A 144,179-nucleotide genomic window follows, 5' to 3' on the forward strand; every position below is an offset into this window, starting at 1 on the left:
CCAGGAGTTCATGAGTGCAAAAAAGTGGAACATTCTGCAATGGCCAAGTCAATCACCAGATCTTAACCCAATTGAGCATGCATTTCACTTGCTCAAATCCAGACTTAAGATGGAAAGACCCACAAACAAGCAAGACCTGAAGGCTGCGGCTGTAAAGGCCTGGCAAAGCATTAAGAAGGAGGAAACCCAGCGTTTGGTGATGTCCATGGGTTCGAGACTTAAGGCAGTGATTGCCTCCAAAGGATTCGCAACAAAATATTGAAGATACAAATATTTTGTTTGGGTTTGGTTTATTTGTCCAATTACTTTTGACCTCCTAAAATGTGGAGTGTTTGTGAAGAAATGTGTACAATTCCTACAATTTCTATCAGATATTTTTGTTCAAACCTTCAAATTAAACGTTACAATCTGCACTTGAATTCTGTTGTAGAGGTTTCATTTCAAATCCAATGTGGTGGCATGCAGAGCCCAACTCGCGAAAATTGTGTCACTGTCCAAATATTTCTGGACCTAACTGTAGGTATTGGTCATGGGCACACAATGTCTTGTAGGAGCATTCAACATTCAGATTAGAAGGTGACTAGAGTTGAGCGCGGTTCGTGGTTCGAGGTTCTCCAGTTCGCGGTTCGAGTGATTTTGGGGGCTGTTCTAGATCGAACTAGAACTAGTCTTCCTCTGCAAGACATTTCACAATTGTGGACTTCTCAGAGCCCGTCAAATTTCTCTTCTGACTCATTTTGCCAAAGGAAAGGAAGTTGCCTAATACTTAAGCACACCTTTAATAGGGTGTTGATGTCATTACACCACACCCCTCTTAATTACAGAGATGCACATCACCTGATTTATTTAATTGGTAGTTGGTTCTCAAGCCTATACAGCTTAGATTAGGACAACATGTATAAAAAGTATCATGTGATCAAAATACTCATTTGCCTAATAATTCTGCACATAGTGTATAAAAGATTATTCACAGACTGGTGGAATCCTTGATGAAGGAAAACTAATTTTCTATAACTCATAGGATCTTTTTAGGTCATGTCTTTTTCTGTTCCTTTGACGTCACATGCCATAGTACTCGGGGAAATTTCGAATGCAAGCAGCAATCTGCTAATAGCGCACCTCCGGCCAGGGCATGCCGTTCTCCCTATCGTCCTACCTCACAGCACGTTGAGTGGGAGTTGTATATACCTTTCAAGAAATTTGATTCATCTAATGGAATATATACTGTATTTTAACTACAGTGACAAATTGGATCATTAAACCTTCTTACAAGAAAAAGTATATAAAGGTTGGTACATAATAGAGACTTTGTTAATTTATGCACCAATAGATTGAACATTACTTTTATTTGTTCTACTAGTTCTTTATGCTCCAATAGTAATTTATTCATTTTTAACCTCATTCTTTCTTCTCTTAGAATTTCTAGAAGAAAAAAACCTTCAAATATGTTATAGCAATATTAAACTCTAGTTTTTATGTAACTAAATAGAAAATCACCAGAAAACTAGCTGATAACTATTAGTTTATATATTTCAAATAAAATAGTGGAAAAGAAATTTAATGGAGTAGGAATGAAGCATAGCAAAACATGGAAAGGAGAGCTATAAACACCAGAACTACAATTTATAAATTACTCCTAATCATTTCTAATGTAGTGGAAAGAGCTAAATTGCTAAATATACCTTCCATGTGCACAAGCTAACAGGGTATAATTCAGTCTATGTGGGTTTCTGATCCAACATAAAGGGCAGATCATAGATTACGGTGCTCACATTGAAGTATTTTACATTCTTTGTGCGGATGCAACGGTGAGAAATCACTAAGACCAGTCACTGGTATCTTCAATTCATAGGAGACATGTAGTTATAAAAAAGGAACTCATGTCCTCTCATATCCACTCAATGCCACTTAGAAATCTTAAACTAAATCTTCTTTTCTGTAGAATTTCTTTTCACAAGATTAAATGTTGTTCTTTGTATACATTTGAGGTCTTCTTTTGATCAGCATTCGATGGTTGCTGCTTGGCTCTTTCCCCTGAGGAACTATTCCACAAATTATTTATTCCATGTGTTGTTTTTTTACTACACTTATACAGTAACCTGCTTCCCTCCATTCCTCAGTGGCTGCCAGTGAATTGGTTTAAACCCTATAAATGGCAGCTATGCCTCTAGTATTTACTGCATACAAGACATATGGTCTGGGATAAACGATCCCTTGCTTTTACTACCTTCAGACATTTCTCAGGCTTGCATTAATCCAGGGCTTTTCTGTACTCTTAAATCTGAGAACACTTATATTTTATAGACCATCTTCAGCTCACGGCAGTCATTGGCGCACAAGTAACATACTCTATCATTTATTACAATTACAGATAAGCAGATAGTTTAGAATTCTAATATATCGGTTTTGCCAAATTTTCCCAAGAAATTTAAATAGTGTAAAATAAATTTGCCACTAAAAGGAAATACTTAAACCCCAGAAAATCCGTATGTAAGGCCCCTTTCACACGTCAGTGATTCTGGTGCGTTTGTGCTTTTTTTTAAACGTACCAGAATCACTGACATACGCAGACCCATTATAATAAATGGGTCTGCTCACACATCAGTGATTTTTCACTGCACGTGTCACCGTGCAGCGTACCCGCGTGTGCGTGATTGCCGCATGGAGACAGGTCCATTTTTTTCTGGCATTACTGATGTCCCACGGACCACGCAGTGGTGTGGTCCGTGAAACACGTGCCAGAAAAAAACGTGCTTTTAAAAAAAAATCATTTTTACTCACCCGACTCCAGCGATGTCCTCTTCAGCCCGTGCAGCTTGCTGCTTCTGAGCCGGCTCATTATTGTCGCGCATATTGATGATGCACGACACAGCCAACCCGGAAGCAGCTGCTCACCATGGAGAGCGGGAGCGCGCACAGGTGAGTTAATCTCTAAGTGCAATCACGGGCCACGGAGAACGGAGCCCGCATTGCACTTAGACAACCCACGTGTGCCGTAATTCAAGGCACACGGAGGGACATGTGCGTGTTTTACACGCCAGTGAAAAACGTCAGTGTTTTTCACTGACGTGTGAAACGGGCCTAAGAAAGCCTCTAAGAGCTCTTAGGAGTATAGCAAACCTGTTTTCATCTCTTTAATACACACACAACCTTATTAATGCCTAAGTGGCCTCAGCCTATCTAGCAAGGAGGAAATGGATGATAAGTGATGGTAGTGTTTGTGGTGGAGAATTTTGGTTGTAAAAAAGCAAAACATGGCTTGCCTATCTTACAGTGCATGAAGCACACTTTTGTGACACTTAAAGGGGGTATTCCTATCTCTAACATTCTATCCTAATATGTATTACATGTAATAATTAGAAACATAGTATAGTTCTTCTGATTCGCTATGTCGCTTTACCTCATGTGCAAGGCATTGCAGGACCTTAGGTACCTATGGTTACGACCACCCATATAGTGACGGTTAGTGGATAGTGGTCATAACCATGGTTACCTAAGGTCCTGCAATGCTCTGCACATGAGGTAAGTAATATAGTGAATCAGGAGGACTATACTACATTTCTAATTCAAGGTATTTGCTAATATTGTTATTATTATTATACCTACAGCATATTAGGATAGGATGTTGGAGATGCGTAAACTTTGGATTATGCATTTTGCTTTCCTCATAAAATAAAGTAGGTATAAGTACAACACTTGAATTTTTACATTAGTATTAACAGACTAAGATTACTACTCCCATTTTTTATAAGATTCAGCACATAAAGTAGTCAGGTTAGGCCTTTTTCTATCCATTTATGGAAAGAACCGTGAGCACTGACCCCTATCAATAAACTATACAAGCTTTTTAATAACGCTCCTTGGCTGGCCTCTATCTTTTATATTGGCTGTGGTAGCCTGCATGATTGGCTGTGCTAAACCATGTGATGTATTAACTGCAGGGCATTATAGGAAAGCTTTTCCCCTCACATCATTAGACCTTTTGGCCTCCAAACATAGTGTGTATTATGGCATCCAAAGAGTTCAAGTTTGGTATCATCTTATCAGACTATATTCTCCCAGTATTTTGCAGGCTTATCTAAATATTGGTGAGAAACCTTTAGACGCATTTGAACATGCCTTTTTTTCAGTAATAGCGTTGTGCTTGGTGCGTGTGCATACAGCCCATGGAGGTTGAGTGCATTACTTATTATGAAACAATTGTACCTACTGATTCCAGGTCTTTCAGTAGCTCTCCACAGGTTGTTCTTGGCTCATTTGACAACTGACAACTCTTCTGATAATTATTTTCATTCATCTGTCTGAAATCTTGAGGGGAGCACCACCATTTTTAGAACCTCTGTGCCTGCTGTGTACAGGTCTAAACCAGGCTTTTGCATCCAGTCTGGTGCCGACTTCCTTAACCCAGTGCTAATACAGCCTGGTCCATACAGGCCTAATACAGTTTTGTTAAACCAGTCTTAATTCAGCCTGGTCTATACAGGCCTAATCCAACCTCTTGCATCCAGCACTAATACAGCCTGGTCATACAGGCCTAATACAGCCTTGTGCATCATTCCTAATACAGTCTATATAGGGGACGTTTTTTGAAAATTGGTGATCTGTGGGGGATCTCTGCCAATTTTGGCTGTGTTGGTCAACTGGAAAAACAGACACTGTATGGGGCTTTTTGTTAAATTGTTACTCTGTGGGGGAACTCTGCCAATCTTGGCTATGGGGATCAAACCTGAAAACAGGCTTTTATGAAAATTATTACTTTGTGGGGGAACTCTGACAATCTGGGTTTGTAAGTCAACTGGGAAAACTGTCTCTGTAGGGGCCTTTTTTAAACTGTTGCTCTGTTTGGGAACTCTGCCAAACTTTGCTTTGTGAGTCAATTATGAAAATAGGCTATGTAGGAGCTATTGTTTAAATTGTTGCTTTGTGGGGGAACTCTGTCAATCTTGACTGTGTGGGCCAACTCTGAGAACAGGCTATGTTGGGGCACTTTATGAAAATTGTTGCTCTGTGGAGAAGTCTGCCAATCTTAGCTTTGTAGGTCAGCTGAGAAAACATGCTCTATAGAGGTCTTTTTAAAATTGATGCTCTGTAGGGGAACTCTAAAATCAGTCTCTGTGGTGCACTTTTAAAATTTTTATTTTAGTCATTTTCATATCCACATTTTTTTGCACGACAATTGTCATGCTCTTATCCCATTTGGCTTCCTTTTGCAGTTCCCTAACATTTAATATGACCATTTTACAACCATTTTACAGCATAGAAGTTCGGGTCTCTATTGACTTGTAGGGGGCTCAGAGTACAGGGTCAAGTTTGAGTCTAATTCGATGACCGAACCAAACTTTTAACTAAAGTTTGGCTGAAGCCACAGAACCTGAACAGGTTCACTCATACTTAGAGATTGTTCTTGCGTGGCACCTTTGTAATGAGACATCTTTTTATTGGCCATCAGTTGAACCAGCTTTTTTTTTGCCTAAGTGACAGGACGGCTTATGATTAATATTTGTCATTGTATAATGTTGGATTCCAAATTGTTTGGGAATTGCCTTATAATCCATCCCAAATTGATGGACAGCAACAATTGCTTCTCTAAAGGCCACTTTACACGCTACGATTTATCTGACGATCTCTTAAACGATGTGACACGCCCAGATCGTTGTTACGTTTTGCCGAGATCGCACATAGGTCGTTTATTATTCACACGTAACGATCTCAAAAACGACGCAACATCGTTCAGCGATATATTGATTGAACAAGGCGGTCATGTGGATGTTGTTCATCATTGGCAGGGTGTCAAACGTACCAATATGTCTGCTGCGATCCAAACGGCGAACAATATTTTGAAACTGAACGACCTGTCAACGATCAACGATTTTCAACCTATCTGCGATTGTTCGGAGTCACTCGTAGGTGTCACACGCAACAACGTCGCTAACGATGCCGGATGTGCGTCACGGAAACCGTGACCCCAACGACATATCGTCAGATAAATTGTAGCATGTAACACCGGCTTAAGATCATTGCTGATGTATTTCCTTTTTAACAATGTGTTAACTCACATCTGAATTCTCCAGCGAACCTCTGCCTTTATGAATAATCAATCAAGGGCATTTGAATGTAAGCAATAGCATCTGTCTGCTGCATATCTTTTTAAAGGGAACCTGTTGTGTGGAAAACATGCTATTAACCTGAAGATATGTGGTTAATCTTCAGGTTAATAGCATTGTGCACCTGCCCAATGCCGCCACTTAGAGCCTTGCTACGGGGAGGAAATTAATTTTTTCCTCCCGTCAGTGTTCGGCTCCCACTTATAGGGGTGACACCTGCAAGGGTTCAATCACCACTTAGTATAAAGCTTTAATAAAGGAGGAACAAAGTTAATTTCCTCCTGTCAGCAGGGCTCTTAGTGCTGAAGCCGGGCATGTTCACATTGCCATTATCCTGCAGATTAACTACATATCTGCAGGATAATAGCATTTGTTCACATGACAGGTTCCCTTTAATTCCCATTTAAGCAGTAAAGTACTTAACTTTTCACACACTTCTGTATTTTAGCCTAGTTTTATTAAATAAATAATGCCATGGTGTAATTTTTTTTGAGTTGCTATTTATCACAGTTTCTGTTTCCCTAAATTTAAGGTTTTGTAAATACCAGATTTTTTTCTATGTCCTGACAGTTAAAATCACCAAGTTCAAAGAGAGTCTTTGTTACATGACTATATTACAAAGAATAAAACCTAGCAATGGAATCCTGATCCAGCGGTCACATCAGTAGCCCGTAGCCGTCAGACAAGAGACTTATTAACCACCTCATACATTCTGGCATGAATAAAATAATCACTCAATTTTTTAAGTAATTTACTGATCACAGCAAAGAATCTGTGTACTGTATTGTATGAGCTATAATGAGTACAGTGATGTCAGATGTGTCCATATTTTTTACTAATTTCTAGTGTATATTTAATAATGTATGTTAATTGCATTCAAATGTGATTATTGTATTTTGTCATTATTTTATATTAATTTTATAGAAAGAAAAATATCCATCTTTTATTTTACCTCTAATTTACAGGTATGTAAAAGGGTACTGGTGTATAGAGATAAATCTCTGTGTGCCGGTACAATGTGCATGTAGAGAAGAAGAATGATTTTTAGATGTTTAAGAAGAGAAAATCCTCCTTAGTGGCTCCTTACTTGAGATGAGTGAAACCAAGCTGTAAAGTTTGGGGTTCGTACCAGACACCTAGTGATCGTTGCTCAAACTAAAACATGGACTTCTCACAGAAGTCTATGTTTGAGTTCAGAGTCCGGATGATGAATAAGGCTTATTGAAAGGCTGCAGCACAATCTATCAAACACCTTTTGGCATATTGAAGATTCCTGGACACTGCTGTGAATCAAATAAATTAAAAAAAATAACATGGGGGTTCCACCTTTTTTGATAATGGATGCACTAATCCTGTGATGACTGTAGGCTGCTATTTGTAGGCTAAGAAGGGCCAAATAACTATAGGCCTTTCCAGCCTGATAAAACCAGCCCTCAGTTGTCTAAATTACCATTCCTGGTTATCAAAAATGGAAAGGACCCCACAGCTGGGCGCTGGAATTATCAGTCTGGGAAGGCCCATTGTTATTTGGCCCTTCCCAGCCTAATAATAGCATCCCACAGCCGTCCCAGTAGTGATGCATCCATTAGATGCGCCAATTCTGGCTTGATACTCAGCCCTTCCTGATTGACCTTCTGCAGTAGTAATTCAGGTAATACTTTTGGGGTTTATGTTATCTGTGAATCGACAGCTGAAATCAAGCCTAGGTGTTGGTATTGAAAAGACTTCTCTCAGACACCCCCATTACTAATCCAGTAAGTGTAAAGGAAAAAGACACACACAGAAAAAAAAGTTTATTTGGATAAAACCTCCCCCACACTCCCTCAATCACCAATTTATTAATTAAAAGAAATCCTCAAAGTTCCAATGTAATAATCCAATAGTGTAATGTCCCACAATGTCCATCGAATCCTATAGAACTTTGTTCTCAGAAAAACACTCAATAGGTCATTCGCAGTCAGCAGCCAGTGAAGTGTATAGTAAAAAAAAACACATGCAGACAAAAATAGTTTATTTGGATAAAGACTCCCCTACACTCCCTCAATCACTAATTTATTATCTAAAAAGAAATCCTCAAAGTTCCAATCTAATCCAATCCTATGGAGCTTCATTCTCAGAACAATGCTCTATGTTCATTCAAGGTCAGCGGCACACATGGAATTTGCATTGAGTGTGAGTAATTCCAGGTCTGCCACTGACCGTGAGTGACCTATGTAGCCATGTTCTGAGAATATTCTGAGAACGAGGCTCCATGGTTCACTCACAGTCAGCAGCATACCCAGAGTTTCTCATGAGCGTGACATGTTCCAGGTTTGTCACTGTGAGTAAACTGGTGCTGTCTAGTGCTGAGGCTCCATAGGTCACTCGTGGTCAGTGGTAGACTCGGAATTTAACAAGCTTGTGAGAAATTCTGGCTCTGCTGCTTACCGTGAGTGACCTATAGAGCCACATTCTCAGATCGAGGCTGCATAAGATTCAATGAACATCGTGGGACATTTCACCAATGGATTGCATTGGAGCTTTGAGGATTTCTTTTTAACTAATAATTTGGTGAACAAAGGATGTGGGAGTCTTGATTCAAATAAAGTATTGTAAAAGGGCTAACCGGGCCAAGCCACGTGGTTTCTTTGAGACCCTCATTCTTTTTGGGTTACAATATTGCCTGTCCTGGAGTGATGGGGTATGAATGGCATTCTTTACAATCTTATGGTATCCTGCTACCCAAAGTCTGTTTTTACAGGCCAGACTCTAGAATAACTTTACCTTCTTAGTCCATAGGTCGGCCCCCATCATTGTTCTGTGTACACCCCTTACTTACTTCGTTGATGAGGCTCATCCATGAATAGATAGATAGGTTTATGCTTAACAGGTCAGAATTTTAAGGGCAGGGCATGATGTCACCATACTTAAGTTGACTGTGGAATACAAACACCATCTAATTGACCTTCAATCTATTCCTTATGAACATTACCAATTTCTATGGTTGAAGTGGAAAATACCTTAAGAAATGAGAGAAGCTATCCCTATCCTTACTCTTTTTCCCCATTCAGACAAAACAACACATAAGCAACGTTATTACAAAAATAACTGTGGTTCGAGTTCATATAGACACTTAAGGTATAATAGCATATTCTCCTGATCCATAAAGCACATGCAGATCACTGACTTATGTGCAAGTGGATTACCTCCCAGCAATAAATGGTTACCTTCACATAAAAACACTAGCAGTGAGCCAGGACTGGGGTATGTCCATGTATAGGCAGACCTGAACTTACACATTTTCATATATTTATGTACAATATATAAATTGGATCCAGCATAAAGGACTGGATTTGTCTTGTGTCCTTCTTATCTCTTCTCTGGCTGAGTTCATGATGCTCAGCCTGACCTCTGTACAGTAAGGGTAAGTTCACACAGTGCGTTTTTCGTGGCGTTTTTGCGCATTTTTCGGGTGCATTTTTGTTCAGAAAACTGCATGACTTGCTTCACCAGCAAAGTCTATGAGTTTTCATTTTTGCTGTCTGCACACAGCATTTTTTTTTTAGTTGCGTTTTTGTGGTGCCCACAAAAACGCAGCATGTCAATTATTTTTGCGTTTTTCACTGCATTTTCCATCCATTGAGTTCAATGAGATGTTCAAAAATGCAATGAAAAACGCAAATTGCAAATATAGCTGCGTTTTAGTGCGTTTCTATGACTAAAAACACAGCTATAAACGCAAGGTGTTGGTAGTAAAGTGACGTGTACAGGAAGAGGATTTCTTCTGTCAGTAAACACAGAAGCGTGAATCCTCCTGGTACCGCCACCGCTGCTTCCACCTCCCGTAGGGAGCCATGTCTGCTCTCGTGCGGCGCTATGGCTGGGCAAGAGGTGGAAGCAGCTGCAAAATCAAAAGTGAACAGTAGAAAAAAAAAGCCATACTCACCTGTCTGCAGACTCCCGGTGCCATGTCCGCTCCCAGCTCCTCTCCCGGTACCGCCAGCCCCGCTCCGGCTGTGTGCCGGCTCCCAGGCACGTCCGATAGCTGCAGGACCTGGCGGTGGATCACCTGATGGGGTCACCTGATGCGTCACCTGATGCATCAGCTGGTCATAAGTCTTGCGGTGATGCCGGCTGTTTACCACTCGACCAGCTTAAACTATCAGCTGATGCCGTCAGGAGACTTCATCAGCTGATTACCAGCAGCTCCTGCAGCGATTAGACGGGAGTCAGCACGGACATGTGTAGTTTTTTGGGGGGGTTATTTGCACTGATCTATCACCTGATTGTATAAACGGCTTTTATACAATCAGCTGATGTGTGATGTGATTCACATCCTTGAACCTGACATCATCTGATCGCTTTGCCTTCCAGCAAACCGATCAGATGATATTGGATCCAGATTAGACGGCGCGGGACCCTTGACCCAGGATTACTGCAGAGGGGGGTTCTTTATTTCAATAAAGATGAAGTCACTAATTGTGTTGTGTTTTATTTCTAATAAAAATATGGGTTTTTTTTTATCTTTGCTATAAATTCATGGTGGCCATGTCTAATATTGGCATGACACCATGAATTTCGGGCTCAGGGCCAGTTGATAATACACAGCTAGCCCTAACCCCATTATTACCCAGCAAGCCACCTGGCATCAGAGCAGCTGGAAGAGATGGATACAGAGCCAGAAGATGGCACTTCTATGAAAGCGCCATTTTCTGGGGTGGCTGCGGACTGCAATTTGCAGCGGGGGTGCCCAGAAAGCTTGGGCACCCAGCACTGTGGATTCCAATCCCCAGCAGCCTAGCTGTACCTGGCTGGACTCAAAAATTAGGCGAAGCCCACGTCATTTTTTTTTTAATTATTTCATGAAATTCATGAAATAATTAAAAAAGAAAGGGCTTCCCTATATTTTTGGTTCCCAGCCGGCTACAAATAGGCAGCTGGGGGTTGGGGGCAGCCTGTACCTGGCTAGCATACAAAAATATGGCGAAGCCCACATCATTTTTTTTGGGTGGGGGGTGCAAAAAACTCCTGTATACAGTCCTGGATGGAGGATGCTGAGCCTTGTAGTTCTGTAGCTGCTGTCTGCTCTCCTGCATACACTAGTGGATGGAGTATGCGGAGCCTTGTAGTTCTTCTCCCCCTGTCTCTCCCTCCAGCATATAGTCCTGGATGGAGGATGCTGAGCCTTGTAGTTCTGCAGCTGCTGTCTGCTCTCCTGCGTACACTAGTGGATGGAGTATGCTGAGCCTTGTAGTTCTGCTCCCCCTGTCTCTCCCTCCAGCACACAGTCCTGGATGGAGGATGCTGAGCCTTGTAGGTCTGCAGCTGCTGTCTGCTCTCCTGCATGCACTAGTGGATGGAGTATGCTGAGCCTTGTAGTTCTGCTACCCCTGCCTCTCCCTCCAGCATACAGTCTTGGATGGAGTATGCTGAGTCTTGTAGTTCTGCAGCTTTCTGCTCTCCTGCATACACTAGTGGTGAATGAAGAACATATTGAAGAAGGAAATGACATCAGACCTTTTTTTTTCAACAATCTTTAATAGCGTTGATCACCGATAAAAAACGCAGAAAAATGCAGTGAGCAAAAATGCAGCAAAACGCAGCAAAAAACGCACCAAAACGCGGCAAAATGCATGCGGTTTTTGCCACTGTTTTTTGCCGCGGGTGCGTTTGCAAAATCGCAGCGTCAAAAAAACGCAGTGTGTGAACTTAGCCTTAGGTGGCCAGTCTGTTGGTCCTTCAGAAAATAAGACACAGTCCAATATACATGATTATGATCAGGACCAGGAGGACAATGACAGCTGAGAGTGGCGGACCCTGGTAACAAAGGTAAATATTGGGTAACTAAGGTAAGGGCTTCTTGGTTACCCGATGTTTACCGTGGTTACCAGCGTCCGCAGTTCTGCTGGCTCCTGCTGCCTGCACATTTAGTTGTTGCTCTGTCGCTGTCACACACAGCAATATGTGCTTAACAGCGGGAGAGCAACAACTAAAAAATGGTCCAGGACATTCAGCAACAACCAGCGACCTCACAGCAGGGGCCAGGTTGTTGCTGGATGTCACACTAAGCAACATCACTAGCAACATCGCTGCTACGTCACAAAAGTTGTTCCTTAGCAGCGATGTTGCTAGCGATGTTGCTTAGTGTGACGTGGCCTTTAGCTTAAAGAAGCAAACTCTTCCACCCCCACCATGACACTGATGAGTCTTTTTGTATAGTGTGTTGTATGATGCTTGATCTGGCTGGTGGCATCACTCTCCAGCTCAATAAGTTTTCTCAAACTCCTCCTCATGGCTGAAATCTGACAGGAGATGTTTTTAATTCATTGCCGAACCCATGAAGGTCTAGAGTATCAAAGGAGTGTGTAGGTGACCTAAGTATAAAGGGTACTTTACACGCTGCGATATCGGTAACGATATCGCTAGCGAGCATACCCGCTCCCGTCGGTTGTGCGACACGGGCAAATTGCTGCCCGTGGCGCACAACATCGCTAACCCCCGTCACACGTACTTACCTGACCTGCGACGTCGCTCTGGCCGCCGATCTTCCTCCTTTCTAAGGGGGCAAGTTGTGCGGCGACACACGGCAGCCGTCCAATAGAAGCGGAGGGGTGGAGATGAGCGGGACGTAACCTCCCGCCCACCTCCTTCCTTCCGCATTGTACAAGGACGCAGGTAAGGAGATGTTTGTCGTTCCTGCAGTGTCACACACAGCAATGTGTGCTGCCCCAGGAACGACAAACATCGTACCTGTCGCAGCAGCGATATTAAGGAAATAAGCGACATGTCAACGAGCAACGATTTTTCACTTTTTGTGCTCGTTGATCATCGCTCATTTGTGTTACACGCTGCGATGTCGGATGTGCGTCACTAATGACGTGACCCCGATGATATATCGTTACCGATATCGCAGCCTGTAAAGCACCCTTAAGTCAAGATTTAAGGTATAAGGTATAACATGCTCCTGGAATTTCTCCTGGAACAGTTAGAACATAATACATACAATGTTTTATCACTTACTTATGTAATGCTCCTCTAACTGCACCAAACTCACTCATTCTATAAGGCCCCTTTCACATGTCAGTAATTCTGGTACGTTTGTGCTTTTTTTAAAACGTACCAGAATCACTGACATACGCAGACCCATTATAATGAATAGGTCTGATCACACGTCAGTGATTTTTCACTGCACGTGTCTCCGTGCGGCGTACCCGCGTGTGCGTGATTGCCGCACGGAGACATGTCCATTTTTTTCTGGCATCACTGACATTCCACGGACCACGCAGTGGTGTGGTCCGTGAAACACGTGCCAGAAAAAAACGTACTTTTAAAATAAAAATAATTTTTACTCACCCGGCTTCAGCGACGCTCTCTGCAGCCCGTCCTCCCTGCTGCTTCTGAGCCGGCTCATTACTGTCGCGCATATTCATGATGCACGACACAGCCGACCCGGAAGCAGCTGCTGCGGGGGTCACCGCCGGCCGGATGCTGCACCGCGGGAGCGATCAGCACCATGGACAGCGGGAGCGCGCACAGGTGAGTTGTTTTCTAAGTGCAATCACGGGCCACGGAGAACGGAGCCCGGATTGCACTTAGACAACCCACGTGTGCCGTGAATCACGGCACACGCAGGGACATGTGCGTGTTTTACACGCCAGTGAAAAACGTCACTGTTTTTCACTGACGTGTGAAACGGGCCTAACAGATAGAGGGCGTGGTCCAATGGCAGCCAAGCAGAGATGCCAGTGGCTGGAGAAAGCAGTGAATATGCCTTAGAGATAAACACGGACCCAGAAGTAGTGCTGCAGCCGTGAAGAGTCAATAAGTTTGTACTGCTTTAACCCTTTTGCTTCCTTTTTTTTTACAGTGGTTAATCACAGCTATGCCAATACTTGACATGGCTGTGATGAACAGGAGAGGATGGTTTTTGCCATTCGAACATTTAGTGATCCTTGGCAAGATCGTTGACTTTTGTGGTAAATTGCAGATCAGGATCGCTCATCTTTAATGTTGGGATTTAAATACACACGTGAAGCAAAAAGCAAAAAAAGAAAATTACTTTCATCTTTTACATTTTAAAATTAACAAAAAAGGAAAATGGGCCAATGCAAAAGTTTGGGCTCCCTATATGGTTAATACCCATTAAATAAAATCTTACCTATATTGTTGGAATCTTGAAAACTGATGATGTAATTGGCCTTTACAGTTTTCTGATATTGCACTTGCACTTAATATGTGAATGCCATCTTTATTATAATGTGTGTGATTTCTTGCTGTACAGTCACTATTTTGCATGCTGTTTCTGTAGCGCCCCCTGAAGCCATTAGGGTGCTACAAGGTTCTGCATCACCACAAGGATGCAGGGCCTACCCCCTAGGGCCCCGGAAGACCAGTGCCGGTAACACACAAAAACCCCAGGTAATCCCAGTTTTCCCCAACATTCCCCCATACAATGGTGCAAGGCTAATGGATGACCGCCTAGAGGTGGAGCCAGTCCAGTCCACTAGTTGACCAGGTGGGAGGGGCAGACTGTGGACAGTCAGACAGTAGTAAGAGAGGAGTGAAGGTGGACGTGAGGAGATGCACTGACACGGGGTTGACAGTAACCTGGTACCAAGGAGAGTAGTTGCCGGTAGAGTACAGTGGAGTACTCCCGGAACCACGCACCAATGGAGTACAGGAACCTAGGACAGGCAAAAGCTCCAAACCGACCTTTTAACACCTGCACAGCAAGGGGACCATCAAGGACCTCACTGACCCTAAAAATCCGAGACTTGGTAACAAAGGGAGAGCCGGGGACAGGACCAGAGACTCCATCCCCACAGGGTACACGTTACCGTCATACGGGCAGAAGTGGAAAGAAACACCACCGGACGGGGACCCTCAGTTGCTCTATGCCACGAGGACCCACTAACCAGAGACAGGTGCAGGGGAAGAAGATACCAGATTACTACACAGGCACTGGGACAAAGGGGACCTGGAGGTGAAACCAGCCGGCCTTCGGCAAACAGTTACCACCAGCAAAAGTGAGTAAAGACCAGTTGCACTGAACTTCTGTGTGGACTACCTTCTGCCAACACCCATCACATCACCTATCCTCTGGGGCCTAGCCCTGCTTGTGGAGGGCCTACCATTCAGGCTGCAATTAACACCATCCCCAGTAGTGACATTGTGTAGCGGCGGCTCCATCCATAGAGCCGCAACACCGCAAGTGGCGTCACGTATGAACATTAACCTAATCCTCTGTAAATACTCCCCCATAACAAAATGGGTCCAGGGCACAGAACTGGGCAGCGGCCACCACACTGACATTCCCAAGGTATAGACTGCCCGGGACCACGTACCCCATATCCCTGGGTATAACATTTCCATCCCAGGGTGGTCGTGGCTTCTGTCATTTTTAAACTGTCTTGTTCACTATCTATTTGTATTTCATACATATTAAGAAATCGTCTAGTTTTTTGCATTTACTCGTGTCCTCCGGTTTCTTAGTATAAACTAAGGTGCAATTCATTTCATCTATAACGTCAAACTCATCCCGATTAACATTTTGGTTTCTATGGTGATTACCATATCCCCCCATGTGTGCATTCTAATATCATACCTCTACCAAATTTATGTTTTCTTCCTTTCAATTATTTATTTCTCTTCATTTTGGATTATCTTCTGAATGCTTTGGGATAGAGTAATTATCAGGGTTGTTTTTATATGGTTTTACAACTCCAAATAACTGAGATATTTGCCTGTTACTGCTCATTAGTTGTTGTTTCTGTTTTCTATAATGAATTTTAATGCATACTTCAAAAATTCCTTGAACAATTACCAAAAAATATACCACCCACATTGTCTAAAACACTGACACCATTACAGCCCACCCAACACTAACGTTATCCCTATATGGTTACAAGTAAAGCACAAAGGTTGATACTTAGCCATGTGTGGGTCATGCTTCAAGACCAAATAGGCAAGAAAACAAGACACAAAGTTTGGGCTCATGTAGGGGGCCTGTGCTAAGATACATACAGGGGGCCTGTGCTAAGACTAATTTCTCCCTATCATTGGCTGAAAGCTGTGATGTATTGGGGAGTGTGCATGGCCAGGTGTTTCAGAGGACTCCTCCCACCCTGGCTGAGGCCTAAGATGACTAAAGTGTAAATTCCAGCACATGGTTTCTCTTTGTCTACACCCCTGTGGTAAGGGAGGAAGGGATATAGAGAGATGCATGCGTGTGTGTGTGTGTGTGTGTGTGTGTGTGTGTGTGTGTGTGTAAACATGCACACAGTATATTATATATATACACACACATACATATTATCGACCTACACTTCCCTACTACTATTTTTCCAGTGTGTGTTGTATTTTTTACTTTACACTTACCTGGTTAGCAATGGGGGTCTGGTAGACACCTCTCTATTACTCACCCGTGGACATGATGTCAGCTATCAATTCATAGCTCACATCAACCCCAAAATTATTTCCCCAATTGCCACCTCTCCAGAGCAATTGGGCAGAGAGGGACAAAGTCAAAGTGCCAGAATGGGCTCATCTAATGGATTTGTGGCACCCCTGACCTGGACAGGCACCCCTGAGTACTGCACCCATGCTGACAGTGCTTTCAGGTAATTCCAAAGGCCGGAATAGGGTGTGTACGCACAGACACATAGCAACCAGGTCTCCCGCACCTTAGAGGGGACCCTTGGGCAGACCCAAGAGGGGGTTCTCCTCCACATCTCATCTAGGGGTGTAGGGGAGGGGCTGGAAGCTAAGGTAGCAGCTGCTGTAACGAAAGTAGGAGGAGCTAGTCAGTCTGAGAGTGGTAGGCACAAAAAGAGGGTTGCTGGAGGAGAGACGCGCGCTGACACACTAGTCAGACCCTGCACGTGTAGTAGCCGTTAGTGGGGGAGAACGGTTACCAGCAAGTCGGTCAGAAAGACACTGAGGAAGTCAGCTAGTCAAGTACGGAGACTCCTGGTGACTAGGCACGCACGGGGAACAGGTCCCTAGAGTAGACGTCCATTTATTGATCTGCTAAACCTGTCGGTGGGGGAGAACCACAAGACCCACACCAACCAACTAGAATCCGAGCCTCAGCAGCAACGATTGGGCGCATAAGGGGGATCGAGCCTGGAGCCATCTCCCTTGGTCCACGCTGCCGGCAAACGGGCCAAAAAGGGGAGAAAAGGCAGTAGCGAATTCCCTGGATGAATCCCACGGTACTTCAAGTCAGGGGTTATCCGAAACAAGAAGTGCTAGGAAGGCGAGTTAACAGATACCCTTAGACCAGCCTAAAGGATACCTGGTTCCTCCTGGTTTATCTCAGCATCGCCCGGGTACCTCAAACAACATCAAAAGTGAGTAAATAAGTTGAAATACATCTTGGACTGAGACAGAGTTATTCTAGGACCTGTTGTTCTACACACCCGAGCCCCTGGGGCAAGCCTCACTCACGGGAGGCCATACCACCCGACTGCAGACTCCATCAGTCCCAGATGCTCGTTAAACCTGCAGTGGCGGTCACCCATAACCCTGACCGCAAACTGTGAGTGGCGTCACGACTCCCATGTAAATAAAAGAAAGGGTTAGAACAACCAACATACACGGGTTATAAAGCCATGCCATAGTATGTACATGGATAAACCTGACATACCTGTGGCCAGAGATTCCAACAAGTGGAGACCCTGTGGCGTCCCCGAAGGAGAAGTGGTGTCCCTGGGGCGACCTCTGCAGGTGGGCGACACAGATTTCCCACTTTTGGGGGTGGTTGCAAGCTGCTAGTTTTAGCCTGGGAATGGCCAAATAACAATGGGCCTACCCAGCCTGATAATACTAGCCCCAGCCGTCTGCTTTATCAAAACTAAGGGGACTTCATTTCTTTTCATTTTTCTTTTTCCACATTCATTTACAGAGCAATTGTCCTGCTCTTGCTCCCATTTTGCTTTCTTTTGCAGCCCCTAGCCCTTACTATGACCATTTCACAGCACCAAATTAAGGTCCTCATTCATCTGTATGGTGTTTGGGGTCTGGGGTCAAGTCCGGGTACTGAACTAAACTTTTAACATCCATGAGTCTACTTATCCCTATTTATTACTAGAGATTACCTTATATTATGCAGTAGATCTCTAATTTGTGCTTTGTATCTTTCTGACAATTGAAAAATTACAAAGCCCAATGAACACTTACCCCAATGCTTTTCCTTCCTTAGTTATGTTATGTGTACATTTTAGATGTTTATTTGTCTATTTTTTCCAAGGTATTAGTATTTATTTTTCTGTAATATAAAATACTTGAAAACTAACAGCTACAAAATATATCAGAGTATTCATAGATGCGTTGCTGATTTGCTTCAAATATACTTTACAAAACATTTCTCTGTGAATATTATCTATTAGAAGAAGTAGTAGTAGTCTCCTTTCCAGTAACTTGTGGCATTACAAGCTGTGCCAAAGAAATGAAAACAAAAAAATAAAAACAACAAAAAGAAGGAAAAGTGATTTATTTATTTATTTATTTATATATTTATATTTATTTCTTAATGTGTAGTTTATTCCAAACTTGGCAATAATAGCAGTTAATTTTCAGAATTTTTATAGGTGACCAGAGCAACCAAATATTCTATTGTATATACAGTCATATGAAAAAGTTTGGGCACCCCTATTAATGTTAACCTTTTTTCTTTATAACAATTTGGGTTTTTACAACAGCTATTTATGTTTCATATATCTAATAACTGATGGACTGAGTAATATTTCTGGATTGAAATGAGGTTTATTGTACTAATAGAAAATGTGCAATCCACATTCAAACAAAATTTGACCAGTGCAAAAGTATGGGCACCCTTATCAATTTCTTGATTTGAACACTCCTAACTACTTTTTTCTGACTTACTAAAGCACTAAATTGGTTTTGTAACCTCATTGAGCTTTTAACTTCATAGGCAGGTGTATCCAATCATGAGAAAAGGTATTTAAGGTGGCCACTTGCAAGTTGTTCTCCTATTTGAATCTCCTATGAAGAGTGACATCATGGGCTTCTCAAAATAACTGTCAAATGATCTGAAAACAAAGATTATTCAACATAGTTGTTCAGGGGAAGGATACAAAAAGTTGTCTCAGAGATTTAAACTGTCAGTTTCCACTGTGAGGAACATAGTAAGGAAATGGAAGAACACAGGTACAGTTCTTGTTAAGCCCGAAATGGCAGGCGAAGAAAAATATCAGAAAGGCAGAGAAGAAGAATGGTGAGAACAGTCAAGGACAATCCACAGACCACCTCCAAAGACCTGCAGCTTCATCTTGCTGCAGATGGTGTCAATGTGCATCGGTCAACAATACAGCGCACGTTGCACAAGGAGAAGCTGTATGGGAGAGTGATGCGAAAGAAGCCGTTTCTGCAAGCACGCCACAAAGAGTCGCCTGAGGTATGCAAAAGCACATTTGAACAAGCCAGTTACATGTTGGAAGAAGGTCCTGTGGACTGATGAAACAAAGATTGAGTTGTTTGGCCATACAAAAAGGCGTTATGCATGGAGGCAAAAAAACACGGCATTCCAAGAAAAGCACTTGCTACCCACAGTAAAATTTGGTGGAGGTTTCATCATGCTTTGGGGCTGTGTGGCCAATGCCAGCACCGGGAATCTTGTTAAAGTTGAGGGTCGCATGGATTCAACTCAGTATCAGCAGATTCTTGACAATAATGTGCAAGAATCAGTGACGAAGTTGTAGTTACGCAAGGGATGGATATTTCAGCAAGACAATGATTCAAAACACTACTTCAAATCTACTCAGGCATTCATGCAGAGGAACAATTACAATGTTCTGGAATGGCCATCCCAGTCTCCAGACCTGAATATCATTGAAAATCTGGGGGATGATTTGAAGCGTGCTGTCCATGCTCGGCGACCATCAAACTTAACTGAATTGGAATTGTTTTGTAAACAGGAATGGTCAAATATACCTTCATCCAGGATCCAGGAACTCATTAAAAGCTACAGGAAGTGACTAGAGGCTGTTATTTTTGCAAAAGGAGGATCTTCAAAATATTAATATCACTTTTATGTTGAGGTGCCCATACTTTTTCACCGGTCAAATTTTGTTTAAATGCGGATTGCACATTTTCTGTTAGTACAATAAACCTCATTTCAATCCAGAAATATTACTGAGTCCATCAGTTATTAGATATATGAAACTGAAATAGCTGTTGCAAAAACCCAAATTGTTATAAAAAAAAAAGGTTAACATTAATAGGGATGCCCAAACTTTTTCATATGACTGTACATAGCCTATGGATTTAAGAAAACTGTAAAAAGTAATTAATTGATGCCAGTTCATCATGTGAAAACAAAATATTAGAACGTCCCAATATTTGAACCAATGAATTTTTTTCTGACATCTCACAAAACACGAGTCCATTTTTAAATCCTTTAATCTCGAATTATTGTGGCAAACGATCAGTTTATAAAATATATATTGCAATTATTAAACACTAGTGGTGGCGCCACCGGCAACAGTGTTACTACATGATTATGATTAATTCGACCATTAGGCGCTACTATTCCGTTTGTTTCACTCCAATTATCCAATCAAATCTCACAATGCCATTTTTAGACTAGAGGAACAAACCCTATTGATAAATTGAATGATAATGCTGAGATTAGTCACACATTGCCAGCAGGAGTAACAGAGAACCACTACAACACAGAATTCTTAGAAAATATGTTACTTTATAGAGAAGCAGTTACTGGAACAGAGAAACCAAAATATAGGTGTTAGGACCAGGTGGACAGGCAGGCCCAGGAGGTGGATCCACTGGGCTGAACACCTCACCGAGGGCAAGGTGCCCGGTAGCCAGAGCACTACGGGTAGTAGGACAGTCCATTTAGAGGAGTGGAGTGAAGAAGTCCCTGGGACCACGGAGTCTCTGAAGGTAGTCCGGGTGACGGAGCTCAGGTTCGGAGGCCGAGATGACGTCAGGCAGAATCCGGAACCAACGGAGGGAGGAGGTGGGTCACCACACGGATCCAGGGATCGGAGATGGTAGGGACTGACGGGATGGCAGACAGTCACCGTTCGGGGTTCGGGAATCGTCAGGACCGGTTGGCGAGACAGGAGCGACTCTACAAGAGAGATAGGTAAGTATGGCACAAGACATAAGGAGACCTGACTCCTAGCTTAGCAAACACGAAGAACAGGCCCCGCCCACTTGGAAAGGATCCCCCTATATACCCTGTACCTGATTCCTCAATATCCTTTTGGAGGACACTGGCCCTTTAAGAGAGGGTCAATGACCGCGCGCGCCCTAATGCGCATGCGCGAGGCCCGGGTTCCAGAAGCCAGAGCAGGGAGCGGTGCACAGGAGGCAGGAGTGCCGGGCTGGCTCAGCGTTGCCAATGGGCGCCGGGAGCGGGGACCGGGCTGCCTGGAGACCGCAGGTGATGGGGCATGGAGGCTGTGGAGCGGGGGACCGGGAAACATGGCACGGGAGTGACGGAGCGTGACCTGAGAGCGGGGAAGCGTGGCAGGGAAGCCGGTGAGCATGGCAGGGGGGCCGGGAAGCATGGCAGGGGAGCCGGTGAGCGTGACAGTACCCCCTCCCCCACGCCCCCCTCCCCGCAACCGGGACAGGAAGGCACGTATCAGGGGACTACCCACATTCTCCCGGGGTTCCCAGGACCTATCCTCAGGACCTTACCCAGCCCAGTCCACCAGGAAGAACTGTCGGCCCCGCACGGTCTTCATGGCCATGATATCCCTTACCACATAGATGTCATCATCAGCAATAGGAGGAGGAGCAGAACTGGCAGCAGCGGAGAAGGGACCAAGGACAACCGGCTTGAGCAGGGAGACGTGGAAGGAGTTGGGTATCCTCATCGTGGCCGGGAGCTGCAGCTTGTAGGAGACCTCATTTATTTTGCTGATGACTTTAAATGGCCCGATGTAGTGAGGACCCAGCTTGTATGATGGTAGCTTCAATCGGACGTATTTGGAAGCAAGCCAGACCAGATCTCCTGGAGAGAAACACGGAGGATCCAGACGCCTCTTGTCTGCGTGTCTCTTAATCCGCAGGGAAGCACGTCCAAGGGACGTCTTGACAGAGTCCCAAATTGTTGTAAAGTCACGGACTACAGCATCAGCAGCAGGGACATCCGAGGAAGAAGATACAGGTAATGGGACGGAAGGCTGAAGTCCGTAAACGACATGGAAGGGAGAGCTGGAGGAGGACTCACTGACGTGGTGGTTATGGGAGAATTCAGTCCAAGGAAGAAGCGTGGACCAGTCATCGTGATGGGTGTTAACATAGTGACGCAAGAAGGAGGTCAGGATTTGATTGACTCGTTCCACTTGGCCATTCGACTGAGGATGGTAGGCTGAAGAAAAGTCCAGAGCCACTCCCAGATGTTTGCAGAGGGCCCTCCAGAAGCGGGAGGTAAACTGAGTTCCTCTGTCGAACACAATGTGTGATGGAAAGCCATGCAACCGGAAGATGTGCTGTATGTAGGCGTTAGCGAGTTCCTGGGCAGAGGGCAGTCCAGCCATAGGGACGAAATGAGCCATTTTGGAGAACCGATCCACCACGACCCATATGACTGCGTGTCCGGCGGACAAGGGCAAGTCTGTAATAAAGTCCATTGCAATGTGTTGCTACGGAACGGAGGGAATTGGCAGAGGCAGAAGGTGACCATATGGCAGATGTTTGGGCGTCTTGTTCTGGGCACAAGAGGAGCAGGCTGAGACAAAAGACGCGACGTCCGTGCGAAGGGATGGCCACCAGTAGTGACGTACAATTGTACTCCATGTTCTCTTCTGAACACTTTTTGTCTGTCAGTCTCAGAGACATAGGTCTTCCCGGGCGGTATCTGGGCCAGGGTGACAGGGGCCACCGGAATGATTTTACTTGGGCAGATGATGGGCTGGGATGTCTCCTCCTCCTGTTCCATGGGCACAAATGACCTGGACAAGGCATCTGCTCGCACATTCTTATCTGCGGGCCGAAAATGGAGCTGAAAATCGAACCTGGCAAAGAACAAGGACCACCTGGCTTGTCGTGGGTTCAGTCGCTGAGCAGACCGCAGGTATTCCAGGTTCTTGTGGTCCGTGTAAATGATCACGGGGTACACTGCTCCCTCCAGAAGTTAGCGCCACTCCTCAAGAGCCAGTTTGACTGCTAATAGCTCTCGGTCACTGATGGTGTAGTTGCATTCAGGCGCTGAGAAGCTCTTGGAGTAGAAACCGCAAGTAACCATCTTCCCGGAGGAGGACTTCTGCATGAGCACTGCTCTAGCTCCCGAGGAGGAGGCATCCATCTCCAAGGTGAACTGTCGGTTTAACTCAGGACGGTGGAGCACAGGAGAGGAAGCAAATGCCTGTTTCAGGGAGCCAAACGCGGCGTTGGCTGCAGGTGACCAGTCCTTTGGATTAGCCCCCTTCTTGGTCAAGGCGGAGAGAGGCGCAGTCAGGGCAGAGAAGTGAGGGATGAACTGACGGTAATAGTTTGCAAATTCAAGAAACCGTTGGATTGCCTTCAGTCCGGAAGGAGGGGGCCAGTTGAGAATGGAAGAGACCTTCTCTGGGTCCATCTGCAGACCGGTATCGGAGATTATGTAACCCAGGAAGGAAAAAGAAGACTGCTCGAAGACACACTTCTCGTACTTGGCGTACAGACGATTGTCTCTCAGTCTTTGTAGTACCAGCTGCACGTTCTCTCTGTGGGTCTGGAGGTCCGGAGAGAAGACCAGGATGTCATCCAGATACACCACCACACAGATGTAGAGAAGGTCCTGGAACACGTCGTTCACCAATTCTTGAAAAACTGCTGGTGCGTTACACAGGCCGAAGGGCATCACACAGTATTCGAAGTGCCCATCGCGAGTATTGAATGCGGTCTTCCATTCGTCCCTAGAGCGGATGCGGACCAGGTTGTAGGCACCCCGAAGATCCAACTTGGTAAACACACGAGCTCCTCTAAACCGATCAAACAATTCGGGGATGAGCGGCAGGGGGTATTTATTTTTTACGGTGATTTGGTTCAATCCCCGGTAGTCAATGCATGGGTGCAGGTCGCCCTCTTTCTTCTTAACGAAGAAGAAGCCTGCTCCAGCAGGAGAGGAGCATCTCCGGATGAATCCCCTTGCCAGGTTCTCAGTGATGTAGGCAGACATGGCCCTTGTTTCAGCAGGGGACAAAGGATATATCTGTCCTTGAGGTGGTGTAGTTCCCGGGAGAAGGTCGATGGCACAGTCGTAAGGACGATGTGGCGGCAGTACCTCTGACTCCTTTTTATCAAGACGTCCGCGAAGGACCAATAGGCCGAAGGCAGTCCTGGTAGGGACTCCGGAACCGGAGGTCGTCGGATGGGCTGTATGGACTTCAGGCAGTTCTCGTGGCAAGAGGAGCCCCATCGGGTAATTTCACCAGTACGCCAGCTGACCGACGGTTCATGTGTCCGTAACCAGGGGACTCCCAGCAGGATTTGATGAGACATGTGTGCGAGGACGTGGAGAGTGATGTTCTCGGTGTGCAGGGCACCGATACGTAGTTCTACTGGCTTGGTGATCCACGAGATGGTGTCAGAGAGGGGTCTCCCATCTACAGAGGCAATCACAAGGGGTTTGTCGAGTGGAGTAACCAGCACCTGGTACTTGTCCACCGTGGCCTGCTGTATGAAATTGCCTGCTGCCCCGGAATCGAGGTACGCCTCGGCCGTGAACCGCGTCTCTCCCGTTGTCACTTGAACGGTCCACGTAACCGGGTCTGAGAGAGTCCCAGCACCTAGGGTGGCCTCTCCTACCAACCCTAGGCTTTGGAGTTTCCCGGCCTCTCTGGACAGGAACGTAGCAGGTGTGTGCCCTCTCCGCAGTAGAAGCAGAGACCCTTAGCGAGCCGTTCTGCTCGGCGTTGTTCGGACTGCCTCAGACGGTCAATCTGCATGGGTTCGTGGACAGAGACGCCAGACGATGCCGACTGAGGTACGACGGGCTTCTGCGGAGGAGAGGAATGCCGTATCGGACGTCTCTCGCGGGACACCTCTTTGGATCGTTCCTGGAATCTGAGGTCCACGCGGGTGGCTAGTGCAATTAGGGCATCCAGTGTGGAAGGAACATCGCGGCCTGCCAGCTCGTCCTTAATACGACTGGAGAGTCCTTCCCAGAAGGCGGCGGTGAGGGCTTCATTGTTCCACCCCAATTCTGAGGCCAAGGTGCGAAAGCGGATGGCATACTGCCCCACCATCATGGTCCCCTGACGTAGCCTGAGGAGGGATGAGGTGGATGCGGCGGCACGCCCGGGTTCGTCAAAGGTGGTTCTAAACGCCTGCAGGAAGTCCTGGATGTTAGCAGTTACAGGGTCCTCCCTCTCCCACAAGGGGTTCATCCAGGCCAGTGCCTCACCCTCCAGATGGGACATCACAAACGCCACCTTGGCTTGGTCAGAGGCAAACAGGTGCAGAAGCAGCTTAAAGTGGAGGGAGCACTGATTTAAGAGGCCAAGCGGAGTTTAGAAGCTTCCGAGGTAGCCGCCACGGGAACTGTGGCCGTGGACTGTGCTGTAGAAGCCTGAGATGCCAGGGACGTGGCAGTTGCTTGCAGCGTGTTCAGACGGGTATCCACCGAGGACATGAAGGCCAGCATGCGGGACTGGGTCTCGCGCTGTCGTCCGAATTCCTGCTGCAAGTTGCCCAGCTGGGCCGCTAGTGCTTCGGCGGGATCCATGGCCTGTTCTTATTGTTAGGACCAGATGGACGGGCAGGCCCAGGAGGTGGATCCACTGGGCTGAACACCTCACCGAGGGCAAGGTGCCCGGTAGCCGGAGCACTACGGGTAGCAGGACAGTCCGTTCAGAGGAGTGGAGTGAAGAAGTCCCTGGGACCACGGAGTCTCTGAAGGTAGTCCGGGTGACGGAGCTCAGGTTCGGAGGCCGAGATGACGTCAGGCAGAATCCAGAACCAACGGAGCGAGGAGGTGGGTCACCACACGGATCCAGGGATCGGAGATGGTAGGGACTGACGGGATGGCAGACAGTCACCATTCGGGGTTCGGGAATCGTCAGGACCGGTTGGCGAGACAGGAGCGACTCTACAAGAGAGATAGGTAAGTATGGCACAAGACACAAGGGGACCTGACTCCTAGCTTAGCAAACACGAAGAACAGGCCCCGCCCACTTGGAAAGGATCCCCCTATATACCCTGTACCTGATTCCTCAATATCCTGTTGGAGGACACTGGCCCTTTAAGAGAGGGTCAATGACCGCGCGCGCGCCCTAATGCGCATGCGCGAGGCCCGGGTGCCAGAAGCCAGAGCAGGGAGCGGTGCACAGGAGGCAGGAGTGCCGGGCTGGCTCAGCGTTGCCGATGGGCGCCGGAAGCGGGGAGAACGGGCTGCCTGGAGACCGCAGGTGATGGGGCATGGAGGCTGTGGAGCGGGGGACCGGGAAACATGGCACGGGAGTGACGGAGCGTGACCTGAGAGCGGGGAAGCATGGCAGGGGAGCCGGTGAGCATGGCAGGGGGGCCGGGAAGCATGGCAGGGGAGCCGGTGAGCGTGACAATAGGTAAGTCCCCTTTAAGAACCTTTGGCAGTATAGTATAATGTGCTGTAAAGTACTATACTATATCATACTATATTATGCTAGGCAATAACATTTATATACTGAAGATGTATAAAATCAGACTACTGGGTGATTGTCTTCCTTCCAGCTCTGTGTATGAATCAGGGTCAGTTCATGCTATTCAGCTTGAATTCAGTATATTTTAAGATACCTCTCATTATGTGAAAATGATGTAAATTTAAATAAAATTACCATTTTATTTAAAAATAATATTTTATTTCAATTCTTTTTAACTTTATCCCAAGTTCTGTCAATTTTATTACAAGCTAAATGTTTTTTGAAAAGCTGTTATAAGTTTGTTTCTTTACACCTTGTATACTACAGATGAAAACTTTGTTTTACATTGATCTATTCTTACAATATCACAAGGTCTCTATTAGCTCCACACTGACATTTATAAATTCCAAAATGAAGAAAGTAAGTCATATAGGAAGAACGGGCTTCACTATGACCTTGAAGAAAATAATGTACCTACAACATAGTATATGCAGAATGAACATGGTCCATACAGCTGCACTTTTTTTTTACAAATATAATTTTACAAGAATGTGCATGTAAAACTGGCACCCCTGCATTGTTATAGGAGGTGTTCGAGTTGCCCTCACCTCTACTGAGTCTTGTGCTGTATTGTTGTATTTCATGATAAGTGTTTTACATATGTGCTGAGTGGAGCTACTGCTGGAAGACGTTTTTCTCTGACATAGGATAGCCGACTGGGTGTAGCGGCGTATATACAGGTCGAGAGACTAGAAAGCTGTCCAAGGGCTTTGGAAACGGACTAGAAAAGCCACAGGAACAGGAATCAGGAGAAACAGGAGTCTAGAATCATCTACTGGAAGGCTAATACCCAGGGCAAGGGCTAGTGCAAGAAAAGTACCTGAAAGTAAGCTGACGGCAGAACAGAAATGTATAAAGAAAGTGGCCATGTCTGTCCAGAAGGTTCTCTCTGTGTGATATGTTGCCCTGCTACGTCTGCTACGCTAACCATCAGTGGAGTGGCAGATGAACCCCAGAAGTCTCGAGTAAATGTTACACCCTCTGACCAGGGCAGAACAGATTCACAAGTTCAGTCTAGTAGAGTGGAGCAGAGCCACGCCGACTTCTCTGCGGTGGAGAACTGGCACACCACACAGTTCTCGCAGGGGATCGCTTAGGGCATGGGCACAGACTCCTTCTCACTGTCAAAAGGCCAGTGTGCCCTAACCCAGAAGTGGTATTTACTAAGTATTGGAAGGTGCCTGAGCAACATGTTCATTCAGATACGTGTTTGCTGGTTGTAATGTCCTGTGCGCGAAACCTGTGCATCCCATGTCCACATCCTGTAGCCACTAACCTGTACCTGTGATCCAGTACCTGTCTGGTGTACCTGCCTGCCTGCCAGTCTGCACCAGCCATCCAGTCTGCACCAGTGTCCAGTCTGTACAAGCCGTCCAGTCTGGCCCAGCTGTCCAGTCTGCTCCTCAGTACGCTTGTACCTGCCTGTACCCTGGGGTCAGCTGGTACTATACCAAGAAATCCCGTGGAGTGGTATTTGGTGGTTATCTTTTAGCATAACTGTCGCGGGCAGGGAGGATGCCGCCGCTGCGCTCGCTAACGCTCGGGTCCGGCGCTGCTGCGGCTGCTGCTCGGTGGCTCGAGCGGTGGGCCGGATCCGGGGACTCGAGCGGCGCTCCTCGCCCGTGATTGAAAAGGGTGGTTGCTGTGTTTGGGGATTTAGTCTGTGACGCCACCCTTGGGTTGTGGTGAAGATGGGCACCACCGCTGCTGGTGACGGGGATCCCGGGAGCGATGGTAGGGAGCAGCTGGGATGTTGTTTTCCCCCTCCGTGGGTAGGGGTCTGTGGTCCCGGGGCCCTGTGGTGTGACGGGGATGGCAGGGTTGGTGAGGTGCAGGGTTGCAGGGACAGCGCGGCGCGGTGCCGGATGGCACGGGTGTACTCACTCAGTAAGAGTAAGATGCACAAAGTCCTCGGTAAACCAAACGGCTGGATGGACGGGTCCCGCAGCCGGCTGCAGTGTCTCTCCCCGGACATGTGATGGCGGCTGTCTTTCCCTGTAGCTGTATACCCTCACGGTGCGGACGGTTGCCTTCTAACGGGTCTTTGGCTGTTAGGAAACCCCTGGGGTTCCTGTCACACTCAGATTTGACTGTTGACGGCGACTCCAAGCCTAGTCGGGGTCCAATGGCCCTGCCTGTGTGTGCTGGCTTCACTTCGCTCCCCGGTCGGTATCGGCGGGCCACCGCCCGACCCCGGTCCTACGGTTCCGCGTCGATCCACCACTCCTGCAGACGGCCACCACCGTCTGCCAACCTTGTTGTCAGTGCCTGGGCCACAAACCCAGACACTCTCCACTTCACTCCTCTCACTTCAACCTCCTGGACTACAACTGTCAGCTTTTCCCGCCTTCAGGCCTGTGAACCCCTCGGTGGGCGGGGCCAACCGCTTGGCTCCACCCCACCTGGTGTGGACATCAGATCCTGGAGGGAGGCAACAAGGATTTTATGTTTGGCTAATGTTACTGTCTAGTGGGGGTGGGTGTGTGTGTATGTTACCTGTGACGACCTGGCTAGTGAAATGCAGACCGTCCGCGGGCTGCCCATCCATCACCGGTTTTATTTTTTCAAAACTGTAAAATATAATTTAACATGTAAACATATAAAACATAGGCATTTTTGTCAGGTCACTTCAAACGTTACACATAAAAATATTCTTCATAATGACGGACTGACGGATGTCTTCTGCTCTCCCACCCAAGCAGCATAGCCCTGATGCTGCCCCTAAGAAGTGGGCAGCACCCCTTGACCCCAGTCCAGGTTCAGGTTGCCCGAGCGGGAATGGGTACTGTAACTTGCACCCGACTGTCAATTCAGGTGACCCCACATCCAGGGGGACCCCTGACCCCCGGAGGATGTCCACCGGTCCTGGTGGTGGCCGGGCCCCAGCCTGCTCGGCTGCGGGCCCTTCCTCCAATCTTCCTCTCCGGAGGCGGCAAAGGTATCCATCCCACAACACTATTTACAAGCCCACCAGTTCGTGGGTGGCCTGAAAGTTCTCGGCCATGTCCATGAGCAGTTTCTCATGTGGGTGGTAAAAACACACAGAGTCCCAACAGGGACAACTTGCTGGCAACGGCCGGGATAATCATGTAGATAATCAGATGATCTTTCGGATGATTATTGTCATTCACTGACATATTTAACGGTGCTGGGGGTCCCAACGGGGGACAACTGTACGCAACGGTGAACCGCTGCCACTATTTGAGGTCGAACTCATCCAGGACCTCTTCCAGCTCGACATCCGGATGGCTCGGTGGAGGAGGGGGCTGGGGCCGCATCTGCACACCGCGGCTTTTCCTTTGCTTAACATATAGGGCGAACCAGCCCCTCTCCCCGCAGTGGCGGGTGTAAGTTACCAGGTCGCCAGGCAATAGATCGCGACCTGGGTGGTCCGTGGGAAGGTGTGAGTTTACATCGTGGCAGGCCACAAACACTTCGGCCTCCAGGCCCGGCTCGTAGATGAAACCGAACCCCTTCCGTGTGTCAAACTGCCGGACTTGGCCTTCGTACACTGGGCCCCGCACGCGAAAGGTAGCATGGCAGAGTGCATCCGTCTCCTTAATCACTCTCGCCATCACTTCGGCCCTCTGCTGCTCACTGGCGGCAACCTCTCGGCCCAACTGGTTTGGTTCCCTGTCCCATTAAGGGGCGTTGGCAGACCCCTGCGCCCGGGTCGGGCCCCGGTAGACCGCGCCTACACCGGCCGCTACCGGTACTCTCTCATGAGGGTCCTGCGGTGACGTGGCCTGGACTGCTGCTTTGCAGTGGCGGCCCGGCGCAGCCTCAGCCGAGGCGTGGGATTCAGGGACAGCTGGCCTTACCGGTTGGGCCTTCGGGCCTGCAGCGGCCGGTTCCTCCACGCCCGGGTGGACTGCCGGAGTCGGGACGGTCTCAGGTGCGGACACTTCCAGGGCCGACGGCTTCTTGTCGCGGGAAGACACCTCCCGCGGTATCTTCCATGGCAGCGGGAGGGATGCGGGCCGTTCACAGACAACGCCCCCAGGTTGGTCCTCTAGGGCGGACGGGTTTGATTCTGCTACCGGTGGTGGGGGTAGCGGTCCGAGCGGAGGGGCAACAGCAACCGCTACGGATGGCGGGGGAGGCAGGAGGGTGAGCGGGTGCAGGCCGGGCCCCTCAGCAGCAGCGGCCGGTCCTTCGCGGACATAGGGGCGTGGGTCGCTTACCCGCTCTTCCAACACTGCCTCCACCTCGCGTCTCCGCACGGCCGCCGCCACTTCCTCCATCTCGGCCACCCAGCGCTCCATCAAGAACCGGACCTGGGTTTGAAGGTGGCAGCACATTTGTGCGGTCCGGGCTTCCACCCACGCCGCTGTTCCTGGCGTGGGCTCTGGGGTTTCAGCGGTGCCGGACGGATAGGACATCGTGTGCAGCAGTGTTCCGGGAACCAATGTTTGCAGAGTCCTGCCGTCCCCGCTTTTATAGCCTTGGCTACATTCGGCAGACACACACCTGCCCCCCCTTGGTTCTCTTTAGCACTTCCGATTGTTGGGGGCGAGGCTTCGCTTTCACGCCTTCCCTGCTCGGAGAAGACGCTTGAGCGGGAGATTTTCGCGCCAAAGATGGCGGCGCTTCAAAATTTTCGACCGGACACCGCCGGCAGAGACCACAAGGCGCACTTCTACTGGTAAGTAGATGGGTTCAATCCTGTTCGTGACGCCAAGTTTTGTCGCGGGCGGGGAGGACGCCGCTGCTGCGCTCGCTAATGCTCAGGCCAGTGCTGCTGCTGCTGCTGCTCGGTGGCTCGAGTGGTGGGCCAGATCCGGGGACTCGAGCGGCGCTCCTCGCCCGTGAGTGAAAAGGGTGGTTGGTTTGTTTGGGGATTTAGTCCGTGACGCCACCCACGGGTTGTGGTGAAGATGGGCACCACCGCTGCTGGTGACGGGGATCCCGGGAGCGATGGTAGGGAGCAGCTGGGATGTTGTTTTCCCCCTCCGTGGGTAGGGGTCGGTGGTCCCGGGGCCCGGTGGTGTGACGGGGAGGCAGAGTTGGTGAGGTGCAGGGTTGCAGGGACAGCGCGGCGCGGTGCCGGATGGCACGGGTGTACTCACTCAGTAAGAGTAAGATGCACAAAGTCCTCGATAAACCAAACGGCTGGATGGATGGGTCCCGCAGCCGGTTGCAGTGTCTCTCCCCGGACAGGTGATGGTGGCTGTCTTTCCCTGCACCTTTGTGTACTGTTTGACTACGATGGGTCCCCAACGGTAGTCCGCTCCCCGGTGTATGAATGCCGGAGGAGCCCGTTTGCCCGCAGGCGCTGGCCCTTGGGTCTCTAGCCTTAGGCGGTAGCTGTATACCCTCACGGTGCGGACGGTTGCCTTTTAACGGGTCGTTGGCTGTTAGGAAACCCTGGGGTTCCTGTCACACTCGGATTTGACTGTTGACAGCGACTCCAAGCCTAGTCGGGGTCCGATGGCCCTGCCTGTGTGTGCTGGCTTCACTTCGCTCCCCGGTCGGTACCGGCGAGCCACCGCCCCACCCCGGTCCTACGGTTCCGCGTCGATCCACCACTCCTGCAGACGGCCACCACCATCTGCCAACCTTGTTGTCAGTGCCTGGGCCACAAACCCAGACACTCTCCACTTCACTCCTCCAGGCCTGTGAACTACTCGGAGGGCGGGGCCAACCGCTTGGCTCCGCCCCACCTGGTGTGGACATCAGACCCTGGAGGGAGGCAACAAGGATTTTATGTTTGGCTAATGCTACATGAAAGCATGTGGGAGTGAGTATGTATGTATATATATACATTATATATATATATATATATATATATATATATATATATATATATATATATATATATATATATATAAGTGCCTTGAAAAAGTATTCATATCCTGTGAACTTTTCTTCATTTTTTCACATTACACCCACAAACTTAAATGTACATAATTTTGATTTCATGTTCTATACCAACTAGGGATGAGCGAATATACTTGTCACTATTCATTACTGGCACGAGTATTAAGGTATTCACAATATTCGTTACTCTGCAAGTATTTTGCTCCTCTCTTCGTGAGATTTGAGGCCAATCCCAGCATGTTTATCACCTGTTTAACAGCCACTAAACATGCTGGGATTGCTTTCCAATCACAGTAACGCCTTAAGCTTGCTTTACATGTTGCAATTTCACATACGATTTTGTATGTGATTTGCAATGCCCCATCGTATGTGTGGTACATTCAATTTGTTGAACGTGCCGCACATACGAGTAACCCCCCGTCACACGTACTTACCCGTCCGTACGACCTCGATGTGGGCGGCAAACGTCCACTTCCTGGAGTGGGAGGGACGTTCGGCATCACATCGACGTCACGCGGCAGCCGGCCAATAGAAGCAGAGGGGCGGAGCTGAGCGGGACGTAAACATCCCGCCCACCTCCTTCCTTCCGCATTGTGGGCTGGAGCCGCAGGACATAGGTAAGATCTGTTCATCATTCCCGGGGTGTCACACACTGCGATGTGTGTTACCCCGGGTACGATGAACAATCAGACATGCAATTCTAGAGACAGGTATGATGTGTATGCGATGATTGTTTTAACATTCAATCGCAATTGCACGTACCTGTCACACACTGCAATGTACCTTACGATTCCGGATGTGCATCACTTACGACGTGACCCCGCCGACACATTGTAAGATATATTGCAGCGTATAAAGCAGGCTTTAGCCATCTTTGCAACTGTTCTTATTGTGATTGGAAGGTGCATTGAAAAAAAAATGACTTACTAAGTTTCCCTGTGGCTGTCACAACACTTCCAGGTCAGCCCATTAGATCTCATACATATTCACTGCTTCCCCCGCTAATGGTCTGTGAAAAGAGTCTGTGATTGGTTTCAGTCAGACTGCCAGCGTGCCGGCTTCTGATTCTTTCCCCTCACAGAAATTAGGTCCCCTAATGGAGTGTTAAAATAAATAAATAAAATGTTGAAGGGTCCCCCGTATATAGATACCCAGCACAAATAAAGTATACGTCTACAGGTTGCAGCCTCCAGCTGTGTATCAAAATAAGATTGATAGTATGAGGCTGTTTTACCCCTTAACAACTTACGTCCTAAGCCATATAGGTGTAATCTTCTGCGGCTGCTGCGGGCATGTCAGCTGATTTGAACAACTGTGATGTGTGCCTCGCAGGCACGGGTGGAATCATGATCCACCTGAGCCTGTTAACCCCTTTAATCGCGCTTTCAAAATGTGACAGCGCATTTTAAATCCCCTGCCCGGTAAATGTTCACTCACCCAGCTCCATCGGCAGCATCATGTGATGAATCCTGCAGCTCACATGACTCACTTCCTGTAACAAGTGGCCAAGTGCTGCTTGTAACAAGAGATGAGTATTTCTGGTGATCTCAGCTGTGCAGCTCTGATCAACAGAAATGAATGAGCGATCAGACTGCTGATCCTTATAGTCCCCTAGGACTGCAGATTCCAAGAAATACTGATGGCAGTGGGGGACCCAGTGATGAGAAGCAGTGATGTCATTCAGGTCACCTGAGGTCACAGTCTGGGCTCCCTGTTCCTCTCAGTGAAAGTGGAACTTGCTGCCTGATTGCTATGCAGCCATGTCTCACAATCTGGTAGTGGATTATACTTTCACTGAGAGTAGTGGGAAGCCCCAGTGTGACCACTGCTTACCTGGCTGATGGATTATCAGATTGTTGTGCTTTGTTCTGCAATGCAACAGCCCAGAAAACTGGCAGCTGTGAGGCCCAGAAACCTTAGCGGAGCCTTTAAGAGAGCATTTGTGTTTTTTGGAGTTACCAGCTGTTGGGACATATGGAGGCTGTGAACTCTAATAACAGTTCACAGCTTTCAGATGTCCCACCAGCTGGAACTGACGAAACGTTAAAGGTTCTCTTACAGGATCCATTAGGTTACCGGAGCTCTCAGCCATCAGGTCTCATGGCAGCTGTCAACCTAGTAACTTTAAGGGAGCCTTTAACTTTCCTTGAGTTCATAGCTGCTGGGACATCTGAAAGCTGTGAACTGTTCCAAGATTTCACAGCCTCCCGGTTTCCCGACAGCTGGGAACTACAAGAAACTTAAAAGCTCTCTTAAAGGCTCCTTTAGGGTTTTTGGGCCTCATGGCTGGACAGTTGGATTCCTGTGCCACCGTGTCCCGCATTCTGACAGTTTGGCAATCAGGTCACTGGAACTCAATGCCAGATTACTTGATAAAGTGATGTACACATGTTGAGTATTTGGTTGCAGACATATCTGCACCAACTCTCCACCTCCTGGGAAAAAAATGCATCAAACCTGCATGCATTATGATGCAATTTTTTTTTTGCTAGAAGATGCAGAGTTTGTGCAGAAATGTCAGCATCTAAATATTCAATGTGCACACATTACCTAATACAGCAATCTGGCATTGATTTCAATGACTTCACCAGAGTTAACAGCTGGGGTTTCCATAGTATCCCAGGTGTGACCGCAGGTGAAATGACCTGAGGTGAACTCAAAGAACTCAGTAACCTCACCTTAGTGGAACTCATTGAACTCCGTGACCTTACCTCAGGCGAACTCATTCTAGAATGCTGTATATAGGGGCTTACTGGTGGTGGCAGAAATTTATATGCGTCAAATCTGGTGACAGGTTCCCATTTAAGCAATAGCTGTTAAGAGGTACCCAGATGGTAAAATCAAATAAAGTAAAGGCACCAAAAATTAGGATAACTAAACGGATAAAGGGCAAGGATGATGAGGATAGGGACACCACAGAAATAGCATAGGCACACCCTAAATTGTCAAATTGCACTTGCACAGAAAACCTATTTGTAATTATTCACCTTGAATGTGTATTCCTAATTGAATGTAATATAATATCAATAAAAATGCTGATTTTCTTGGTATGAGGATGTTTTTTCTACAGAATAGCAATCTGTGGTATACGTCCCTTTTTTAAATGATTTTATTTTTAAATTGTTTCAATGAAGATAAAAAGTTGTTTTACTTATGGCCTTTGCTCCATTTTTTGTAAGTATTGTTATTATATTGTAGTGTACATCACACTTGTTTCAATGATGCAGCTAATTTAGCCAAACAATATAAAGGTAAAGGGGCAAGCGTCCCATATTTTAGTATATCTATCTCTACAGCTATTTGTTACATACAATTTGTATATTGAGTAATTCAGTTTAGTAGCAAAAAGGAGGAGATTCATTGAATTTTATATTATTAATCCTCATATGTTAATGTACATTACACGGATAGTGGAGGACGTTTCCATAATCACCCTTTCTGATTGTCTCATTTTTCTTTGACATCCTTCTGATTATTTGTAACCTGAAATAATAGAAAATCTATCTATTGTGACTATGTCTCTGAGTAACTAATTGCCACTGCTGTTCTTTATTCTTTCAATTCTTTAAATTGAAGGAGAATTTTCCTTGGTGAATTTGACGGTGACCTTGGAAGGATATAAAATGCCTCCTTAAACTCAAATAGTCCCAGCTGCTATAACCAAAGAACCCACAAGTTCATAAAGTATGAAAGGCGGAAAACACTTTACCACAATTTAGTCACTTGAAGAGCAACATATGCCATGCAGTCATAATGAAAAGTACAACTTGTTTGTTCTCAAAGATCGTTAAAAGGTCCCTAATTAATTAGCAAGGATCTGTTCTCTCTGGCTGCTTCGCACATCCTACCCTCAGCTCCTACATTTTGTGTAGAAGAAATTGTCTTATTTAATTATATTAACTCATTCAGTTGAAACAAATTGACTAAAGGATTTCCAAAATTGCTTTCCAACATCTATAAATAGTTGCTTTTTTAAAAAAAAATTATTCATATTAATCAGACTATATAAAAATGATTTCTATCAGTAACAGATCGTTATTGTTTGTAGTTCGTGATCGTGACTGAGCGATACTATGACTTCATCCATTCATAAGTTGTACAAACCTTAACATATGATTATGAAATCTGTCTTCATTAGCAAAGATTCAGTATTCACAGGGGATTAAAATAATTAAATTAAAATTAAAATGAAAAAGGAATAGATAAGGATAGGAGATTAAAGAGAACCTGACAGCTGACATGCTGCTCGATCTATAGGCAGCATGTATCAGACACTATACACACGCAAAAAGAAAGACCTGTCACTCCAGGGCAGCTTGTGGGGAGAAGCCACCAGGAACCCTCCTGTCTGACTAATCCCTTGTGTAGTTTGTTCCCTGGCTGTTTTTAAAGTATGTTTTTCTTTGAAACACTGCAGCATTTTAGAAACTAGCATACAAGGCTGAAATCATACATTCAGCATCTGATACATGCTGCCAGTTTTATAGTAAAAGTTTCCAGGATTTCAAGGATAATATATTGGCCAAAATATCAACATACTGTCATATGAAAAAGTTTGGGCACCCCTATTAATGTTAACCTTTTTTCTTTATACCAATTTGGGTTTTTGCAACAGCTATTTCAGTTTCATATATCAAATAACTGATGGACTGAGTAATATTTCTGGATTGAAATGAGGTTTATTGTACTAACAGAAAATGTGCAATCCGCATTTAAACAAAATTTGTTGATTTGTTGACCGATGGAATAAAAGAATACATTTATAACATCAACGTGCTACATCTTCATTTTGGCTGATGCGCGGCATTAACCCCCTTTTCACTCTGATTTGTATGCACATTCACGTGGGGCTGCAGCAGACGCCATCATCCTATGCTCTATCAGTGGTTGTGACTATCACAACCATTTCAGGTGAGTGTATTTTTCCTGATCTACCTCACTGATCTGTTGGTATTACACTATCAGCGCTCCTTATTTTTCAGCAACTACTTTTTACTGACTTACTAAAGCACTAAATTGGTTTTGTTACCTCATTTAGCTTTGAACTTCATAGGCAGGTGTATCCAATCATGAGAAAAGGTATTTAAAGGTGGCCACTTGCAAGTTGTTCTCCTTTTGAATCTCCTATGAAGAGTGGCATCATGGGCTCCTCAAAACAACTCTCAAATTATCTGAAAACATAAGATTATTCAACATAGTTGTTCAGGGGAAGGATACAAAAAGTTGTCTCAGAGATTTAAACTGTCAGTTTCCACTGTGAGGAACATAGTAAGGAAATGGAAGAACACAGGTACAGTTCTTGTTAAGCCCAGAAATGGCAGGCCAAGAAAAATATTAGAAAGGCAGAGAAGAAGAATGGTGAGAACAGTCAAGGACAATCCACAGTCCACCTCCAAAGACCTGCAGCTTCATCTTGCTGCAGATGGTGTCAATGTGCATCAGTCAACAATACAGTGCACGTTGCACAAGGAGAAGCTGTATGGGAGAGTGATGCGATAGAAGTCATTTCTGCAAGCATGCCACAAACAGAGTCGCCTGAGGTATGCAAAAGCACATTTGGACAAGCCAGTTACATTTTGAAAGAAGGTCCTGTGGACTGATGAAACAAAGATTGAGTTGTTTGGTCATACAAAAAAGCGTTATGCATGGAGGCAAAAAACACGGCATTCCAAGAAAAGCACTTGCTACCCACAGTAAAATTTGGTGGAGGTTCCATCATGCTTTGGGGCTGTGTGGCCAATGCCGGCACCGGAAATCTTGTTAAAGTTGAGGGTCGCATGGATTCAACTCAGTATCAGTAGATTCTTGACAATAATGTGCAAGAATCAGTGACGAAGTTGAAGTTACGCAGGGGATGGATATTTCAGCAAGACAATGATCCAAAACACCACTTCAAATCTACTCAGGCATTCAAGCAGAGGAACAATTACAATGTTCTGGAATGACCATCCCAGTCCCCAGACCTGAATATCATTGAAAATCTGGGGGATGATTTGAAGCGTGCTGTCCATGCTCGGCGACCATCAAACTTAACTGAACTGGAATTGTTTTGTAAACAGGAATGGTCAAATATACCTTCATCCAGGATCCAGGAACTCAAAAGCTATAGGAAGCGACTAGAGGCTGTTATTTTTGCAAAAGGAGGATCTACAAAATATTAATGTCACTGGTGGAGGAAGGTGAACTGGTGGAGAAAGGTTGAACTAGATCGACCTAGGTCTTTTTTCAACCTAAGTAACTATGTAACTATGTAACTATGTCACTTTTATGTTGAGGTGCCCATACTTTTGCAACAGTCAAATTTTGTTTAAATGCGGATTGCACATTTTTTGTTAGTACAATAAACCTCATTTCAATCCAGAAATATTGCTCAGTCCATCAGTAATTAGATAGATGAAACTGAAATAGCTGTTGCAAAAACCTAAATTGCTATAAAGAAAAAAGTTTAACATTAATAGGGGTGCCCAAACTTTTTCAGATGACTGTATTGTTCTCATGATAAGTCCTTCAGTTATAGCCTAGAACTCTATGCACAAAATCATTAATTTTCTAAACATTCTGAACAGATGAATAGAGAAATTTGCAATGCAGTGTAATATATACCCATATAAAGGAACATAATTATTAAGTTGAGCAATATTGGAAATTAAAGATAATAGTAGTGATTATCATTATCAGTGCCCTTTTTTTTTGGTTCATAAACCTTTTTTTATCAATAATAATTAATTGCTACTTTTACTAGCTGGAAATACAAAAAAATATAAAATAAAAAATCATAAATACAGTTGAGCAGACCGGTGGATGTTTGGGTTCAAGGGCTCGGCCTGACTTCAGTTAAAGGTATGTTTCGGGACCCAGACTTGACCTAAATTACTTCCCAGATCCCAAACACCGTACAAGTCATTGGGGATCCGAACTAACAGGCCCAATGATTGGGCAGTTCAGTTCTCCATCTACATACAGCCACCCATAATCACAGTCTTTCCGACGAAGGGAGGGGAGGTTTTTTGTTTTGTTTTTTGCATACAGCATCGAAAAATGTTGTTTTTATCCCGAAGTGAAAGCCATTCAGAGACAGCAAATGGCTCTCACTGGGCAGAGCACTGAGTGTACCCGAGAACCCTGATGCTCGATCGAGTGGTTAGCATACGAACAGAGCTCAAACGCAGACACTGACTTTTTTTTAAAAAAGACCATATTCGAATTCGAGCCTTTTACACTTTGGGTTCATTCATCTCTAATCATAAACAAGAATGTCAACAACAAGTTTAGGGATTAAACTAAAGACCTTGCTTAATCATGCCCTTATGGAACCCATCCATGAGAACAGGTCCCATGTAGCCATGTTAGATGTTAACTCTTCGAGATCTTCTATCTTCTCTACTGTACATGCCCAGCCACAAGGTCAGCGCTATGAGAAATGCAAGCATAGTATTCATCTCCATTAATACGTACACACTCTCCCTGCACTGTAAATTTTTTTTTTTTTTGTTTTGTAAATAAAATCATTTGCTAATCTATTCTTTAAATCTACTCTATATATCTATGCTAAGCTAGAATTAACAGGCCACAAAGAAAATATAGAATTCCTGGAAGAATTAGACATTGATTTATATGATGAGGTAGAAAAAAAATCCACAAGGATCAATCAATTCTGCGGCTCTAGGGTCAAACGTATTGAGATGTGAGCATAGGACATACCTATAGTATTCTTAATGACATTATAAAGAACATGTGTTGTGTTTTTGTTAAAAAGATGAAAATGTAGTCCCCTAACTTATTATTGTAAATAATTAGGCCATGTGCATATGTTGAGTAATTGGTGAGGTTTTTATCTAAGTATTTATAAGCCAAAACGAGGAGTGGAACAGTCAGAGGAAAAGTAAAATAAAAACAAATGCACATAGACAGATATAATCATTACAATGCTTTGAGCAGTAACAAATATTCACTTCGCTCCCATTCACCCAGTGCAGATCTCCTGGCAGGGAGCTTTTTCTGGAATGATGCTGCCGTCAATGCAGAACGGCAGCTATAGGTGAGCACCTATCGCAGTTGCGATGACATCATCAGTATGCACCGACATCAAGAAAAAGTGGAGCCTTGTGAGAATGGAAGCAAGGTATTTGTTTTTTTTATATGTGAATGGGATGTGTTGGACCTCATACTGCATATATGTGGCTATGTGGTGGTTCATACTGTATATAGGGGCTATGTGGGGCCTCTTGATGTATATAGGAGGCTATATGGGGGTTCATACTGTATATTCAAGGCTATGTGGGCGCTCATGTGGTATTTATGAGGCTATGCGGGGGCTCATGCTGTATATAGGAGGCTATATGGAGGCTCATGCTGTATATAGAAAGCTATTGCGTCGCCCAGGGTTATGGGGTACTCGGTCCCGGGCAGTGTATAACTGCGGAATGTCACTATGGTGGCCGTTGCCAAATCCCGTGCCCTGGGTGCTTTTTAAAAGGGGAAATATTTACAGGGGATTTGAATAGTGTTCACACGTGACGCCATTGCGGTTTTGGTTTTGCGGCTATGTGGATGGAGCTGCTGCTCCACAGTATTCACTACTGAGGCTTGTGTTAATGGCAGCCTGGATGTTAGAGCCTCCGCAAGCAGGGACAGCCCCCAGAGGATAGGTGATGTAACGGGCGTTGAAAGAAGGTAGACCACAACAGGAGTTTCAGTGTAACTGGTTCTTTTTACATATTGCAAGCTAGTAACTGGTCACCCGAAGCTGGCTGGCCTTAACCACAGGTTCCCGTAGTCCCAGTGCTGGTTTAGTGACCTGGTGGCTTCTTTCCCCTGCACCTGTCTTGGTTGGTGGGTCCCAGTGGTGTAAAGCGGCTTGGGGTCCCCTCCTGGTTGTTTCTTCAGCAGTCCGTATGACGGTAGCGTGAACCCTGTGGAGTTGGAGTCTCTGGTCCTGTCCCCGGTTCTCCCTTTGCTACTGAGTCCCAACCTTCAAGGTCAGTGAGGTCCTTGATGGTCCCCTCACTGTGCAGATTTTATCTGGTCTGCCTGGAGCGTTTGCCAGACCTAGGATTCTTTACTCCGTTGGTGCGTAGTTCTGGGAGTACTCCACCGTACTCCACCATCAACTAACGGCCTGGGCCCTCAGGTCACTGTTCACTCCTGTCAGTCTGTCTGCTCACTTTCACTGTCTCCTCACGACTCCTTACTCTCCACTGTCTGACTCTCCACTGTCTGCCCCTCCCACCTGGTTGTCTAGTCGACTGTATTGGCTGCACCGCTAGGCGGCCATCCATTGGTCCAACCCTAACCTGGCACCATTCCATGGGGGATGTTGGGGGAAAACAGGGATTATCTGGAGTGTTTGTGGTTACCGGCACTGGTCTTCTGGGTCCCTAAGTGGTAGGCTCTCCATCCTGGTGGGGATGCAGTACCTTGTAGCTCCCTGATGGCTTCAGGGGTGCTTCACTATGTGGGGGCTTTTGCTGTATGTAGGAGGCAATATAGGGGCTCATGCTTTATAGTAGAGGCTATGTGGGGGCTCATGCTGTATATAGGAGGCTATGTGGGGGCACAGGCTGTATATAGAAGGTTATGTGGGGCTCATACTGTATATAGGAGGCTATGTGGAGGCTTTTGCTGTATATAGGAAGCTATATGAAGGCTCCTTCTGTATATAGGAGGCTATGTGGTGACTCATACTTGATATAGGAAGCTATGTGGGGAATCCTGCAGTATACAGGTGGCTATGTCAGGGCTCATACTGTATGTAGAAGGCTGTGTGTGGGTTCATACTGTATACTGGAGGCTATGTGGGGGCCTATGCCTAGGTGCTATATGGAGGCTCTTGTATTTACTGTAGGGGAGCTGTGTGGGGCCTCACATTGTATATAGGGCCTTCTGGGGCTCATACTGTAATTAGGGACTATGTGGGGGCTCCTCCTATATATAGGGGGGCTGAGTGAGAGTTCATACTGGATATAGGGGGACTGTGTTAGGGCTCATACTGTTCACTGTATAGGGGGTGTCAACATGCTTAATTCTGCTCAATATGTGATATAATTATATTAATTGTAATTAATATATGGTCCCTTGGGAAAATTAATTGCTCTATTCTGTATAGCACTATGTTATGTATAGCACTGTACATAAGGAGAAAAAAATTGTGCTGTCTTTCTCATTTTATTTCTACAGATGTGCATCTGTGTGTCAATTACTAGGGATGATCGAATACCCTATTATTCGCTTCGATGGATATCTGACGAATACCTCGCTGCTATTCGAATATTCGACCCTCAATGTAAGTCTATGGGAAATCAGAATAATTTTACGTTGGACCTGTCGGTGACCTGTGGTGACTGAGGAAAAGGCTGAAATGGATGGGAAAAGGCTGAAACAGTATGGGCACAGCTAGAAGGTGCCTCACTGCATTTTTGGTGTTTTTAAATAACGTGGCCAGAGCAGCACGCGGCATTTACGTAGTCACCAGAACAGCTCTCAAACCAAAGTAAAAGAGGGCAAATTGCTAAGAAACAGTTTCTAGTGCCTAATCACTGTAATAAAACATCAAATCAAGCCCCGACCTAAAAAAAAAAACACTTTAGCATATGTTCACACGTTTCGTTTTTTACATTTTTTCTTCTTTTTCGATTAGAAAGGGCTGTAACATACATTCTATTGGTGTCTGTCTCACACCCCCTTTTTTGGGTCATATTTGACAGCACTTTAACCCCTTCAGCCCCGGGGCACTTTCCGTTTTTGCGTTTTTGTTTTTTGCTCCCCTTCTTCCGAGAGCCGTAACTTTTTTATTTTTCCGTCAATCTTGCCATATGAGGGCTTGTTTTTTGCGGGACAAGTTGTACTTTTAAAAGAAACCATAAGTTTTACCATATAGTCTACTGGAAAGCAGCAAAAAAATTCCAAGTGTGGAAAAATTGCAAAAAAAGTGTGATGGCACAATAGTTTTTGGGATGTTTTATTCACGGTATTCACTATATGGTAAAACTGATGTGTAGATATGATGCCTGAGGTCGGTGCGAGTTTGTAGACACCAAACATGTATCGATTTCCTTGTATCTAAGGGGTTAAAAAAATTCACAAGTTTGTCCAATAAAAGTGGCGCACGTTTTGCGCCGTTTTCCGAAACACGTAGCGTTCTTATTTTTTGGGATCTATGGCTCAGTGATGGCTTATTTTTTGCGTCTCGAGCTGATGTTTCTAATGGTAGCATTTTTGCGCAGATGCTACGTTTTGATCGCCTGTTATTGCATTTTGCGTAAAACTTGCGGCGACCAAAAAACGTAATTTTGGCGTTTGGAATTTTTTTGCCACTACGCCGTTTACCAATCAGATTAATTGATTTTATATTTTGATAGATCGGGCATTTCTGAACGCGGCGATACCAAATATGTGTATATTTATTTATTTTTTAACCCTTTAATTTTCAATGGGGGGAAAGGGGGGTGATTTGAACTTTTAGGTTTTGTTTTTTTTTTTTTTAATTTTTTAAAACTTTTTTTTTATTTTATTTTACTAGTCCCCCTTGGGGGCTATAGCGATCAGCAATCCGATTGCTGATCGCTATCTGCTGATCACAGCTATACCGCTGTAAACAGCAGAAATAGTCACTTTCTTTTTTCCTCTGCTCCGTGCCGAGGAAGAATGAAAGTGAAACTTCATAGCATCAGGCGTCATCACATGACCCTGTGCTACGATGGCAACCACCGAACGTCACGTGATCACTCACGTAACGTCCGGAGGGGGCGGCGGTAAGTAAAAAATATGGCCGTGCGCATATAGATCTCGCTGCCAGACTTTGGCAGCGAGATCTAAGGGGTTAATGTTCCGGGTGGAATGCGATTCCACTCAGAACATGTAGGCACACATGTCAGCTGTTGAAAACAGCTGATATGTGTGCCGATCCACGCCGCCTGCCCACGGCAGGGGGCGGGGCTTACCGGGACATGATCCATGACGAAAAGATCCGTTCATGGTCGTGAAGGGGTTAAAAGGTCAGCTACAATGTGCCCGTTGGGATGTTGATCTTGCCTTTCTCCTCCTCCACCAGCACCACTGGCTCCAGTGATCCTCTATGGGCCACTGGCTGTCCTCAAATCTCAGACTTCTTAGGTCTCTCAGGTGGGCCCTGTAACATACATTGGGGAGGGATGGCAGTCATTTGTAGTTTTCTTTAGTGTGAAAGTTGGCATACGTGCTACATAACACTTTACAGTGCTATTGCCAATGTGGCCATTTTGGTTTTGGCCTTGCCCTCCTCCTCCTCCACCACCAACACCACCGGTTCCAGTGACCCTCTATTCAAATTCTATTCAAATGATTCAGAAATGTATGTTTTATGGACAAACGAACGCCACGCTAGAACATCGAAGCTGATGTCGTTGATGATGATTGCATCTGACCAAAAGCAGGTTGGGAGCAGGAGGCATCATCGCCTGCTTCCTAGACCGCAGTTTCTGAAGCATGCAGCACCGTGGAAGTGGCAGTTGTTTCACTCTGGAACTCAGGCTTTATTCCACTAACACCGAGGATTTCAAAAAATTCCGTTTCCCCAGGGGGGAATGGTTTACACACCATGTAGCACAGCATCAGAAGGTACTCCCAATAGCTCTCAACAGCTTATTTAAAAAAAATTGGTAGGATTTGCAACAGGGCATAACATGCCAAGAAGTTTAATAAATTCAGTTTCTATCACCGCCAAAAGGTCACGGAAAGCCTCTGTTCCCAAAAGCCGATACGGCAACATCTCAAGGGCTATCAATCGTGCAATGTGTGCAGTTTAGAGATGAGCGAACCGGTCCCGGTTCGGCTCGAGGTCGGTTCGCCGAACGGAGCTCCCGTTCGAGTTCGGCTCGTCGAACGTTCGACGAACCGAACTCGAACTGCATAGGAAACAATGGCAGGCAATCACAAACACAGAAAAACACCTAGAAAACACCCTCAAAGGTGTCCAAAAGGTGACAAACAACTCACAACACATGGGAAAGTGACAAGGACATATACTCATGTGAAAACAAAAGAGCTGGACAAGGAAAAAGAGGAGGACACACAGATATATGAGTATATGCAAGGAAACATCGATTCCATTATTGTGCAACTTGAGCCCTGCTCATTTTAGGCTTCCAATCTTGCTAAGATAGCTACTGGGTATCAATTCACTGGTAAGTAGATATGAATAGCAAAGTGAACAGGATAGAATACGCCTAAAACTTAGCCTTTAATCTGATATAATTTAAAAAATCCATGAAGGACCTATAAAATGACAAACAAACCAATAAAACAGCCAATAAACTCAAACACAGCAGAGGATCAATTGGCTAATCACACAAATACTTATGTGGAGAGTGACATTCATATATATAGTTGTTGTAAAATACCGCAATAATATCAGCAGTATAAATCATATAATGAATGGTATATACTATGCAGCCACAAAATCACCTGCCACAATTGCAACCGGCGGTGAATAAATGATGGAAAAGGAACGGTCTTACCCCATCTGCCGTGTCACCCTTTCCCTGTTAATCTGGAGCACTTAATACCGGATGTTTTTGGTAACCATAGTAGATGAGATCGCCTGGTCCTTTGTCTGGATGACTCAGGGTCTCCACAGGTTCCAACTAAATGTCCAGCAGTCATGCAGGATTCTCCCAACGCGTTTCTTAAATCATCAGGGGAGGATAAAGATCCAATATTCTGGTCACAATGAGACCCATTCAAATTGGCATAGATTACTGTTGAAAAGCATATACACAAACCACATCAACCAAAAGGGGGGGGAGGTCTATGTCAGTAATAGAAGCGGGCGGCCCGAATAGAGCGGCGGGTACAACTTACCTCCATCAATACCAGGGAATTCCTGGGCAGAGTGCGCCTGTCATACCTCGCCGTCGGGTTTAAATGAACCGCTCGCTTGAAATGGCGTCTGACGTCACATCCGCATACCGCAGTGAACCCACTTCCAGGTCACATGATCGCGGCCGCGATGTGCACGTCACAGAGGGGCGTATGCAGTAGTCATGTGAACCATGACGTGGCAGGTAAATGACTACAACAAAATGGCCACGGTTAGTATCGCAAAACCAGCAAAAAAGTACGGCCATTAATTTATAATAACAGCCCATCAACATCAATAGTGGGCCGAAAAACATCTGTAACATACATTACAGGCACCCAGATAGGTAGGAGGCTCATAAAAACAACAAGCAAAGAAAAAACCGATAAAAAGGAAAATAGGCCAGCAAGCGTAGCCATTCCGGAGAGGGAGTGAGGAAGGAAAAACACAGATTATATCCATTGCTTATATGATAACAAGGGACCCGGATAACTAATATAGCAAAGGATCAGGAGAGGTCAGTAAGGGCTATGGAAAAATTGTGTAATAAATTGTGGCAACACGAAGGGTAAAACCCGATTAGGATAGGCAGAAATAAAAGAGAAAAAAAAAACACCACCACCCTAAAACTTTCCTAAGGCCCTATACTTAAACCTGACCCTACCTATTTGTGGAGGTCGGCACCCTGGGACAGATCGGTGGTTGGTGCACCCACTCGGGCGACGACTAACCCTCCTAGCATATATCAGAACTAGTCTACCACAAAGGGTGCAAAGGAGAGAGCTTCATTGAGGCCCAAGGGTTTGCTAGTTTTCAGCCAAAAGATCCACTTGGTTTCTTGTTTCAGAATTTTGTTGACCCAAATACAACCTCTAAGAGGGGGAGCCACAGCATCAATACCCTGGAAACTGATCGATTTAATGTCTCCTGCATGATGTTCCGTAATGTGACGGGCCACAGGAGTATCATTGCCCAGGCGGATATCTCGGATGTGTTCCCCTATTCTCCTCCTAAATTCCCTTTTAGTCTTTCCCACGTATTCTTTCTGACAGCTACAGGTGGCTTTGTATATAACGCCCTTTGTTCTGCAGTTAATGAATGAACGGATATCAAAGCGCTTCCACAGAACGTGGGAAAAGAAAAATTTTCCTGAGTTAATGTGATCACATGCAATGCAGCCGCTACACTTATAACAGCCTTTGACTGGATTCTTCAGCCATGTCCTATTAGGACTCGAAAAATGACTGTGAACCAGTCTCTCCTTAATAGAGCGGGCCTTCCTGTAGGTCACTGAAGGGGCATTAGGAAGAAAATTACCGATATCATTATCCATTTTAAGAATGGACCAATGTCCCTCAAGAATCCTTCTAACCTCCCCTGATCCATTGTTAAAGGTGGTAATGAACCGGATAAATTCCTCATCGGATGTGGGTCTCCCTGGCCCGTGCAAAAGGTCGTTCCTAGTCCTCTGCTGGGTCTCAAAAAAGGCTTTCTTAATCACATGGTCAGGGTAGCCTCTATGCTGAAACCTGAGGCTTAAGTCACGCGCCTGTTGTCGAAAACCTTGCTCGTCCGAACAGTTTCGTTTTAATCTGTGAAATTGACCCTTTGGAATGCCTTTTTTTAGGCTACTCGGATGGCTGCTCTCCCAACGCAGAAGAGAATTGGTAGCAGTCGGTTTTCTATAGGTGCTAGTATGAATATCACCCACAGAATCCCTCTCAATAAGTACATCCAAGAAGGGTAACTTCCATCTGTCAAACTCGCAAGTAAAAAATAGACCCAAGGAATTATCATTAAGTGCAGCAACCGTTCTTACAATCTCGTCCTCAGTGCCCCTCCACAGGACAAAAACATCGTCTATATAACGACACCATAAGACGATGCTGTCCTGAGGCACAGGGGATGAGTCACCAAAAACGCAGGTTTCTTCCCACCAGCCGAGAAGGAGGTTAGCATACGATGGGGCCACCGGACTCCCCATCGCGGTCCCCCTCAGCTGGTGGAATACCTGACCGTCAAACAAAAAGGAATTATTTTTGAGACAGAACTCAACAAGACTCAAAAGGAAAGAGTTATGATCATCAAATTGTTGCCCCCTACTTCTCAAGAAAAAATGTACCGCCTGTAAACCAAGGTCGTGTCTAATCGAGGAGTAGAGGGATTCAACATCAATGCTCACAAAAATGACATCATCCTCGATGGTGATACCCTCCAATTTTTTAAGCAAATCTGTAGTGTCTTTAAGATGAGAGCCCAAGGATGTAACAAAGGGTCTTAATATCCTGTCAGCATAAACACCTATATTCTGCGAGACACTTCCGATGCCCGACACTATTGGCCTGCCCCGCAAAGGAGATAGGCCTTTGTGTACCTTCGGCAGACAGTAAAAGGTAGGAGTCACTGGGAAAGGAGGATATAAAAAGTCAAATTCAGTTTTGCTGATCAAGTTTCTGTCACGTGCACTCAACAATAGTCCTCTCAAAGTCGACAGATAGTCCGATGTAGGATTCCGAACAAGTTTCTCATAATTGGATCTATCACCCAGGATGTCCATACACATTTTTTTGTAATCAGAGACATTCATAAGTACGATGTTGCCACCTTTATCTGATTCTTTTATCACAATATCAGTATCTCTCTCCAAGTTCCCAAGGCATTCCATCTCATCTTTAGTAAGATTAAATTTACTATTGTGCTTCTCAGTGATCATCGCCAAATCTCTTGTGACCAAGTTGCAAAAAATATCAATAGAGAATACCTCACTACTAGCCGGAGGCATCTTACTGCTCTTTAGTTTCAGGTCAGTAAAAGGACCTCTACCTTCAGAATTTGGATTAATGTCACTCAAATTATAAAGGAATCTGACATCCTCCAAAAGATCAGTCGCAATACCCATCTCTCTACATATTTTCTTATTCTCCATGGCAAAATGTTTCTTCCATTTAAGTTTTCGTGTAAATAAATTGAGATCTTTTACCGCATCAAAATGATTGAAATCAGATGTAGGAACGAAGGAGAGCCCCTTACTGAGTACCGTCATTTCTAGCTTGGAGAGGGGCCTATCCGAGAGGTTAATTATCTGGGTTGAATACCCTGTGGATTGTACCCCACCGGGCCTTGTTTGCTCCTCAGAAAGTGGTTGGACTCTAAAAAAGGTCCCTTGTTAAAACCACCTCTATCGGAATTCCTGCCTCTTCCCCTTTGTTTAGTCCTCCGCTGATTCCCCCTCCCCTCTGTATCAGAGTACTCTGTATCAGTAGATGTACCTTCTGTATCACTAGGTTTATTGTATCTAATAACAGGAAAATTATATGCCTTGTTATCTCTAAAATCCTGTACGTCTCTGATGTAAAACCTGTGTTTTTTCTCCTTCAGGTGATACTGATGTTTTTCAATAATACCCTGTAAGGTGGTCTCCTTCGTCCCAAACTCTGTCTCACTTGAAAAATTTTTTGTGATCTCAATCTGTTCCCTGAGTAGGCCGTCAAGCTTGGCCAAATTCTTCTTCTCCTCTTCTAATAAGAGGGTCATTAATTTCAGGGAGCAGTTTGTGATCTCCTTGTGCCATGCAGAAATTAACTCTGGATTTTTGTACCTATAATTAGGAGTAAGGGAGATGCGTATATTGCGTGGTACAATTTGATCCTTAAGATAGCATTCAAGAGATTGTATCTCCCACCAGGAAGTAATCCTGTTCTTATAAGTTTTGGTTAGATCCCTAAAAGCACCGTTGAGTGACGGTGTATATTTTTTCTGTGTGAAATCCCTCTCCGAAAAAACCTCCTTCGCCTCTGTGGCCCATGAACTGGTATCAACGCCTGTTGTAAGAAAGCCAGCCATACCCTTCAATTAATACTAAGATAGCTACTGGGTATCAATTCACTGGTAAGTAGATATGAATAGCAAAGTGAACAGGATAGAATACGCCTAAAACTTAGCCTTTAATCTGATATAATTTAAAAAATCCATGAAGGACCTATAAAATGACAAACAAACCAATAAAACAGCCAATAAACTCAAACACAGCAGAGGATCAATTGGCTAATCACACAAATACTTATGTGGAGAGTGACATTCATATATATAGTTGTTGTAAAATACCGCAATAATATCAGCAGTATAAATCATATAATGAATGGTATATACTATGCAGCCACAAAATCACCTGCCACAATTGCAACCGGCGGTGAATAAATGATGGAAAAGGAACGGTCTTACCCCATCTGCCGTGTCACCCTTTCCCTGTTAATCTGGAGCACTTAATACCGGATGTTTTTGGTAACCATAGTAGATGAGATCGCCTGGTCCTTTGTCTGGATGACTCAGGGTCTCCACAGGTTCCAACTAAATGTCCAGCAGTCGTGGAGGATTCTCCCAACGCGTTTCTTAAATCATCAGGGGAGGATAAAGATCCAATATTCTGGTCACAATGAGACCCATTCAAATTGGCATAGATTACTGTTGAAAAGCATATACACAAACCACATCAACCAAAAGGGGGGGGAGGTCTATGTCAGTAATAGAAGCGGGCGGCCCGAATAGAGCGGCGGGTACAACTTACCTCCATCAATACCAGGGAATTCCTGGGCAGAGTGCGCCTGTCATACCTCGCCGTCGGGTTTAAATGAACCGCTCGCTTGAAATGGCGTCTGACGTCACATCCGCATACCGCAGTGAACCCACTTCCGGGTCACATGATCGCGGCCGCGATGTGCACGTCACAGAGGGGCGTATGCAGTAGTCATGTGAACCATGACGTGGCAGGTAAATGACTACAACAAAATGGCCACGGTTAGTATCGCAAAACCAGCAAAAAAGTACGGCCATTAATTTATAATAACAGCCCATCAACATCAATAGTGGGCCGAAAAACATCTGTAACATACATTACAGGCACCCAGATAGGTAGGAGGCTCATAAAAACAACAAGCAAAGAAAAAACCGATAAAAAGGAAAATAGGCCAGCAAGCGTAGCCATTCCGGAGAGGGAGTGAGGAAGGAAAAACACAGATTATATCCATTGCTTATATGATAACAAGGGACCCGGATAACTAATATAGCAAAGGATCAGGAGAGGTCAGTAAGGGCTATGGAAAAATTGTGTAATAAATTGTGGCAACACGAAGGGTAAAACCCGATTAGGATAGGCAGAAATAAAAGAGAAAAAAAAAACACCACCACCCTAAAACTTTCCTAAGGCCCTATACTTAAACCTGACCCTACCTATTTGTGGAGGTCGGCACCCTGGGACAGATCGGTGGTTGGTGCCCCCACTCGGGCAACGACTAACCCTCCTAGCATATATCAGAACTAGTCTACCACAAAGGGTGCAAAGGAGAGAGCTTCATTGAGGCCCAAGGGTTTGCTAGTTTTCAGCCAAAAGATCCACTTGGTTTCTTGTTTCAGAATTTTGTTGTCCCAATTGCCACCTCTAAGAGGGGGAGCCACAGCATCAATACCCTGGAAACTGATCGATTTAATGTCTCCTGCATGATGTTCCGTAATGTGACGGGCCACAGGAGTATCATTGCCCAGGCGGATATCTCGGATGTGTTCCCCTATTCTCCTCCTAAATTCCCTTTTAGTCTTTCCCACGTATTCTTTCTGACAGCTACAGGTGGCTTTGTATATAACGCCCTTTGTTCTGCAGTTAATGAATGAATGGATATCAAAGCGCTTCCCCAGAACGTGGGAAAAGAAAAATTTTCCTGGGTTAATGTGATCACATGCAATGCAGCCTTTACACTTATAACAGCCTTTGACTGGATTCTTCAGCCATGTCCTATTAGGACTCGAAAAATGACTGTGAACCAGTCTCTCCTTAATAGAGCGGGCCTTCCTGTAGGTCACTGAAGGGGCATTAGGAAGAAAATTACCGATATCATTATCCATTTTAAGAATGGACCAATGTCCCTCAAGAATCCTTCTAACCTCCCCTGATCCATTGTTAAAGGTGGTAATGAACCGGATAAATTCCTCATCGGATGTGGGTCTCCCTGGCCCGTGCAAAAGGTCGTTCCTAGTCCTCTGCTGGGTCTCAAAAAAGGCTTTCTTAATCACATGGTCAGGGTAGCCTCTATGCTGAAACCTGAGGCTTAAGTCACGCGCCTGTTGTCGAAAACCTTGCTCGTCCGAACAGTTTCGTTTTAATCTGTGAAATTGACCCTTTGGAATGCCTTTTTTTAGGCTACTCGGATGGCTGCTCTCCCAACGCAGAAGAGAATTGGTAGCAGTCGGTTTTCTATAGGTGCTAGTATGAATATCACCCACAGAATCCCTCTCAATAAGTACATCCAAGAAGGGTAACTTCCATCTGTCAAACTCGCAAGTAAAAAATAGACCCAAGGAATTATCATTAAGTGCAGCAACCGTTCTTACAATCTCGTCCTCAGTGCCCCTCCACAGGACAAAAACATCGTCTATATAACGACACCATAAGACGATGCTGTCCTGAGGCACAGGGGATGAGTCACCAAAAACGCAGGTTTCTTCCCACCAGCCGAGAAGGAGGTTAGCATACGATGGGGCCACCGGACTCCCCATCGCGGTCCCCCTCAGCTGGTGGAATACCTGACCGTCAAACAATCTTGATAAATTGCCTGAGCTCGCCACGTACGTCTTGGGGATCTTGTCGTGTCCTGCAGCCAGCGTTCTCTCAGAACCTGTCTTCAGTGCTGCTGGGGGTCTGCTGGCAGATAAGCACACGTGTCTGTCCACTGACAATGTGGACATGGCTCACAGAGGACTTTTCTTCCCCTGGGTCAGCCAGGGGACGGGAAAGGCACGCGTATTTTTGAGAGTGCTTCATGCAAAGCATCTTTTTCATTTTGAAAAGGGGCATCAACTGATGTCATTCAAGAGGGGTGTGTGTGGCCCATTTAGTGGAAACGAGGGAGACTGTGGTTGGAGTCCCCTCGCTGTGTCTCTAAAAGAACCAAGATGAACAAGTCATGGCTCTCAGAGGACTTTTCTTCCCCTGGGTCAGCCAGGGGACGGGAAAGGCACGCGTATTTTTGAGAGTGCTTCATGCAAAGCATCTTTTTCTTTTTCAAAAGGGGGCTCAACCGATGCCAGTCAAGTGGGGTGTGTGTGGCCCAGTTAGTGGAAACGAGGGAGACTGTGGTTGGAGTCCCCTCGCTGTGTCTCTAAAAGAACCAAGATGAACAAGTCATGGCTCTCAGAGGACTTTTCTTCCCCTGGGTCAGCCAGGGGATGGGAAAGGCACGCGTATTTTTGAGAGTGCTTCATGCAAAGCATCTTTTTCATTTTGAAAAGGGGCATCAACTGATGTCATTCAAGAGGGGTGTGTGTGGCCCATTTAGTGGAAACGAGGGAGACTGTGGTTGGAGTCCCCTCGCTGTGTCTCTAAAAGAACCAAGATGAACAAGTCATGGCTCTCAGAGGACTTTTCTTCCCCTGGGTCAGCCAGGGGACGGGAAAGGCACGCGTATTTTTGAGAGTGCTTCATGCAAAGCATCTTTTTCATTTTGAAAAGGGGCATCAACTGATGTCATTCAAGAGGGGTGTGTGTGGCCCATTTAGTGGAAACTAGGGAGACTGTGGTTGGAGTCCCCTCGCTGTGTCTCTAAAAGAACCAAGATGAACAAGTCATGGCTCTCAGAGGACTTTTCTTCCCCTGGGTCAGCCAGGGGACGGGAAAGGCACGCGTATTTTTGAGAGTGCTTCATGCAAAGCATCTTTTTCATTTTGAAAAGGGGCATCAACTGATGTCATTCAAGAGGGGTGTGTGTGGCCCATTTAGTGGAAACGAGGGAGACTGTGGTTGGAGTCCCCTCGCTGTGTCTCTAAAAGAACCAAGATGAACAAGTCATGGCTCTCAGAGGACTTTTCTTCCCCTGGGTCAGCCAGGGGACGGGAAAGGCACGCGTATTTTTGAGAGTGCTTCATGCAAAGCATCTTTTTCATTTTGAAAAGGGGCATCAACTGATGTCATTCAAGAGGGGTGTGTGTGGCCCATTTAGTGGAAACGAGGGAGACTGTGGTTGGAGTCCCCTCGCTGTGTCTCTAAAAGAACCAAGATGAACAAGTCATGGCTCTCAGAGGACTTTTCTTCCCCTGGGTCAGCCAGGGGACGGGAAAGGCACGCGTATTTTTGAGAGTGCTTCATGCAAAGCATCTTTTTCTTTTTCAAAAGGGGGCTCAACCGATGCCAGTCAAGTGGGGTGTGTGTGGCCCAGTTAGTGGAAACGAGGGAGACTGTGGTTGGAGTCCCCTCGCTGTGTCTCTAAAAGAACCAAGATGAACAAGTCATGGCTCTCAGAGGACTTTTCTTCCCCTGGGTCAGCCAGGGGACGGGAAAGGCACGCATATTTTTGAGAGTGCTTCATGCAAAGCATCTTTTTCTTTTTCAAAAGGGGGCTCAACCGATGCCAGTCAAGTGGGGTGTGTGTGGCCCAGTTAGTGGAAACGAGGGAGACTGTGGTTGGAGTCCCCTCGCTGTGTCTCTAAAAGAACCAAGATGAACAAGTCATGGCTCTCAGAAGACTTTTCTTCCCCTGGGTCAGCCAGGGGACGGGAAAGGCACGCGTATTTTTGAGAGTGCTTCATGCAAAGCATCTTTTTCTTTTTCAAAAGGGGGCTCAACCGATGCCAGTCAAGTGGGGTGTGTGTGGCCCAGTTAGTGGAAACGAGGGAGACTGTGGTTGGAGTCCCCTCGCTGTGTCTCTAAAAGAACCAAGATGAACAAGTCATGGCTCTCAGAGGACTTTTCTTCCCCTGGGTCAGCCAGGGGACGGGAAAGGCACGCGTATTTTTGAGAGTGCTTCATGCAAAGCATCTTTTTCTTTTTCAAAAGGGGGCTCAACCGATGCCAGTCAAGTGGGGTGTGTGTGGCCCAGTTAGTGGAAACGAGGGAGACTGTGGTTGGAGTCCCCTCGCTGTGTCTCTTAAAGAACCAAGATGAACAAGTCATGGCTCTCAGAGGACTTTTCTTCCCCTGGGTCAGCCAGGGGACGGGAAAGGCACGCGTATTTTTGAGAGTGCTTCATGCAAAGCATCTTTTTCTTTTTCAAAAGGGGGCTCAACCGATGCCAGTCAAGTGGGGTGTGTGTGGCCCAGTTAGTGGAAACGAGGGAGACTGTGGTTGGAGTCCCCTCGCTGTGTCTCTAAAAGAACCAAGATGAACAAGTCATGGCTCTCAGAGGACTTTTCTTCCCCTGGGTCAGCCAGGGGACGGGAAAGGCACGCATATTTTTGAGAGTGCTTCATGCAAAGCATCTTTTTCTTTTTCAAAAGGGGGCTCAACCGATGCCAGTCAAGTGGGGTGTGTGTGGCCCAGTTAGTGGAAACGAGGGAGACTGTGGTTGGAGTCCCCTCGCTGTGTCTCTAAAAGAACCAAGATGAACAAGTCATGGCTCTCAGAGGACTTTTCTTCCCCTGGGTCAGCCAGGGGACGGGAAAGGCACGCGTATTTTTGAGAGTGCTTCATGCAAAGCATCTTTTTCTTTTTCAAAAGGGGGCTCAACCGATGCCAGTCAAGTGGGGTGTGTGTGGCCCAGTTAGTGGAAACGAGGGAGACTGTGGTTGGAGTCCCCTCGCTGTGTTTTACATGCTTTTAGAAGGGCATGACATGGCTTGGAGGTTGACTTTCATCATCTGCAAACTGTTGGCTACCAAAATGCTGCCTTTCCAACAACTGTGGTTATAGACATTGAGGAACATACTGATGAAGATGAGACGCAGATACCCGATTGGGATGACAACTTAAATATTCGGTCAGGGCAAGAAGAGGCTCGGTCTGAGGGGGAGGGGAGTGCAAACACAACAATTGATGATGAAGTCCTAGATCCCACCTACTGTCAACCCACAGTCAGACACTCGAGGAGGTCAACAGAGGCGGTGGAGGAGGATGCAACCGACGTCGAAGTAACCTTGTGCCTTCCTGGACACAGTCGGAGCATTGGTAGCACGTCTACAACTGCATCCTCAGCCACCACTCTGCCTCTGAGCATTATTCGGGGTGGATCAACAGGTCGCATGGCCTCTAAGCCTTGCCTAGCCTGGTGCTTTTTTGACATAAAAAAAGATCGCCCTAATTATGTGATCTGTAACATTTGGCATGGTTATCTTAGTAGAGGTCAAAACCTCAGCAGTTTGACAACTTCTTCCATGAATCGTCACATGAATAAATATCATATGGCCTGGTGGGAAGCTCACCGTGCTGCAATGCGGCCTAGCGGAGCCAACCATCCACCGCCTGCCCCTTCCAGTGCATCCGCGCGCTCGTCATCTTCTAGGACTGTGGGGACAGCTGTCACACCTGTTTTTCCACCCACAACTTCCACCACTGTAATCGCAACAGGCAGTTTGCTTGGTAGGTCGTCAGTTGGTTTGGAAGGGGAAACAAGTGATTGTGTACAGCTCTCTCAAACATCGATAGCACCAACGTTGGATGAAGGCAACATCATGTCTCCGCCTGCACTTTTCCAGGGACACCCTACTCAACACCGTCTACACACAGCAGCCAGATCTCTGTCCCTCAGATGTGGTCAAATAAAAGGCCACTTCCTGCGACCCATGACAAAGCTAAGAGGTTGACTCTATCCCTCTGTAAGCTGTTGGCTATCGAAATGCTGCCTTTCCGCCTAGTGGACACACAGGATTTTAGAGACCTTATGTCTGTCGCTGTGCCCCAGTACCAGATGCCTAGTCGCCACTACTTCTCTAAGAAAGGTGTGCCCGCGCTACACCAGCATGTCACACACAACATCACCGCTTCCTTGAGAAACTCTGTGTGTGAACGGGTGCATTTCACCACCGATACTTGGACCAGTAAGCATGGACAGGGACGTTACATGTCGCTGACTGGCCACTGGGTAACTATGGTGATAGATTGTGAAGGGTCGGCTGCACAAGTCTTGCCGTCCCCACGACTTGTGTGTCAATCCTCTGTCTGTCCAAGTTCCGCCACTGCTTCTGCATCCTCCACCTCATCTGGGTCCTCCACCTCCGCCCCAAGCCTGCCTGGTCAGGCCACCAGCGTTCTCACTGCGCAGAAGGAATCACGCAACCCTCATTACTATGCTGGCAGCAGAGCGCAACGGCATCAGGCGGTCTTTAGCTTGACATGTCTTGGGAATAAGAGTCACACAGCTGAGGAGTTGTGGTCAGCTCTGCGGTCCGAGTTTAATAAATGGTTGTCTCCACTCAACCTGCAGCCTGGTAAGGCCGTGTGCGACAATGCTGCAAACCTGGGTGCGGCCCTACGCCTGGGCAAGGTGACACACGTACCTTGTATGGCTCACGTGTTGAACCTTGTCGTCCAGCAATTTCTAACACACTATCCCGGCCTAGATGGCCTTCTGAACAGGGCACGAAAACTGTCTGCTCACTTCCGCCGTTCAAGCGCCGCAGCTGAGCGACTTGCATCGCTCCAGAAGTCTTTCGGCCTGCCGGTTCATCGCCTGAAATGCGATGTGGCGACACGCTGGAATTCAACTCTCCACATGTTACAGCGACTGTGGCAGCACCGCAGAGCCATGGTGCAATACGTCATGACGTATAGCCTGGGCCAACGAGATGCAGAGGTGGGGCAGATCACCCTGATGGAGTGATCTCAGATCAAGGACCTATGCACCCTTCTGCACAGTTTCGACATGGCGACGAATATGTTTAGCGCTGACAATGCCATTATCATCATGACGATTCCAGTCATTTACATGCTGGAGCACACGCTAAACACTATTCGGAGTCAGGGGGTGGGACAACAGGAAGGGGAGGAACTACAGGAGGATTCATATGCGCAAGACACAACAACATCACCAAGGTCCAGACGTTCATCATCACCAACGCGGCAGGCATGGGACCATGGGGGACAGGGATCAACAAGGGCGCATGGTAGCAGGCGAGATGTTGAGGAAGGTGCAGGAGGACATGAAGATATGGAGGACGAACTGTCCATGGACATGGAAGACTCAGCAGATGAGGGGGAGCTTGGTCAAATTTCAGTTGAAAGAGGTTGGGGGGAGATGTCAGAGGAAGAAAGAACGGTTAGCACCTCTATGCCACAAACACAGCGTGGACTTGGTCCGCATGGCTGCGCAAGACACATGAGTGCCTTCTTGTTGCACTACCTCCAACATGACCCTCGTATTGTCAAAATTAGAAGTGATGATGACTACTAGCTTGCCACACTATTAGATCCCCGGTACAAGTCCAAATTTTGTGACATAATTCCACCCATAGAAAGGGACGCACGTATGCAGGAGTCTCAGCAGAAGCTGTTACTCGATCTTAGCTCGGCTTTTCCACCAAACAACCGTGCAGGTGAAGGGAGTGATTCTTCCAGTTGTAACTTGACAAACATGGGACGGCCTCGTCATCTTCAACAGTCTACCCGTACCAGTAGGACCGGATCTGGTGCTGGTAACAGCAATTTTATGGAATCTTTTAATAATTTTTTTAGACCCTCCTTTGCAAGGCCACCAGAGACAACAAGTCTGACACATAGTCAACGGATGGAGAGGATGATACAGGAGTATCTCCAAATGAACATCGATGCAATGACTTTTCAAATGGAGCCTTGCTCCTTTTGGGCTTCAAATCTAGAAAAATGTCCAGAGCTCTCCAGTTACGCCTTGAAGATTTTGTCGTGTCCAGCTGCCAGCATTGTCTCTGAACATGTCTTCAGTGCTGCTGGGTGTGTGCTGACAGATAAGCGCACGCGTCTGTCCAGTGACAATGTGGACAGACTGACGTTCATCAAAATGAACAAGTCATGGATCCACAAGGAATTTACTACCCCTGTGTCATCCTGGGGAGAGTAAATGCTTGTGGATTTGGAATGTGCTTGATGCAAATCAAAACATCCTGTTTGCAACTAGGGCACAAGTGCTGCCACTGAATGGGTGGGTGTGTGTGGGGCACAATTTTTGGAAAAAAGGGAGGCTCCGCTTGGAGTAACCCTTGCTTGCTGTGTTTTTTAAAAATGATACAAGATGAACAGATCTGAAGGCAAGATGAAGGCAACATCATGTCTCCGCCTACACTTTCCTCACAAACCTGCATTTTTCCAGGGACACCCTACTCAACACCGTCTACAGACAGCAGCCAGATCTCTGTCCCTCAGATGTGGACAAATAAAAGGCCATTTCCTGCGACCCATGACAAAGCTAAGAGGTTGACTTTATCCCTCTGTAAGCTCTTGGCTACGTAAATGCTGCCTTTCCGCATGGTGGACACACAGGATTTTAGAGACCTTATGTCTGTCACTGTGCCCCAGTACCAGATGCCCAGTCGCCACTACTTCTCTAAGAAAGGTGTGCCTGCGCTACACCAGCATGTCGCACACAACATCACCGCTTCCTTGAGAAACTCTGTGTGTGAACAGGTGCATTTCACCACCGATACTTGGACCAGTAAGCATGGATAGGGACGTTACATGTCACTGACTGGGCACTGGCAAACTATGGTGAGAGATGGAGAAGGGTCTGCTGTACAAGTCTTGCCGTCCCCACGAGTTGTTTCAATCCTTGTTCTGTATGTAGAAGTTAATACACTGCTTCTGCCTCTTCAACCTCGTGTGGGTCCTCCACCTTGGCGCAAACCCTGTGTGGTCAGGCCACCCTTCCAAGCAACTGCGCACAAGGACTACCACACACCTCCTTACTATGCTGGCAGCAGAGCTCAATGCCATCAGGCGGTCAAAGTTTTACTTTGAAATGTATGGGAAATGTGAGTCACACCGCTATTCCAGAGAATAGTAGTCAGGCAGGGTCAAAACATTAATTGAGGAACAGGAACAGAATGGGACGGCCAGGACTTAATCAGAAAACAAGCAGAGGTGAAATGCGGATCGGCCAACAAGGTACATAAACAGCAAGCAGGAAAAGTAGTCAGGTAACAAGCACACAAAATCATAAAACTGAACTGGGGGTAAAATTAACCAGAGGTTCATAGCTATGTCTGGCAGTGGTCTGCAGACAGGATGGGCATAAAAAAGGGTGTGGTGTCTTCACATTGGTTGTAGCTGAATGATGGTATTTAATCTGTGAGATACCCACCAGCTACATTCAGCCAGAGATTCTGCATCTGTCAAGGTAATGCAGCCCAGTGGGTGAGCATAACCTGCGTCCACCTGCGCCGCTGGCATCGACTCCTCTCCCATCATCAGCACTATGCATGAAAGGAACACGTTGTCACCTGGCGACTGGAGTACAAATTGACGGAGCGGACTCCGTTGGTGACTTAACAGCCGTGTGCGGCAATGATGCAAACCTGGCTGCGGGCCATCCTCAGGGCAATGTGACACACGTGCCTTGTATGGCTCACGTGTTGAATCTGATTCTCCAGCAATTTTTAAAACACCATCACGGCCTACATGGCCTTGTGCAGCGTGCACGCTCGCTATGTGCTCACTTCCATCGTGCGCACACAGCAGCTCAACAACTTTCATCACTCCGGAAGTCTTAGGGTCTGGCAGTTAAACGCCGGAAATGCGATGTTCCGACACGCAGGAATTGGAATCTGCACATGTTGCAGCGTGTGTGGCAGCACCGCAGAGCCCTGCTGAAATACGGTATGACATATAGCCTGGGATAACTTGATCAAGAGGTGGTGCAGATCACGCTGCTGTAGTGGTGTCAGATCAAGGACCTATGCACCCTGCTACACAGTTCACAAATGTTGACGAAGATGTTTAGCACTGGCAATGTCATTCTCAGCGTGACAATTCTGGTCATCTACATGATGGAGCACACTGTAATTATTATTCGGAGTCAGGTGTTGGGACAAGAGGAAGGGGAGGAAGTACAGGAGGAGTCATATGCGGAAGGGATAACAAGATCTACGAGGTCCAGATGGTCAGCGGCACCTATGCGGCAGTCATGGTGAGGGAGAGGGATTAACAAGGGCGCATAGTATCAGCAAAAAGTGTTGATGAAAGTGCAGGAGCCCATGAAGAAATGGATGACGAACTGGTGATGGGCATGGAAGACTCAGCAGATGAGTGAGAGCTTGCTCACATTTCGGTTGTGCGAGGTTGTGGGTAGAGGGCAGAGGAAGGATGCACGATTCTCACCTCTCTGCCACCAACACACCAAGGACTTGGTCCTCCTGGATGCACAAGACACATGAGCGCCTTCTTGCTGCACTACCTACATAACCCTCGTATTGTATGAATTTGAAGTAATCCTGAATACTGGGTTGCCACACTGTTAGATCCCCGGTACAAGACAAAATTTGGCGAACTAATTACTGCCATAGAAATAGACGCACGTATACAGGAGTATCTGCAGAATGTGGTACGCAATCTTAGATCTACTTTTCCACTAAACACCAGTGCTGCACAGAGTGAATCTCAACGCTTTGTCATGGATAGGAGGAAATGGTCTTTTACTTGTCCACATCGGAGGGACCGAGGGATGGCTGCTGTGCTGAGATGGCGTTGAGTACGGTGTCCCTGCACAGTTGCACTTTTGGTCATATCCCAAAATGAGTTGAAAAAGGACAGATGCTGTTGGAAAGGGGAACAGGTGTGTTGGAAAGGGGAAAAAAGTTTTGGTCCGTGGATTTGGTGGTTAAGCAACTGTAACATTTGCTGAAGAAACAACATCTGTTACAGTGGGACTGGCAGATTTGGATAAAGTGGTATATAATCTGTGACCGCTATATAACGAAAATTAATAAGAAAAGAAAGAGAAAGGTATATATCCCCATCAGCAGTCAGTGTCCACCGTGCTCCCAGTTGGAAAAGGAGAGGTTGGCAACTTGAAGTTTTGGTGGAGGATACAGAGCTGTGTGGCTATGAAACTAATAGTAGCCTGAACCGAGTTAGACGCCATTCTGATCTGGAGACTGTGAGCCCTGTTAGCGTCACAGGGTCCACATGCCCACCCAGCCCAGGAACTCCCTGTTAACAACACAGGGGCCATTGAGTACGCTGACCGTGTGCGTAGGGGCCACACCTGTGGACAGTAGGCGCATCAGCAGCAGCAGGCCTGTTAATGCCACTGGGCTGCACAAGCAGGACTGTTAGGACAGGAGCTGGTCTTAACCGTTCTGCGTTACCAACTGTGGTGGCGGCCTGCATCCACCACCCTATCCCTGCCTACCTCTGGCCTAAAGCCGCAATGGGTTCAACACATGGAGGTGTGCTCTTTCGGAGAAGACTGCGCACCTCCTTGTTGGCTCCAGCCCCTTTTATAACCTGGGTCCGCCCCAAACCAGGGTGAACCACAATGCACCTCCTGGAGACAAAAGTAGAGTGACACGTCATGAGTGGCATAACTAGCGTCCTATTTGGAAACGCAACTTCAATGATGACCTCATGGCTGCCATGACCCAAACACCTCACCAGTCATCGTCTGACCATCAATAATGCGGTGACAAGTCATAGGTGTGGGCCTCTGCAAGCCATTTGGGAGGACACCTGATGCCCTGTGGTCTATATGGGACCCCCACATCAGGGCCAGGGCCAAAGAGTTCATTACCGGACCTAGTCTCTGATGCAGGAAGTGCCTGAGCATGCTCAGTAGCATGAAATACAGTCTCTGAAAAAAGACTATCAGCTTTAGCATGGTGTCTAGGCACAAAACAGGACTTAGACCCGGCACGGAATGCAAGCACCTGTGCAAAGAGGCTTTTCACACTTAGTGTGGGAGCATGCGCTGTATCCCGAAAAGAAGACTTAGCGTCAGGAATAACACAGTCAGGCTGAGCATACTCACTACGCGAAACACTAGAATTATGCTGCAGCTGGGGTACATCGGCACACGCATGCGCACTAGCTGCCTCTCCACACTTAGACGTGGAGGGGAAATTTGTCTTGGAGATGCTGTCTATGAACAGAAGGAAAAGCTAAAGGAAGCCTGACTTTCTATCCCTCCGAATTATGAAATGCAGCAATGAATTCCATGAGTTTGCTATAACATTAGCGTAGCAAAATGTGCATGAGGGTGTGATGTAGAGGTGCTAGAAATAGCTTGTCACCAGTGGGGCACTAATGGAATACAACAGCCAGTTCTATGATGCCACTAAATGGCAGTATTTTGTGCTATCATTATAGCTTATTAAAAACAGAGCAGGAGGTTGTCATGCAGAGGTGCTGCACATAGATTTGCAGTAGTGTGAATAGACAAAAGTACAATAGCCACGTTTAGGATACAACTAGGTACACTGAGTGTTTGCTAGTATAATGGCTGAGTTTAAAAAAGTTTGAGTGTGCAATGCAGGCAGACGTGCTGCAAATATCGTTCCAATACTGTGAATAGACAAAAGTACAATAGCCACGTTTAGGATACAACTAGGTACAGTGAGTGTTTGCTAGTATAATGGCTGAGTTTAAAAAAGTTTGAGTGTGCAATGCAGGCAGATGTCCTGCAAATAACGTTCCAATACTGTGAATTGACAAAAGTACAATAGCCACGTTTAGGATACAACTAGGTACAGTGAGTGTTTGCTAGTATAATGGCTGAGTTTTAAAAAGTTTGAGTGTGCAATGTAGGCAGACGTGCTGCAAATATCGTTCCAATACTGTGAATAGACAAAAGTACAATAGCCACGTTTAGGATACAACTAGGTACACTGACTGTTTGCTAGTATAATGGCTGAGTTTAAAAAAGTTTGAGTGTGCAATGCAGGCAGACGTGCTGCAAATATCGTTCCAATACTATGAATAGACAAAAGTACAATAGCCACGTTTAGGATGCCACTAGGTACACTGAGTGTTTGCTAGTAAAATTGCTTAGTTTAAAAAAGTTGGAGTGTGCAATGCAGGCAGACGTGCTCTGCAAATGTCTTTGCACTAGTGGGACTATAGCAAAGTCCAATAGCCACGTTTAGGATGCCACTAGGTACACTGAGTGTTTGCTAGTAAAATTGCTTAGTTTAAAAAAGTTGGAGTGTGCAATGCAGGCAGACGTGCTCTGCTAATGTCTTTGCACTAGTGGGACTATAGCAAAGTCCAATAGCCACGTTTAGGATGCCACTAGGTACACTGAGTGTTTGCTAGTAAAATTGCTTAGTTTAAAAAACTTGGAGTGTGCAATGCAGGCAGACGTGCTCTGAAAATGTCTTTGCACTAGTGGGACTATAGCAAAGTCCAATAGCCACGTTTAGGATGCCACTAGGTACACTGAGTGTTTGCTAGTAAAATTGCTTAGTTTAAAAAAGTTGGAGTGTGCAATGCAGGCAGACGTGCTCTGCTAATGTGTTTGCACTAGTGGGACTATAGCAAAGTCCAATAGCCACGTTTAGGATGCCACTAGGTACACTGAGTGTTTGCTAGTAAAATTGCTTAGTTTAAAAAAGTTGGAGTGTGCAATGCAGGCAGACGTGCTCTGCTAATGTCTTTACACTAGTGGGACTATAGCAAAGTCCAATATCCACGTTTAGGATGCCACTAGGTACACTGAGTGTTTGCTAGTAAAATTGCTTAGTTTAAAAAAGTTGGAGTGTGCAATGCAGGCAGACGTGCTCTGAAAATGTCTTTGCACTAGTGGGACTATAGCAAAGTCCAATAGCCACGTTTAGGATGCCACTAGGTACACTGAGTGTTTGCTAGTAAAATTGCTTAGTTTAAAAAACTTGGAGTGTGCAATGCAGGCAGACGTGCTCTGCTAATATCTTTGCACTAGTGGGACTATAGCAAAGTCCAATAGCCACGTTTAGGATGCCACTAGGTACACTGAGTGTTTGCTAGTAAAATTGCTTAGTTTAAAAAAGTTGGAGTGTGCAATGCAGGCAGACGTGCTCTGCAAATGTCTTTGCACTAGTGGGACTATAGCAAAGTCCAATAGCCACGTTTAGGATGCCACTAGGTACACTGAGTGTTTGCTAGTAAAATTGCTTAGTTTAAAAAAGTTTGAGTGTGCAATGCAGGCAGACGTGCTCTGCAAATGTCTTTGCACTAGTGGGACTATAGCAAAGTCCAATAGCCACAGATAGGATGCCACTAGGTACACTGAGTGTTTGCTAGTATAATGGCTTAGTTATAATGAGTTGGAGTGTGCAGAGGACAAGAGGGTACAGTGGCAGGATTGTGGTGCTCTGGGTAGAGGAATGGAAGCCTGCCTTTCTATTCCCTCCTAATGGTGAAATGCAGGGAGGAAATCCCTGACCTTGGCTACACAGACGCTGTTGCTGTTTGCAGGACCTGTCACCTATGGCTCTCTGACCCTGCCGGTTTGAGCCCTTAAAAGGACTGCTATAAAGTGCTCTCCCTATGCTGTCTAACGCTGTGTATGCAGCGCATACAGCTGTATCGGCTATAGGACTCAGGATGACGGAGCTGCGACAGTGATGTCTGACACCAAAGACGCAGAAGGCAGATAATGGCGTCCTGGAAGAAAATGTCCGGTTTTATAATGCAGGGACATGTGACATGGACATCCTATCACACATGCCGTTGCTTCTCTGGCTCAAAGTCCACTTAGCTGTGTGTGTGTCTGGGATTGGCTGACATGCTGGCCCGCCCCACAAGACGCGCGCGCTTAGGGAAGGAAGACAAGAAAAAAAAAAAAATGGCGATCGCCATTATAGAAACAGCAGTGATCTGAAGGCGCTGTTCACGCACACTATACACTGAAATGTGATAATAGTGTGATTCACAGAGTGACTTACACTATTACAGCAGAAACCAAGCTAGGATTTAGCTTGTTTTTTGCTGCTAGAACCGTTCTCGAACGTTTCTAGAACTATCGAGCTTTTGCAAAAAGCTCGAGTTCTAGTTCGATCTAGAACAGGCACCAAAACCACTCGAGCCTAGAACTGGAGAACCACGAACCACGAACCGCGCTCAACTCTAGTGCAGTTATAGTTTCTGCCTTTAGGTGCGGAACGGGGCATTTTTGCTTTTTTTCAAAGGTCTGTGGTATGGACAACTGAACAGAATGCTGGGACATTGAAGCAGATGTGGTCATTGATGATTGAGTTTGGCCAACATCAGGTTGGGAGAAGGAGGAAGAAGGCATCATCCCCACCTTCTTGCACACCAGTTTGGGAAGCAGGCAGCCCAGGGAAGTGGCAGTTGTTTCACTCTGGAACTCAGGCTTTATTCCACTAGCTAACACCGAGGATTTAAAAAAAATCAGTTTCCCCAGGGGATAATGGTTCAGACACCATGAAGCACTGCATCAGTAGGTACTCCCAACAGCTTTTTTTAAAAAATTTGGTAGCATAAGCAACAGGGCATAACATGCCAAGGAATTTAATACATTCAGTTCCCCTAGGGTGTAGTGGTTAAGACACCATGTAGCAAAGCATCACAAGGTACTCCCAACAGCTCCCAACAGCTTATTTTAAAAAAAATTGGTAGGATTTGCAACAGGGCATAACATGCCAAGAAGTTTAATAAATTCAGTTTATAACATCACCAAAAGGTTGCGGAAAGCCTCTCTTCCCACAAGCCGATACAGCAACATCTCAAGGGCTATCAATCATGGAATGTGTGCAGTTATAGTTTCTTCCCTTGGGTGCATAACAGGGTATTTTCGCTTCTTTTTAAAGGTCAGTGGTATGGACAACTGAGCAGAACACTGGGGCACCGAAGTGGATGTGGTCGTTGATGATTGAGTTTGGCCAACGTCAGGTTGGGAGAAGGAGGCATCAGCGCAACCTTCTTGCACACCAATTTGGGAAGCAGGCAGCCCAGGGGAAGTGGCAGTTGTTTCACTCTGGAACTCAGGCTTTATTCCAGCAGCTAACACCGAGGATTTAGAAAAAATCAGTTTCCCCAGGGGATAATAGTTCAGACACCATGCAGCACTGCATCAGTAAGAACCGCTTTACACGCTGCGACATCGCTAGCAGTTGCTGGCGATGTTGAGCACAATAGCACCCGCCTCCGTCGTACGGCCGATATGTGGTAATCGCTGCCGTAGCAAACATTATCGCTACGGCAGCGTCACACGCACATACCTGTTCAGCGACGTCGCTGTGATCGCAGAACAATCCCTCCCTCAAGGGGGAGATGCGTTCGGCGTCACCGCGACATCACTAAGCGGCCGGAAAATAGAAGCGGAGAGGCGGAGATGAGTGGGACGTAACATCCTGCCCACCACCTTCCTTCCTCATTGCCGGCGGATGCAGGTAAGGTGAGGTTCCTCGTACCTGCGGTGTCACACATAGAGATGTGTGCTGCCGCAGGAATGACGAACAACATCGTACCTGCAACGATAATTGGGAATGGACCCCCATGTCACCGATTAGCAATTTTGAACGTTTTTGCAACGATTCAAAATCGCTCATAGGTGTGACAGGCAATGACATTGCTGACGCAGCTGGATATGCGTCACAAATTCCGTGACCCCGACGACATCACTTTAGCGTATAGCTTTAGCAATGTCGTAGCGTGTAAAGCGGTCCTAAGTACAACCAACAGCTTTTTTGAAAAAAATTGGTAGGATAAGCAACAGGGCATAACATGCCAAGGAGTTTAATACATTCAGTTCCCCTAGGGTGTAGTGGTTCAGACACCATGTAGCAAAGCATCACATGGTACTCCCAACAGCTCCCAACAGCTTATTTAAAAAAAATTGGTAGGATAAGCAACAGGGCATAACATGCCAAGGAGTTTAATACATTCCGTTCCCCTAGGGTGTAGTGGTTCAGACACCATGTAGCAAAGCATCACAAGGTACTCCCAACAGCTTATTTTAAAAAAAAAATGGTAGGATAAGCAACAGGGCATAACACGCCGAGGAGCTAAAATAAATTCTGATTTTGCAAGGGACCATGTGTAACAAACCGTGGAGCACAGCATCAATAAAGAACACAAATAGAAACTGCCTGACCAATTGTTCTAGACAGTTTAGCCTCGACAGTGCTTGCGCTAGTGCATAATGTACAAAGTCTTGAAAAACATTACCCTGGGTGATTGGGCCAAACAATTACATCGCAGCAGCATAACAAGTTAGATTAGTAATGCGGTCTCATTAGATGATGGAAGAAAAAATAGTCTTGAATGAGAAACAATAGAACTTATTTGAACTTAAGAAATCCAAATGTTGGGGCTACACTTATTATTGGACATTGTTAACAGGTGGCCTTAGATACTCTGGGGCAATCCATCTTTGGTTCATTTTGATCATCGTCAAACTGTCTGCACTTTCCGTGGATAGTCGTGTGCGACTGTTCTTATTGACCCCGCTGAGCTGAAAACACACTCAGACAACACACTCGCAGCAGGGCAAGCTAGCACTTCCAAAGCGTATAAGGCGAGGTCTGCTTCAAGATAGGAAGACAACACCACCAGGATCCTAGTTTGGTGCTATGGAGGTATTTTGCTTCAAGCAGAAGTAGTGCCACTGACACCAAGTATTAATAAAAATTGGGTAAGACTGAGACTGTTTTAATAAGAGTAAGCCACTATGTAGGTTCTGTAAGATATGAAGCCCCCAAAATTACACTAGGTTGCTGCTAGGAAGGTACTGGCCTTGAGGCACAAGTAGTGCCACTGACACCAAGTATTAATAAAAATTGGGTAAGACTGAGACTGTTTTAATAAGAGTAAGCCACTATGTAGGTTCTGTAAGATATGAAGCCCCCAAAATTACACTAGGTTGCTGCTAGGAAGGTACTGGCCTTGAGGCACAAGTAGTGCCACTGACACCAAGTATTAATAAAAATTGGGTAACATTGAGACTGTGTTTTAATAAGAGCAAGCTACTATGTAGGTTCTGTAAGATATGAAGTCCCCAAAATTATTCTAGTTTGCTGAAAGGAAGGTACTGGCCTTCAGGCAAAAGTAGTGCCACTGACACCGAGTATTAATAAAAATTGGGTAACACTGAGACTGAGTGTTAGTAGCAGCAGGCCACTATCTAAGTTGTGTAAGATATGAAGATCCCCAAAATTAGGCTAGTTTGGTGCTGGCCTTCAGGCAAAAGTAGTGCCACTGACACCTAGTATTAATAAAAATTAGGTAACACTCAGACTGTGAATTGAGATGGTGGCTGACAGGCACTACTCTACCCCTGAACCCCTTGTTTTTACAATTTTGGGACCTTTTTTGCAAGTTGTAATACCTATTGCTAGTATAACAGACACAAGGGATGTAGCAGTGCTGAGATTGTTGATTATTAGTAGCAGATGTCAGGACAGCTTTAAATCTCTCCCTGCCTGTGAATAAGATCTCCCTATATCACACACTGCAGTAACAGACCGTATGCACCACTAATAAGAGGATTTTTTTTTTGGCCGGTTTAAAACAGTAACGGCTGTCACCAGACTAAGCAATGCAGTAACACTGTCCCTATACCTTGTTCTATGATTTACACAGCTGCTAGCACATAGTGGACACTGTGTTCAGCCCTTCCAAGGACTATTTTGGATTGTGCAACAGGAACACTATCTCATAGAACGAACTGCACTGTCTCTATACCTGTTTCTATGATTTACACAGCCGCTAGCAGCTAATGCTAAATATCTTCAACCCTTAGAAGGACTAGTATTAGTTGGCTGGAGAAACGCTGTCCCGCACACAGTACAGTCTAGCTAAACCGGCAGCTCAGGAATTAATGCGTGTTCACAAAATGACGGCAGCCTTATATAGCCTCTATGACACTGTGCGGCCAAGCCAAACACAGTAACATCACAACAAAGGTGGCTGCGGCATTACTGTGAGGGCAAGCAACGTCAGATGTGTTCATTGGCTGGAAAAAGGCGCCAGGAAGTCCAGAAATGAAAATTAAAGGGAACCAAACATCAGGATTTTCATGTATAAGGTGCAGCCAGGGCAGTACTGGCACTATCAGGCACATTGTGTACATACCATTAGTGGGCAGCTCAGATGTTTAGGCTGTGAAATCCATGTTTATAAAGTTTGAAAATTCATCATGTTTTTGATTGACGTGTGCACCTCTGCTGCTAATGTCCGGGCGGGTTATGCACGTGGATTCCCCCCCCCCCCCCCCGCCGCCTGTTCCTCCCTCCCTCTGGCTGTATGTAAATTTCTACTCTTCTGTTACACGGCATCGGAGTTAGCACCTGCGCATAGCGCTTATCTCCGGTGCCATGTTTCTGAAGCCCACAGTATTATTGTGCATGAGAGGGCGGCACATGTGCCCTCGCTTCTTCAAATCTGTTGTGACCGCGGGAGCGTGCGCGGTCACAACAGTACTGGAGAACAGCTGATCTTACTCCGATTAGCTGCAGCACAATTCTGCTACGATATCATCTGCTGCAGCTAATTGGTAAGATCAGCTGTTGTCCAGTCCTGTTGTGACACCGCGCGCGCTCCCGTGGTCACAACAGATCTGAAGAAGCGAGGGTGCATGCGCTGCCCTCTCATGCACAATAATACTGTGGGCTTCAGAAACACGGCGCCGGAGATGAGCGTTATGCGCAGGCGCTAACTCCGACGCCGTGTAGCAGAAGAGTAGAAATTTACATACAGCTAGAGGGAGGGAGGAACAGGCGGAGGGGGGGGAAGGGAGGGCGGTAATCCATGTGCATAACCCGCCCGGACATTAGCAGCGAGGTGCACACGTCAATCAAAAACATGATGAATTTTCAAACTTTATAAACAAGGATTTCACAGCCTACACATCCGAGCTGCCCACTAATGGTATGTACACACTGTGCCTGATAGTGCCAGTACTGCACTGGCTGCACCTTATACACGAAAATCCTGATGTTTGGTTCCCTTTAACACTAGAACTACTGAGGTAGTCATTTTGACTACTTTGCACTATGTATTTCTATATAGGTGTTACGAGTCCAGTAGTTCTAGTGTTAAAGTATCGGAGCTAATACCATATTAGCCGCCAGATACCAAATACCTCGAATAGCCAATTATACGCCGGATACCGAATAGTGGCGATTATATTCGTTCATCCCTAATTTTTATGTAAAAACAAAAATAAACAAAAAAAGTACACATATTTGGTATTACCATGACTAGAACGACCCAATCTATAAATCTGTCACAATCCCGTTAGTGGACACCGTAAAAAAATAAAAAACATGGCAAAAATTAGACTTATTCATCAAACCGCTAGAAAAAAAAGTGGAATAAAATGTGATCAAAACGTCAAATATAAATAAATATGGTATTACTGAAAAGGCCATCTCCTCCCACAAGCAACAAGTTGCCATACAGCTCCATCAGCGGAAAAATAAAAAATCTATAGCTGTCAGAATAAAGCAGTGCAAAATCAATTATTTTTTTTCAATAATTATTTTGTGTGAAAGAGGCAAAACCTAAAAGAACATATAAATGTGGAACTGCTGTAATTGTATCGACCCAAGGAATAAAGTCATGTTATCGTTTTTACCAAACAGTGAACGGCATAAAAAAAATCCTCAAAATTTCTGAATTGCTGGTGTTTTGTTCATTCTGCCTCTCAAAAAAGTTAGAAAAAATGTTATGTGCCTGAAAATGGTACCAATAAAAACGTCAATTCATCCCACAAAAAACAAGCCCTCCTATTATTCTGTTGGCAGAAAAAGGAAAAAATACTAGCTCTCCAATTATGATGATACAAACAATTTTTAACCTCTTCCCAACATTGGACATACTGGTACCTCATATTTTGCAATATGTTCCCTTGAATGGACATATCGGTATGTCCTGGTGATCATGTGGGCAAATGAACTGTTTTAGAGCAATCGCAGCCAAGAGCTCGGCATACATGACAGCCAAGACACGGCTCACACAGCCAAGAGCGGTACTCGCACTGCTCCTGTTTTTTTAACCCCCAAAATCATGTGATCAATTGCAATTGCAGCATTTTGGAGGCTGGGAGAGGGAGTGTGTTCCCTCTCATACCCAATCAAGTCCCCTGCAAGTGATCACAGGGGCCCTATCATTGCCATGGCAACTCGAGTAGAGATGAGCTGACCCATGAAAGTTTGGTTCAGTGAGTGCGGCCAAACTCTAAATTAAGATAGGTTTCTGACACAAACTTAACCTGAACCCTGATGGAAGTCACTAATTGGGCAGTTCAGGTCCCCATCCACATGCAGCCAGCCATAAACAGATTGCTTCCATAGTTTGGTGGGTCAGGGGTTTTCCATTTTTTTGGGGTCTTCACACAACATCCAATCATGCTGTTATTACCCCTAGTGCAAGCCATTCAAACACTGCAAGCCGCTTGCACTGGCCTGAGCATACTAAAGCACAGCAATGCTCGTGCTCGTGGTGTTAATACATTAAGCACCCGAACTCTGAGTCCAAACTCAGGGTTTTTTTTTGCAAAGTCTGTGTTTGATACAAACACTGAACCTTGGGTTCACTCATCCCTAAAGATAAGGTCAAATGATGACCTCTGGGTTACCTGGCTGTGGTGGCCTTTTAGACCATGCCAGGAGAGATTAAGGCTATGTGCGCACTTTGCTTTTTTACCTGCTTTTCCACTGTTTTTTCAACTGCATTGTTTTCATGCCAAAATGCTTGCGTTATGCTTTTCAAGCAAAGTCAATGGGGCATTGAGCTTTCTTGTGCGCACTTTGGTGTTCAAAATGCTGCGTTTAATTTGCATAAATTTGGGCAAAAACTCAGCGTTTAAAGAAGCAGCATGTCAATTGTTTTTGCCATTTTAGCTGCGTTTCCCATCCACTCAATTTAATACAAAACTGCATCGTTTGTAAAAGCATCGGAAAAGCACTAAAAACCCATGAAAACCGCAAGGTGCGCATAGGCTACTTTCTTTGCGTTTTACATGCATTTTTAAAGCCAAAAGCATTGTCCTTTCTGACAGAGGATGCTTTTTGAACTGCAACTACCTCGACGCAAAGTGCGCACATAGCCTAAGAGACAATTTGTCAGTGTCACACTGACATGTGTAATGTATTGTAATGCTGGTGCATTGCAATCCATTCTAACAGTGATCAAACCAACTAAAGTTAATGTCCCATTTAGGAACAAAGTGAAAAAAAGTGGAAACTTTTTTTGTAAAACTATTTTTCAAAAAACAGAAAATAAAGAACAAAAACTGAAAAAAAAACCAAACAACAAAAGTACACATATTTGGTATTGCCACATCTGGAAAAATCTGATCTATATAACTGTCCCACTGGTTAACCCCTTCAGTAAAAAATACAAAACGTACCAAAAATCTACGGTATATATTTTCTTCAAGCAGCTGACAAAAGAAGTGGAATTAAACGCAATCAGAAAGTCAATAAGTAAAGTCAATGTAAATAAATATGGTATAGCTAAAAACTTTATCTTGTCCCACAAAAAACTAGCTACCATACAGCTCTATCAGTGAAAAGAAAATTTAAAAAAAGCTCTAGCTCTCAAAATACAGCAATGAAAAAATTATATTTTCTGTAAAATTGTTTTTATTCTGTAAAAGAGGAAAAACATAAAATAACAATATAAATGTGGTATTGCTGTAGTCCTTCTGACCCAAAGAATAAAGCTGATTTATCAGTTAACGACGTAAAAAAAACAAAAAAAAAACCAATTCCTGAATTTCAGTTTCTTCTTGATTCTGTCTCACAAAAAGTAGAATAGAAAGCGATAAAAAATTATGTGTCCAAAATGGTACCAATAAAAACTCCAAATCATCCTGGAAAAACAAAAGTGCTCACATGACTGTCTACAGAAAAAATACTATAGCAAATAAGGTAATTCAGGCTCTACCACTCAATAGGTAGGTGCTATTGAGGTAAATTAATATAGTACAATTATAACCTCAGCATTCAAATGGACAAGAGAAGATCTGAGAATTTTGAAAAAAAATGTATTTGATAAACTGCAAAAAAGTACACAAAAGGTATAGCAAACCCGACGTTTCGGCTTTACAAGCCTTTCTCGAGGTTTTGCATCGAAAGAAAGATAAAACACGAGTCACAGGCGAACCGCCTGTGGCCACTATCTCTATTGCCACCACTGCCTCACCAGGACATTTCCTCCTCCCCAGGCTCTCACCAGCAGTGGCACTATTTCCCCAAAACTGTATTCCATGATCCCTGGTTGAACCTTTTGTACTGCAAAATTGTGGCACCTCTGAAATTATTTTGCTTGGCGGTTCGCCTGTGACTCGTGTCTCCTCTTTCTTTCCACACAAAAACTCGAGAAAGGCTTGTAAAGCCGAAACGTCGAGTTTGCTATAACTTTTGTGGGTTTTTTTGCAGTTTATCAAATAAAAAGGTTTTCAAAATTCTCAGATCTTCTCTTGTCTATTTGAGTGCTGACTGATGAGGTTATTATTGTCTACAGAAAAAGGCTCAGCTCACATTTATCCTTTGCTCTACACTGAGCATTTACACTGGAGTTTAAATGTAAGGTTGGAGTCAAACTAGTGTATGGCATCTGATGTAAGAGAATGAGCATGAGCCGAGTGTCATGCAACTGTGACCTGATATGAGACAATTGCAGCATGCTGTGATTTTTTTCCTCAGTCCGATTAGGGCTCAGGAAAAACTCCCAGTTGTGAGCTGCAGTATTGTGTTAAATGGAGTTGAGTGCAATGCGACATATTCTCACTAAATCTCAGTAAGACATGATTCATAAAAAAATAACAATGGAAAATTCACAGTAATGAGGTAGAAAGAGCAACTTTGAACTCTGATCTTGCCTGTGGTCTGGCGGTGTCCATCTTTTTACTTGTCTTTTTTGATGTGCACAAAAGTGCAATCAACAGTTTTGTTCACCTTTGAAAAGGAGGACACCACTGAACAGAGGACAAACAGACTTTGGAGTAACTCTTCTGCCTCATTAGTAAGTGGATCCATTGGGGTTTCACTTGAATCACATATTTTGGAGATGTAAATGGAAACCCTAATATAAGTGCTTAGCATGGAGCACAGGAAAAATATAAAATTATGAAACATTTTCTGCATCCCAAATTGACTCAAATAACTTTCAACTCAACCCACAAAAACACAAGTTCACATTCAGTTCCATCATCTGTTTATGGAAATATAAGGGGTTTCCATGTTAATGCTAGCACAAAGGCTCTGGAAAAACCCTATGGCTTCCCCCAAAAAAGAAATTCAGCAATATTTGCACTCCCAACTCCAAATGCCACCCCATTCTGAGCACCACAATTTGCCTACTCCATAGTTCACGTCCACGTTTTTAGCATTGTTGTAATGAGGAAAGACCACTTAATTTACGAGGTGTGTGTCTCCAGAAGTATGAGCTGGGCATAATGTAAGAACACTACAATGTATTGAGCATCACAAGGGCTTATTTTCAATTTTTAATTGTACAATTTTCACTACGTTTGACTCCATGGGTGCTTTCCAGAGACAAATCATCATCACAACCATAGATCTATTCCCAGAGGGGTGTAATTCCCAAAATGTGGTCACTTGAAGTTGTTTCTGCTATTCTAGCAGTTAGAGACTTGGCAAATGGAGTCCATAAACTATTCTAGGAAAATCTATGCTCCAAAAGTCAAACAGCGCTCCTTCCCCCCTGGGGCCTGCCATGTGGCCAAACAGTAGTGTACAGGCATACAATTGCATCTCAATAGATGAAAATATCATCAAAAAGTTTGTAATGACTCTATAATATGTTTCCCTTTTTGTATTGAATTACTGATATAAATTAACTTCTTGATGATATTCTAATTTATTGAGATGCACTTGTATGTGCGGTATTGTCACACGTTCAGGAGAAATTGTGAACCCCATTATGTTGCCTTTTTTTACCTGTTCCCCTTGTGAAAATTGGAAATCTGGAGGCTAAAAAAAAATTTTAGTGGTAAAAATGTAATTATTTTTTTATTCACTGCCCAATAGTATAACATTTTGTGACACACCTGTGGTGTCAATATGCTGACTGCACCCCTAGATGAATTAATTGAGCGGTGCAGTTTGTAAAATGGGATCATGTGTGGGGGAGTTTTGCTGTTCTGGCACCTTAGGAGATTTGTTGATGTGACATGGCACCCGCAAACCATTCCAGCAAATTCTGAACTGCAATATGGTGCTCCTTCCCTTCAGACATTTGACTGTGCTTCAAAAGTAGTTTTGGACCACATATGGGGTATTGATGCACTCAGGAGAACTTGTGTAACCCATTGCATTGTTCATTTTCTCATATTACCCTTTTTTGGGGCAAAAAAAATCTGAAGACTTTGCCTCTTTCTTCAAGCAGAAGATTGACAACATCAGAGCACGCTTTGGCCCACAATCACCACAGCCACTCCTTACAACTACACAGCCTTCTTCCTCCAAATCCAGCTTCTCCACCATGACAGAAGATCATCTTTCCACTCTACTCTCAAGATCACATCTCACAACCTGCCTGCTTGATCCACTCCCATCCCACCTCATCCCCAATCTCACCACAGTCTTCATCCCGACCTTAACCCATCTCTTCAACCTATCACTAACAACTCGTGTATTCCCTTCATGCTTTAAACATGCCTCCATCACACCCATCCTCAAAAAGCCCTCCCTTGACCCTTCCTCTGTGTCAAACTATCGCCCCATATCACTTCTTCCTTATGCCTCAAAACTACTGGAACAGCATGTCCATCTTGAACTGTCCTCATACCTCCCTTCCTGCTCCCTTTTTGGCCGGTTACAATCTGGCTTCCGACCCCATCATTCCACTGAAACTGCCCTAACCAAAGTCACTAATGACCTACTAACCGCAAAAGCCAAGCGACACTACTCTGTCCTCCTCCTCCTGGACCTGTCCTCTGCCTTCGACACAGTAGACCACTCCCTTCTACTACAAATTCTCTCGTCTCTGGGCATCACAGACTTGGCACTATCTTGGATCTCCTCATACTTAACCAATTAAACTTTCAGCGTCTCCCACTCTCACACCACTTCCTCATTTCGCCCTCCTGAGTAAGTGAATTGAGCAGCCCTCTCTCATATGCTTACCGATCCCCGATCATCGGCGCTGCACGGCATTCACACTGCTCCGGCGGCTTTTACTGTTTTGAAAAAGCCGGCCGCCCATTAAACAATCTCGTATTCCCTGCTTTCCCCGCCCACCGGCGCCTATGATTGGTTACAGTGAGACACGCCCCCCACGCTGAGTGACAGGTGTCACACTGCACCCAATCACAGCAGCCGGTGGGCGTGTCTATACTGTGTAGTGAAATAAATAATTAAATAATTAAAACAAACGGCGTGCGGTCCCCCCCAATTTTAAAACCAGCCAGATAAAGCCATACGGCTGAAGGCTGGTATTCTCAGGATGGGGAGCTCCACGTTATGGGGAGCCCCCCAGCCTAACAATATCAGCCAACAGCCGCCCAGAATTGCCGCATACATTAGATGCGACAGTTCTGGGACTGTACCCGGCTCTTCCCGATTTGCCCTGGTGCGTTGGCAAATCGGGGTAATAAGGAGTTATTGGCAGCCCATAGCTGCCAATAAGTCCTAGATTAATCATGTCAGGCGTCTATGAGACACCTTCCATGATTAATCTGTAAATTACAGTAAATAAACACACACACGCCCGAAAAAATCCTTTATTATAAATAAAAAACACAAACATATACCCTGGTTCACCACTTTAATCAGCCCCAAAAAGCCCTCCTTGTCCGGCGTACTCCAGGATGATGCAGCGTCGCTTCCAGCACTGCTGCATGGAGGTGACCGGAGCTGCAGCAGACACAGCCGCCCCTGTCACCTCCACACAGCTAATGAAGACAGCCGCGCGATCAGTTGAGCTGTCACTGAGGTTACCCGCTGTCACTGGATCCAGCGGTGGATGCAGCGGTGGCCACGGGTAACCTCAGTGACAGCTCAGCTGATCGCGCTACTCACCGCCGCTCCTCTCACCTCCATGCAGCAACTGAGGTGAGTAGCGCGATCAGTTAGGCGCTTGTGAGGCGCTTCAGAACGCAGCTTTTCAGCTGCGCTCTGAAGCGGACCTTTTTTAAGCTGCGGTGCAGAGCGCACACCTGCGCACATAGCCTCAGACATCAAAATCGTATGAGGGATGTCACACGTTTCAATTGACTAGGTTCATACAACAAAACGTCCAATGTATGAGGAATAAACGACGTGTATGCGATCACTGTATTTTCGTTCAATCTTGATTGCATGTAGGTGTCACCGCAAATACGTCACGAACGATGCCGGATGTGCGTCACTTACAACTTGACCCCGACGACGGATTGAAAGATTTATTGAAGCGTGTAAAGCAGGCATAACAAATGAACTCAATTTAACACCCGGTTTTATGGCTCACTACATGGACACACTTCACACCTCCACCAGAAAACTTCAGAAGTAATCTGAACAGACCACTTCCAACTCATCTGCATTTATAACAAAAACATTAATCTCATTTCCTTAGCTTATCTTTAGGAGGCATCATTTTCCCATGTCCTGTTGTAACATTCATTTAAATGTTGTGATTTTGTCTCAGTAATTCATTTGTAATTCAGCCTGAAGAAGGAGCCTTTGTTCTCTGAAAGCTTGCTAATATAATTTTTCTGGTTAGCCTATAAAGGTATCACTCCTAAAATACTTTTGTCATTCTTGGGACATAGTATTTCAATTGCCAAAATTCTGATATTTTCACAAATAAACAAACAATTTCAACCTAAATTTACCAGTAACATCAAGTACAGGGTGTCTTGTGAAAAGATTCTCAGAATCTCTGGGATCGGTTGAAACATTCCAGACTTATTACCACTAAATTGAAACTAGCCATAATTGTAAATTTTAGCCTTGTCAGGAAGGTGAAAACAGGCTTTGACGGTAAGAGATTAAGGTCCAACATATAACAGGATTGTTTGTGTAAGTGTGTGTGTGTGTGTGTGTTTGTGTATGTGTGTGCGTGTATGTGTTTGTCTGTGTATTACCATAAATATCCAGCAGAAGAGGTGTGGGAGAAGTGCCCTAAAGATCCAACAAAGAAGTAGTGTTTGCTGGGAAAGGCACAGAAAATAGGAGCCAGTTAGGCATGGGGTGATGTCCAATAAGCAAAATGGGGAGGAGGTGTAGGAGTAGGTGGATAAGCGTCACCTGGTGTTGGAACCAGACAAAGCTTAAACTATGGAAGCTTCACCACCTCTCCTACCTGTGGAGGGGAATCACTGCCACTCAAACATAGACCCAATAGATGATGAAATACATACCTTGTTCCTGTCCATAGTTGTTGCTCTATGTGTAGATAATGCATTGCACTTTAGTGCGCCATTAGAAGTCCAGGGAGCTGCCCACATTCTCCTACATGCCAGAAAACAAAGTTGGCCCCCCTTTCTGAAAAAAACTATGGTGTATGGATATCTTCCAGCATGACTGAGCACATCTCATCATTTCCAAAGGTAGAAGAATCTACGTGGTACAGAAGTGACTGCACCACCATCAATATGACCAGCTGGGAGTTGAGTTGGCACAGAAGTGGATGACTGACTACATATGTTTGTTTCTTGGCCATGTGCCGCCACTGCGTCAGCAGTCGAGCTGCTCAGATCCGGATCTGCGGTGGCTCAAGGGGCGTCCGGACCCGGGGGGTCATGCGGCCACTCCAATTAAAGGGGGAGTATTTACAGGGCATAGTGTCTAAAGTGATGCCACCCGTGGTGTGTGGTAAGGTAGAGTACCACAGCTGCAGCTGGGAGTACCCAGGGGCGATGGAGTGGGCACCCAGGTGTTTAACCCCTCCACGGGTAGGGTGAATGCCTCGGGGCTGATGGTGACAGGGATTTGCCGTTGGGGAGGTATGGGCCACTTGGGTACTCAGTCCAAAAATGCTGACACCGACAACTTAGTAAACCAAAGTTCTGGACACCGCTGCCGCTGAGGGGGAGCTTGTTTGGGTCCCATTTCTGCTTGTGTTGCCTGATGATCTGTTACCTTTCCCTTGGCACCTTGTTCTCTTCTTAGTTGGCCCCTATAGCTTGAAACTAGTTGGGTCCCGCTCCCCAGTGTGGCTAACTGTCGCAGCTTGTTCTCAGGGTTCACGCTTGGGATTTCCTGGACCGTTTTAGTGGAAAGTCCTATCCCCCTCATTGTGCTAGTACCCCGATTTTGGAGCAGGTGGAGAGTGGATCTTGAAGGCTCCATTCTCGTCGGGTGAATTGTCAGGTTGTCTGAAGCTACTCCCTGACCTAGAGTCCACGTACCACGTCGTGCCCTGGTCCCAGCCCCGTGATGGTACATTGTCCTCCACAACAATACTGTGCCCCTTGTCACGATCCCCTGCGACTGGAGGTCCAGCTCCTACCAGGCCCAGACCAACGTCTGCTACCTAGTACTTCCAAGGTGCCCAGCTCCTGACCTCCTCTCTCCTTCACTTCCAACACTACACTGGCCTACTCCTGACACTCCTGACCTCCCCTTAAACAATCCCCCAAGTGGGCGACCCTATTCCACTCAGGCCGTCCACTGTGTGTCTGGTGGGTGTGGTGCAGAGTGTTCCTAGGATTTTGATTAGCTGGTTTTGGCAACACCATTGGATAGGAACCCATAACCAAGGAGGAGGTGGATATTGCACAAAAGGGCAGATTGCACAATACCCTGTGACGACCTGATAGGCCAGGGCGTCACATTCCCCCTTGGTTAAACGTAGCTTGTCCCCGAGCTACAGGACATCAGAGGTTTATTTATTTTTTTTCAAACTGTGAAATAGAAAAATAAACATTTTTATTCATACAATACGTGCCTCATCAGGTAGGCTGGTTACTTAAACATTACTAACATTTTTATGAGTTCATCTTTCTAACTATGGAACGCTAGCAGTTTCAGTAGTAGCGGAGGCTCAACCTGCTCCGTTGTAGCTTCTTCCTGCAACAGTCCAGTCCCAATGTCCCGGATCCCATTAACCCGCCACCCAAACAACCTGACCCCCTCCAAACCTATTGTGGGTCCGTGACCAGGTTAAGATCCCAGGTGTTTTAGTAGATGACTCTGGTGGGCAGAGGAGGTGCAACTATTTACAAAAACACAAGTTCGAGTTGGTCACAACCAGTCCTGTGACCGTGGTCCATTTTTACTATATACAACTAACGAAGTTCATGTACCGGGGTACACATTATAAAGAATCTTCTTGACAATCTGGTAACTTCTTCCGTTCATTTAAACCTTGTTAAATGGACACTTATTTTCTAACATTTTCTATATGAAAAATAATAAACTTTGAAAAATAACAAACGAAACACAGATACCTAATAGTTCTGCAATAACATTTACACTTTACTGGTACTGCTACCATCATCGCGGACACCTGGCTGCAGAGGCCGGCATGACTTTGACATCACTCAAAACATGCCGCTCTACCTCCAGGGCATACCAGTCCCACTCTTTGAACTTCTCTTGGTTAGTGTGGGCAGCAATCTCCCGTCGTCGCTGGTCTCATGTCGTTATCTCCATCTGTAACTTCTGGTGGTGTCATTCCCAGTAGGGGGCGTCAGCATCCAGCCTCTGCTCCCTAGCTAGCTCTGGCTTCAGGTGCACTCTTGCGGCCCACACAGCCGTTGGGATGCCGCATAGCGGTGGAATCGGCAGCTCTTCAGGCTCCGCTTCCGCCTTGGTAAACAGAAGAACCGACTGCTCCGCAGCCAGAGTTGCAGAGTCCAGGTGCTCCGCCTCTGAGAACGGGCCCGGTGATGTGGTGACCAATGTCATGACCAGGTCGAGGGACAGAACCGAGGTGCGCTAGTACCCCGATTTTGGAGCGGATGGAAAGCAGATCTTGAAGGCTCCGTTCTCGTCGGGTGAATTGTCAGGTTGTCTGAAGCTACTCCCTGACCTAGGGTCCACGTACCCCGTCGTGCCCTGGTCCCAGCCCAGTGATGGTAAAAGGCCGCCAGCTGTCCTCCACGACAATACCGTGCCCCTTGTCACGATCCCCTGTGACCGGGGGTCCAGCTCCTACCAGGCCCAGACCAACGTCTTCTACCTAGTACTTCCAAGGAGCCCAGCCCCTGACCTCCTCTCTCTTTCACTTCCAACACTACACTGGCCTACTCCTGACACTCCTGACCTCCCCTTAACCAACCCCCAAAGTGGGTGACCCTATTCCACTCAGGCCGCCATCTGGTGTGTCTTTTGGGTGGGGTGCAGAGTGTTCCTAGGATTTTGATTAGCTGGTTTTGGCAACACCATAACCAAGGAGCAGGTGGATATTGTACAGAAGGGCAGATTGCACAATACCCTTTGATGACCTGATAGGCTTAGGGCGTCACAGCCACACAATCAAATATGGATAGCTGATGCTGCAAGACATTATGAGGAGGTGAAGTCAGAGTATAAAATTGGTTCAGCTAATTCCTAAAAATTCAAAACATTTTTTTTTATTCTTTGAAATTGTACAGTCACTTTTGATGTACTTGAATTTATGAGAAACTGAATAACCTACAATGTCCTAATATACTTTCAGTATCAATCTGTGCAATAAAAATAACATTTTCATGAAAATCAAATGGCATGTGTTTGCAGTTAGAGTTTGTCAGCAAACCACAGACTGTCAAACCAAAGGTACCATTTCATTTTATATAACAGTCATTGCACAGCAGCAGACAAGCTGCAAGGTAATATAAGGAATAATATAAAAATTATACACAGTATTAAACAGTTTCTCATCTCGTCTCCTCTCCTAACAACTGCAGTAAACCATGTGATCTGTTTTGGATGTGTCCTCTGCAAGATCAGTGATTTATGTAACTTGTAAATCTGTGTTCATGGCTATAAATATGATGATTTATTTGCCACTGGGTGTTTTTGATATGTATCTACTATTGGAACTCTCAACTTTATAGTCAAGCTGCAGTATAGAGAAATGTTGGGAAATAAGCAGGGGTTGCCACCTTGCCACAGTATCAAGAATCAATCTTTTGTCTATCTTTGTGGAGAGATATTCTATTTTACGTCAGAATATAAAATAGGAAAACCACAACTTCCTGCTCTCAGTGCAGCAGACCTTTATTCTCATCCATGTCTATCATCAGGTTTATTTAATTATTTATAAATAAATAATAATCCTCAGTTATTAAAATTGGAAAAACTTGAGAATAATGGAAAATTGGTCTCGGAGCTAACAGAAACCAAACACAGTGCAACTTTCTTTTTCCAGAGCAGTTCTAGAAGAGAAAGCAGCATTGTGATTGATTTCATTATAAATTCAAGTCAGAAAGATGTGGCAGATTACGGTAATCTAGTTTCATCAGTTTTCTGTAGTAAACATGGTGTTTGGATAGAAAGATATATTGATAATATCATGAATATGATGCGTGGGGGGTCACCATGCTCCTCTCCCATTCTATCCAAGTTCCACCCACTCTGTCGTGTGTGACACGCCCACTAGGGCCGTGGTGCACTCGGAACTGGGCCAGTTCTATTGCGAGGTCACGGCGGCAGGGCCCGACTCCGTGACCCTGGCGGCATCATTTAAATGAATGAGGGATATTTACAGGGGATATGTTGTGGCGCCACCCATGGCATGTGGCTACATATGGGCCGCCAATGCTATTCAGTTCCCCTGGGGGTCGGTGATGATGCAGCAGAGGTGGTTCAGCTCTCCACGGGTAGAGCTTAATCCCAGGGCAGGTGATCATGTAGGACACTCGGTGTAATGTTCACGCTGATGTAGGGTTAATGGCGCAGACAATGACTCCAGGACACAGCAGGGTGCAGTCACAAGGTGTTCACTCATGGTCGGCAATTCCAGGTTTTCATGGCCGGTCTAGCACCACCCTCGGAATGCTGAGTCCTGCGGTGACGGGGCCCAGCTGATCCCCAGGTAACTTGGAGGCACAGAACCGGTGTCCCTTTCTCTAATAGCCTTCCCAGGTCGTCTTCCTTAAGTTGGCCTCTCCCATCTGCCGCGCCTCACGTACAATGCCCTGAGCCAGTGCCCACGGACCCTTTTGCTGGGGGGCTTCTTGCTCTATTCCCTGGTCCTATCTGGTCACCTTCCAGCGGATTCGTATGTAGTTGTGGCTTCGGCACATGAAGTTACCTCAGCCTCCAGTTTTGCTAGCTTAGAGGAATGGGGGGGGCTGCAATACCAAGACAGGTTATTAAACTTGGGGTTAGTTAGTTAGGAAAAACAAAGGCTTAGGGGGATCTAATCACAATGTATAAATATATGAGGGGACAGTACAGAGACCTTTCCAAAGATCTCTTTACACCTAGGCCTGCGACTGGAACACGGGGGCATCCGCTACGTCTTGAGGAAAGAATGTTTAATCATAATCACAGATGAGGATTCTTTACTGTACGAGCAGTGAGACTATGGAGCTCTCTGCCGTATGATGTTGTAATGAGGGATTCACTAGTAAAATTTAAGCAGAGCCTGAACGCATTTCTTGAAAAATATAATATTACCAGTTATGTATATTAGATTTTATGACAGGGTGTTGATCCAGGGATCTAGTCTGATTGCCGTATGTGGAGTCAGGAAGGAATTTTTTTCCCCATTGGAGCTTATTTGACACATTGGGGTTTTTTTGCCTTCCTCTGGATCAACATGTTAGGCTACGGGTTGAACTAGATAGACTTAGAGTCTCCCTTCAACCTTAAAAACTATGAAACTATGAAGCCTTGTAATTCTCCATTAGTCCCCTTTGCGGCCTAGTCCCTCCACACCAGTGTGTCGACTGTGGATGCGAGTCCATGGGTGGATCTCTCTCTTCCCATGACTCTAGGACCCCTTCTTCCTGTCTGTCTTCCTCCCTGTCCTAGGACGCGCTCACCAGCTCCAGTCCTCAGGACCTCTCTTCTCCTTACATCCTTCGCTTTCCAACTCCTCCCTTCTGTGTCTAACTTGTTCTCTCTAGTTCCACTTTTCTTTTTTTTTCACACTCCATTCTAAAGTGTCAACCCACTAACTAACCCCACCCCCAGGCTGGCTCCATGACTGTTCTCTCCTTAAGGAGCAATCTCTCCCTAACCATGGCCTGAAGTGGTGTAGAAGTACTAAGAGTATATGTGTGTACAACGGCTTGTGACCTCCTCCTTACCAGGGAATGGAATAACACACCTCTGGCTGAGGTGCAGTACCTCTGTGGCAACTGGACCCTAAGGGGTGCCACATGTGAACATGCAAAAAGTAAAATTCACTAAGAATGAAAATACTGAAAACCCTCTAATTGCCCAAAAAACACATGTATAACACTCCGAGGTCTCTTAGGTTAGTATTGAAGCTGTTTTGTTTTATTGCAAATACAGATTTAATTATGTCGAGGTGACCTTAAACATGAGCATGCCTGCACAACAACCGCCGAGTTGCCCATATTGATATCAGTGCTGGTTACTAGGTGGCCACCCTAATAAATCCCCACTACAAGGAGAATGTGTCATCCTTACTTGCATTCTGTTTTCAGAGTGCCCCCACCAATCTTTTTTCCAGAGTATCCCCACAGATCCTTTTTTTTAGTACCCCCAAAGAGCCTTTTTTAAGAGTACCCCCACAGAGTCCTTTTTATGAGTACTCCCACAAAGCCATTTTTGAGAACAGCCCCACAGAGCCTGGTGCAAAGTGTCCATGCAGAACCTTTTTTAGGGTACCCCTACAGAGTCTTTTTTTAAGAGTACCCCCACAGAGCCTTTTTATGAGTATCCCCACACTTCTGGTGGTTCTCACAGTAATCTCTATGTAAGCCACCAGCTGTGACCTCAGGTGAACTCAGTGCCGGTGTTACGGGGGGACTGGCAGATTAGGATAAGATGGTATATTTCCCAATCACCAGTCGGGGCCCACCATGCTCCAGATGACAAAAAAGCTGCTGGCAACCCAAACATTAGGCAAAGAATACAGAGCTGGGTGGCTCTGAAATAATAAGGGTCTGATCCAAGTTAAATAACACTTGGATCAGGAGACTGTGAACCCTGTTAGCGTCACAGGGTCCACTCACCCAGCCCAGGAATTCCCTGTTCACGCCACAGGGGTCCTGTGGTACCCTGCCCGTGGGTGTAGATGGCACAACCGGACAGGTGGCGCAGCAGCCGCAGCTCAGTTGACTCCACTGGACTGCACTAGCAGGACTGGATGGTAGGAGGTGGAAGCCTGACCTTAGCGTGCTGAGCCACGGGTGTCTTGGCGTGACAAGCACCGGATGTCTAACTCTAGCTACCGCTTCTGATCTAAAGACTTAGGCCGCAATGAGGCTCTAAACATGGAGGTGTGCTCTGTCTGAGCATATGAGAAGACTGTGCACCTCCATGTTGTTTTCAGCTCCTTTTATAACCTAGGTCCGCCCCAAACAAAGGGTGGACCGCAATGACACCTCCAGGGGTCAATAACGGAGTGTCACATCATCAGTGACATCACCAGTGGCCTATCCAACACTGCCATGTCACTCATGACCTCATGGCAGCCATGCCCCAAACACCTCACCAGTCATCGTCTGACGACCAATGGTGAGGTGCCAGGTCATAGGGGAGGGCCTCCATGAGCCAGTCTGGACTGGCCACATCATCAGGACACCTGATGCCCTCTGGCCTATCAGGGCCTGCCAACTCACAGAGATGCCCAGTGAAGTCCTTCCCAGAGTAGCCTCCAATGCACTAAGTGCCTGAGCATGCTTAGTAGCCTGAACAACAGTCTTTGTCTCAGAAATGAGTTTATCAGGCTGAGCATGCTCAGTAGGCACAACACAGAACTTAGGCACAGAACGCAGTCCAAGTCCAAGTGTGTGAGCATGCTCAGTAGCCTGAACTGAGGACTTAAGGGGGCTTTACACGCTACGACATCGCTAATGCGAACTCGTTGGGGTCACGGAATTGGTGACGCACATCCGGCCGCATTAGCGATGCCGTTGCGTGTGACACCGATGAGCGATTTTGCATCGTTGCAAAAAAGTGCAAAATCGCTCATCGGTGACATGGGGGTCCATTCTCAAAAATCGTTACTACAGCAGTAACGAGGCTGTTCCTTGTTCCTGCGGCAGCACACATCGCTCCGTGTGACACCGCAGGAACGAGGAAACTCTCCTTACCTGCCTCCCGGCTGCTATGCGGAAGGAAGGAGGTGGGCGGGATGTTATGTCCCGCTCAGCTCCACCCCTCCACTGCTATTGGGCGGCTGCTCAGTGACGTCACTGTGATGCCGCACGGACCGCCCCCTTAGAAAGGAGGCGGTTCGCCGGTCACAGCGACGTCGCCGGGCAGGTAAGTATGTGTGACGGGTTTGTGCGATGTTGTGTGGCACGGGCAGCAATTTGCCCGTGTCGTGCAACAGATGGGGGCGGGTACCCACACTAGTGATATCAGGACCGATATCGCAGTGTGTAAAGCCCGCTTTAGCCTCTGAAATGGCACAATCAGGCTGAGCATGCCCACTAGGCGAAACACTGGACTTATGCTCTGGCTGGGGTAAATCAGCGCGCACATGCGCACTAGCTGCTTCTCCACGCTTAGATGTAGAGGAAGAAACAGCAAGCTGGATGACCCGAAGCACGACCTAAAACAGCCTGGGTGTAGCAGGAACCACAGCAGGCTGCTTGCAGCTACGGCAGCACCGATTTGTAACAGCCGGACTGTGCTACCACCACGACACTCAGACAGTTCGGCGCTGTATTCACTGGAGGTCATTCCTGGAAGCTCCCAAGCTGCTGTTAGTGTGTCCCAGAGGCCGCGCTAAGTGGTCACATGTTCTAATGTAACCGCTCACTATGGCCACCAGATGTAAGAAAACCTAAATGAGACCCGATATATGAGGGCTCTTACTCAAATACTGAGAGAAAACCTATATAGTGAAACGAGTAAATAGAGCCAGAAAGAATATGTCATATATAAAATTAGAAATCTTTATTGGAGAAATATTAAAAACAAGATTTTTGTTAAAAAGAGGACACTGACAAAGGTTCAAGGTTGCCAGAATTTTGTACATACAAATGTAAACATATAGGCATAAGCACAGTAATTATTACTGGATGAGACACACAAGATTTATCTAAATAAGTGCTGCCGAACAAGTGTGGAAGAAAAGAATCTCCTCAAGGAATTTGAGAGATGCAAGAAAAATTGACCCCACCAGGCTAGTTGCTCTTATGAGTTTCCATAGAAATATCCCAAAGAGGGGGGAAAATACTATGGAAAAAAGGGACCAACAATATATGACTGTGTATAAGGAATATTACCACATCAAAATATTCACCGCAATTATATCCTTGCCATAATGGCATATAATAGGGCCAGCAGACCAACAGTGAATATAATAATATAAATAAAATAAGAGGAAAAAGATCAAGTGAAGGAAGCCCAAAAAGAGCAATAATGAAAAACACTGCAAAAATTGCATGTGCTAGGATAAGACCTGAAGAGATTCAATATGAAAACCCCATAGGTATAATACTTGCTGCCATACCTAGTTTACATATCAATACATTCGCCATAATGGCAAGTAATAAAAATTGGTGGAACAGCTGTAAGAGTTGCTTTAAGAAAGCAAACCCAAAGTGAAACAACAGCAAATAGAAATATGGAAAAATCCAAAGGGCAGCAGGAGATTACCTAAAGTATAGCGTGTGCTCAAATATGACAGCCAAGGAACCAGAAGGAGTACCCCTACGCGCGCGTTTCGCGTCCGTCTTCCAGGGGGTGCAGATAAACAGTATACCCAGAGTTTTTATACTCACTGGTAACCGCGATGATCAATAGCGCTCCTGCGTCCCGCCTCGTCCCCGTGACCGCCAGACGCGGCGTCTGACGTCACCACGCTCAGCCCACGCCAGAAGCGCCATGACGTGGACGGAGGGCGGCGAGGTACATGAGACGCGTTGCCATAGCAACCCAGAAGCAGGCCAGACCCAGCAGCGCACATCACGGCAAAACACGAAACCCAGGCAGAGCATTATAATGATATAATATCGGACCAACAGAACACAGTTAAAGTGCAGACGTGCATGAGGTTTGCAAATGCAACCATAAGAATCATATAGTATGCATATATTATATTATATGAATTAGAAAAATGAAACTATGAAAAAAATGAAAGAATAAAAAAATAAAAAACAAAAATGGTGTAGAAAGAATTACATATAAACTGGAAAAATACCCCAAAAGAGAGCATGAAAATTAATAAAATAACCAATAAGTGAAAAGGAAATAAATAAATAAATAAAAAATAAAAGATATATTGGAGTGATAAGATGAAAAATAGAAAACAAGTACACATAAAGTAAGATCAAGTAAGATCAATAAATATTAACACGAAAAAAATAAATGAATAAAAGTGAAAATGTGAAGTCAAGCCTACTTGGTTAAGATTAGATATGAATACACAAGAAAATCAAAAGGGTAAAAAGGTGACAAAAACCGATAGTAAACAATAAAATAAAAAAGAAAAAATTGCAATAATGAAAATACAGAAAGATAAAAATAAACACACAAGAGGTCTTTAAATAACCAGACACTCCCATAATACACTTATAGCAACACTATGAAAAAATATTTTTCGTATAATATTTCTTCAAAAAAGGAGTACATAGATCCTGATTATTAAATATTAATCTTTATTTCATAAATAACCACACAATTAAAAAGATGTGCACAGTAAACAGACAGACTATAGCAGCATAATATTGCACATAATGGGGTCAGTCCTGGAATAAAGTGACATTTGCTATTACAGTAAACAAAGTTATACTCTAACTGGCAAAAAACTATGTCTAGATAAGGGGCTTCAGTATCTAAATAATGGTTCCACCATGGAAAATCCTCTTTCAAGCCCCCATCCAGCGTCTATTGAACATAGGGGTCACCTTATCGCCAATAAGTAATAAACTTCATCAGAATTAATCACAAAAAAATAACCAGAATTAAATCCGTTCTGTACTATGTGACTCAGAGACTGGTGGGTGACGGATCTGTCTTTTGCTCCGATCGTACCAGCTGCCTGTGGCACGGAGTAATCCCACCAAGGGGATATCTCCGCTCAGCCGTATATTTGCTAGACTGGTCGATATTCAAGCTCCCATAACAGATCGGTCAGCCACAAGACCAATATATTTCATCATAGTAAGTCACAAAAACTCCTAGACAGCGTACACTCTGTGCTTAGTAACCCAGTGACCAGTGGAGGATGGATCTGTCAATAAACTAGGTTGGACCCTATTCCCGAAGGGGACATTATCCATATCCATTAAATGCAAACGAGCCGGTTGCTTAAAGCACAGAACACCTCCACTAAGGGGGATATCTGCACTGCCGTGTAAATGCAATACCGGTCAACGTCCCGACAATCAAAACAGATCAATCAAACACAAGTCCATAGTTTACCTGGGTACATCAATCTACATGCCGCTAGCCACTTACCCCTTAAGTGGGGTAAGTGGCTAGCGGCATGTTTTGATCTGTTTTGATTGTCGGGACGTTGACCGGTATAGCATTTACACGGCAGTGCGGATATCCCCCTTAGTGGAGGTGTTCTGTGCTTTAAGCAACCGGCTCGTTTGCATTTAATGGATATGGATAATGTCCCCTTCGGGAATAGGGTCCAACCTAGTTTATTGACAGATCCATCATCCACTGGTCACTGGGTTACTAAGCACAGAGTGTACGCTGTCTAGGAGTTTTTGTGACTTACTATGATGAAATATATTGGTCTTGTGGCTGACCGATCTGTTATGGGAGCTTGAATATCGACCAGTCTAGCAAATATACGGCTGAGCGGAGATATCCCCTTGGTGGAATTACTCCGTGCCACAGGCAGCTGGTACGATCAGAGCAAAAGACAGATCCGTCACCCACCAGTCTCTGAGTCACATAGTACAGAACGGATTTAATTCTGGTTATTTTCTTGTGATTAATTCTGATGAAGTTTATTACTTACTAGAAGGTGGCCCGATTCTACGCATCGGGTATTCTAGAATTTACGTATTGTGTAGTTCATGTATGATTTTTGTTATAGATATAGATATAGATATAGATATATATATATATAGATGTTGTTGTGTGTAGTTACCAAGTGTAGGGCGCTGTACATGTTCTGGGTGTTGTCTGGGTGTGGCGGGGGGTGAGAGCAGTGTTGTATGTGTGTTGTGTTGTTTGTGGAGCGCTGTGTGTCTGTCGCGTTGTGTGTGTGTGTTGCGCGGTTTGTGTGGGTGTGGTGTGTTTTGGGGGAGGTATGTTTTGTGCAATGTGTGTGTTGTGCTGTATGTGCGTATATTTATGTATGCCGCGGTGTTTGTGTGTATGGCGGTGTTTGTGGTTCCCTGTGTGTGTGTGTGTGTGTGTTGGGGGGAGGTGTGCACCCCCCATCATGCCCCATCCCCTATGCTGCGCATTCCCCATCGTGCTCCATCCCCCATGCTGCGCACCCCCCATCGTGCTCCATCCCCCATGCTGCGCACTCCCCATCGTGCTACATCCTCCATGCTGCGCACTCCCCATCGTGCTCCATCCTCCATGCTGCGCACTCCCCATCATGCTCCATCCCCAATGCTGCGCACCCCCCATCGTGCTACATCCCCCATGCTGCGCACCCCCCATCGTGCTATATCCCCCATGCTGCGCACCCCCCATTGTGCTACATCCCCCATCGTGCTACATCCCCCATCGTGCTACATCCCCCATGCTGCGCACCCGCCATCGTGCTCCATCCGCCATGCTGCGCACTCCCCATCGTGCTACATCCGCCATGCTGCGCACTCCCCATCGTGCTACATCCCCCATGCTGCGCACTCCCCATCATGCTCCATCCCCAATGCTGCGCACCCCCCATCGTGCTACATCCCCCATGCTGCGCACCCCCCATCGTGCTATATCCCCCATGCTGCGCACCCCCCATTGTGCTACATCCCCCATCGTGCTACATCCCCCATCGTGCTACATCCCCCATGCTGCGCACCCGCCATCGTGCTCCATCCGCCATGCTGCGCACTCCCCATCGTGCTACATCCGCCATGCTGCACACTCCCCATCGTGCTACATCCCCCATGCTGCGCACTCCCCATCGTGCTACATCCCCCATGCTGCGCACTCCCCATCGTGCTACATCCCCCATGCTGCGCACTCCCCATCGTGCTACGTGCTCCATCCTCCATGCTGCGCACTCCCCATCGTGCTCCATCCTCCATGCTGCGCACTCCCCATCATGCTCCATCCCCCATGCTGCGCACCCCCCATCGTGCTACATCCCCCATGCTGCGCACCCCCCATCGTGCTACATCCCCCATGCTGCGCAATGCCCCATCGTGCTACATCCCCCATGCTGCGCACTCCCCATCGTGCTACATCCCCCATGCTGCTCACCCCCCATCGTGCTACATCCCCCATCGTGCTACATCCCCTATGCTGCGCACTCCCCATCGTGCTACATCCCCCATGCTGCGCACCCGCCATCGTGCTCCATCCACCATGCTGCGCACTCCCCATCGTGCTACATCCCCCATGCTGCGCACCCTCCATCGTGCTAAATTCCCCATCGTGCTACATCCCCCATCGTGCTACATCCCCCATGCTGCGCACTCCCCATCGTGCTACATCCCCCATGCTGCGCACCCGCCATCGTGCTCCATCCGCCATGCTGCGCACTCCCCATCGTGCTACATCCCCCATGCTGCGCACTCCCCATCGTGTTACATCCCCCATGCTGCGCACCTCCCCATCGTGCTACATCCCCCATGCTGCGCACTCCCCATCGTGCTACATCCCCCATGCTGCGCACTCCCCATTGTGCTCCATCCCCCATGCTGCGCACTCCCCATCGTGCTACATCCCCCATGCTGCACACTCCCCATCGTGCTACATCCCCCATGCTGCGCACTCCCCATCGTGCTACATCCCCCATGCTGCGCACTCCCCATCGTGCTACATCCCCCATGCTGCGCACTCCACATCGTGCTCCATCACCGATGCTGCGCACCCCCCCATCGTGCTCCATCCCCGATGCTGCGCACCCCCCCATCGTGCTCCATCCCCCATGCTGCACCAGCCTCAGCCTCTCTGCCCCCAGCATCAGCTTCTCTGCCCCCAGCATCAGCCTCTCTCCTCCCAGCATCAGCCTCTCTCCTCCCAGCATCAGCCTCTCTCCTCCCAGCATCAGCCTCTCTCATCCTAGCATCAGCCTCTCTCCTCCCAGCATCAGCCTCTCCTCTCTGTCCCCAGCATCAGCCTCTCTCCTCCCAGCCTTCCCCAGCATCAAACTCTCTTCTCTCAGCCTACCCCTCCCAGCCTCCCTCAGCATCAGCCTCCCTCTCCCAGCCTCCCCAAGCATCAGCCTCTCTCCTCCCAGCCTCCGTCTTCCCAGCCTTCCCCAGCATCAGCTTTCCCCTCCCAGCCTCCCTCAGCATCAGCCTTCCCCAGCATCAGCCTCTCTCTTCCCAGCCTCAGCCTCTCTCCTTCCAGCCTCCCCCAGCATCAGCCTTCCCCTCCCAGTCTCCCCCAGCATCAGCCTCCCCAAGCATCAGCCTCCACCAGCATCAGCCTCTCTCCTTCCAGCCTCTCCCAGCATCAGCCTCCCCCAGCATCAGCCTCTCTCCTCCCAGCCTCCTTCATACCAGTCTCCCCCAGCATCAGCCTCCCCCTCCCAGCCTCCCCCAGCATCAACCTCTCTCCTCCCAGCATCAGCCTCTCTCATCCCAGCATCAGCCTCTCTCCTCCCAGCATCAGCCTCTCCTCTCTGTCCCCAACATCAGCCTCTCTCCTCCCAGCCTTCCCCAGCATCAGCCTCTCTCCTCCCAGCCTATCTCCTCCCAGCCTCCCCCAGCATCAGCCTCCCCCAGCATCAGCCTCTCTCCTTCCAGCCTCCCCAATCATCAGCCTCTCTCCTTCCAGCGTCCCTCAGCATCAGCCTCCCTCTCCCAGCCTTCCCCAGGATCAGCCTCTCTCCTCCCAGCCTCCGTCCTCCCAGCCTTCCCCAGCATCAGCTTTCCCCTCCCAGCCTCCCTCAGCATCAGCCTTCCCCATCATCAGCCTCTCTCCTTCCAGCCTCCCTCAGCATCAGCCTCCCTCTCCCAGCCTTCCCCAGGATCAGCGTCTCTCTTCCCAGCCTCCGTCTTCCCAGCCTTCCCCAGCATCAGCTCAGCCTTCCCCAGGATCAGCCTCTCTCCTCCCAGCCTCCATCTTCCCAGCCTTCCCCAGCATCAGCTCAGCCTTCCCCAGGTTCAGCCTCTCTCCTCCCAGCCTCCGTCCTCCCAGCCTTCCCCAGAATCAGCTCAGCCTTCCCCTCCCAGTCTCCCCCAGCATCAGCGTCCCCCTCCTAGCCTTCCCCAAGATCAGTCTCTCTGCTCCGTGCCTCCTCCAGCACGCCGTGCTCCTCTGCCGACACCCACACACCCGATCCCGACACTCACACACACCCGACCGATCGCATACACTCACACACACCCGACCGATCGCATACACTCACACACACCCGACCGATCGCATACACTCACACACACAGACACTGACGATAACGCACATACGCGCTCACAGTCACAACATCCGGAGATACCACATGCTTCTGGCCATGTGATCCTCCGTCAGGTCCTGGAAGCTCACAGCACAGTATCGCCGCCGAGAAGCAAGCGATATCGCCGGATGCTGTGAGTATGTGGATGCGATGTGTGTGTGAGGTGTGTGTGAGGTGTTTGTGAGAGTGAGTGTGATCTGATGTGTGTGTATGTGTGTGTGTGTGCTGTTATGTGTTTGCGTGAGGATCTCCCGCCGCTGCAGGACCTTGATGTGCTGGTAACTAATAGTTACCAACGTATCCCGTCCCCCGCTCGCACGGGAGCCCACAGCAGCATACGGCGGCGGCGTACGCTGATGTGGGCTCCCGGGGGGGGGGTGCTTGGGGGGGCTTGGGGGGGTGTACAGTACTCACCTAGGATTCGTGGCTCCGTGACCGTGTCAGTTCGGGGAATGCGCGGGGTGGGGGGGTGCTTGGGGGGGGTGTACAGTACTCACCTAGGATTCGTGGCTCCGTGACCGTGTCAGTGGGGGGGCGGAGCCTGGGCGAGCGGCTGGCCAATCTGTGTGGGGGCGCAGCCTGGGCGAGCGGCCAATCCGTGTGGGGGGCGGGGCCATGGCGAGGCCAGCGGCCAATCAGCTTTGTGTCACTGTAAGGACACAATGTCACTGGAAGGACACAATTTTGAAGCCTGACAGACAGACAGACAGACAGACAGACAGAATAAGGCAATTATATATATAGATTGGCGATAAGGTGACCCCTATGTTCAATAGACGCTGGATGGGGGCTTGAAAGAGGATTTTCCATGGTGGAACCATTATTTAGATACTGAAGCCCCTTATCTAGACATAGTTTTTTGCCAGTTAGAGTATAACTTTGTTTACTGTAATAGCAAATGTCACTTTATTCCAGGACTGACCCCATTATGTGCAATATTATGCTGCTATAGTATGTCTGTTTACTGTGCACATCTTTTTAATTGTGTGGTTATTTATGAAATAAAGATTACTATTTAATATTCAGGATCTATGTACTCCTTTTTTGAAGAAATATTATACGAAAAATATTTTTTCATAGTGTTGCTATAAGAAAGATAAAAATGTGTAATGAAATAAAAAGCCACCAGATGTAGCAGGGTCGGGATCGTCGTGAAACATCATGTAGATTATGTTGGACCTGTGGGGGTGTTTTGAGAATTAATAAATTGATGATAGAGGGTGTGTTATTTTTTCATTTAAAATAAAGGATTTTTGTGTGTTTGTGTTTTTTTTCTTTTTACTTACAGGGTTGGTAATGGGGGGGCCTCATAGATACCTCTCCATTACAAACCCAGGGCTTGATGAAGCTATGACAAATCGGCAAATTACAGCTGACAACAACCCCATATATTACTCCAATTGCTACCGCACCAGGACAATCGGGAGAGCCAGGAAAAGTGCCATTATTAACGCATCTACTGGATGAGCCAATTGTGGGGCGACTGCAGGCTGCTATTTTTAGGCTGGTGAAGGCCCAATAACCATGGACCTTCCCAGACTAATACCAGTCCCCAGCTGTCTACTTTACCTGCGCTGATTATCCCAAATAAGTGGGGAACTGTGCTTCATGTTTTTTTTCACTGCGCATGCCAATTACAGTAATTCCAAAAACAAAGATGGCTACTGCATTACTACTGTTATTGACAGGCAATCTCTGCATATTAGCTGAAAATCACGCATCAAACATGTGGAGAAGAAATTTTAAACTCACGAGGCAAATACCAAAGTACTCGACGAGTAATGAATATCCCGAATACCTTAATATGGCAAGAGTAACGAATAGTGCTGAATATATTCTCTCATCACTATGCAACATGTTTTTGGTGTATAAAACAATGTTTTATAGCATAGTGTATTATGGCATGATGTATAATGGCGCATGGCACAATCTATTATGGCACATGGCATGATGTATTATACCTTGATGAAAAACGGCACAATGTATTATGGAATTTCTATTTCAGGGCTAACTCTTTCTTGGACAATGTTAGGCCTCTAATACATGCATGACTGGATTTAAGAACATCTGTTGAATATTTAACTTTTTTTTCTTGGGGGGGGGCCTCATTTTGCCATTGGGCCCCATGATTTATATGAACACCCCAGAATCTAATAGCTCATCACAATGCACAATTCAATCTACTTTGGAGGAAGAAGTTGGCCTCTTTACCTCTTGGGTCCTTGTGCTGCTTCACAGGTTGCACCAAGAATATATTCGCACTGGGTTTAATGGATATAATAATATTAGTTTAGCTTTCAAAGGTCATTCTATATGTGACCTAATGCAAGAAAATCCTAAATCAGAGGCACTTATGAACTACTTATATTTTTATGATATTTTTCAGACATTTTTAGATTATTTTTTCATTTATTGTTTGTAAAAGATTATTTTCTCCATATTTGCCCTAACACACTTCGTAAAGGTCACTACGTTTGTTACCAAATATTATTCTTATGCCAGCCGTTATTGTCACTCATCTTTGCTATTGACAGTGTGATATTGATGTTTTGCGAAAAAGCTACATAGCTCAACTACTGCCAGAGTATATGCAAATGGGACTGAATTTTCTGATTACATATTCATGGGAATTATGTTTATCGCCTTGATCGGTAATTTCTATGTAAACGAGCACATATCATCTTATTATGAATTCAGGTAGAATTTACAAAGCTACGGCATGCTTTTTTATTATTATTTTAGAAACTACTGACTATTTTTACCATCTAAAAGGGCATTGTAAGATTTGTTCACAATGCTGATATTTAATTCCTAATGGCATGCCAGCAAGCACAATTTAGCAGTAAATGGATGTGTACAAGTAATGTAGACTCAAGCATGTAATATTCATTGTAGGGAAAGGTCCTCAATGGAAAAATAAACAAGAAGTGCGAAAAATAAATACATGTTTCTGTTCAATCATTCAATATCTACCTAGTCGAAAGTGAGGGATTTCATTTAGGCAGCAAAATGAAGAATTTCTGGCACATTGGAGCAGAACAGAACCTAACATGGTGACGGTACAGATGAGCTCCTAGTGCACACGTTCCTGAATAGGCACTGTGGTTCCTGCTCTGAATACCAAGCTTCTCTACAAACTCACTAAGTATTCTTGAAAGAAGGTGATTCCCAGTTCTACATGCTGTGCCACTCTGCAGAAAATTACTTGTGCGCTGCTGTTAGGGTTGGTTGTACTTGTCTGGTGCTCCCAAAAGCCCAAGCGCAGCATGGTGAAAGAGCGCCACTGCTTACAGGAAAGAGGAAGGAGCTTTAGCTATCCGTTGCTAGCTGTGAAGCCTTGACAGTTTCTTTAAATATTAAAACAGTAGATAGCTTGAGCTTTTTGAGCTTGAGATTTGCGAGAGAATTTCAATGTTGGTAATCCAGATCCCATCTTTGCAGTTTTAGTGTTTGTCTATAAACTCTAGTGCTAACAAACATCTGTTGCCATAAGGATTTGTTTCCAGTCTAAACCATATTTTGGAGAGAGCAAGTATACACACAACTTGTTACCATTTACTGCCTTACTGAGGAGGATGAAAGCAAAGCTTTTTCTATGTAATACACCAGTCTAGCTAAGCATGATGGCACAGCACTGAGCTTTTTATTATTAAATGAACACTCTGGGCAAAACTGATGCACTGTGTTTCTTCCTGTTGCAGGGTCTGAAGGAGCGGGTTATGACACCAGGATTTAAAGAACATCAAAGAAGGAATCCTTGAGCCATGTACGGACCCCTCATGCCCTGACTAGGTGCACAAGGCAGTGTATCATCTTTGATCGCAGTGCTGATTTAACCACTGCTTATATAAAGCACCAGTCATTTTTTTCATCTATAACATTAAACACAGTGTGGAAAAAAAGATCTAGCTGGTCTTTTCTGCAAAACCTGAATACCGTATATTTTATATATATATGTTTTTTCCTTTCATATTGTTAATAATATTTTGTTTTACTAAAATCTAACCCCTCAACAGTACTCCTATGATGCTAGTCACTACTTATGGGTAGTACAAACGGAAGAGTAGTCAGGAAAGTTGGGGTCTGGTAACAGGAGGATACGTAATGGATTCCAGCAGGAAACAGAGGTGTAGTCAGGTCACAAGCCAACATCAGGATTCCAGGAAGGCACATATGGATACAGTAAGTAAACTGAGACGTGATCAGGTAACGGTCCGAGGTCAAAAGCCAGGCGGTCGCGTCAAGACCAGGGAGCAGCAGGTGAGTCAAACAACAGTCCGGGGTCAGGCAACAAGGATCAGAACAAGCAAGAATACAGGCTAACCACTCTATACACAAACCAGAATGTATGACTGGCAAGGTTCTGGGAGAGCATACTCAGTAAGGCCTCTTTCACACGTCCGTGAAAACCACACGTTTTGCACAAACGTGTAAAAGGTGCGTATGGCCATCCGTATGCCGTGATTTCGGCACACGAATGTTCTCTGTGTGCTGTCCATGATAACAGAAGGAGAACACGAATTTCATGCTCACCTGTCCCTGACATTGCTGTCCATGGTGCTGATGTCTCCTGTGCTGCTCCTTCTGCTCCTCTGTGCAATGAATATGCGATGAGCCTAATGAGCGAGGGTCGGAAGCAAGTGACAGCAGCGGCAGAGACAACAGCGTTAGAGAAGATGAGTGTAGAAATTAATTTTATTTTACAGACACATGTTTTCTCCGGTAAGTGTCACACTGATGTCACATGGAGCACATCCATGCGGTCCGTGTGACACCCGTGCTGCCGGAAAAAAGACATGTCAATGTGTGGAGTACACAGACATACGTATGCTCCACACGGAAACATGGTCCATGTGAAAACACGCACGTGTGCGCAGATCCATTGATTTGAATACGTCTACGTGTGTCCATGTCTCTGGTACGTATGAAAATGGATCTCACACATACCGGAGACCAGAGACACGGATGTGTGGAAGAGGCCTAAAGAAGCAGAGCAATTACTAGGAAGATGGAACACCTGAGTAATCAGCACCTCCCAGAATCAGCATGGAAGCCTGCGCTGTAAATCAACTAGCTCTGGAGAATACAGCAGAGCATCTCCTAATGTGCAAGATGCTCTGCACAGAGTAATCGTGACAATCCCAGTTTGTTATTGGAGTTTAACATAAATGCATAAAGGCCATGTATCTAATGACCAGGATGCAATGTGTTGACTGCAGCAATACATCGTCATGAGGACACTGCTCTTTCAATTAAATCCAAAGGAGCAAAAGACTCACTTCAACTGCTTTTCTGACTACAGGCTGCCATTGGTAGATATTGTGGCGCCCCTGAGACTGGTCGCTACAGGGTATATCATTATATCCTTCCCAGTCAGGGAGAGGTTGGTCCGGTAAGTTTACACACATCTCACATCACCATATAGCAGGAAGAAGCAGTCACTAGGAAAGGGTTAACAATGTTTCTACACACACAGTTCCTGGCAGACGCCATGTGGCCCCCACTAGTTAGAACAAGAGTGGTTGCCATAGCAACTTGTAAAGGTGGGGGCATGGGCAGTGAGGAGTAGAAAACAAAGCAGTTTCACTTTTAGTCAGGCAGAACAGCTTGGACATGAGACAGAGCAGACGCACAGTGTGTAGCTCCCTGAGGGTTGCTGTCAGGCTCTCAGGGAGGCAGAACAGAGCTGTCTGGATGTAACACCATAGAGACAGCACAACCAAGTCAGGGCCAGTAACACCTAGAGAGATGGAACCCGGTACTTGTAATCGTGGACTAAAAGAGAGCAGTCACAAGAGCATGGGACTGAGCACAAGAGAGGTAAAGAGCCCTAGTTTGGGTGGCCGAGGTGCGGCAGCAGAGAGGGAGCCTGGGAGACGGGACAGAGGTCCGAGCCACGAGAGGCCCAGGCTGCTGGCCGTACAGGCCAAGACCGGGGGAGAGTACAGAGTTGTGCATGGAGGAGAAAGGATACAGATTACCAAACCGGATCCAGCCTCTGACCTGCCCGGGGCGACCAGAGTCTCTGATGGTGAGGACCAGCACCCCGAGTGTGATACCACCTGGGCCAGTAAATAAAGTGACTGGAATCCGCACCTGGTGACTCTGTGAGTAACTGCCGCCGCCCTGCACTCTGGTGCTCCCGTGGACTGCCACCCCCGTTCTCGCCAAGCTCCCAGGACTCCCTCTCCGCCCGTGGGGAGTGATACCATCCCGGCTGCACCTAATACCTGCCCTGGAGAAAGACTGTGCAACGGCGGCAAATTCTTCAACCCATACCACGGGTGGCGCTGCGAAGCATCCCCATTTCCCATCCAGTACTGCCCCTGGGAGAGGACTAGTCACAGGAAGGGTCAGCGGCAGAGGAGGCCAAGACCCCAGTCATCGCTGCAACCGGTGACATGCTTTCCAGGGGCCCGTCACCCTCCTTCCATCCTCATCTGTACTGGACACTTGTTTGTTTGTTGTTCGTTTTTCATGTAGCCGATGGGGTTATGCAACCGGACCAGGCCAATCACAGCTACCCCAAGGAACCACTGGCCCGCGGATGAGTACCCTAAGGCCCCGTGGGATGCTACGTTTTGGCACTGCGAGCACGAAACTCCACCCTACTGAAAGGAACCTGGATAATTACAGCTCCTTCAAGTTGGAGTTCCTGGCCTTAGTCTGGGCAGTAACAGAAAGGTTCAAGCACTACCTAGCAGCTGCCAAGTTCACATTATTAACAGACAACAATCCCCTGACCCATCTGGATACTGCGAAGATGGGTGCATTGGAACAGCACTGAGTCGCTCGACTAGCAAACTACTACTTTACCATCAAGTATCGAGCTGGACGTAAAAATGGTAATGCAGATGCCTTGTCCAGATTGACTCATCTTCCAGATGCTGGAGAAGATGAAGATGATCTTGAGGAAATTGAGCTGCCAGCCTTCTGACTCGCCCACCCCAGGGCTATGGGACACCCGGTGCCGGGCCGGACTAGTCCGGGGGTCGTCAGTGGTGGCGGGGCCCGACTCCGTGGCCCTGGTGGGTGTCAATTAAATATGGCTGGTGAATAAGGTTTATGGTTGTCGTGACGCCACCTGTGGTTTGTGGCTATTAAGCCGCCGCTGCTGCTGTATGGGGCCTCCGGGGCTGATGGTATGGCAGCTTGGATGGTCCTGCTCCCCACAGGTGGAGCGGTGCCCCGGGGCAACAGTTGGTGCTCGTGAGAGTCTATGGTGTGATGTTGTGTGAATAATACGGTGCAGGGCCGACAGGCAGTGAAAGAAACAGGCACAAACAGTAGTCTCTTTACCTTCTCCTCTTTTACTTGGCAAATGGTTAGTCCTGGGAGACCGTTACAGGTGGTAGAGGGCTCGGGCCAGCCTGGAAGTAACTGAGGTATCTTTTTGGCCAGATGAGTATGAGGCCTACTCCTGTTCTTTCCTTACTGTTATAGGACCCTGTTCTCTGGATTGGCAATGGCCCTCTTGCTGCTGGGACCTGTGGTTCATCCCTTTTTCTGTGTGGTAGGCTGCGCAGGCCCTCTCTGGTGCTTCTCTGCTGGAGTCCACACCGGGCCCTTGGGATGCAGCTGTACCTTCAGATTGCTTCTGGGCCAGGGGGCTTGCAGCTCTCCTGCCCTCCGGATTCGGCTACCAGGGAAGGATTTTACACCCTGGCAACCACAGACTCCGATGTCCGAATCTCTTCTGTGCCTCTCTGCTCCTCCTGCTTCACTGGGCCAAACTACTCCAGCTCCAGGCCCCAGTCCGCAGGACAGTACTACTCTGCGTCTGCTTTCTCTGCTTTCTCTCTACAGACTGGACTCTAACTCCTCCCTCCGGTCAGACTTGAGGAATGCTCCCTGGAACTCCAGGTTCAGAGCTCCCTCTGCTGGCCTGAGAGAGGATGGTGTTGGGTGTTGGTACCTACTGGCCAATAGACCTCCCAATTACCTCCAGGCTCAGCATCACCCTTGGAGGGGCAATGCTGTTGTGGCGACCAGGTCCTGGGGCGCCACACTTCCACCACCTGAGAGCATCTCAGTGTCAGCAAGTCCATCACAGATGGTCAGAGAAGGTTTTGCACCACTTACCACACCATCAATGGAAGAAGAATCAGGACAGCGACCCAGCTGTTGCACTGCTTAAGAAGCTCATCACTCACCCAGATTCTCATCCGGGGCCAGATGCATCCCCGGAAGCACAGAACTTGTGGAAAGAGAGAGTCCGGCTGTTCCTCTATCAGGATAAGCTGTGTAGGCGCTTCATCAACCCAAAGACACAAGAATTGGTCCAGAAGATAGTAGTGCTGAAGAGAGATGTCCCAATGGTACTAGAGGCATACCATAACAGAACAGGACACTTTGGATGGAAAATGCTTGAAGTTCTACTGCGTTAGAGGTTCTATTGGGTTGGCATGAGGAAAACCATTGAAAGCTGGTGCAGAAATTGTGGTCCTTGCAGTCTAAGAAGAAGAGACCATAGTAGTAAAAAAGGCACCGCTGCAACCCATCATCACCAAGCAGTCCTTGGAACTCATAGCACTGGACCATGTCAAATTGACAGAAGTGGCTATACTTATGCTTTGACCATGGTGGATCACTACTCTAGATTCCTTGTAGTAGTCCCAGTAAAGGATCTGACAGCACAGACAGCTGCAAGAACATTCCAAACTTACTTTTGCAGACCGCATAGTTATCCTGAGCAAGTATTGACAGATCAAGGTACCGCCTTTGAAGCAGAAATCTTTCAAGAATTCTGTAACTTGTATGGTTGCAAGAAAATCTGCACCGCACCTTACCATCTAAAAACCAATGGCATGTGTGAGAGGATGAACCAAATCGTGATTGAATTACTGAAAACCTTACCATTGGAAGAGAGGAATCTGTGGCCAGAAAAACTACCTGATCTTTTGGACATCTACAACAATATCCCTGTAAGTTCCACGAACTGTACGCCAGCATACCTCACGACAGCAAGACCAGGGAAGCTACCAATTGATCTTGAAATGGGAATTGAGACTCCAGAAACTAATTCACCAGATACTGATTGGGACTCTACTCACCAAGAATAATACAGAAAAGTCTAAGAATGTGTAGAAAAGAGTCTGCACCAAAGTAGAGAAAAACAAGAGCGAGAGTACAACAAAACTGCTCCAGCAGCATCTCTAACCTCTGGAGAAACTGTCTTAAAAAGAAAAAGAAGAACCCATAAACTTGATGATCAGTGGGAAGCTGAACTTTATACTGTGCTAACTTCCAACTTTGATAACAAAAAGACCTGTGTGATCAGCAAGGACAAAGGGAAGACCACAGCAACTGTCTTAAGAGATCACCTAAAGAAGTGTCCAGAGCAATTGAAGTCCAAGGAAGTGATCCCTTGTCAACCTCAACCACCTGCACAAAAGAAGATGATTCATACTGTACTCGAAGACTTTCCAGAAGACTGGCCTCAATATAATGGAGCCATAGTAGTACCCGTAATCATGTTTCCACAACCTGCAAAAACACCAAGGAGAAAGGAAGAAAATGTTCCAGTTCCAAAGGAATCTGCAAACGGTGAATCTGCCAATCCTATGGTAAGTCCTAGAACACACAGACAATTACCCAATTTACCTATGACACTTACATGTACACAGAGTACAGACACGAGAGAGACACTTGAAGTGCGTAGATCTAGTCGCAGTAACCTAGGTCAACCCCCATCGAGGTATGGAGAATGGGTATAAGAGAGTAAACTGTAACTTAAAAAAAGTAAGAAAAATGTCTTAATGTAAATAATCATTGAATGTTATGTGATAACTTGTTGACCCCACAGAGACTTTGATGTATGAACTTTTGGGTCATTATTTCAGTTTACAGGTTTGATAAATAAACATGGACCTGCTGTCACAGGACTGGTTGTGACAAAAACTTTGGCTGTAAATAGTTGCACAATTGTGCCAAAATCAGAGTACTACCTCACCAAAGGACCCTAATGGACACCACCACCAAGGAGAGGATGTTGGAGGAAAGGTCTGGGGTAGAGTAGGCCGAGACCTGGTCACTAATGGAACCAGTGACCTGCCTCCTTAGAAGGGTTCTGGATTCAGGACCTTTGGGTGGTGGGTGCTGGGGGGAATGCTCAAAAAGTTTTCAACGGTTCAAGTAATGCCTCCCCCGTGTGGGATGTATGTTAAATTATATTTTGATGTATGACATGTTTACAAAATTTAAAAAGAAAAATTGTACCTTATTATTTTTGCAGCCTGTGGACGTGCTGAGGTTAACCAAGGGGGAATGTAGCACCCTTGAGGTACCAGGTGCCACAAATGTAACCCGTGGAAATTCAAACCCTGGAATATCTGTGCCAGAATAAACACACCAGCACCTTCAAGCCACACACACAACCCCAACACCAAACTGGGAGACTGCCTAGTAACAGGTAAAAGGGGAGGGCACTGATTGGATAGTACCACCAGCCTGTAGGGAGAGATCCAGTGAGGGGGAGGGGCCAGTGGTCACTTGGAAAAGGCAGGAGGAAGAGTGTGCAGTCTGTCAGGAGAGTCTGTCAGAAGTGTGTCAGTCAGAGAATGAGGTGAAGAAGGAAATGAAGGAGAGGAGGAGAGGAGTAGTAGTCTGAAGTAGTAGAAAGAGGAAAGTACTGAAAAGACCCGCAGTGAGAACGGAGTGCTGTAAAAGGAGTGAGAACTGTGGAGTATGGAACGGGACTCCAGGCACCGTGGGTTACCTGTGGAAGTAGCAGACTCCAGGTACCACGGTGGGCCTGTGGAAGTTCGGAACCAAGGCTCATGGGACTCAGCACAAGGCGGGGTGCAGACCCTAGGGTAGTGGGACACTTTATGGTCAGCTATTAACTCTGCCAGGCGAGAAGCTCTCCAGGGTCCATCGCCAACCCAAAAAGTCTGAAGCACAAGCAGCAAAGAGTGGACCGGGGACTGAACCCCTTAAATAGTACAGGCTGCCTGCACTGCAATAGGACCAAGACAGAAACAGAGGGGTTCCCAAGTAGCTCTAGGCCACGGGAGCCCATCAACAGCAAGTGTGCACAGAGGACAGCGTACCCAGGTCACAGCTGGCACGGAGAACAAGGGGAGTAGATACACCTGAGACCGGCACCCACGGGTTCAGGTACCACCACAACAAAGTAAACAAGGCAAGTTAAACTACAACACTGGTGTGGACTGTTTCCTTGATGGTGTGCACTCACATAGACTGTTTTACCACTAAAACCCCCATCATCCACTGCTGGGGCCTGTCACTGCTTGCGCAGGGCTCTAGCCATCCAGCCTGCATCACTCCACCAATGCAAGCAGAAACCTGCAGCGGCGGCCCCAAATAACCTGGCCGCGCACCGCATGTGGTGTAGTCAACAAAAACTCTTTTTATTTTATTTTCTTTTATTTAAAACCCCCTTTTATTTACTCCAAAAGACACCGCCAGGGTCACGGAACCGGACCTCGCCACGGTTCTGAGTCCCCCGGCCCTGGGGCGGGCGTGTCAACATCAAGATGCAAAGACATTTACAGCAAAGACTATTAAGGCATGCTATTTCAGATGAACTCACTATTTCAACCGATGACATTCTAGGAAATTCATTTACAAATAAGATTTACAATTTCAAAAATTAAAAATGTGGTTTGAGGTCCTTTCATCTTATCCCCTTCACTATTGATTATCGACTATGTCCCCACCATTAATGCAGGCTCAGTTAGCCAACATCTTTCCTCGTACTTGATAGCTGATTTAAACAATTATCAATTGTCTCTAACAGCCAAGATCCACTTGAAGCTGTTAACAAGTTAAATGCTGCTGTCAATCACAGGCATGCTCAGACAGAAAATGTGTCATTTATCCTGCCTATTGGCACATCCATGACAAGATTGGGGGCCGCCGATGGATTGTCATGACAGCCAGAAATCTGCTGATGATCCCTGGGCCTGTCATCAGGATCCTACTGTGAACGCTGGCTTCTGTTCATAGGAGATTGATATTTCTGATGCACTGCTCTAATAGCACAGGCAATTCCCCTGTGGTAAAACTGACCTGGCAATATGATTACCCAGGTCAGTATGAGTTCATAGATACCAAATATGTATAGTCTTTATGTTATTTAAATGGTGAAAACATCCCAAGACATTTGTAAAAAGAAAAAAAAAAAAAAAAAAAAAAAAAAGGCGCTATTACACGCTGATCTGACATTTTGAATTAAACCATTTTGTTTTTTTCCATATTTAATTGCATTTTATTGCAATGTTATGGCCACAAAAAAAATGTATTTCTGGTGTATACTGTGTACAGTATATACATCCCAGGAGGGGCTGAGGGCTACAGTATATATGTCCATCCCAAGAGATGCTGGGTGCTACAGTATATACATCACAGGAGGGGCTGGGGGCTACAGTATATACATCACAGGAGAGGCTGGGGGCTACAGTATATACATCCCATGAGGGGCTGGGGGCTACAGTATATACATCACATGAGAGGCTGGGGGCTATAGTATATACATTCCAGGAGGGGCTGGGGGCTACAGTACATACATCACAGGAGGGCCTGGGGCATAGACATTACTGGGGGAGCATACACATTAATGAGGGGCATAGATGTTACTGTGGTGGCATACAGCTCTGGGGAACATATACATCACTGGGGTGGGTGGCATACAGCTCAGGGAGGGCACATATAGCTCTTGTGTGGGGCACATACAGCTCAGGAGGGGCACATACAGCTCAGGAATGAGGCCCATACAGCTTAGTGCACATACAGCTTTGGGTGCTGGGCTCTGCTACCTTCAAATGCTCCATAAAGGATAAACTGATCAGAAGCAAAATATATAGGAGAGATGAGTGCTGGGCTCTGCTAGACCCTACAGGCCCATAGAGAATGAATGGAGCAGAGGCAGAACATGTAGGGGAGGATAATGCTGGGCTCTGTTCCATCTTTGCACCACTCATGGCAGGGTCTCCTCTCAGGATTAGTGAGGAGTCAGTGAAAGGTTGACTGCTATCAATAAGTGAAATCTGTGTGATAGGGCGCCACTACTGGCCTTCGGGAAGATGGTAGCCGCAGGAGCAGGTACTTCATGGTGAAACTTACTCATATAATCCCTGTGCTCATTACTAGAGCACACCTCTTGGTCATGCCCGGGGTAGTCCATGCAGCTCAGGAGGGGGCCCTACAGTTTGGGGCCCATACAGCTTGGAGGGGAGATCCTACAGCTTAGGTGGTGTGGGAGGCCCATACAGGTTGGAAGGGCATATGCATTGCTGGGAGGACGCTGGCAGCGGTGCAGCTCTTCTTCATCTGTGGAACTGTAGCACACTGCGTGCTAGTTCCACCCACAGATGAACTTCACTGCCCCTGCACTTAAAGGGCTGGCAGCCAGTAAAGTGCGGCTTCCAGCCTGAGCACTGGAGTCCCTGGAACCCGGCCCCAGGGCCCGCAGAAAACATCAATGCCCCTGCCGACTGTGAGTAGGCCCCCCCAGCTGTCCAGAGCCTCGACACTTGCCCGGGTGCTGACGCCAGCCTGCTATATAATATAGATGGGACTGAAGACTTGGCTGAAATGGTTTTATAGCGTTATGGCAGTACACAAAATCAGATAAAGCTTATAATAAAATGAATAAATATAACATTTTTCAATTAATTGTTGAGAAATGTGACTAATTTAACATGGGGTTATCCATAATAATTTTTAATAACAACTGTGCTATCAGAAGAACTGAGAAAAAGGTTGAAATAATGTGCTGTTTGTTTTGTCGATTTAAGACTTGATTCAGAAAACTTTATATCCAACTATAAATATGAATAGGAATACAAATGACTTCAGAAAGTGATCAAATTAAAATAAATTAAATTAAATTGAGAAATATGTAGACATTAAAAGAAACAGACACACTGCTAAATGAAAATAAAGAGGAAAAAAGAGCAATTACAATAGAAGGAACCGAAGAACCCAATAACAGAGCCACACATTTAAATATTATACAAAAAATGAAAATAAAAAGATCTGGAATTAAAAGAACGTCCAGCCAATTGTGTACCGGAAAATGAATATGGAAGGAATTGCAAAAAATTTGTAAAGGACCTAAAGATAGCGGTATTTGAAATATTCAGACATGACATATATTTCTAAAAGTATAAGATTCCAAGCGCAGAAACCATCAGTGGGAAAAACATCTGAATGAATCCAGAACAAAAACACACAAGGCTAGGTAATGCTAGATGCTGAGACAGCAGTCTGTGCTGATAAAAACTCATCTTTTTTTCCCTAATTTTGAATATTTTTTTTAAATTAATAATATGAATCATCCTAGTAATATAAAGCACACTTTAGTGTACAAAATTTATTTTACAGCAGGTGCGGAAAAAAAATGCTTCAAAGTAAATAATAGTTATTTTTTATTGATTTAAAATACATAGGATATGGGGTGGTGAAAATGGCAGAAGGTGCTGAGGACTGATGAGTCAAAACTGGAAATATTTGGCTGTAAAAGAAGGAAGTTAATTCCCCAAGTCATCGGATTGGTATAATCAGGGGCGTAACTAACGCGGTCGCAGGGGTGGCGATTGCGACCGGGCCCGCAGGTTAGGGGCCCGCGCTGCAGCTCAGCAGCCGCTCTTGTTAGTGAGAAGAGCTGCGCTGTTCCTGCATTTTCAGTAGAAGCGGCCAGGCAGCGTGAGCTCCGCCCCTCCAGCCTCTGATTACTCTACACTGTGCTGCCGGCCTCTGCAGGAGATATATCAGGTGAGGGCAGCAGTGCAGTGTGACCGGCACATGTTTGTGAGGCAGCACTTACCGAGCCTCTCCGTCCCAGCAGCGCAGGCATGGCTGAATATACTCTGTCTCCCTCCCCCTTGCTCTGTGCAGTCACCGACAGCGTCCGATCGTTTATTTACTTATGTGATCGTTTATTTACTGATGTGCGACCACGTGGAGAGGGGTGAGCTGTATGGCAGGAAAGTTTATCTGACCTTCTTATGTTATCTTAATGTAAACCGTTCAGGTGCTGCTTTGGACACTTTGGGATTTGGTGGTGGGGAGGGGGGATGAGGCTGATCAGGTGATTGGGGTCGCCATCCTACAGAATCAGTCACACCGTGAGCAGAGGGGGGAAGTGTGCAGCAGTTTGATGAAAGCAGCACAGCCATGTCCTGTATCTAAACCCAGCTAAATTACTGTGCACTGCTCAGCTACATACACAGATGACCTTGTGCACACGTGGCTTTTTTCATGCGTTTTTCCTTGCTTTTTTAATCGATAAAAGCAAGGAAAAATCATCTCAGCAAAGTCTGTGAATCCTGACTTGCTGTGCCCACGCTGTTTCTTGCAGTTTTTGTTGCTGAAAAAAGAAGCAGCGTGTCAGTTGTTTCTGCATTTTTTTTCTGCTTTTTCACCAATTGACTTCAATGGAGTCAGTGAAAAATGCAGGAAAAAACGCATGTGTAATGCCCACGTTGAATATTTGTATGTTATATGCTTTTTTTACGTCACTGGGGCTCCCTGCAGCCATTTCCTTATCTCAGTCTTTACTGCAGGACATTGCTTCTGGGAAGTCCGGTGATATCACAAGGTGAATCGAGTTCATGCCTGCGGATCACCGGGGTGTCCTGCATATCCGCCGCCATGAACTCAGTTCACCTTGTGATGTCACCAGGGTTTCCTGCACCTAGGCCTTGTGGTCTTTACCACGGGACCTTGTTGCAGCGAACTCTGGTAACGTAGGTGCCCTGGTTTGTGAGGCGATCCATACCTCAGTAAACCGGGGTCATCATGGTGATGACCCAGGGTTGCCATGGCAGTGATCGGATCCCTGTGATTGCACTACAGGGACCCGATCGCCAGAGAGGGGTAAGCGATTCCTCTCCCTGCCTTCTGAATGCAACAATCGCATTGATTGCAGCATTTAGAGGGTTAAACTACCGAGATCGGCGCGGATTCTGCTCCTGGCAGTGAGAGCCAGGACCTGGTGACCGCAGGGGTACAGCGCTTGAACCCCCATGATTGCCATGACTAAAAAACGCTCAAAAAGAAGTAGGTGAAAAAACACACAAACGCAATACAAAATGCTCGTTTTTTTCAATTGCTTTTTTTCGTTTCAAACATGTGTTTTTATGTGCAGATTTTCTGCACATAAAAACACAATGTGGGCACATAGCCTAAAGTAGATTTGATGCAGTATGTCCTGGGAGGGTGCTTTATCTTTACAATACATGATCTGACTTCAGCAACCAATAGTTGGTGGTTGGGGTGAGGAGAGCAGGCAGGAGCATAACAATCACAGACGCAGAGATTGTTACCAGGCCCAAAGGTACAGGGGACACGCCAACCCCAGCTCCTACTTCAGCTGGATGAGCGTCTGAGGGCACACATCCAGCTAAAATGCATCACAGCACATAGACCCGCTGGGTCCCTGCACTGTGATACACGCTGCCGGGCAAACAGTGGCTGGCAGCTGACGTCCATACCGTGATTGGGGGCAGAGCATGGTAGTACTGTCATGCTCTATAGCACACACTCCGATGTCAGCTGCAGGCCACTCCGCGCTCGCTACAGAGGACACTTAGTGATGTGGGAGCAGAGGCAAGATGAGTAGAATTTTTTTTAAATTATTTATATTTTTTTAATTATGCATTAGAGCCAGGACAGGATTTAAAACGCTACAGGTACCCATTCATCTGACCAACGTCCGGAGGGGGGCCCAGGTCCAACTTTCGCACCGGGGCCCATCACACTCTAGTTACGCCACTGGGTATAATAATGTGTCTGCAGCTAGCAGTGAAGTAGGATGGAGGCTCCATATAGATTTGAGACTGCATTTCAGCAGATGGAATTGGTGAATTTGTCAGGATTAATAGTATCCTCAGTGTTCAGGAATATAGACATTTGTCCATTATGCAACACCATAAAGGCTCCAAATTTAATCTGAAGCAAGAAAAGAACCCAGACATACTGGCATTATCAATAGGAACTATCTTCAGTGTAAAGAAGAACAAAGAGTCATAGAATTGATGACAGATGAATTCGCACAAGCCTACATCCACCTAAGATCAATGAGTAGTTCTGCAAATTGTTCGCTGCAAAGAACTTTTATACAAGTGTAACCATATGAATTTATGCTGTTTTGCAGGCAAAGGGGGCTTATTGCATGGTGGCTCCGAGGTTAGCATTAGCGTTGAGCGATTCCGAAACTGTAAAGTTTGTGGCTCGTACCAAATACTTTGTGTCCGGTGCTGAACCCCAAAGAAGGACTTTTTCCTGTACATCCAGTTCCTATTCGGGTTTTCATCCGAATAAAGCTTGTTGAAAGGTTGCAGAACAGCCAATCAGCACGATTTTCCAGTGTGGGCAATTCCGGCTCCATCACAGCCATGTCAAGTATTGCAATGGCTGTGATTGGCCAGGAAAGCTAACGTAAAAAAAAATTATGTGGGTTCCCACCCTATTTTGATAACCAGTGCATACAAAGCAGCAGCTACAGGCTGCAACCCCCAGCAGTCTGCTTTACAGTGGCTTTTTATGAAAGATAGAGGGGATCACAATATTTAAAAAAAACGTGGGGTCCTACCCATTTTTTGATAATCAGCCATAGTAAAGCTGACAGGCGTGTGCTGGTATTATCAGGGTGGGATAAGCCATGGATATTGGGCTTTCCCAGATTAACAAAACCATAATTGTCGCATCAATTAGATGCACCAAATCCTACTCTTTACCTGGTTCATCCTGATTGCTCTGGAGTGGTGGCAATCGGGGAAATATATGGGGTTGACAGCAGTTGTGATTTTTCAAAAATAACAGCTGTCATCTAGCCCTACATTAATAATGGGTAGGAGTCTATAAGACCCCCTCATTACTAATCTGTAAGTAAAAAAAATAACCACACAGTAAAATCCTTTATTTGAATTATAGATAAAAAGAACCTGCAGACAAAAAAGTGCAATAGGGTCTTACCCTGACAGACAGGGGGTGATAAAGGAGATGATCCTACTCACCAAAGATGGTTGTGAAAGGCACAACTCCTGTAACAGCATAAATCCGGATCAAAGGCAGCAGTACCCCAGGTGGCTGATAACAGAGAGAAATTGTAGAATGGGGCTTTGTAAACCACGCCAAAGATCACTGATGAAATCTTGGATTAATGTAAACTTTTTATTCTTGCACAGGTCAAGTCTTGGATTAATGTAAACTTTTTATTCTTGCACAGGTCTATTTATTTGAATTATAAAAGCCACCTTCTTTCACACCTTTATTAACCCTCAAAACACCCCTGCAGGTCCAACGTAATCCACCTGACATTCCTCGACGATCCTGGTTCTGTTACATCCAAAGTCTACAGTGACAGAAAACATAACTGCAGACTCTGGGACACACTGAGGGCAGTGGGAACTGTCTGTGAGAAGCTGTGACAACACTCAGTTCACTGGAGGTCACATCCAGGTTCCCAGGGTACCAAGTGTAACCGCCAATGAGCCCGCTGTCGGGTTGCCAGATTGCAGGACACGGTGCCACAGCAGTCCAACAATCCGGCAGTCAGCTGACTGGAGGTCACACTCTGCTTCCCTCAGTAAAAATTGAACCAGCTGCCACATTGTCAGGTTGTGGGACACAGCTGCATGGCAATCTGATGGTGGGTTCAACTTTCACTGAGGGCAGCAGGAAGCCCCCTATGTGAATTGCAGTTACTTGACTGCCTGATTGTTGGATTACGGGATGCGTCACCACAGAAGTCCATCAAACCAGCAGCCAGGTCACCCAAGATTAATCTGGGGGCTGCCCTCAGTGAAAGTTGAACCCACTGCTCTCAGTGAAAGTTGAACTTGTGAAAGTTGAACTCAGTAAAAGTTGAAATTATCTCACAATCCAGCAGTGGGTTCAACTGAGTTCACTGAGGGCAAAGGAGAAGCGCTTGGCTATGAACCCCGGTGAACTCCTTGTGACATCACAGCTTCTCCCAGACGAGATTTCTCTGCTGCCCTCAGTTTGTCCCGGAGGCTCCAGTGAGCAGATGTGTTTTCCTTCACTGTGGACTTTGAATGTAGCAGAGCTGTGATCATCATGGGACATTGTGTGGATTACCACAGACCTGAAGGGGTGTTTGTGATGTTAATTAAGGGCTGAAAGAGGGTTGTGTGTTTTTTATTTCAGATAAAGAATTTTACTGTGGGTGTATGTTTATTTAATTTGAATTACAGAGTTAGTGATGGGGGTGTCTCATAGACACCTACCCATTATTAAACTAGGGCTTGATGGCAGCTGTTACGTTTGACAAATCACAGCTGACATCAACCCCATATATTGCCCTGATTACCACCATACAAGGGTAATCAGGATGAGGTGGGAAAAGTGCCAGAATTGGCGCATCTTATGGATGCGTCACTTTTTGCATGACTAGAGACTAGTATTTTCACTCTGTGAGGGGCCAATATCCATGGCTCTTCCCACTTTGATAATACTAGCCCACAGCTGTCAACTTTACCGTGGCTACTAATAAAAAATGTGGGAACCACGTCATTTTTTAAAAATATAGTATCCCCTCTACTTTTGATAACCAGCAATGGTAAAGCAAACCACTGGGGGTTGCAGCCCACAGAAATCTATTTTACTCTTGCTTATTTTGAAAAATATGTTGAGAGCCAATGCCATTTGCTTTAAATTAGTTATTTACTTCTGTTTACACTACTATAAAGCAAACTGGTCTGCAACCAATCACAGATGCAACGACACAGATGGTGGGGGCGGGTATAGCAGTATGCGTCTATGCAGAGAATAAGAGGCGTGTCCACATGCCTCTTCTCAGACTGCAGACGCATCAGGAAACTGATACAACACGGAGCTTCAGGGACATCACACTTCCTGTTCTTGAACTGCAGAGGCAGTTATTATAAGAGGCTGACTGATACAGCACGGAGCTTCTGAGATATCCCCCCTTTCTTGAATTGCAGAAGCAACAGGACACGGATACAGCAAAGAGCTGCACAATGAAGTGTGACATGATGTCATATATGGGAGCGATGAGGGGTGAGGAGCAGCTACTGTATAACGGAATCACAAGTGATCTAAAAATACTAGAAGTGTACTAGGCATCTCAGCTTTATAGTGTATGAGTTCAGGGATAGTACAAACATTTTCTATCTCCCCAGAGTACCACTTTAAAGAGTTTTCCCTGTGTTTGCATGGGTTTCCTCCTCGTTCTCCTCTTCCTACACTTCAAAGTCATACTGATAGGGAATTCAGATTGCGAGCCCAAATGGTGACAGTGATGTTAATGTCTGTAAAGATCTGTGGAATTAATAGTGGTATATACTGTAGCAAGTAAAATAAAAATTAAGATTTCTTTTGTTCATTTAATTAGCATTTTGTGGATTGCTAAAATATGAAGGCCCCGATTCATGACCTGCTATATTCTCGCTGGTTTAGATGAGGGGATATGTTGGAGTCAGATGCTCCTGATTCATTAAGAATGGCGTACCCTTACCTGAACATTACAATTCTACAATATTTTACAGTCTTTCAAAACGTCTGTAGATTTTGGATAATACTGAGTATTTGTATTATACATGATTAACTACAAGGAAAATAATTCTGGTAATTGATGCAGAAAGTTTTCCAAACTAATTATTTGTTTCTGTCTATCAAAATATTATGGCTTCAAGCTACATACAAATAACATTACATGAGTTATATTATCTATATGTCTGTGATTATAACTCTTTAGGTCAGTTCTAGTGATGGGCGATCCCGAACTGTAAAGTTCAGGGTTCGTACCAAACACATAGTGATCATGTACACGATCCCGAACACGAGCTTTCCTGGGCAGCTGGGGGCTGGGATTCTCGGCAACCCGCAGCCGCCCCTGAAAATGGTGCATTGTCTCTTAGTGCCATTTGAGGGCACTTTACCCGACTTGTTCAGCCCTGATGGCGGTGGCATGCTGGGTAATAAAGGGGTTAATACCAGCTTTGTATTTTCAGCTGATACTAAGCTCGAAATTCATGGTGTCACACCAAATTAGACACGGCCACCATGAATTTCTAGTAAACAGTAAAAAAAAACAAAAAAACATAATACAGAGACAAATTATTTTTATGTGAAATATAACAAAAAAAAACATTAAGAGACTCCATCTTTATTATAAAAAAAATCCTTAGTCCGACGTTGTCTTCAGGTAAAGCAATGTCAACTCTGCTTCATCACTCTGTACAGACACTCGCACAGTGACAGTCAAAGTTCAGTTAACAGGACCTTTGATGACGTCATAGCCATGTGACCAGTCTGTAAGCGAATGTCTGTACAACATTCACACCAGACTGGTCACATGGCTCTGACGTCATGGAAGGTCCTTTAATCAGTGGTGCTTACCGGTGGGGGAGCACTGCAATGATCAGAAGCGGAAGCAGAAGCGGCCAGGAAACAGAGTCTGCAGGACGTGTCGCGGGACCTGTAAGTATAACGACAATATTTATTATTAACTATATTCTTTATTTTACAGCCCCCTTTCGTCCCATCCCATAACTGTAAAGTCCGAGTTCAGTGTCCAATGCAAGATCGCTTTCTCGCGGCGAGGGTCCCGATCCCGACCATCGGGGGGATTGCCCATCACTAGTCACTTCCTCTGTTAACCACTTCACAGCCTTAGACATACTGATACATCCTAGGTTGTGTCCATTGCTTTAATATGGGGCCCTGGATATGTCTGCTGACCTGATCAGGTGGCATGTGCCTCTAACAGCCGTGGGTAGCTTGGTGATCCCCCCACTGATGTTAACTAGTTAAATCCCTCTATAAGTATCTGACAGTGGGATTTAACATGCGCCATGGGGAGCGTGTCATTCCTTGCTCCCATCGGCGCTACCTTGACGTCATTGTAGGGCCCTGATGAGTTGTTATGACAGTCAGAGGTCAGCTGATGACCCCTGTGTCTGTCATAGTGCTCTTCATGTGAACGTTGGCTTCAAGCCAGCATTAAAAGAAAATGTTTTTTCTGCTGTACATAGTACTGATGATGCACTGCTCTGTACTGCACAATTGATCACATGATTGCAACTTGAAGTCCCCTAAGGAAACAAGTAAATACAATTAAAAAAATAGAAAAAAAAAGAAAAATAAAACAATTTAAAAAAATGCACATATTAGTATTGCTGGGTTTAGAAATGCCCAATCTATCAAAATATAAAATACATTAATTCAATCAGTAAACAGCGCAACAAAAGAAAAGCTATCAAAACTCCAGAATGATGTTCTTTCGGATGTAACAACATTGCAATAAAATAAAATAAGATGATCAAAACATATGTATCCAAAACTGATGTTAGTAAAAACTCAAAACACAAAAAATAAGTCATTACTTAGGCCCAGGTTCACAAAAATAGAAAATCATTACGGTTCTCAGAAAATGGCGCCAAAAGTAAAATTTTTCTTTTTCACAAACTTCTGAAAATGTTTCACCACTTAAATAAAATAAAAAAACCCTTCTCATATTTGGTCTCTACGAACTCGTCCTGACCTGGAGAATCATACTGCCAGGTCAGTTTTACCAAATAGTGAACATGATAAAACGGTAAATATGGAATTGCATTTTTTTTTGCAGTTTCACCACACTTGAAATCTACAATATGAGACAGATTGAATGGTGTCATTCAAACGTACAACTCGTCCCACAAAAAACAAGTCCTCATATGTCTATATTAATGGAAAAATAAAAAAGTTATGACTCTTAAAACTAGAGGAGGAAAAAAACAAAAGCTCAAAAACGGAAAATCACAACATGGTGAAGGAGTTAAAGACTTTAGACATTGAAATACATAATTTAACAGAAAAAAAATGCTAAAAATCTGCATTCAGATGAAAAATATTCTTTATGATGCTTTACTCCAACTAGGGGTTTGAATCATCATTAGCTGTATGAACTCAGCTATGTATGTTTAAGTCTGGATTAGACTATGGTTCAGAAACCTTCATTCTATGTAGAGTGGACAGGCAATTTCTCTCTCCCTCTTTGATCTCCTTCAGGGTACCCATTGTCTCCAGGCCAACACAGGTCTGTTTTCAGCCACCACTGCTCTCCGAATGAATGTCTATGTTCTCCTGCATCCTTTAGCAGGTATTAGGCCTAAGCCACACGGCATGAGAATCGGAGAGAGTGGAATGCGATAAAACATCGCATTCCACTCGGACCAATATTACCCTATGTGTCAGCACCCATGAGCGATTATTTTCTCAGCCCTAATCGGACCGAGAAAACAATTGCGGCATGCTGTGCGTGCAATGCAATCCTGTTTTCTCTCACTCCCATTCAAGTCTATGGGGGCGAGAGAAAAATCGCACTAGACTCACAGTACACCGGTGTACCACGAGTGCAGGGCGAGAATGGCACAAGCCAGCTACGGAGGAGAGAGGGAGATAAATCCCTCCCTCCCCTCCGCAGCGATGGCCCACCCCTCCTCAGAGCAGGCCCGCCCTCCTCAGTGTTGGTCCGCCCCTCCTTAGTGCCGGCCCACCTTCTGCAGCTTAGGTCCGATCGCATGATGGTTTTTAATTGCCTTTTGTTTAGTTCTGGCTTCTGGGCACTGATTCGACCATGGAGGCCATTTCGAGACAGAATCCTACAAACTGTTCAATTTGACACAGGGACTTGAGGTGAGCAGGCCTTTTGGAGCTCTGCTGCAGTGGAAGAGGGGCTGGCTTTGTATTTTCTAACCAACAAACGTTCCTCCTGAGCAGTTGTCTTGCAGGCTCTGCTGAACCTAGGCTTGTCAAAAACATTATCAGTCTCTTCAAATCTTTTTTTAATTCTTTGTATTTGACAATGATAAACTTTATTAGTATACAAACAGCACCCAAGCTCAGACACAGACTTCTGTGATTGTTCATGATCGTGTTCGACACCAGGTGTCCAGTACAAACCCCAAACTTTACTTTTCGGGTTCCCTCATCCTTTCTCATGATGAAGGATGAGCCACCATAAAATATGCAGAATGCTATATTATAAGAAACAGATGGAACATAATCAGCAGATAATATGCTGTATAGAGGATCACAACAAATCTACATTTTAAAATGCCCAATTAACATGAAATTGACCTAGATGCTAACTTGATATCAATCCAAACCTACTTCTACAACCTACCGTATATGATGGAGGGAGAATAGGGTAGATACACCATGGAGAAGGAACCCGATGCATTTAGCCCCTAAAATATGATTTCATCAGGGGTATTAGTAAATATCAGATGAAGTGCTAGAATTTACACATGATATATAACATGATAACTGTTAGCACATGACTACAAAAGGAAAAAGAAAATGCAGTCGAGCTGGTACCTTTGGAGGCAGAGGTCAATGTAATACATGCCATGAATATGTTCAGGTGACGGTAATGTCATATTGATACATGGTAATAACATCATATTGAAGTCCATTTTAATGCAGGAGTGCATGTGCAATTACCGATAGTGATATGACAGGCTAGTATCCCCATTTACAGTGCAAAGGAGTTCAAAGCCAATGCACATGTCAAGTATAAACTATCAGATACAAGATACCATCATTTAAAAGGTAAATGGCTAGCATTTAAATAATCTCATAAAAGAAGGTCATGACAGTTATAATACGCAAAATATAAAGTGTATAATGTGAACTTTATCTTTATAAAGAGATAGGGCAAATGCCCATTTAAAGTCAATAAAAGGCAGCATAATTACATACTATATAGTGAGTAAATTCATACATAAAGTAATGCTGCATTAAAACTATGATGTAGTAAATAAATCATAATAGATAAATTGCATTTCAATATCGATAAAGTGAGAATTTAAGGGTCCTATTCACCAAAGCGTTTTCAACAGTACTGGCATGAACCCTTTGAGAAGTCACAACATGTGATGTTATGCAATAGTTTTGCAAATTTTGATATTTTCATACCAGTTTCAGGTAGCTCCACTAAAATTGGAATAGTGTGGGAATAGCCATAATGGAACAGGTTTGGCAATGTACACTCATAATATTTTTCAAAAGTGTTGGCGTATCATATATTATAAATGTTACTTGAGTAAATTACTAGAGTAAAATTTCTAGCAAGATGCATGGAGACCTCTTAATAAATTTGGCGCATGTTATTTCTGCTTTGACCGGATCTTCTTGATTGCCCTGGTGCCGTGGCAATACTTTTGGGGTTGATGTCAGCTGTGAATTGACAGCTGGCATCAAGCCCAGGGGTTTGTAATTGATAGGTATCTATAATGATGAAAAAAAAAATGGTATGGGATTCCCTCTAATCCCCTCTATTTTTTATAACTAGCCAAGGGATATTTGACAACTGAGGGTTGCAGCCTGCAGCTGTCTGCTTTATCTGTGCTAGTTATCAAAAATAGGGCAGAAGTCCACATTTTTTTTCCTTAATGTTCACAGCAGTGTACAGGCATCTTCCACATGCAATAAAGCCTGTTGATTGGCTGTGCTGTAGCCTTTCAACAAATTTTATTAGCATATAAACAGCACCTGAACTCCGAACTCAGACATAGACTTTTTTAAAATTTCATGTTCCAGTCCGAGACCCTGACACCAGGTGGCCGGTACAAACCCTGAACTCTACCATTCTAGTTCTTTCATCCATAGTACTAAACAAAATACACCAGAACAGAGACATGTGTAATAAATGCACCAATAGCCCCGATAGTTCAGAGCAGGCTTAAGGCACCAGCACAGCATAAAGAATATTACAATGAAGTCTGAAGAATAGTAAAGGTAGGAATATAGAAAGTAAGAATAATGGCAAATATATAAAAATCTAAATGAGACAAAAATACAATAGCAGTACTTTTTATCCAAACATAATAAGAATAAAAATGGTGGAGATAGCCAATAAGCATCATATTTGGTTTACAGTTCCATAGTTCAATGATATCACTGATAGACCCAGACAAAAAAGGGCCCCTGTGCAAAAACAATATATGGGCCCCTTTCAGTCTAATAACTCATTAAAATTCACAATTATACCTGTTTTGGAAGTAGAAATGGGCCCCCCAACCTTTGGCCCTGTGCGGCTGCATAGATTGCACCAATATGTCCACCTCTGGATAACATAAAAAGAGATTCACACTTGAAGATGTACAAATAGTAAAATGTTGAAATCCCTTTGCTCCTCAGCCCAATGTCAAATTCACAAGAACCCAGTGGATCCATGTGATCCCAGGTAGTCCATCACAACACTGCATTTTAACAGGAATGAGGGCAGTTGCCACCTGCTGTTTGCATTTGGGGTGTTTTCTCAACGTAATGTCCTAGTCACTACTGCATCTCCTGTGAGCACTATAACTATCATAATCAATGGTAAATTGTACATTTTCTTCTGTTATGTGTGTAAAATCTCCACATGATCCTCTAGTAAAGTTCTATTAAATAACATCTGCTAGCAGGGCCGCCCTCAGGGTATTACAACCTTGACTAGTGTACTGAGCCCAGTGAAGAGAGGGGGCCCGGTCAAGGTCTGGGTTAATTACTTAGCTTTGTTAAGCCCCGGACAGGCCAAGCCCCTCTCCTCCCTTAACCAGGCCCTAGTCACAGCCGCAGAAGAGGGGCCCAGCGCCACTGTCGCTTCAGTCACTACAACACTCACGGGCATTGCATGAAAATTAGCCATGTACTGCTACTGCACAAGACAACTAGAGAAGAGCCAGGCACTGCAATGCATATTATATATGTCCAGCTTTGAACTGACTCACCAGGAAACTGGTGAATGCTGATGTGCTCCGGAACCAGTAAGAGACCCTTTCTATGGAAAGCTACCCTGCAGCTCTCAGCTTTGCTCTGCAGTACACTTCACACCTCCCCTGGCTAACAGCATGGTGGAGCAGATGCCGGGACTCACCACTCAGGAGAGGATGGAGGCTGTGATTGAGCGTCATAGGCTATGTTTTGAGGGGAAATTTTAACCCCGCGCTTTACAGTTATTCACCAAAAAACCTGCCTCCATTAAAGCGAATGGAGCTGGGAGCCACAGTGCAGCCAGAACTTCAGAAGAATGCGCAGCCACGCCCTTATATGGAATGTTGGCGTGTCACAATGCAACCAGGGAAAGAGACAGACACAGACAGGGAAAGAGGCAGACACAGACAGGGTAAGAAACAGACATAGACAGGGTAAGAGACAGACACAAGAGACAGACAAGGAGACAGACTGACAGGGAAAGAGATAGAGAGGGAAAGAGAGAGACAGGTTAAGAGACAGACACAGACAGGTAAAGAGACAGACACAGGGAAACAGACAGACAGGGAAAGAGAGGGCAAGAGACAGACAAAGACAGGTAAAGAGACGGACAAAGAGACAGACACAGGGAAAGATAAAGAGGGAAAGAGACAGACAGGGAAAGAGAGGGAAAGAGACAGATAGGGAAAGAGAGGGAAAGAGACAGACAGGGAAAGAGACAGACAGGGAAAGTGACAGAGATAGATAGGCAGACAGGTAAAGAGATAGATAGGCAGACAGGAAAAGAGATTGAGACAGACGGAGAAAGAGACAGAGACAGTCAGAGACAGACAGGGAAAGAGACAGACAGACAAAGAGATAGAGAGAGAGAGAGAGAGAGATAGAGAGATATAAACAGAGGGGGAGACAGACAGAGAATGGGAGAGAAACAGAGAGACAGTTACTATCCCGGGCGTTAATACATTCTATTTTGTTAACAACAGTTATTAACCTGGGCGTGTGTATGTATGTCTGGGATTGGCATCTGCACCGTCGCAGCTACAGCCACAAAATTTTGCACACTCACACGTCTGGACCCCGAGAGCGTCATAGGCTATGTTGTGAAGCGAAATATTAACCCCGCGCGTTCCAATTTACCAATCAATTTTGTTCCTATCTACATAATGGGAAAAAAGTGAAACGAAAAGTGTTGGGGGCAAATTGACAGCTGCCAGATGTGAACAAGGGGGACTATTTTTGTTAATACATTCTATATTGTTAACAGCAGTTATTAACCCGGGCGAAGCCGGGTAGTACAGCTAGTATATGTGTATATATATATATATATATATATATATATATATATTCTGTTGTAATTTTTTTTTACTGACCTTAGTCTTGTCCTAGGGAAAAACAATAAATTTGGGGTTCCTTCTCCTCCTCAGGAACAGGAATTCCTCTTTGCTGCTGCTCTGGTCAATGTTTCCAGCCGTAATGTCATGACTAAAACGTGTGACTACTGGAGCCAATCACTGAGCTCAGCTGTCATGCCAAGGTAGATGGCGTCAATTGAAGAGTCCTGTGATTAGCTAAAATGGTCACATGTGACATCATCACTGCAGCCTGTAAATATAGATGGAGCAGCAGAGAGACATCACTGGACCAGGTAGCAATATGTAACTCTGATTTTATTATTTTTCCCCAGCGCAAAATGATCAGCACAGTAAAAGTTAAAATGGTAAAATGGAAAACCCCAAGAAACCCAGCGCGCAGCAGTGTGATGAGGTCATCACTTTAACCTCACCACACTGCTGCAGGTGACAGAGTCGGCTGGGACTGGAAAGCAATCCGTGAGCTGAATATGATTGCCTGGGGTGGTTGTGGGGCCGGATGACCCCAGCCCCTGACTTGCTTCTGCTAGATGCGCATCATAATGCGCACATCCAGATGAAACACATCACTGCTCACAGAGGACGCCGTGGGCTGTGGGAGCCAGGGAGGGAGAGTTACATAGTTACATAGCTACATAGGTTGAAAAAAGACCTAAGTCCATCTAGTTCAACCTTCCTCCACCAATTGTAGTTTGTCCCTAAGTCACTTATAACCAACAAGGTTGTGTGTACCGAGTAAAATGTTTCTTTTTTCTTTTTGCGGCACACAAATATGTCAGGAAGGGGCCACATATACTAGGAGGATGACATATATACCAGGAAGAGGACAGATCCCAGGAGGGTGAAATACATACCAGGGGGGCCTAGGATGGGACATATACAGTATACCAGGATGTGGACAAATAAATCAGGATGGGGACATATATAACAAACCAAGGAAAAAACCTCTAAAACATCACGTTTATTATTTATAGTTAAAATATCCATAAATCAATATAGACACGGGCAATACCCAATTGTGAAGTCACCGACCTATGTCGTGAAGTGCATAAAAGCTAGGTGAGGTTCTGGATAGGTCAGTGAGCAATAGAGTGTGCGATAGTGTCACTACTATTTAAGGCACTGTCAGGTTAAATAAATATTACAATGTTCAGGATAAAGGGCCTGATATTCCCTAGGCTGATCCTTTCCTGACAACGGAGGTTTAGTTCACCCTAATGTTTTGGGTGCCCCTGTTCCTCGGCGGCTGACCCTATTTGCCCCTGTTGCTATCACATAACCTATGCCACCATCAAGTGCAATGTGTTGAAGTAGTTACACAGTCATATGTCATTGATGTAATTATCCGTGGTCAGACCCTAGTCCCACACAAAATATGTCAATCCCCAATTGTGCAGAATATCATCTGGCTATAGTGTATAAGGGATACTTATGATTAGGGTCCTAACCCACATATATAGATTCTAGGCCTAAAGGTCCCAGTACTTATCTGCTAGGACTGATGTTGATCCTGACGCGTTTCCCCACGGCGTGTCGGGGTTCATCAGGGGATGTATATATAGCAGGATGTGTCTGATTGATTAGGCCAGCAATCTACAATTAAAGAGATATTATCCTTATATAAATATATTCATTCCCATCATCAGATAACTCATTGTTAATAGATTGCACATTCCTCATCATCCTCTTATTTGCCCTCAAAGCAGGTAGATAGACCTAAATAGCTGTATTGGGGTCCAGCTGATGTTCCAGATCCCCATGCTACTTGCAGGCTGCGTAGTAATTCATCCTTCCAGATCACACAATGTACGATCATGGAGGCCCTGTCAGCAATGGATATCTGCAGTGGCAGCGTGTCGCCTTCCAATGGCTGTGTAATAGTCAAGTGCGTGCGCTCATTCAAATATTTGAAAGGGATAGAGATCCCGCCCCACCGGAAATGAACAGGACCTGTACATTTCCGCATCTGCGTCCAGGCTCCCGCCCCACCTCTATCTAACCTAATCTGATGCCTGTGGAAAGGGAAGCTGTTGTGAATGTCAGTTATGCTTTTGCTGCTGTGAGGCTCCCTCTTGTTACTAGGAATAGTTTGGACAGAGACCAGGTGTGCTGGAGCAATGGGCATTTCCATTGCTAACTCTCTGCCTATTTAAACCTTGGTCTGCTAGCAGTCTGAGCCGGTTGTCATTTGTTCTTTAGTTTACCAGCCTTCTCATCTTGCTCCAGACCACATCTACCCCAGATAAGTGCTTTGTTCTTTCTTATGTTGTTTTGTTCTTTTTGTTCTTATCTGGGTTTGTCATTTACTGTGGTTATTGTCAGTTCATTTGCATGCAGGAATCGTCCCTCTCTGTTGCTTAGCTGGGAAGCTCCCTGCAGCTATGTTTGGAGTATGGCTCCTATAAGTCCATGTGTTTGTTGCTTCTTGTATTTGTAATTGTTCCTGTTTTCTGTTCATTGGTTTGACAAGAGCACCTGATATAGGACGGAGTTCAGATCGTGCTATCTGAGGACTTTTTGTACTATCAGGTATTTGGATTTTTGTAGGGTTTTTCTCTGGCCACCATCAGCCCCTTTGCTATCCTTTCCTATTTAGTCAATGGGGCCTCACCTTTGCTAATCCTATCATCCATCTGTGTATTGTGTTTTCCTATATCATCGTAGTCTTTGAATGTGGGGGGCTTGCTATACCTTTGTGGTCTATTTTTGAGTCAGAGAGTTATTCATCCTTCCTTCCTTTAGGATAGTTAGTTCTCCGGCTAGGTTCACAGTGCATAGGATGTTAGTTCACCCCTCAGCTACTTCTAGTGTTGATGGTTAGTAAGGGAATGGTGGCCAGATTAGTTGCCAATGCTCTTGTCACCTTTTTTGCCAATGATCTATTGTGATCTTCCATGGTTTCGGATCATAACAGGAAGCCCTTGACAACCTGGAAAAAAAGCAGTTGATTACAATTAAACTCTCAGATAAAGGGGGCAATGTTGTAATCATGGACACAACAGACTATCACAAAATGTGCACTAAGATTATTTCCGTCAAAACCCCGTATGCCATTCTCTCATTGGATTCAACTGATGAATTTATGTCAGAACTTGAGGTGATTATTATGGAGGCACTTGATAAATCTCTCATCTCTAGGGATGAATATACTTTCCTGAATAGTAAATTCCCAACTATAGCCACCTTCTATACGGTTCCGAAGGTCCACAAAGGACTATACCCCCTAAAGGGACAACCGATCGTATCGGGTATAGATGCGTTGAGACAAAACCCAAGCATATACCTAGGCAAGGTACTCCGCCCATTTGTCATGACTCAACCATCGTATATCAGAGATACCACAGACCTACTGTGTAAACTAGACGGAATACATGTAAACTAGATGGAATACATGTGGAAGCCAATACCATCTTGGCATCCATTGATGTGGAGCAGCTTTACAGCTGCATCCCACATAACAGGGGTCTAGAAGCGGTGAGTTTTTACCTCGAGACAAGAGGGAACCAATATAAGGAGCATAATACCTTTATTATCAAACTCCTTACCTTTGTTCTGACACGAGCCCATATACCCCCACATATGCTAACATGTTCCTGAGCTGGTGGGAGGACAAAGTGGTCTTTGGGGATGAGGAGGTCATATGGGGACCCCGGATAGCATTCTGTGGTCGATATATTGATGACATCCTCTTCCTCTGCATGGGAGATGCAAGGTCCTTTCAGGACTTTGTAACTGGTCTTAACACCAACCATCTGGGATTGAAATTCACATACGAGATAGGGGGTGATAGCTTGACATTTCTGGATACAAGAATTGTCAGACATAAAGATGGCTCCCTGGGTACGAGCATTTACCGCAAACCAACGGCCACCAATAGCCTATTGAGGTGGGAGAGCCATCATCCCCTGTCTTTGCTCAAAAGAATACCTAAAGGGCAGTTCCTTCACATTAGAAGGAACTGTTCATCCTTATGTAACTTTAATGAGCAGGCACAACATCTTGGGAATCGGTTTAGAGCAAGAGGGTACCCTTCACATGTCATCAAGACAGCCTATAAGTCGGCATGGGACACTAACAGGAGGGATCTCCTGGTTCCACGTGAGGGTTCTACATCATAATCCTTCACGAGACTTATAGGATCACTAGAAGGTGGCCCGATTCTACGCATCGGGTATTCTAGAATGTACGTATTGTGTAGTTAATGTATGATTTTTGTTATATATATATATATATATATATATATATATATATATATATATATATATAGATGTTGTTGTCTGTAGTTACCAAGTGTTTGTGTAGGGCGCTGTACATGTTCTGGGTGTTGTCTGGGTGTGGTGGGGTGTGAGAGCGGTGTTGTATGTGTGTTGCGTGTGTTGCGTTGTTTGTGGAGCGCTGTGTGTCTGTAGCGTTGTGTGTGTGTGTGCTGCGCGGTTTGTGTGGGTGTGGTGTGTTTTGGGGGAGGTATGTTTTGTGCAATGTGTGTGTGTTGCGTGGTATGTGCGTATATTTATGTATGCCGCGGTGTTTGTGTGTTGGGTGTTGTGTGTGTGCAGCGTTGTCTGTGTGTGTGGGTGTCTGTGTAGGGCAGTGTTTGTGGTTCCCAGTGTGTGTGTGGTGTGTTGTGTGTGAGTGTGTGTGTTGGGGGGATGTGTGCACCTCCCATCGTGCTCCATCCCCCATGCTGCGCACCCCCCATCGTGCTCCATCCGCCATGCTGCGCTCTCCCAAACGTGCTCCATCCACCATGCTGCGCACTCCCAAATGTGGTCCATCCGCCATGCTGCGCACTCCCAAACGTGGTCCATCCGCCATGCTGCGCACTCCCAAACGTGCTCCATCCGCCATGCTGCGCACTCCCAAACGTGCTCCATCCGCCATGCTGCGCACTCCCAAACGTGGTCCATCCGCCATGCTGCACACTCCCAAACGTGCTCCATCTGCCATACTGCGCACTCCCAAACGTGCTCCATCCCCCATGCTGCGCACTCCCCATCGTGCTCCATCCCCCATGCTGCGCACCACCCATCGTGCTCCATCCCCCATGCTGCACCAGCATCAGCCTCTCTGCCCCCAGCATCAGCCTCTCTCCTCCCAGCATCAGCCTCTCCCCTCCCAGCATCAGCCTCTCTCCTCCCAGCATCAGCCTCTCTCCTCCCAGAATCAGCCTCTCTGTCCCCAGCATCAGCCTCTCTCCTCCCAGCCTCAGCCTCCCCCAGCATCAGCCTCTCTTCTCTCAGCCTCCCTCCTCCCAGCCTCCCCCAGCATCAGCCTCCCCCTCCCAGCCTCCCCCAGCATCAGCCTCCCCCTCCCAGCCTCCCCCAGCATCAGCCTCTCTCCTCCCAGCCTCCTCCAGCATCAGCCTCTCTCCTCCCAGCCTCCAGCAGCATCAGCCTCCCCCTCCCAGCCTTCCCCAGGATCAGCCTCTCTACTCCCAGCCTCCCTTCTCCCAGCCTCCCCCAGCATCAGCCTCACCCTCATCAGCCTCTCTCCTCCCAGCCTCCCCCAGCATCAGCCTCTCTCCTCTCAGCCTCCCCCAGCATCAGCCTACACCCTCCCCCAGCATCAGCCTCTCTCCTCTCAGCCTCCCCCAGCATCAGCCTACACCCTCCCAGCCTCCCCCAGCATCAGCCTACCCCAGCATCAGCCTACCCCAGCATCAGCCTACACCCTCCCAGCCTCCCCTAGCATCAGCCTACCCCAGCATCAGCCTACCCCAGCATCAGCCTACCCCAGCATCAGCCTCTCTCCTCCCAGCCTCCCCCAGCATCAGCCTCCCCCTCCCAGCCTTCCCCAGGATCAGCCTCTCTCCTCCCAGCCTCCCCCAGCACGCCGTGCTCCTCTGCCGACACTCACAGATCCGATCGCATACACTCACACACACACACTCACACATCAGAACACAATCACACACATCTGATCGCATACACTCACACACACACACTGACGATATCGCACATACGCGCTCACACTCACAACATCCGGAGATACCACATGCTTCTGGCCATGTGATCCTCCGGCAGATCCTGGAAGGTCACTCCACAGTATCGCCGCCGAGAAGCAAGCGATATCCCAGGATGTTGTGAGTGTGTGGATGCGATGTGATGTGTGTGTGAGAGTGAGTGTGATCTGATGTGTGTGTGTGTGTGTGTTGTTATGTGTGTGCGTGTGTATGTTCTGCCGCTGCAGGACCTTGATGCGCTGGTAACTATGCTACCATGGTTACCAGCGTATCCCGTCCCCCGCTCGCATGGGAGCCCACACCAGCATACGGCGGCAACCCCAGCAATGCGAGGGTATGTGTCGGCTGTGTTGGCGGCGTACGCTGATGTGGGCTCCCGGGGGTACAGTACTCACCTGGGAGTCGTGGCTCCGTGTCGGTTCGGGGAATGCGTGCGGGGGGCGGGGACAGAGCGAGCGTGCATTGCGCGAGGGGGGCGGGGCATGGCCGAGTTGCCAATGCGTGCAGGGTGCCGGGGTGAGAGGCCAATCCATGTGGGGGGCGGAGCCTGGGTGAGCGGCCGGCCAATCCGTGTGCGGGCGGAGCCTGGGCGAGCGGCCAATCCGTGCGGGGGGGTGGGGCATGGCGAGCCCAGCGGCCAATCAGCTTTGTGTCACCGTAAGGACACAATTTTGGAGCAAGACAGACAGACAGACAGACAGACAGAATAAGGCAATTATATATATAGATATGATGATCAAAATGACAAAATCATGAGTATTCTAAGACGTCACTGGGGCATTCTACAGGCAGACCCTAACTTGATGGACTTTATCACCCCATACCCAAGCGTTAGCTGCAGGAGAGGAAAAACGATTAAAGAAATTGTGGTTCACAGTCATTTTGAATCACAGAAACCTATAGGGACATTGCTGGATCGCAAGCCTATAGGTACCTTTAGATGAGGATCATGTAGCTACTGCTCATACATTAACCAAACAAAGACCTTCTTCAACCTGAACACAGGTAGAAAATTCTACATCAACAGCTTTGCGAATTGTCGTACAGAGGGAGTCGTTTATAGATGTACATAATAATAATAATAATCTTTATTTCTATAGCGCCAACATATTCCGCAGCGCTTTACAATTCAGGAGGCTCATATACATATACATATCATATACATAAACATATACAAACAAGTAACAATTATAGAAGATACAATATTTAAAGGGAAAAAAGGCAACCCTGCTCGTGAGAACTTACAATCTACAATGAGATGGGGGGAGGGGCAAGGTACAAGTGCTTATTTACAGTGACAATCCAGCCATCTCAAGGAAATGGGGGATAGATAATGGCTTCCTGGACCAATAGGCCAGAGCCTTGAGATGCATTTGGGTACCATGGAGTTTGACGTGGGGTTATGTTCTGAGAAGATGTAGAGGGATTAGGTGAAATTAGTTTGGCTAGGGAGTGTGATAGGCCACCCTAAAAAGCTGCGTTTTTAGGGAGCGTCTGAAGCTGAGTAAGTTGTGATTTGTCCTAACTTCTTGGGGTAGAGCGTTCCAGAGGTTTGGTGCAGCTCGGAAGAAGTCTTGGATTCGGGAGTGGGAGGTTCGAATTAGTGTGGATGTTAGTCGAAAGTCATTTGCAGAGCGTAGAGAACGGGTGGGATGATAGACAGAGAGGAGGGTGGAGATGTAGGGGGGTGCCGCACTGTGGAGAGCTTTGTGGGTGAGAACATGTACATGTCCAATGAGCTATATTGGGAAAAACAAACGTCAGCTCCATGTACGAATAAGGAACACCTAGGGGACATTGCGCATAAGCGAGATACACCTATCTCCAGTCAAATTGTGCAGTGTCACCAGGGTAACCCAAAATCCATCCATTTCCAGGTGATAGAGGTAATACCCAAATTGATCAGAAAGGTAATTGGGATAGCAAAATACTTCAGCGGGAAGCAAGATGGACCTATCTCTTTGATACACTTAACCCTAGAGGCCTCAATGAAGTTCTTAGTTTCACCAGCTTTATTTAAGGTGCGTCACTTTACCCACTTTCAAATAAAACCCCGAAAAACTGTACTGTGGATTCACACGATCCAGCAGGGACACCTGGGATAAGGGTGTCATTTTGAATATGATACATTATTTACCTACTAATATAACAATGTTTCAAAAAGAGGAGAACACGAGCAAATTTGCTGAAAACAGTTCATAAATTTTATTATGTAGAAATTTCAAAGTGCAAGTGCAAAAAATCACAATGATAATACACAATTAAGAGAGGAGGGGGGAGACGGATGGTAAAAAACAGGACACTCTTCACCTTCCCCCATGACGAAGCGGCAAGCGACTTTCTCTTAAAGCCGCGAAATGTACGTCGGGACTCCTTTACCACCGGACTCAGGTACAATGTATTTCTTTACCACTACTATATTGGGGATTACTCGATCTGCCTTTAGGAAACTGCCTGTTTTTTAATTCAGGCTAACATCTATACCCTATTTCCTGCTACAGTGCCTTTAGGGATATCGTTGTATGTCGGCACCTCCCTTTTTTACGTATCCAATAGTTTCTCTATTTGATTTACAATACTTGTTGATGGGGCTGCACGATCTATAGGTTTTTCCTGAATTGAATTTATTAATATCACTGTAGCTGTTTTCCATGTATACAGGCTTTTTTCCTCCTGTTTCTTATTATGTATTTACCCTGCCAGAATCATTTAAAAACCTCTTTGCTTACTGGCCAGTGATTTGGGTTTCATAAGCCCCCTTACATTCCTTGGGGGATTATTTTATCTGGCTTCAGGAACTTGCATGTATTCTTATCCAGGTTGAATACTTTATCCTGTTTTCCGCTATAGTATCTTTATGAATCTAAATTGAATATATTAACACTACTGTAGCTGGTTTTACGTATACATGCTCTTTTCTCCTGCCTTTCCTTATACAACTATAATTATTAGGAAAACCCTCCTGCTTACTGGCCAGTGATTTGGGTTCTTTATCTCTGCTAGGAATTTCCCAGGTTCTTTTTGTTACACTCATTTACTATATACGCTTGGGATTTGTACCATTTTACGGGGACTTTTCTTCTCCTCCATGTCTGCATCTGGCCAATGCAGACTAGGGGTTAAGTCCTCCCCCTATTATGGTCAGAATGCCCACGTCTTTTACTCAAGATTTGATGGTTTATTAAAATTCCCTTTTTTGCTTACATACCAGTGATTTTGAGACATACAGTTAGGTCCAGAAATATTTGGACAGTGACACAATTTTTGCGAGTTGGGCTCTGCATGCCACCACATTGGATTTGAAATGAAACCTCTACAACAGAATTCAAGTGCAGATTGTAACGTTTAATTTGAAGGTTTGAACAAAAATATCTGATAGAAATTGTAGGAATTGTACACATTTCTTTACAAACACTCCACATTTTAGGAGGTCAAAAGTAATTGGACAAATAAACCAAACCCAAACAAAATATTTTTATTTTCAATATTTTGTTGCGAATCCTTTGGAGGCAATCACTGCCTTAAGTCTGGAACCCATGGACATCACCAAACGCTGGGTTTCCTCCTTCTTAATGCTTTGCCAGGCCTTTACAGCCGCAGCCTTCAGGTCTTGCTTGTTTGTGGGTCTTTCCGTCTTAAGTCTGGATTTGAGCAAGTGAAATGCATGCTCAATTGGGTTAAGATCTGGTGATTGACTTGGCCATTGCAGAATGTTCCACTTTTTTGCACTCATGAACTCCTGGGTAGCTTTGGCTGTATGCTTGGGGTCATTGTCCATCTGTACTATGAAGCGCCGTCTGATCAACTTTGCGGCATTTGGCTGAATCTGGGCTGAAAGTATATCCCTGTACACTTCAGAATTCATCCAGCTACTCTTGTCTGCTGTTATGTCATCAATAAACACAAGTGACCCAGTGCCATTGAAAGCCATGCATGCCCATGCCATCACGTTGCCTCCACCATGTTTTACAGAGGATGTGGTGTGCCTGGGATCATGTGCCGTTCCCTTTCTTCTCCAAACTTTTTTCTTCCCATCATTCTGGTACAGGTTGATCTTTGTCTCATCTGTCCATAGAACACTTTTCCAGAACTGAGCTGGCTTCATGAGGTGTTTTTCAGCAAATTTAACTCTGGCCTGTCTATTTTTGGAATTGATGAATGGTTTGCATCTAGATGTGAACCCTTTGTATTTACTTTCATGGAGTCTTCTCTTTACTGTTGACTTAGAGGCAGATACACCTACTTCACTGAGAGTGTTCTGGACTTCAGTTGATGTTGTGAACGGGTTCTTCTTCACCAAAGAAAGTATGCGGCGATCATCCACCACTGTTGTCATCCGTGGACGCCCAGGCCTTTTTGAGTTCCCAATCTCACCAGTCAATTCCTTTTATCTCAGAATGTACCCGACTGTTGATTTTGTTACTCCAAGCATGTCTGCTATCTCTCTGATGGATTTTTTCTTTTTTTTCAGCCTCAGGATGTTCTGCTTCACCTCAATTGAGAGTTCCTTAGACCGCATGTTGTCTGGTCACAGCAACAGCTTCCAAATGCAAAACCACACACCTGTAATCAACCCCAGACCTTTTAACTACTTCATTGATTACAGGTTAACGAGGGAGATGCCTTCAGAGTTAATTGCAGCCCTTAGAGTCCCTTGTCCAATTAATTTTGGTCCCTCGAAAAAGAGAAGGCTATGCATTACAGAGCTATGATTCCTAAACCCTTTCTCCGATTTGGATGTGAAAACTCTCATATTGCAGCTGGGAGTATGCACTTTCAGCCCATATTATATATATAACTGTATTTCTGAACATGTTTTTGTAAACAGCTAAAATAACAAAACTTGTGTCACTGTCCAAATATTTCTGGCCCTGACTGTATACCCCTATCAGAGATATAATATTCTTTACCAATCTTGATGCTTATATGCCAGTGATTTAGGCTATATTTATGTGTGAATACTGCCATTTTCCTGTTGTCCGCACCAGGCCATTGTCCTGTTTTTTACCATCCGTCTCCCCCCTCCTCCCTTAATTGTGTATTATCATTGTGATTTTTTGCACTTGCACTTTGAAATTTCTACATAATAAAATTTATGAACTGTTTTCAGCAAATTTGCTCGTGTTCTCCTCTTTTTGAAATGCTCTTTGAGCTGCTGTGAACCTTGAGGTGGCTCCTCCACCAGGTTCTCATTTATTTCTATGCCTTCTGTGGAATGTATGATTGTTCTAATATAACAATGTGCTGGATTGCACCCCTCTCACCCTCTATAGGATAACATATATTCATGGCATTTAAATTTGATATGGCCATGAATGTATATTTGCATTTTATTATGATTTACTAATCTTGTACCTCTATATGCCCGCCCCTTCCCTTCCTCCCCACCGATAGGGACCTGTACTAATAATATTATTGATTGTGTATGTTAAATCGGGGCGTACATAGGGTTATATGGACGGGACCTATATGTCCGGATCCTGAGTATAATTGAGTATTGCAAGACAGGTTTCCACCTTGTTGAACGTATGGGATCTGAATGATGAGGGAGGAGCTACCTGTCCATACACCTCCATCGCATGCGGAAGATGATGCACAACAGCGTATCATCTTCCCCTGGATGTAATGTGGAGGCTGGATCGCAGGACACATGCGGCACGCCCGACTTCCAGCCGGACGGGAGATGGAACGCACTTGCGTTCCACTAAAGCCACCGCCCAGGAACATTAACTAACCTGGCAAGACAGCACTCATATGTTAAGCCCCACTTCCGGTTGGGCAGAAAATGGAACGCAGTACGTGCCACTGAGGCCGCTGTACGAGATGACCCCATATCCGCATCCTCTATGGGATATACATGAGAGGTGGAGCGCAGATGTGTTCCACAGAAGACACTGCCCATAGAAGAGGGGCGGGAGCTGGGACGCAGATACGGAAATGTACAGGTCATGTTCCTTTCCGGTGGGGAGGGATCTCTATCCCTTTTAAATATGTTGAATGAGCGCACGCACTCGACTCTTACACAGCCATTGTAATGGCGACACGCTGCCACTGCAGATATCCATTGCTGACAAGGCCTCCATGATCGTACATTGTGTGATCTGGAAGGACGAATTACTATGCAGCCTGCAAATGGCATGATGATCTGGAACATCAGCTGGACCCCAATACAGCTATTTAGGTCTATCTACCTGCTTTGAGGGTAAATAAGAGGATGATGAGGAATGTGCAATCTATTAACAATGAGTTCTCTGATGATGGGAATGAATATATTTATATAAGGATAATATCTCTTTAATTGTAGATTGATGGCCTAATCAATCAGACACATCCTGCTATCTATACATACCCTGATGAACCCCGACGTGTCGGGATCAACATCAGTCCTAGCAGATAAGTACTGGGACCTTTAGGCCTAGTATCTATATATGTGGGTTAGAATCCTCATCACGTATCCCTTATACACTATAGCCAGATGATATTCTGCGCAATTGGGGATTGACATATTTTGTGTGGGACTAGGGTCTGACTACGGATAATTACATCAATGACATATGACTGTGTAACTACTTCAGCACATTGCACTTGATGGTGGTATAGGTTATGTGATAACGACAGGGGCAAATAGGGTCAGCCGCCGAGGAATGGGGGCACCCAAAACATTAGGGTGAACTAAACCTCCGTTGTCAGGAAGGGATCAGCCTAGGGAATATCAGGCCCTTTATCCTGAACATTGTAATATTTGTTTAACCTGACAGTGCCTTAAATAGTAGTGACACTATCGCACACTCTATTGCTCACTGCCCTATCCAGAACCTCACCTAGCTTTTATGCACTTCATGACATTGGTCTGTGACTTCACAATTGGGTATTGCCCCTGTGTCTATATTGATTTACAGTTATTTTAACTAGAAAAAATAAACGTGATGTTTTAGTTTTTTTCCTTGGTTTGTTATAGTTGATCCTCTTTGATTATACTATTTATGGTTTTGATGGGGACATATATACCAGGAGAGGCCCAGAATGGGGATATATATATATATATATATATATATATATACAGTACAGACCAAATGTTTGGACACATCTTCTCATTCAAAGAGTTTTCTTTATTTTCATGACTCTGAAAATCGTAGATTCACACTGAAGGCATCAAAACTATGAATTAACACATGTGGAATGAAATACTTAAAAAACAAGTGTGAAACAACTGAAAATATGTCTCATATACTAGGTTCTTCAAAGTAGCCACCTTTTGCTTTGATTACTGCTTTGCACACTCTTGGCATTCTCTTGATGAGCTTCAAGAGATAGTCACCGGAAATGATTTTCACTTCACAGGTGTGCCCTGTCAGGTTTAATAAGTGGGATTTCTTGCCTTATAAATGGGGTTGGGACCATCAGTTGTGTTGTGCAGAAATCTGGTGGATACACAGCTGATAGTCCTACTAAATAGACTGTTAGAATTTGTATTATGGCAATAAAAAAGTAGCTAAGTAAAGAAAAACTAGTGGTCATCATTACTTTAAGAAATGAAGGTCAGTCAGTCTGAAAAATTGGGAAAACTTTGAAAGTGTTCCCAAGTGCGGTGGCAAAAACTATCAAATGCTACAAAGAAACTGTCTCACATGAGGACCGCCCCAAGAAAGGAAGACTAAGAGTCACCTCTGCTGCGGAAGATAAGTTTATCCGAGTCACCAGCCTCGGAAATCGCAGGTTAACAGCAGATCAGATTAGAGACCAGGTCAATGCCACACAGAGTTCTAGCAGCAGACACATCTCTAGAACAACTGTTAAGAGGAGAGTTTGTGCAGCAGGCCTTCATGGTAAAATAGCTGCTAGGAAACCACTGCTAAGGACAGGCAACAAGCTGAAGAGACTTGTTTGGGCTAAAGAACACAAGGAATGGCCACTAGACCAGTGGAAATCTGTGCTTTGGTCTGATGAGTCCAAATTTAAGATCTTTGGATCCAACCATCGTGTCTTTGTTCCCGGAATCTAAAAGACATTCTGATGAGTAGCCATTACGTTCCCCCTGTTCAGAACCCCTTTAGCAATAGGGACCTACTTGTAGGTTGCTATAAGTGTGGCCACTGCTTAGCTTGCAAAAACATAACCCGCACCAAGTCTTTCACCTCTTCAGATGGTCTAAAAACCTTTCAGATTAGATGTTATATCATGTGTAGCACCACACATGTGGTATACTACGCTATGTTCCCATGTTCCCTTATCTACGTGGGGCTCACTTCGCGTGAGTTTCGCGTGCGGATCAGGGAACATGTGTGCCACATTGAAGCAGCAAGTACAGTGGAAGACATAACGCTTTTGAACACCTTACCCCGACACTTTAAGGCATATCATGCTTGTGATTCATCTATATTGATGGTTCGGGGTATTGATGCGGTTATGGGAGGAGCAAGAGGTGGTAATCTCAAAAAGAGGCTAGCACAATGAGAGGCTAGATGGATAAGCACCCTCGATACTTTGGTACCTAGAGGCCTAAATGAAAACATCAGCTTCGACATTGTTCCTCTGATATGTATCTACTTTTTTCCCCTTAAGCCCCTATAGGTTTCAGCATCAGTACTGGTCCCCTGTGATTTTCATTTTAATTTACCCCTGTTTTTTATGTATTTTGATCCCCCCCTTCTCTATAATTTATTTTATTTTTTATTTTTCATTTGTGACCTTTGTTCTTTTCTCCATTTTTTGCTTTTTTTGATTTTTATAATGGTATGTTATTTTGTATTGATTATTGTTACTTTTTGTATTCAGAAAATGACATCCTTGAAGGCTCCCCTGATATATTCTGTGCAGGATCGGTCCCAAGTACTTTAAATTAAATTCACGATTAAGAAACATAAATACATTTTCTGGGATCTGGATCTGCAATCAAGACATATTTATGGACAATGTATTTGACCTATGTATTTTCTTTTGCAGCACGATTTGGGAGGCCTTTGGTTTATCTATATCTATTTAACTGCTTTGTTACATCTAAGGCACGCCATCCCCTGCACGCATGCATGGCTCGGGCACGCACCGCCGCCGGTGACTTAGCCATCTTCTTGACAGCGGTGCTCGCCTGGGAAGCTGGAAGGCGCGCCCCTGCACCCGCGCGTGCACCGGCTCCTGTCAGACGGCCGACTTGCCCGCGGCGCTGCGGCCCTGCAGCTGCGCATGCGTCACAGATGGGGATCACGCGATCTGATTGTATACCTTGGCGGTCTATTTAAAAATGTCTGAAATGGAGTGCAGGACATCTCTCCCTCCCTAAAGAAGCCGCATTTGGGACGCACAGCCTCCTGAGGCGAAACACGTGTTGGTAGGTGGGGGTCTGCTTATTTTTCCTCCCTGAAGACTGGCACTTTGTTACCAAAACAACTCTTTTCCTTTGGTAAGGAAACTATTTTATTACAATCTATTTCCCTAGGAAAACTTCTCCTGCGGTTATCTATATAGCTTTGATCTATAAACTCTGCACACTTTACCTTATGCACTACCAGCACTTTATTTGCTTATTAAGGTTCCAGCAAAAAGGAGTATTTTTCATCTTATATGCACTATGGCACTTTTTTAGGTTATATCCATAACCCTTGGCCGGCCTTTTATATGCATTCTCTCTAGCTGTGTTTTTCTACCAACTAAGTGCACTTTGAGAATTGTTCTCCCTGTTTTTTTGAGCCAGTCTTCTTCAAGGGGGAAAGGAATTGTTTTATGTGTGTTTTAATGTGAAAATCCTTGTCAACCCCTCCTTGTTTATTCTAATAAATACATTTTTGCACAATTTATGCTCCCTCTTTTTCTCCTGTTCTCATGTCATTTCTGGAGTGTGTGCTTACGTCTGGAGGACCCTAGAGTGGTCTCCATTCGCTAACATAGCTTACTATGGTGCCATGGAGATTTTTTTGTTTAATTGTGTCTTTGTGCGACGCAGGAAAGGTGAACGGATGGACTCTACATGCTTGGTTCCCACCGTGAAGCATGGAGGAGTAGGTGTGGTGGTGTGGGGGTGATTTGCTGCTGACACTGTTGGGGATTTATTCAAAATTGAAGGCACACTAAACCAGCATGGCTACCACAGCATCTTGCAGTGGCATGCTATTCCATCTGGTTTGCGTTTAGTTGGGCCATCATTTATTTTTCATCAGGACAATGACCCCAAACACACCTCCAGGCTGTGTAAGGGCTATTTGACTAAGAAGGAGAGTGATGGAGTGCTACGCCAGATGACTTGACCTCCACAGCCACCAGACCTGAACCCAATCAAGATGGTTTGGGGTGAGCTGGACCGCAGAGTGAAGGCAAAAGGGCCAACAAGTGCTAAGCATCTCTGGGAACTTCTTCAAGACTGTTGGAAGACCATTTCCGGTGACTACCTCTTAAAGCTCATCAAGAGAATGCCAAGAGTGTGCAATGCAGTAATCAAAGCACAAGGTGGCTACTTTGAAGAACCTAGAATATAAGACATATCTTCAGTTGTTTCACACTTTTTTGTTAAGTATTTCATTAAACATGTGTTAATTCATAGTTTTGATGCCTTCAATGTGAATCTACAATTTTCAGAGTCATGAAAATAAAGAAAACTCTTTGAATGAGAAGGTGTGTCCAAACTTTTGGTCTATACTGTACATATATATATATATATATATATATATATATATATACACCAGTAGGATAACATATATGCTAGGAAGGGCACAAATAAACCAAGATGAGAAAATACCAGTATAGGGCCAGGAGAGGGACATATATATCGAGAGGATATTATACAGAGGGGAAGTGTGCATGTGACGATATCCAGAGGGGCAGTGTGTGTGTGAGGATATACACAGAGTCAGTGTGTGGGGTGATATTATACAGAGGAGCAGATGTATGGTGGTATATTATACAGAGGAGCAGTGTGTGGGGGGGATATTATAGAGGGGGGCAGTGTGTTTGTGGGGATATTATACAGAAGGGCAGTGTGTGTGGGGTGAATATTATACAGAGGAGCAGTGTGTGGGGGGATATTATATGGAGGGGCAGTGTATGGGGGAATATTATACAGAGGAGAAGTGTGTAAGGGCATATTATACAGAGAGGCAATGTGTGTAGGAGATATTATATATAGGGCAGAATAGGAGAGATATTATGGAGAGGGGCAATAAAGGAAGTGTATTTTTAATTTCTTGAGGGAAATACATAATTTTCTTGAACAACTCCAAGGGTGCTAAAACTTTTGGCCATGACGGTGTGTGTATGTAATATATATATATATATATATATATATATATATATATATATATATACAGTTAGGTCCAGAAATATTTGGACAGTGACACAAGTTTTGTTATTTTAGCTGTTTACAAAAACATGTTCAGAAATACAATTATATATATAATATGGGCTGAAAGTGCACACTCCCAGCTGCAATATGAGAGTTTTCACATCCAAATCGGAGAAAGGGTTTAGGAATCATAGCTCTGTAATGCATAGCCTCCTGTATTTCAAGGGACCAAAAGTAATTGGACAAGGGACTCTAAGGGCTGCAATTAACTCTGAAGGCGTCTCCCTCGTTAACCTGTAATCAATGAAGTAGTTAAAAGGTCTGGGGTTGATTACAGGTGTGTGGTTTTGCATTTGGAAGCTGTTGCTGTGACCAGACAACATGCGGTCTAAGGAACTCTCAATTGAGGTGAAGCAGAACATCCTGAGGCTGAAAAAAAAGAAAAAATCCATCAGAGAGATAGCAGACATGCTTGGAGTAGCAAAATCAACAGTCGGGTACATTCTGAGAAAAAAGGCATTGACTGGTGAGCTTGGGAACTCAAAAAGGCCTGGGCGTCCACGGATGACAACAATGGTGGATGATCGCCGCATACTTTCTTTGGTGAAGAAGAACTTGTTCACAACATCAACTGAAGTCCAGAACACTCTCAGTGAAGTAGGTGTATCTGTCTCTAAGTCAACAGTAAAGAGAAGACTCCATGAAAGTAAATACAAAGGACTCGCGAAAATTGTGTCACTGTCCAAATATTTCTGGACCTAACTGTATATATATATATATATATATATATATATATACAGTTCTGGCCAAAAGTATTGGCACCCCTGCAATTCTATCAGATAATACTCAGATTCTTCTTGAAAATGATTGCAATCACAAATTCTTTGGTATTATTAACTCCATTTATTTTGCTTGCAATGAAAAAACACAAAAGAGAATGAAACAAAAGTCAAATCATTGATCATTTCACACAGAACTCCAAAAGTGGGCCAGACAAAAGTATTGGCACCCTTAGCCTAATACTTGGTTGCACAACCTTTAGCCAAAATAACTGCGAACAACCGCTTCCGGTAACCATTAAAGAGTTTCTTACAATGCTCTCCTGGAATTTTAGACCATTCTTCTTTGGCAAACTGCTCCAGGTCCCTGAGATTTAAAGGGTGCCTTCTACAAACTGCCATTTTGAGATCTCACCACAGGTGTTCTATGGGATTCAGGTCTGGACTCATTGCTGGCCACTTTAGTAGTCTCCAGTGCTTTCTCTCAAACCATTTTCTAGTGCTTTTTGAAGTGTGTTTTGGGTCATTGTCCTGCTGGAAGACCCATGACCTCTGAGGGAGACCAAGCTTTCTCACACTGGGCTCTACATTATGATGCAAAATTTGTTGGTAGTCTTCAGACTTCATAATGCCATGCACATGGTCAAGCAGTCTAGTGCCAGAGGCAGCAATGCAACCCCAAAACATCAGGGAACCTCCGCCATGTTTGACTGTAGGGACCGTGTTCTTTTCTTTGAATGCCTCTTTTTTTTCCTGTAAACTCTATGTTGATGGCTTTTCCCAAAAAGCTCTACTTTTGTCTCATCTGACCAGAGAACATTCTTCCAAAAACGTTTTAGGCTCTCTCAGGTAAGTTTTGGCAAACTCCAGCCTGGCTTTTTTATGTCTCGGGGTAAGAAGTGGGGTCTTCCTGGGTATCCTACCATACAGTTCCTTTTCATTCAGACGCCGACAGATAGTACGGGTTGACACTGTTGTACCCTCGGACTGCAGGGCAGCTTGAACTTGTTTGGATGTTAGTCGAGGTTTTTTATCCACCATCAGCACAATCTTGCATTGAAATCTCTCGTCAATTTTTCTTTTCCTTCCACATCTAGGGAGGTTAGCCACAATGCCATGGGCTTTAGACTTCTTGATGACACTGCGCACCGTAGACACAGGAACTTTCAGGTCTTTAGAGATGGACTTGTAGCCTTGAGATTGCTCATGCTTCTTCACAATTTGGATTCTCAAGTCCTCAGACAGTTCTTTGGTCTTCTTTCTTTTCTCCATGCTCAATGTGGTACACACAAGGACACAGGACAGAGGTTGAGTCAACTTTAATCCATGTCAACTGGCTGCAAGTGTGATTTAGTTATTGCCAACAGATGTTAGGTGCCACAGGTAAGTTACAGGTGCTGTTAATTACACAAATTAGAGAAGCATCACAGGATTTTTCAAACAGTGCCAATACTTTTGTCCACCCCCTTTTTATGTTTGGTGTGGAATTATATCCAATTTGGCTTTATGACAATTTTTTTTATTTTTTTTTCATTGACGACAAATTAAATGAAGATAATAATACCAAACAATTTGTGATTGCAATCATTTTCAAGAATAAACTGAGCATCATCTGACAGAATTGCAAGGGTGCCAATACTTTTGGCCATCACTGTGTATATATATATATATATATATATATATATATATATACATACATATATACAGTATATATACTGTATATATATGAACGTTTTTCCAACAGTGGCAATAAGACAGTGGATGGTTTAAGAGGTGGAGGCGGAGGCTGGGGTGGAGCATGGGTGGTGTCTCAAGGGGGACAAAAATTTTGCCAGTATGGGGCCCTGATATTCCTAGTGGCAGCTTTGTCTGTTAGTAAGCATTTCATTTTAAAAATTGTAGTGACGTGCATCAGCTTTATGTGGATACAAGACTGTGCACTGTAGTTATGACTGCAGAATAAAATGAAATTGTTAACAACAGAATACTTTGAATATTTGTTCTGGAATTGAATTGTAAAATCACAATGATCCAAAATAAAGGGGAAAAAAAATCATTCCAGCAGTGGGTTTTAGTTGTGTGAATTCCTGGCTAATTAGTTAGAGCTCACTCTTTGAGCCAGAAGTAAATATAATTTTTTATTAATAGAGTTAACACAATTCGGCAAATCAGGAGCAGCTCAGTTCTCTGGCCAATTAGCACCAGCTTTGATCTCCCCCCTGCATTCAGCGATCCTTGTTAGCCTTCTCTCAGGCTGTGCAAAGGCTTGTTAGCAAGGCCAGCCTGTGAGCTTCATAAGTTTCCTGCAGGGAACCTATTAATTAATACAATCAATGCTTTCATTGATAAGTGCCCTTGTGTCTTCTTTACTGTTTTCATATAGAAGTTAAAAAAAATGCAGTTGAGACAGTAATGTCTATGAGACAATTTATAATTTAGAGATTGTTAAAGATTAATATTAATAGCAGACAACAATATAAACAGATATTATATCTGAGTCAAAATGCAGCGTTTGTTAAAGTGGTAATAGTCCTGTACAGATCACAAATCACATCACCTGACCACACAGTCTCCTCTGCAGATGTGCACATGAATACAAAGAAGGAGCGGACTTGAAGGCCATTAATTTCCATTGTGGTGTTTGTTGCTTTAGTCAGAGCCCCCATATACAATAATAAACAGAGCCTAAATTCCGGAAGAGCCTTGAGTATTCAGGATGACAGAAAAAGGTTTGAGTGAATTGGAAAGCTGCTGCCAACAAACCGTGGCTAAATGTAAGGGTACGTTCACGCAATCAGTGTTCAAAGCGTTTTGGACTCCAAAATGCTGCGTTGTACACAGTACAAGCACAGTGGATGGGATTTCTAGAACTCCTGTGCCCATTGTGTTTGTTTTTCCCGCAGCAAACATTGAACTGCAGTACGACTTTCCGAGCTACAGTATGTGAATTGCTTGCGGCAGAGTCGCATGTGTCCTCCATAGGGAGAACACAAGAGAGAGACCACAGCACCCAAACACTGATCGTCGGCACGAGCTGCTGCGTCACCTGCGTTCTCCTGTGGAGGACACTCGCGGCCCTGCAAGTCAGGACCCACTAAGTCCATGATGCAGCGAGTCCTGATCATGTGCATGGAACCTAAGGGTACACGATCAGACTTCCTCACATGCTGGATGCAGCATAATTTCTCTTGTGGAGACGCTAGCGTCCTGTGCTGTCTGTGCCATGATCAGGGTCACTGACACAGCGTTTTTTGCTGTGTTATCCCTCACGTCTCCACATGTTGCAGCTTAAAAACCCGTGTTGCAGGTAAGTTAATGCTGTGTTAAAAATAAGCACAGTGGGCACAGAATTCCTATAAAGCTCATCCCCTGTGCTTGTATTGTATTGTTTTGGATGCACCGAAAACACTCTGCAGCCAAAGCACTGAAAGTGGGCATGCACTCTAAGGTTTACGCGACATGCACTGTGGCATCTTTGGGGGCACTGTGGCTGACTCTGAGGACACTGGGATTTTGCACTGATATGGTTCACTTGAGTC

General features: G+C 45.6%; 1 long non-coding RNA gene across 1 annotated transcript; it reads left to right on the plus strand.

The window, feature by feature from the left end:
• Window positions 1–40,594: 40,594 nt before the first annotated feature.
• On the plus strand, window positions 40,595–98,346 carry LOC142301600 (uncharacterized). The gene is made up of 3 exons (XR_012752841.1): window positions 40,595–40,679; window positions 42,734–42,839; window positions 98,268–98,346. It is a non-coding gene; the product is annotated as an uncharacterized LOC142301600 (long non-coding RNA).
• Window positions 98,347–144,179: the final 45,833 nt, after the last annotated feature.

The sequence above is a fragment of the Anomaloglossus baeobatrachus genome, chromosome 4 (genome assembly GCF_048569485.1).
Source record: "Anomaloglossus baeobatrachus isolate aAnoBae1 chromosome 4, aAnoBae1.hap1, whole genome shotgun sequence".
Lineage (NCBI taxonomy): Eukaryota > Metazoa > Chordata > Amphibia > Anura > Aromobatidae > Anomaloglossus > Anomaloglossus baeobatrachus.